This window comes from Ammospiza nelsoni, chromosome 12, assembly GCF_027579445.1.
Source record: "Ammospiza nelsoni isolate bAmmNel1 chromosome 12, bAmmNel1.pri, whole genome shotgun sequence".
Lineage (NCBI taxonomy): Eukaryota > Metazoa > Chordata > Aves > Passeriformes > Passerellidae > Ammospiza > Ammospiza nelsoni.
The window spans coordinates 8,875,511-8,978,800 of NC_080644.1; the positions used below are offsets into that span (position 1 = coordinate 8,875,511).

General features: G+C 51.1%; 5 protein-coding genes across 8 annotated transcripts in view; 1 reads left to right on the forward strand and 4 right to left on the reverse strand.

The window, feature by feature from the left end:
* SERINC3 (serine incorporator 3) overlaps window positions 1-3,021 on the reverse strand; it is an 8,522-nt gene extending 5,501 nt beyond the window's left edge. The window contains exons 1-5 of the mRNA XM_059480997.1: window positions 2,802-3,021; window positions 2,169-2,330; window positions 1,478-1,671; window positions 654-733; window positions 1-2 (exon numbers count right to left, since the gene is read on the reverse strand). The exon at window positions 1-2 is cut by the window's left edge and continues 136 nt beyond it. Of these exons, the coding sequence (XP_059336980.1) occupies window positions 1-2; window positions 654-733; window positions 1,478-1,671; window positions 2,169-2,330; window positions 2,802-2,840 (477 nt within the window). The 5' untranslated portion in view covers window positions 2,841-3,021. The remainder of the gene's footprint in view (window positions 3-653; window positions 734-1,477; window positions 1,672-2,168; window positions 2,331-2,801) is intronic.
* Window positions 3,022-18,626: 15,605 nt separating this feature from the next.
* PKIG (cAMP-dependent protein kinase inhibitor gamma) lies at window positions 18,627-36,140 on the forward strand. 4 transcript variants are annotated; one of them, XM_059480775.1, is made up of 4 exons: window positions 18,627-18,831; window positions 24,372-24,439; window positions 34,211-34,386; window positions 35,214-36,140. In XM_059480775.1, exons 3-4 carry the CDS (start codon window positions 34,236-34,238, stop codon window positions 35,291-35,293), a joined length of 231 nt encoding a protein of 76 aa, XP_059336758.1. In that variant the 5' UTR covers window positions 18,627-18,831; window positions 24,372-24,439; window positions 34,211-34,235; the 3' UTR covers window positions 35,294-36,140. The 4 variants fall into 4 exon arrangements, with proteins under 4 accessions (XP_059336758.1, XP_059336759.1, XP_059336757.1 ...); XM_059480776.1 differs by having other exon boundaries at window positions 18,703-18,831; window positions 24,375-24,439; XM_059480774.1 differs by lacking the exons at window positions 18,627-18,831; window positions 24,372-24,439 and adding an exon at window positions 33,748-33,894.
* Window positions 36,141-37,688: 1,548 nt separating this feature from the next.
* LOC132078808 (adenosine deaminase-like) lies at window positions 37,689-51,495 on the reverse strand. The gene is made up of 11 exons (XM_059481136.1): window positions 51,420-51,495; window positions 48,370-48,431; window positions 45,113-45,235; window positions 44,865-45,008; window positions 43,979-44,094; window positions 42,409-42,533; window positions 41,487-41,558; window positions 41,125-41,226; window positions 40,375-40,442; window positions 39,846-39,975; window positions 37,689-39,447 (listed from the first exon to the last, which is right to left on the reverse strand). Exons 1-11 carry the CDS (start codon window positions 51,453-51,455, stop codon window positions 39,346-39,348), a joined length of 1,080 nt encoding a protein of 359 aa, XP_059337119.1. The 5' UTR covers window positions 51,456-51,495; the 3' UTR covers window positions 37,689-39,345.
* A 956-nt stretch (window positions 51,496-52,451) lies between these two features.
* LOC132078809 (adenosine deaminase-like) lies at window positions 52,452-66,258 on the reverse strand. The gene is made up of 11 exons (XM_059481137.1): window positions 66,183-66,258; window positions 63,133-63,194; window positions 59,876-59,998; window positions 59,628-59,771; window positions 58,742-58,857; window positions 57,172-57,296; window positions 56,250-56,321; window positions 55,888-55,989; window positions 55,138-55,205; window positions 54,609-54,738; window positions 52,452-54,210 (listed from the first exon to the last, which is right to left on the reverse strand). Exons 1-11 carry the CDS (start codon window positions 66,216-66,218, stop codon window positions 54,109-54,111), a joined length of 1,080 nt encoding a protein of 359 aa, XP_059337120.1. The 5' UTR covers window positions 66,219-66,258; the 3' UTR covers window positions 52,452-54,108.
* A 1,031-nt stretch (window positions 66,259-67,289) lies between these two features.
* Window positions 67,290-87,317, reverse strand: LOC132078794 (adenosine deaminase-like). The gene is made up of 11 exons (XM_059481122.1): window positions 87,265-87,317; window positions 80,038-80,099; window positions 76,781-76,903; window positions 76,533-76,676; window positions 75,647-75,762; window positions 72,653-72,777; window positions 71,014-71,085; window positions 70,652-70,753; window positions 69,902-69,969; window positions 69,373-69,502; window positions 67,290-68,973 (listed from the first exon to the last, which is right to left on the reverse strand). The coding sequence occupies exons 1-11, from the start codon at window positions 87,298-87,300 to the stop codon at window positions 68,872-68,874; spliced, it is 1,080 nt and encodes a 359-aa protein (XP_059337105.1). The 5' UTR covers window positions 87,301-87,317; the 3' UTR covers window positions 67,290-68,871.
* Window positions 87,318-103,290: the final 15,973 nt, after the last annotated feature.

The window sequence follows — 103,290 nt, forward strand, 5'->3', positions numbered from 1 at the left end:
AGCTAGAAAAGAGTGCAAGAAAAAAAAGTTAGCTTTCATCATGTGCATGCTACCTCTGTTTAAAAACAAAAAAAGCATGAAATAAACCTGAAACTGTAATTAGAAATGCAGATGCTGTTAATCACCTCAATTTGACAGGAGCATGGAAGGAGTCCCAGCTCTTCAGGGATGCAGCCACTGCTGGTCAAGCTGAGCATGGGGATGTTCAGCCCAAGGCAACATCTAACATGTGGCATCTTTGTGTACTTAAGTGTCATCATCCCACATATCTTTGAGGGTCAACAACCCTTTCAAGTTCCTCTGATGCAGCCAGACAGTAGAGGTTTCCCACACAGATTTCTCAGAGATTCTAGGGAAGTATTTAGCATTTGTCAGTGTTCCAAGTTGCCCCCAGTCTAGTGTCAGAAGATCAGCTCAGCAGTGGCTGTCTCATGAAGTAAAAAATTATTAATAACCAAAACCTATTAGGTTGAAAAGGGATTTTTTATTGCCATAACTTCAGCTGGCCACTAAAATACCGGATGGACCGAGGTACTCCAACAAAAATGGGCAGAAACTGTATCTTCTACAAAAAACTTTCACTATTGCCAATTAATCTATGACAAGGTTTGAGCTTATACAAGTCAGAATTCCATGATGAACATCAACTGTACCTCTTGTGAAAGGCCCTTCAGGGATATAAAATGCTCCAACCATGATAGCCACGATGGCAGCTATTTTGAAGAACCAGAACCTTTAAAAGAAGATAGAAATAAATGAATAACCAATAAATATTGGTCTTACTCCACACACAGTCAGTTCCCACACAGCAGTCATGTGCTCTGACATGATCTGTAAGCAGCTTGGTCCTGCTCCAACCAGGGCTTTGGATCATGTGATCCTGCTGACCAGGGAGGTTGGGGACTTCACATCCCTGGAAGTGCTCAAGGCCAGGCCTGGATAGGGCTCTGAGCCACCTGGGCCAGTGGAAAGTGCCCCTGCCCACAGCAGGGAAGTGGATGGTCTTAAGTGGATGGTCTTACCATTCTGTAATTTTAGGATTCTATGCACTCCAAAGATCCCTTTCCAATTAAATGACTCTATGATGATTCAGTCATCCAGCCCAAAACTAATTCAGTTCAATCAGGAAATTGGAAATCAGAAACCAGTTTCTGATAGCTGAGTCAGACTGGCCTTGAGAGTGACCCAATGAGTGCCAGAGGCAGGACAAGGTTGGAGACATAAACTAGCTGCAATCTGACATCCCCATGAAAACACAGAGCACTCCTCTTTTGGTTACCCCACCTCAGAGTGGCACCCTCAACCATCTTACATAAATAGGGAGCTTTTAAGGGGACCAAAGCACTACTCTGTACTGGGTCCAAAAGAAAGCTGAAGCTGTCTGTGTATGCACACAGGAATCTGCACTGTGCTCAGCAGAGGAGCTGGAAGGAGGAAAGCAGCTGCAAGGAAGGGCAGCCAGCTGGCTCACACATACCCATTGTGTATGGAAGCTCTGGGGTCGTTACTGGTCTTCACTTCTATCATGAGCAGGGACAGGAGGAAGAAGAACACGGCCATGGCAAAGCTGACACGATAGACAGCTCTGTACCCCACAAACACATCACAGCTGACAAAGCCCTCCAGGTGGGGGATCTGGGTGTGGAGCCCATCGTCACAAAATCCAGGAATCTGGGGAAAGATAAATCCACGTTCCATTGTGAATTTACATTCCTTTGTGAATTCACATTCCATTGTGAATTTATGTCTGCATTTGCAATTACATTTTCTAAGTCCTGTAACAGCCAAGGTTCTCAGTCAACAAACTTCTGAGAGATCAGAGAACAAAAGACCTTGTGCTCAGACCTCATTATCATCTGTCTCTCACCATGTCAACACTTTTCACCCATGAAGATTAAGATACCACAGCAGCAGGCCTCAGATAACAACTGACAGTCTCCAGGTCTGGTCAGATTTCAGAGACCAGGCATGTACTAAAAAAGGAACATTCACAGAATTTGCTGTTTCAGCCAGAAGCCATTCAGCACACCCAGCCTCTCAACTCAGGAGCAAGGACACTCGGGTGTTTGTCTCTCACACATAATCCATTCCAAGTAAAGAAAATCAATAGTCACCGGCACAAGTAACGGCATTTAAGACAGTCAGAAAAAGATTTTGCCCCTCCATACCTTTTTCAGCTGCTCTTCCATGCCTGGTGCCAGCATGATGCAGGCAAGTGCAGTGCTGAGGAGGAGGAGGAAGGCATAGATGAGCCGTGTCACTGTCGAATTCTTGCTGTTGGGGCAACATCGGCACAGCAAACACGAGGCCCCGCTGCACAGACAGGGAATCTGAAGGGCACAGACAGGAATAGTAAGGGCATTCCCCTCGAAGCTGACACCTGCGCGTTAGGCGACACCGAGAGGAAAACCCGAGCCCCATTTAGAGACATCCGCCCCCGGCCCGCGCAGATAAGCCGCTAATCGGGGTTTCTGTCAGCGCGTTCGCCAACACCCGCAAATAACCGCGTGTATCGGCCGGGGCTACCGGGGGGCCTCGCCAGGGCGGGCCCGTCCGCCAGCCGCCCGCTGTGGCAAGGACAGGGCCGGCTCCAGGCGGGCACCGCTCCGCTCCGAGGGGCTGGAGCCGCCCCGGCTGCGGCGGGCCCGGGATGGCGCCCGCGGGGCTCAGCGTGGTCCCACCCGGGCCCGCTCCGTGCCGCCAGCGGAAGCGCCGCTGCGGGCCGGCCGCGCTCCCCGGGGTGTGAGGGGAGGTTCGGGGTGTGAGGGGAGGCTCGGGGCGGGAGCGGAGCCCGCACTCACCCAGCTGGCCAGCGAGCAGACCCCGAGCACGGCCCCCATGGCGCCGCCGCCGCCCTCCGCCGCTTCCTGCTTCCGCCCACTGCCCGCGGCCGGGGGCGGCCCCAGCCGGGCTCCGCCCCGAGCCGCCGCCGCCGCCGCTCATTGGCTGCTTCCCAGCGCGGGGACGGCCGCCCGCCAATGAGAAGGCGCGATGCAGCCGGGCGCCAGGGGGAGGAGCGGGAGGGTCAGCGAGGGCAGGGGCGGGGCGATATTGTTTATCAACACTGCTTCCGCCTTCGCCGTGGGGAATGGAGGACGCTGATTGGTCAAAAGGGCAGTGAGTGGGCGGTTCCTACAGCCTGACAGCCAATGAGTGAAGCCGGCCGGTAGAGTTCCATAGCGGCCCGCGGCCGCTGGGGGCGCTCGCGGTGCCGGGGCGCGCAGCCGTTGTCATGGCAGCAGCGGGGGTGACGGGCACCGGGCCTGTACCGGGCTGGCACCGGGCTGGCACCGCCCCGCCCGGCGCTGTGACACAGCACAGCGCCTTTCCCTTCCCCTGGGCACCAGCACCCCGCAGGGCGCCTTGGCGCGGGTCGTGCCCCGGGTAACCCCGAGCCCACGGGGCGCGCCCGGCGCGGTGACAGACGGCACGGCCCGGGGAGTGACACCGCGTCACCGTGACTCACCGGCGGCACCGCCACCAGCGGGATGCCCGGGGAAAGGAGCCACTTCTGTCACTTGTTGTCGAGCCTGTTTGCTCCGTGGTGCGTGCAATGGCCGCGGGGGCTGGTGGCGCTGCTGTCACCTGCCCTGCCAGGGCGCCAGGGACCTGCCCAGCCTCTCGAAGCTGTTTGAGCCTGGCAGAATGTGTAACTCATTCCCACTCTTGAGCGATCGTGGTAACACACACAAGTGCTTGTGGCCCAGAACTCACATCACACAGAAATGTTCCAGGTTAGGACAGATCCATCACGATCATGGAGCCCAGCTCACAGCCCCGAGAATCCCAGCACTCACATCACAGAATGTCCCAGGCTGGGACAGATCTATCAGGATCATGGAGCCCAGCTCGCAGCCATGCATGGACAGCCCAGCAATCCCACCATGTGCCTGAGAGTGTTGTCCAAACAGTCCTTGAACTCTGGCAGGCTTGGGGCAGGGATCACTGCCCTGTGGAGCCTGTCCCAGCCTGTCCTTTGGGATGAAGAACTTTTTCCTAATACCATTTTGCTGCCCCTCTTTTCCTTTATGACTTACTGAGCACTGTCCATGAAATTGGCCTGTAGGTTAAACACAACTCTGGATGGAAGTGGGAAAGCTCAGGAGCTTTTCACAGGTGGGGTTTCTCAAGGTGACACTTGTGCCGCAGTTTCACACCTGGCTCAGTTCATACTTGGAAGGTGCACAGCTGCAAAAGCTGCAGGTGGGCTCCTTTAACGTGGGAGAAGAGGAAGGTGGAGGAGCCAGGTGGAAGGAGATGTTGTTTTGCAGCTGGCCAGAGCACAGTGCTGGGTCTGGATCCCCAGCACACTGCACAGGCTGCAGCCTGGAGGAGTTGGGGAGGGACAGCTGAGTGATTTCACTCCTCCTCACTAAAGTCTGGGAGCAAATGAAAGGGATGAGAGTTGGCTGTGATGATGTAACAGCACAAGGATTTGACAAAAGTTTGCACAGAGGTTTAGGAAAGCAGTTTGCATGGGTTTTAATTGGCATTAGTGTTGCACAATATCACAGGGCAGGGGCAGAACTGACCAGCTGGGGTTACAGGATATTTTCTGGCTATAACAGCTCCAGCTATTGCACATCACTTTACACTCTGTCAGACCCTTCACACAGTCCCTGTCCAAAAAAACCTGCTTCCATCACAGAAAGGCACTAATAATGAGAATGACTGCTTTACTGCCATCTAAAATTGCCAAGAAATGACAAAGAGCATCCAGTAAACCTGCCACTTATTTTCCACAGCAGTTTTAACACTCAGAATATATGAACACTGTGTTAACAGTATCATCTCTTGCAATCAGTCTTATTCATGAGGACATACAGGCTTCTTTCAGAAAAAGGTCACTCCATAAATCATTGCAACTGTGCTTCTTTCAGATAATAGATGAGCCTTTACTTTATTGCTGATGTATTTTTATTACCCTTCTGCTTGCACCAGCTGGATCTCTAAGAAGGCTTTTGCCATATCCCTGCTCCCTCACTGTTTGTTCCAGTGAATATATGCAGAATAAAGGCACAATCACAAATTCTGTGTTCCCAGTAATCCTGGGCAAATAACTCAAATACTTTGGAATATTGTGTATTAGTAATGCAGCGATGAAACTCATCTAAATCTTGAACCTGCAAGTGTTTTTTTCTCAGGAAATTTATGAGACAAATAGTTTTGTTAAGTACTGGTGATCCTCCACTGGGTTATGCTGGGCACAGAGAAAGGATGCAGATAAAAAGCTTTTTCCTTCCACTGTCCACGTAACAAGAGATTTCCAAGTGCTCATTTTACTTCCCAGCATAAACCCCCTCTGATTCTGCATCACATCACCTAAACCCCTACATGTTTAACAGGAGATAAGGATGAAGGACTGTCAGCTGTGGGAACGAGACAGGATGTGGCAGGAGGTTATCCTGGTTTGTACAAAAATACCCTGCTCTGGTTTGCTAATCAGCTCTGACAGCAGAAAGAAATGGTGCATCCCTTCTGTATCTATACATTACATCCCATACATATGTGAGCTGAAATGCCTAGAATAAACCCCTTGGAATTAGGTAATATTTAAAGGAAATGTGTCAGATTTAGTCATTTGAAAGCAGTTCTCTGCAGTTCCTTTGTGCAACTGAGCTCATAAAAAATTGTCACTCAAGCTTGTGCGTTAGTGCTATTCTTGTTACTCTCAAGGGTCTCCTTTCTGTGATAACAAAAACGCAGAATTTTTCCTCATCTTTCCCTGAGTATGTGAGAGTTCCTGCTTTGCATGGGCTGTGTTTTTTCAGGTAATAGATCACAGAGACACATTATAATTGAATAATCCTTTGACCATCCAGAACCTTTCAGTCAGGCAATGGGAACTGCAACTTGCAATGGCTGTGCCAAACTGTCTGTAAAAATTAAAAAATTATAATCAGACATTGTCTGTGTTTCTACAATAGCATTGGCTTGACTCATGTGCAGGTCTAAACATCTTACTGTGCTCTGACCTGCATAAACTTCCAAATCTAGATGTATTGGCATCACCTTTCTAATTTAATCCTCCTAATTATTTGGCTTCTGTAAAGTATTTAGCTTTAAGCTGCATTTACATCTGTGCTATGATTTGAGCTCCTGAGCATAAAGAGTTGCAGTTTTCTTGGAACAACTGTTTTTCCAGCTGTTTGTCCAGAATTTGATCAGCTTTTAACCAGTGCTTTGAGAACAGCTGTCAAAGCCCTAATCCATGAGGAGGTAAGTCATGAGATAATGGGCAAAACACTGCTATGGCTGGCACCACCAGTGGGTTTAATTAGTCTTTAAACAATCAGAGTTAACAGCTTCTACAAAATCACAATGCACAGCAGGGGAGGAAGTCCTGCCAAGTATAAATATTGTAAAGTTTGTGGACGAGTTTCAGTGGTGTGTGATCTCCCTGTGTGCTGTGCACGCAGACACCAGGGCCAGCTCTGCTGCCATTGCCTGGGGACACACAGGTGAGTGTCCCCAGGGGCCTGGCTCCTCTCTGCACACAGCCTGCCTTCACATCACAGCCTCCTGGTGTGACACCAAGAAAAACCAACCCAGTCCATGCCCTCGAGTCTCCAAATGCATGAGCTGATTTCTCTGCAGTCCTTTGCTCCTGATTTTATAAATCTCTTCTTCCCTTGACTGCGTGCTCTGTGACTGTATTAGCACCTGCCTCTGCACTTCTTAGGCTCTCTATTTTCCTATCATGTCATGGATACGTGAGTCATCTTATTTGTGATCTGCTGAGCTGAGTGAGAGTCATAGTAGAGTTGTGTGCTTCAAGGCCATTAGTAACGCAGCTAAAACTTGCATAATATATTCTTCTGTGTCTAAATCCCTGAGAGATTGAGTAACTGTTTTCTTTTTCACCCCAAGTGACTATGGAACTGTATGAGTCACTGCTGTTATGATAGAAGGAATTGTAATCTCTGTGTCTTTCCAGTTCTGTTTGGCCAGAAATTTATTTTATTGGACACCTTTGTTCAATCTCCTCTAAGTCTTTATATGTCACCAGAGACCTTTTCACTCTCTTCAGTTCACTTAAGATCATGTGCTCTGGTCTGGAAACTGCATTAGTTTAGGTTATTGGTGAAACAGACGGAGAAAAATGTTCACCTTAATCTAATACCCTGGAATGATATTACTGAGCTCTTTCATCTCATTGTTTATGGAAGCATTCATGAAACTTAAATGTATTGAAAAGTATTTAAATAAAATTAAATAAAAGCTTATATAAAAAAACCCGTAGCAATAAAACATAAACAGAGATAGATTGGAAGGAATATTTTGCACAAAAGATCTGCAGTGACATCTGTGAATGAACCATGGAAGGCACTAGCAACAGATGGCTGGTAAAAAGGAGGAGGAAGTGAGCAGTTTCATGATAGGTGAATGTGGTACCCTGCAAGCAGCACAGGGCCCCCAGGGGTGCAGGATCTGACCCAGATGGGGCTGGCACTGTTGGATCAGCCCCAGCCCTGTGCTGATGTGAGCTGTGCCTGTCCCAGGAGGAGCCCTGGAGCCTGAGGCATTGCTGCAGCTGGCGCCTTCCCCATCCCTGCTCAGCGCCCTCTGCTCCCCTGGCAGAGCTGAGCTGGGCTCACTTTGGTGCTGGAGCACCTCAGGCTGTTCAGGACATTGCTCAGGCTCTTAAGTACCCACTTCAGGAGAGGGTGGCCACAAAGCAAGCAAACCTTCTGCTTGAGCATTGCCAAAGCACACTTATAAATGTTGCAGAGTTTATAGTTTCAAATGGTTTCATGCCTTTTCCTTGCTTGATATATTATCTTTTTATTAAGGCAGGATTTATTTCCCCTGTCTCTGTGACCCCATCTCTCCCCTGAGAGCCTGCACTGAAATCCAGCTGGCCAGACTTTGTGTATCAGCAGAACAGCTTCCAGTGAAACAACAGTGGGAGGAAAAGTCAGGAATTTCTTGACTTAATCCTGCCTTCAGCAGCAATGAGTTGTGTGGCTTTAGGTGAGCCACAGGACTATGTGAGTCAATATGCAATATGAGAAAATGGGCATATCCCAGACTCATGGCAGACTCCGTTCATTCATCTTTAAATGCAGCTTAAAATCCTATGAGTGCCTGACCCAATTTTTTTTCTTGCACTAAAAAGAGCAATACAGAATCATACTGGCCATGATAATTTCTCTTAGCTGGAGATTTTTCCCCCTTCTTTACCATTGTCCCCCCCACTGCTGCTTTCCAAGATGCTCTGGAGCCGGTGAAATAGTTCTTTCTCATAAATCTTTTAAATCATGTAAATCCTCCCAGCGTACCAGCTGACATTTCAGATGTTGCATTTTTGCATTTGTGCCAGGAAGCTTTGAGCATGTTACAGTTGCTTGTGTTGTTGTATTTTTTAAAGAAGGCAAAACAGTTCCTTCCTCTTGTGTCTCCAGCTGAGACTGTTTCTCCTTGAGAAAGGAGTTCACATGATCATATAGATGCGTCAGATAAATCCCTTCCCACGTTTGATATTTGCTAAGTTGAATGATTGTTATTCCAAAGCCATAGCTGGGATGGTTGTGTGATTTAACATCTCCAGAGCACTTTTTTCTTCTATTCACAAGCTTTAAAGAAATAATCTAAAAACTAAAACCTTAAACTTAGAGAGACTCAGTAACCAAACACTCTCAGCCGTGTTATCTTCACAAATATTTCTCCCTGTTTGTTTGTTTAAAGTTGGCCAAGAGTTCCAGAAATACTTTTAAGATAACCAAAATGGGCATCCAGCTCAGAAAGGAACTCTGTATTTAGAAACTCTGAAATACTACTGGGGGGTGGCTGTGCTGTTAACTCTTCTCTGGTTGTTCTGAACCTCCGTGGCATTGGGGAATGAGTCATGACATTCTTCTTTATCTAACTGTTTTTCCCATCCCAGATGATTTAGAAGTAAAAGTGCACTGGGGAAGTCTAATAATACAATGCCATGCTAGTCACATCTCTGGCTTCCATAGAGCTGTTGCCCAGGACGGTGTAAATCAAGTGGTTTGCAGAAGGCAGTGCAGGGCAAGGCTGACAAGGCTCAGCATTCACAGCATCCACGTGCACTGGGGGCAGAAACAGCCACAATCTTAATCCTGGAAGGGAAGGAAGGGCAAGAACTGAGGGCTGAGTGTTGGTTTATCAGGGGATCTTACAACCAGCTTCCTGCTGCAGAGCACAGTGGGGAAAGCTGAGCTGCAGATGCATGCAGTTGTTTTACAGCACACGTTGTGCGTGTTGTGTTCCTGCCAACCTGAGCGTGGCTGTAGGAAACCAAAGCAGGTCACAGTGCTCACACAGCCTGACGGGTCCAGGTGTCTCTGTGGCAGAGTCATTTCCCCCTGGTACAAATAACAGCTTAGTTCTGAATTTGTTGGGGTTTTTTGAGATAATGGCAGAAATTTCTTCAGACTCTACAGGATAACTTAAAATTTTTAATTAAAAGGTGTGCTGGTATAACTGTATTTCCTACCTTGTTTTTCAGGGCTTGTGCAGAACCCAATGCCTGGACAGGCCCACAGTACAATTCTAGTGCATATTTTCTTTTCAAAGCTTTTTTCTTCCAAACATGTATTTTGTATCTTCAAACAATTTGATGCAAGATCCATCACAGCAATGTCCCTGTGTGTTTCAGTGTATGCCACACTAACAGTGAGTTCTGGCTGGGAAATATCCCTGCAAGAACTGAGTTCTCCATCCAGCCAGTGAAGGTGAACAGACAGGATGAATTACTCCCTGATACCTGATCTACCACCCTTCCCTTAGTCCTGGCCTCTGTTTACTGCCACGGGAACTTTGATGTCTTATTTTTAGATGAGCTTTTGTGGTTTTAAAATTAAAGTCTGATTGTAGCTGGGTATTAATTTCAGTGAAAAAAAATAACCTGGAAAACTTGACACATGCTGGTCAGCAAGAAACATGCTGGGCACTGGGAATCTCAACTCAATTACCTGTCTGTAGGGTTTCAAATTTGCTTAGTGTTTTATGGTTAGGCACTAGCTGATGTGAAGATGTTGCTTAACTGAAGAGTCATTATTTACCATTAATAAAACTGATACCATGACAAATTCCTTATGGCGTAGATGTGCTATCATATCTTGGCAACAGTAGCAGAAGAAATTATTCTGCCTGGCTTGCAGGCTTGTCTTCATTGTAAAAAGAAAAATAATGAGGCTGTAATTACACAGCTTGGAACTAAATGAACCCAACAGAAAGTGCTCAATGATTAAAATGACTCCTAACTGCTTCCCAAATGTGGCTTGTGCGGATACCATCACTGCCAGTGCCAGCTCCTGGCTCTCTCTGGGCTGGATCCATGGCCAGCAGGCACAGCTCACTTGTTTGGACTGTGGTGGTGTCCCAGTTTGAAGCACCGTGGAACAAACAGTGGTAAATATTCCACAAGCCTTGCCAAAAATGACCTACTTACATGAGGAAGTCAGCATGCAGCAAATTGGGATGAAATTCAGAGCACACAAGCCCCTCCATATTGTTTTTTAGGGTAAAGAACCCTATCAGGTAGAGGTTTGCTCTAAAATAATAATTATTTTGCACATGGGATCACACATTTCTCCCTCCAACATCTAATATTTCAATATCAAATTTATCAGGTTTCTGTAATTCTGCATCTTAATTATATATAATAAACCAGTAGATAAAAGAGACTGTTTATCTCTCTTGTGCAAATAAAGATGGGAAAAGCAGGTCTGTTTTTCTATTAATTCTAATTCTCAGTTTCATACAATTTCTTGCTAACCAGTAACACAACACCTAGCAGACTTACTTCCCGAATTTGTTTAGATACTGAAAAGCTGGTGACTTTTTGTCTTCGGGACAGAAGTGGTGTGTTTGGTGGAGCTCTTGGAGAGGTAGGGATGAACTTCACCTGCAATGAAGAGCCATAAAAGAATGTTTCCATGTGCCTAGCTGGCTACATTCTTGCTCAACTCATCCTTGAAGACAGATGATATTCAATTATATTATTAATGATAAATTGCAGTGCCTGGAGACTTGGATAAATAATAACTAAAAGGGCCTCTTAGCCACGATAAAGTGGATTTTCCCTTCTGGTCACTCAGTTTGGGCCCTCATTCCTGCAGGAAAGCAGGTAGTGCTACAGTGGGGCACACACTTCTTGTTTGACCTGCAAGATCTCCTGCTGGTTGCCATAGAGATGGAGAGCTGAGGCCCTTTTGTGTTCAATTCTGCGCTGCAAATGCCTGTTTGGTACCCTGTCCCCTGTTCAGCAGCTCAGCCCTGGCATGGGACATGTCCAGTGTGTTGGAGAGGTTTCTCCCTGGAACTCACCTGAGCAGGGTGGGCAGCACATCAAAGGGGTTCAGACACAGAAATGTGTCTGTCCATACAGAAATAACAGCACAACTGTCACACTGATGGCTTGCTGCATGCCTGACAGGTCACATCAATGCCACCACTGCTCTGTGAGTGAGGAGCATTGGGCACCACAGCAATTTGGGCAAAGGGTGCTTTGGATGGTGACTGGCATTTACTTCTCACTCAGAGGGCAAGGAACCAGCCCCAAACACAGAATTTAGATCAAATATGACTGAAAGTGTCTGGCCAAAGAGACACTTTCAGTTGCTTTTATTAAAGGGTCTTCTGCAAGACCTTCCTGTGAGACATCTACCTTGGGACAGTGTGGAGTTAAGGTTTTAACATATAGCTCCAGAAAGCTGTTGCCTATTTAAATATTATTGCTAGATTATTCTTGCAATGGATAATCTGAATAAGACCCTTGATACTTTGTCAGGCCAGGTTTTACAAAGCTGAGAGCTTTACAATTGCTTGGGAGATGTTATAAAAAGAAATTATTTTATCCACAAAAGTGAGTGGCAACAGGGATCTGTATGAAAACTTTTAATTCTGTCTCCAAAGAGCCATAATCCTGCATGAAAAGGAAAATTTTACACCTGTCCAGAAAAACCCAGCCCAGCTTTGGGAAAAAGTAAGAATCTGAAACAAATGTAGCGAACTAAGAGAGTAAGAAAAACCCTTTGAAAACTGGAAACCCTGGAATAACCACAAGGGAATAGTCATGACATAAGCAGCAGCACATGACATACTTCTCAAAGCAGCAGGGAGTGAGATTGGCCATGATTAGGTGAGGAAGGTCTGTCTGCTGGCACAGACCCACGAGAGCATCGGGCCATCCATCTGTGATGGCCATGGAGGAGCTCCAGTACCAGAGCAGACACGGTTCATGTTCTGGGCTGGGTGAAAATCTGTCCTGTAGCAATCAGTGAGCTGCTTGTCCTTCCAAAACCTGATTATCATACAGGTTCTTCTTTAACTTTGTCTGCCTTGGCTGTTTAAAGGAATAAGATTTCTGAGGCTGCGTCTGTGCCTCAGGATCTACTGCTTGAGTAGGGAAGGAGCAGGGGTCTTGGAGTGAGACACTGGGGTAACTCACTGAGAGCTGGTGGCTCTGCCTCCTGGTGAATCCCATGGCCCACAGCATCCCGCATTCCTCCCAGGAGCCAGCACTCCTCTCTGCCCACAGCTGGTGAGGAATAACAGGGCTCAGCCTCTATGTCCACACTGGGGTGGCAGAGCCTTTGTCTGAGCCACCCAATGTGCCCTGTCACCACCTCTTACACCTCCCTGTGCCAGCCACTGCACACCTGGGCAGCACTGAAACCCAGGGCATGCTGCCAGTACAGTGCTGGGGGCAGAGAGCTGTGTGCAGGGCCCCAGGGAAATGCTCCCAGGTCAGCAGCCAAACCCTGTTTTTATTTCATGTACACTCTTGGCAAAACAGAATATTTTGTTCTCTGACCAGAACACAGAGCTCTTCTCATGGAGTGCTGTGAATTCCTGCTGCTCTCAGACAAAGTCTCAGTGATGCTGCACCTCCCTGACCCCAGGGTCTGTGGCCTTGGGAAGAGCTGGAATAGATAAATGGCACCATGTCTGAGGGCATGGGAGAGCACAGGACACAGACAGCCTTGCTGGGCTCATCCTGCCTGTTGCAGAGGTCAGCTGCTGCACAAGAAGGCATCTGGTTACACATGCTCCCTTAATCATGGAAAGCAAGGAAACTTGACAAGAGGTTAGGCTGAATTTTTTCCCAACCATAGGTAGAGCATGAGTGTATATAGAGAACTCTGGAGGTTGCAGTCCTTTGACTCACACAGAGGATTAATAACATGAGTTGGATCCCTCACTGTTCCAGAGCAGGAGTCCTCTTTGCAGACTTTGTGGAATAAAGTCATATAAAAGCTCATTTAGCTGAGAGCACAAGCTGGAATCAAAATATTTACTTGTCTGCTGCACATGGGCAACAGGAATCCTTGGCTGGGTGCCAGCCACCGGTGAACAGTCAGCTGTTGGCTGGGTGGCTCTGGCATGAATTAAACACTGACAGAGATGACTGTTTGCTTCTCATTTATCAGCAAACCCCTTTGCTCTTCAAAAGGGAGCAGCACAGCTGCCAACCCAGCCTGCTCCTTGATTTCTTCCAGCTCCATTCTCTGTCAGAATCAGAGGGACAAAGGGAAGAAGTTCCTGTTTGTGAACCTCAGGACATCTCCTGCTTACCTGCCAGTAACACCTGAGCAGTCGGTCATGATCAGTTCAAGCAATACCTTTCCTACTGCACCTTCTCATCCTGACAATCATTTTTAGCTTTTTCTGTATATCTGACCCTTCCTAGCAAGCAGGATGAACCTATTTAATTAACACTTGCATGTTGTTCCCCCTCTGAACACACTCTGAGCTCACAGAGAGGTTATTCATGCTGTGTCCCAGACAGGAAAGCTCTTACCACAAGGGATGATTTTCTGATGAAGCATGTGCTGGATGTGTGACCTTTGTGGGTTTACACTGGAGAAGCTTCTGGAGTCCTTTAGACAAACAAAGCCCTGAGCAAGCAGGATTTATGTGTGTGTTTTGTAGCCTTTGTGCCCTGAACCAGCGGCCGTGCTTGCTCCTATCAGCAGCAGGTAAAGTGCTTCTTACAGAGAGTGTGTGAGGGACTTTGGAATGGGCTGTGGGACCTCTTGGGAAAAATGAGGTGCAGGCAGTCTGTCCCTGCCTGGGGATCTGACTTGGAGATCTGCTCGTATTTGTCTCAGCTGCAAAGAGGTAATTGTCAAGTGACTTTTCTCTTGTGCTGTCAAGTGACTTCTTTTGCAAGAGCCTTTGGACAGCAGGGATTTTGCAGAAATGAAAGATGAGAAGGTGCATGTCTATGATGGGCTTCCACCAAAGCCTTGGAACTGGGCTTTGGGGACTATTAAACACAAAATTCATTTATTTTCTAAATTGAAGTGGTTCCCTAGGGAAAAATAAAAAAAAAAGTTGTGGGCTGAGACTCCCACATATCTAGCTGGGACAAACCTTTTGGAGATGTTTGGCACAGAGGCAGAGGAGATAAGGTCAGTGGAAAGAAGTGGCTGGGAAGGGGGAAGGGATGAGCTCGTGGAGTGAAATTGCCCAGAAGCAAAGCACAGCCACTCACTTTGCAATGAAAAGCTTTATCATCTCTGCACAGATTAGTGCAGCTAAAAATAGCTTCAGCTCAAAGTAAACAGTTTTCTGAGTGTGCTCTGCCCTGCTGGAATGCCAGCCCCGCACAGAGCCACGATGGAGCAGCCACAGCCGTGTCCCCACGGTCCCAGAGGGGCTCCCCCAGCCCTGTTAATAGGGGTGACCCTGGAGAGGGTCACTAATGAGTTTAGCCTCATTACAAGCTTTTCTGTGTTTCACTTGTTGAACCTTTCTGGATGAGCAACTTCTACAAAAACAAAATGGGTCTGAACACGGGGTAATTCATTCAGACATCCCAACACCCACCCTCCTTCCCTAATCAACAGCAAACTGTGTCCCTCCCTTGACAGCAAAAAGAGTGGCTTGTCACCAAAGCTGCTTTTACTTGTTGGCTTCTCTTCTCATGAATCTCCAAGTGAAGCTGTTGCTTGATGGCTTAAGAAATCCACTCTTGCCTTGGGAAGCTCAGCACATCAGTGAAATATGTTCTGTGGGGGTTTTTTGGAACAAAAATAGTTTATTTATTTAGAGTATTTATTTTATGAGAGGAAGTCTGGAAAAAAAAAAAACAAAAACAGGTTGTCCCATTTTTTCCATGCGTGTCTTGTGCCATTCCACATTTCCTTGCAATCTTGATGACATCAAGTGACACAGGGACCTCAGTGCCTGGGAAAGGCAGGGGAAGCTGCTCTTACGTGGGGAGGCTGCGTGCTGCCACCGCACTGCTCTAACCCTGGCAGCTCGGGCTGCTCTTCTCGGGGAAGCCAGGCTCAGGCTGTGAAAACATTCGGGTCAGAGGCAGGTCAGAGCCTTCTGAAGTGACAGCCTGGCTCCTTGGGCTGCACAGCTTCCCAGAGTGTCCTTTGTGCTGGTGTTTTCCTTGTTGGGCAGGCAGCGTGCAGTCCCGCACGGCAGCGCTGATTTACATTGCACCCTTGGGGATGCTCTCACCTCATTCTGACATTTTTCCTCTAAGATTGCTTTGGTTTTGTCCCTCTCCCAGCTAAAGGTAGACAGCCAGCCTGCAGGGCAGCTTCTTGCTCTTCCCTGAGTAGCAAAGGTGGCACCCACAGCAGGGGCTGCCAGCCAGCACAAGCCCATCCTTCCCCTGGGACTTTGCTCTCTGCATCCCACTCTGTGGCACAGAACTAAAAAGTTCACAGTTCACTGCTGAGCAACTGCAAGGTCAAAAGCAGCAGAGCCAAACCTCCAGTTGTCCAGAGTGGTAATGGCATCACCATCGATCCTGGGCTACGCAGGACAGCACAGGATGAGGCAGATGGATACAACAACCTCACCAAAACAAACCTGTGAGTAAAGCAGGGGCCACTAAAGGCTGATTGTGGCTGCAGCTGAGTCAGTCAAGGCTGTGACACCACCCATCTCACAGGGTGAGCCATGCCAGCAGCTCTGACATCTGCCCATCACCTTGGGGTGAATGGTGGAGAAAGCAGCAGGACAAGAGATGAGCCTGGAGCAGCCTGGAGCACTGTTCTGGAGCCATGTCCTTGCCTCATCTCTCCCTCTTCCTGCTTCCTCCTGCCCTCAGTTTGTCAGAAGCTGTGCATTGCCCATTTGGATGCTCATTGGGTACATGTGAGAAATGAGGTTGAGAGTTGGATTGCTTTGATTTTAGCCAGAGACTACAGAGTAGGTGAGAGTCTCCAAAAGAAAAGGGAAAAACCCTAAGGAAAAAAAAAAAAGGGAAGAAAAGCACATTCTTACAAATTTCCAGCAGCTTTTATTGTGAGCATAGGCATCAGCTAGAAGTTAGGGTGCATTATTGTAAAATGTCAGCTTTTACTTAAGAGCAGGAAGACTGAGTACAGCCATGCCTTTTTATCCTAATAGATAAGGCTAAGATTTCAGGCAAACTTTTTGGCATCGTGCGACTGCCACCTCTTTTCCCACCTGCAAAAGAAACACAGTCTGTAGAAAAACTGAAACTGCATTTTTTTACTTAAAATGAGTTTTGATGGAAAATGTTTGAGTAGTCCTTGCAGGGGATGGTGTTAGATGAGAAAGTCACTGCAAGGACACACAAGTGTGTGCAGAAAAGGATGGGCTTTGTGGTAGATGCTCTGGGGGGCTTGTTTCCAGGACCACACACAGGACTGGGAGCTTTGAGCAAGACGAGACATTTCTTAATTTAGAAGTACATACACTGAGCTCTTTGCTTTCCAAAGGACTGGGCTGTTGCCATTGTTCTTTGTTGTCTGCCCTGTAATGGTTCTGCCCACTTTCTGCCAAGAAAATGCCTGGGTGACTGGGGTAGCACTTGCATTCTTACCAGACTTGGCCTCCAAACCCTGTGCTCCAAGTGTTAGTGTGGAGCTATAACCTTCTGGATCCCTTTCAAATGTCAGCTGGAGTAAAGGGAAAACTGCAGCCTTGGCCAGACCAGCCCAGCAGTCTCCTGAGGCTGTGCTGGCCCTTCTCCCTCCCTGGCAGCTCGTGGAGACAGACAGGGCATTGTGGTGAATCCCTTGCTACTGCTTTTGGGTGAGCAGCAGCAATGTGTGACTCAAAACAGCTGGAGGGAGATGAGTTCTGCCAGGCAATGCACCTCAGGAAACCAGGTGGGCTTCTTGGGGCTGAACTGAAACTGAGCTGAGTCAGGAGGCTGCACCAGGTCGGTTTAGGGATGCACAGAGCATTGGGTGTGTTTTGCTCTGCTGAGGTCCACTCCCCTTCATCTGTGCCACAGTATTGTCATCAGGGCGTTTCCTGTGCTGCTTGCTGCTGTTGTTGGTGCTTTTATCTCTTCCTCTGATCCTCTGGGTATCTTTCACAGCAATCACCACGTTTTTGGCCACACACAGATTCTGGCTGGAGGTGGTGATGGCAGCAGAGGTGGAAAAGGTCCAAGTGTGCAGGGTGGTGCCGGGGTGGGAGGGGAGGCTGATGCTTTTCACCTGGCACTGGGTGGCTCTGGCTCCCATCTGTCATGGGAGAGCTGCAGGAATGCAGAGATGCAGCTTCTGTGCCTGCCTGGTGCTAAGTGAGACAGTGAGTTGGGAAAGTGCTCCTGGCTCACATCACTCACTTTGCATGCAACCTGAAACAAAAACTCGCCCAGCTCGACTGGGGGCTGGATCCATTCCTTGGCAAACACCCTTTGTGCTCCCCAGCTGAGTTGCGAGGACCTGAGTGTCTTAGGGCAGGGATGGAGCAAATCTTTCACTCTCTCAGCAAAGCTATTAGCACTAATGAGCCCTGTCCCAGGCAGCACTGTGCACATTCCTGTGTGCTCACACACCTTCCCTCCACTCTGGTGGGGCCAGGCAGGAGCTCAGGCCCACAGGATGACTGCAACCTTGATTGTTTGGTTTCAGCCACCCAGCGGGGTCTGCAAGGCTGCTGGGACACCAGGAGGTGATGCCAGCTACAGGGACATTCCTCAATCTATGTGGTACCAAGAGCATCCAAAATTTCCTTTTCTCTGTAGTGACCTCGAGCTCCCTGAGAACTCTCAGGGTGTGTGGGAGACAGCAGGGTGCTACAAAGCTGTGTGTTTTAAATGGGGTACTGCCTTTGCACCTTCCCCCTTAAATCCAGGTGCTGCCACCAGCCAGCTCTGCACTTCACCCCCAAATACAGTCAGCACTCAGGGGCAGATGAGCTGAAATACTCCTGGGATTTACTCCATGGGAGGCAGAGGAGCAAGAAGCACTCCAGAACAACGCAGAGCTGGGATTTTCTTGGGAGGCACAAAGGTTTTTCTTGGGAGGCACAAAGGATTTTCTTGGGAGGCACTTTCACCGTGCTACACCTGGTGGGATCGCTCAGGCTGCAGGGGTGTGATGGTGTCTCTGGCCATCCTGGTGGGGAGGATGAAGGGTGGGATGCAGGTGGGACCCCTGGGCGAGCAGCAGGCAGGAGGGAGCGCCCGGCGGCAGAAAGCCCAGCGCTGAGCATCGCGGGGAGGATGCTCGGGCACACGCAGCTGCCGGGGGATGGGGTTACAAGCCCAAGCTAAACAAAGATCGCTGCGAAAAGGAAACGGATCCCTGCTGCCGACTGTAAGGTGGGAGCCGAGCGGGAGCCGCTTGACATCATCGGGCAGAGCATTGGATTACAGCAGGCAGGGACTGACTCCGGGGAGGAGAACACGCCCCTTGGCCCCACAAGTGCAACTTCATTTAGCAGCTCCCGGCAGAAGGAAACTGCGAGTCTGGAACCGGCTGCGAGGCTCCCGGCCGGCTTGGCAGGAGGGCAGAGAGGGCAGGAGGGTGGGATCCAGCCGCGATCCCCTCATCCATCCATCCATCCATCCATCTATCCCCTCCTCGGCGTTGCGACCGCGGGCTGGCAGCGCCGGGAGCCGGGGCTGTAAGTGGGGCTGTGCTGGGGCGGGAGGTGACAGGGACACCTGTCCTGGAGGGCAGCCAGGAGCAATTCTGGCCGTGCCACCAGCGCGGTTTGTTAGGAGATTCGGTGAACTTTTACCCAGCCGACCGCGAGCAGCGAGGGGTTTGGAGCCGGCAAACCGTGGGCTCAAACAGCAGCGCTGCATCCCGGGTTTTGTGCTGCTGGGAGGGAGAAGCCGCTCGCAGGCTGATGGAAGGGAGGCGGCGGCTGCTCCGCTCGGAAATAACGCGGTTCTGCCAAGGGGTAGCGGGGAGAGAAGGCTCAGAGCACGGAAATCACAGAGCACCGTGGATGACTGACCCCCGTGGGGATTTCTGGCCTCATTTCCTACATGTGTCCGCTTGTTGTGAGCGGTTTGCCGGAGGGAATCCCTTCCAGCACGGGAGCTGCTCTGTGCTCGCATGGGAGCGGGACAGGCACCCGGGTCCGTGCTGGGAGAGAATCAGGGAATCACCCCTCGGGATGTCAGGGAATCCATCCCTCGGGATATCAGGGAATCACCCCTCGGGATGTCAGGGAATCCATCCCTCGGGATGTCAGGGAATCCATCCCTCGGGATATCAGGGAATCATCCCTCGGGATGTCAGGGAATCCATCCCTGGGGATGTCAGGAGCCGGGGGCTGCCCGGACTCCCCTCGCAATTGCGGAGCTTTGGGAGCGTGGCAGCAGGAGCAGGCTCGGAGACTTGCCGGCATCCGGCTTTCCAAGCAAATGTTTGAAAAGGCAAAGACTCGGGATAAAAAAAGAACTGCTGTGTGGTGGTATTCTCAAGAGGCTTTGCAAATTCCTCCACCTCGGAGCTGTGTGTCTTTCCTCCCTCTGGATTCCCCATAGCAGCTGGTGGCGAGCCGTGGTGGGGAGCTTTCACATGCATGCAATGCCTCGGCCCCAAAGGCGTGTTTGGGAAATTTCCCACTGCTTGGAAGGGGTGAATGGTTCTGCAGACCAAGAGCCAAGCATAGCTGTGAACGCAGAGGCAATGCCCTGGGTGGCCGTGCTGGTGACTCAAATGGGAGGAGGACACGCTGGGGTCAATGAGCACAGACAGCCACAGCAGGGATGCTGCTGCCATGCAAGGGTGAAGGGACATTTGTGGGGTGGGTATGGCTTGATTGGGTGGCTGAGACTCTCCCATGGTGACAGCCCCTGCAGCTCTGGGCTGTTTGCTCAGCGCGCCTGGCTTGGTTGGCGTGGGGCAGTGCTTGGCTTCAGAGACTCTTGGCTGGAAGGAACCACCCTGCTAATGTGTGGCCACCCTGCTGAGAAATTGCCACCTTTCAGCTCTTGTGAGCAATGGTGTTTCAGAAGGAAGGATCCATGAAGAGATCCTCAATGGCTTTTATTATTTTGTAATGCAGATGCAGGTTAAATGGCTGTTTATAATCATGGATATACCATTAGAGCTTAATATACCTTGGGCACAGAACACAGCATTGAGTCCTTCAGACAGAGTTCCATGGGGATGTGAGCACCCCATGCCCTTGTTTTGGGGGACAATTTCCACAGAGTGTAGACTCAGATGCCTTAGAGAACTGGAGAGCATTGGCTACAGCACATGGGCAGCTTGGCCATGAAGAGATGAAACCCAGGAATGTTCACAGCTGTGCATCCTCCAACCACCTGGCACTTCTGTACCAAGGCTGGTTCTGAGGGGTGTACAGGCTCATGAGGAGCTAGGATGGGGAGTTTTGCTTTTTCCTCTCATTCCAAAGAAAAATCAACGTAATTTTGATCCCACTCGGAGGAATACCCACAGGCACACAACCTTGCCACCCAAAATAACCATGGAAGACGTTTTCCAAGCTGCTAACATTTCCTGATCTCCCACATTTCAGAGCCGGTTCCTGCAGCACACTACTGTGCATTAATGCCTCCAGCCTGTCTGGGCACCCAAGCACAGCATCATTCCTGTTTTACATGGGTCTCGCACAAAGCAGATCCTTTCCCTGCGCTCACACAGGTCTGTGGCAGAATGGGGGATGAATCTACAAAGCCAAAAGGAACAGCAGAAGGTTCAACCTGGTTTTTTGTTTGCCTGTGTCACCCTGTTCTGATTGCTCCCATTTTAACATTCCATTTGTTTCTCCACACCATTTTTCTTTAATGTCACCAAAGCTGTTTATATGGACTGAACTGGAAAATAAGTTTTCCATCACAACACCCATTTCAGAGAGGATGAGAGGGGAAAAAGCCCATTGCTTCTAGTTGTCTTTTGCTTAGAACTAGAATAAGACAAGTCATAAGGGAAGCTGCTCCCCAGGCTTGCCAGCAGCCAGGGAGAAGGGAAGGTTCATGTCCCAAGCTCCTCATGGTGGCAGTTAGAGAGGCTGAGGTCGCTCCTGCCTGGAACCTGCAGCACAAGCAGGAAGAGCAGCAGTTGGACTATGAACTGCCCTGGGCCCCGCTTCAAAACTCTCACTCTCTTTGAGCCCAAGGCAATGTGTACTTTACACCACTCATTTCTGGTTTCCACAGTGAGCTCCCCAGCACTTCCCCTCCCAGGAGAGCCCTCTGTGCCAGGTGCTCTCTGCACAGCTCCTCCCTGCAGGCGCAGTGCTGGTCGCAAGCCCTGCTGGGGAACTCCCTGGCGGCACCAAAATGCCATTTCTGTTGATATTTGCAGTGATGTCATAAGCCAAACATGTCCCCACCACAGCGTCACCAACTTTACTGGAGTTACTGTTCCCACAAAGTGTAATTAATCTGTGGTGCTCATTGCCATGAGATACCAGTGGAGCAAAGAGCTCTGAAGGCATTTTAATGGACATCAGGTAGTTATCTCAGTAACAAAACAATCCTGGCTGTGATTAAGAGGACATTGCACTGTAAGGATTGTAACACCTCCTGGTTCAGAGTCATTAGTGACTTATGGAAGGCATTCCATTACAATTAGAGGTTTTCTTGTGTGTCTGAGGCTGGGGATGCCAGCTGCTGCTGGAGACACTAAATGAGGCAGTCTGGCTGCTGTGGGAGGGCCAGGCTGCTGCCCTGCTCAGCCCTGCATGCAGCCTGGTGTTTACCCAGCAGCCAGGAGACACAAGGACAACCTTCTCAACCTTCCCTCTGCTGCTGTCACCTTGCTGGGAACCCAGGAAGGGTTTCCTCCCTGGATCAAAGCAGCACCACAACAGCTGTCGTGTAGAATAGTCTTGGATTCTGCCAAAAAAACATTCTGGGGTGGGTTTTTTTGGAGCGTGCATTCATTTTGAATGCTGAGACAACTGAGGTTGTTCCATGTGTTTGCTCCTTTTGGGTAACAGCTGATTGCCGTGGAGGGAATCTGAACCTCAAACATGTGAAACGTGCACATCGAATAGGATGAGAGAAAATGGTCTTAAGTTACACCAGGGAAAGTTTAGGTTGAATATTAGGAAAAAATTTCTTCACCAAAAGGGCTGTCAAATACTGAAATAGGGTGCCCACGGAAGCAGTAGAGTCACTGTTCCTGGAGATATTAAAAAGATTGTGGATATTAAAAAGATGTAGGGACATGCCTTAGTGGTAGACTTGATGACCTTAAATATCTTTTTCAATCTAAATTATTCTATAATTCTATGCTGATTCCCTTGTAATTCATCCTGATGGGCTATGGATGCCATCTAGCCAATGATCCTTTCCACTAGAGTCTCAAAATAATCCACAGTACCTTGATGTGTTCCAGGACTAAACTACAAAACAACGTGTTCTTTAACAATTCCCTGTAGCCCATCCTTAGGTGGCACCAATCCATGTGCCACCATAAAGTTCCAAACAGCCTGGCCTTTGTGCTGAGGGGCCCATGGAGCTCTGCCCATCACCCTGGGAGCAGCAGGACCAGGTGAGGCAGAAGGGGATGAGCCTTTGGGGATGGAGCTGCAAATCTGCCCAAGCAAGGGCTGTGAGGAGGAACACCTAGGTAGAGCCAGGCCTGCAGGGTTGGAAAGCCAACACCAGCTGCTAAAGAGTTTTTGTCTCCAAAATCAGCTGTTTTTGAGAGAGAAAATGGGAGTTTCCCATCGTGTCCCATCACAAACAGTGCTGCTCAGTGCTAACTTCTACTTGAGAGCATCATTGCTGCTCCAGTTTACTTTAAGCCTCTCTTGGCAGGGGCCCACGTGTTTGGAGATATTTTGCAACACTGCTGAAGTGCAGGAGGTTTAACTGTTTGGGCAGTGGAACACACAAGCCAGGGCAGGAAGGCAAAGGAGGAAAATAAAGGCTTGTGGGTTTCCAAAGCTGTGTTTCTTCCTTCCTGCTTTTGTTTGGTTGTGTGGTCTCCAAAAAGGGCAGTGCATATTCCCAGAGTTGTGGGAATGCTGTTTCTTTTCCGGTCCAGGGTTTCCAGTAAGCACTTTGCTATAAATGGGGTTAAGACTAACAAAAGTTTATTGTTAAATCCCTGTGTCTTTGTTTAGCTCCTGTCATGATCATAATTAGCATTTTCCACTTCTGCAAGCCTGTCATCTGCAGAGCTGAAAGTGCTTTAAAATATTTGAAGCATCTAACAGGGGGAGGGAGTATTAATAGCTCCATTTAACAGATGGGCAAACTGACACATAAAAGCAGCAAGTGCCCTGTCCTTGAAGCAGGGCCAGAGCCAGCAAGTAGTCAGCTCCAACTACAAAGTTTTGAAAGTGGGTCAAAAAAATAAAGAGAAAGTCTGTGGATCTGTCCCAGTTTGGAAAATGATGGGAAATAGTTCCAGTCTCAGTGGTGCTCAGCCCAGATGGACCAGACAGATGAACTGCTGGATGAGCTACTGCTTATATGGTTAAGTGGCTCATCTCTTGATTTCTGTTCTGCTAACATTTCTGCTCTGCTAACATTTCTGCTTTGTCCCTGGGACAAAGGGAAAAACACAGTCCATGATGTTCCAAAATAGTCAGAAAGCTGAAACAGCTGCTAAAATAAGCAAGTGTCCTGTTGGCTGGGCTCTGCAGGTCAGGGATTGCAAAGCACCCACAGATGTTGAGGCCACAGAGGAAATGTCTGAGCAGGGCCTGGGGACAGCAGGAGGAGCTCAGCTGTGCACAAACAGCAGGGACCCAAAGGGCTGGACACAGACCCAGCAGAGCGACCAGAACCAGATTAAACTTCCCCTTTCATCTCAGAGGAGCTGATATGGGAGTTTCACTTCTTTAAAGAGCTGCAAACCAATATTCATTCATGGTCTGGAGGCAGCTGCAGTGCAGGTCAGGACAGGAGCTGTGCCAGTGCTCCCAGCACCTGTGGGAGGGCGAGGAAAGCAGCAAAAGCAAAGAGGATTTCTCTATGCTGGACTTTCCATGGGCTTTGACACAACAGTCCAAGTCCATTAGCTCAAACCCTCCTGAGGAGGTGCCATTTGAACACAACATCCCAGAGCCCCTGGGCTGCTGTGCCCCCCAAGCCAGGCTCCATCTGAGCCTGCTGGGCAGAGCCCTGGCACCCCTGTGCTGCTCACACAGCAGCTGAGCTTTGTGCTTCCCAAAACAAGCACACATCATGTTTTCTTACTTTTTTTTCCCTCCTTCTTTCCCAGAAGCTGTTGTCCTGCTGTGCATGAAGCGTGTTTGAAGTCATGTCCAGAAGGAAAGTCCTCTAAATCAGGTAGGGACTCACACTATGGCTCATAAAGCTTTTATTCACAGGGAAATATGGCAAACAGAAATGGGTTTTTTCCTTCCTGTAGCATTGAGTCACTTGACCTCCCCTCTGTATTCTGAATTACTAGATGCTAGAAAGCTGCTAAGAGGAAAAAATTACCAACAATTCTGCTGTAATTATTTTCCTGCTGTATTATCCACGTGTCCTTGTACCAAGCCACGTTGCAGCTGTGACTCCAGGCAGCCACAGTGCCAGTTGTGCTCCATGGCCTCTCCCTGCCAGTGCAGTGCAAATCCTGGCAAAGGCTGCCCAGATGCTTTGCAGGGCAATGTTGTTTGGATGTGAGTTCTGTTCTGTGTGTGAAGTTAGCCCAGCAAATCCAGGGAACCCCCAAAGCTGAACCTTTCCCAGCTCCTGCAGAAATGGCAAATCCTCTCTGTGGTTTCACCCGTGGCTCCTGCACTCAGAGCATCCCCACTGTCCTCAGATATGGCACTGCTTTCCTTGTCCTCTGCTGGCCTTTGCACAGAGCTGCCAGGGCTGTTTTGGGTGGGCTCTGCAGTGCAGGAGCTCAGGACTGTGGTGCACACAGAGATCCCTCCTCTTGCAGGTGTCTCAGTTCATCTCTCCATCCAGCACTTCCCAAATGTGCTGCACACACCCTGTGTCTGCCAGGCTGCACATGAAATACCTGGCAATTGATTTTGTTGGGAGCTTTCCCTTTCCTGAGGCTGGCAGTGATCACTGAGCACCCCCAGGGCAGTGCTGCAGGCTCATCTCCAGCAGCACTTGTGCTCAGGTTTGGATGTCACATCCCTGGGGACTCAGGCAGAAAGGTTCACCCTGCCTCCAGGGAGGGTCAGGAGCTGCTGGCACCTGGCACAGCTGTAAGGGAACTGAAATCCATCACAGAAATCTTCAGCAAAGGAGGGTGCAGGCCTGCAGAGCTTCCCCTGCCCAGACAGGGCTCCCAGCAGGGCAGCACTGCCAGAGGGGCTCCTGATTCTGTTGGGTGACAGAAGCCATGGGGCCACCTGGAGCCTCAGCCACCCCTCAGTGCCAGCCTGCTCTGAACCCCAGCACTCCCCTTTTCTGGGGGAGTAGCCCCAAAGCCAGATCTCCCCCATCCCCCTGCCACAGCCAGCACTGCCCCAGGGTGGGGGTCCCTGCAGTGGAGCAGCTACACAGGGCAGCCAAGCCCAGGGAGCAGAGCTGAGCCTGGCTTTGCTAACCAGCTTCATTCTGTGCTGACAGACACTCTTAGGAGGTGCCCTGGTTATTTTTAGGCACCTGGGAGCTGCCAGGGCACCCCAGGAGGCTCCACAGCCTTTCTGTCAGCCCCTTGCACTGCTCTGAGTCAGGAGGGCTCTCTGGATGCTGGATGCAGATTCCTGTGGGATTGTGCAAGCCCCACCGAGGCTGTCTCAGCTCCAGGCACCCTGAGCTGAGCAGAGCTTCCCCAGCCAAAGCTGCCCAGTCACAGCCCTCACAGCTCCTCCCCAGTCCTGCAAGCCCTGCTTTCCCACAGCAGCAGATCACAATGAGCTGGACTACATGGCTCTGCTTCATTTTGGGCAGAAAAATAAGGATTTATCCTTGTTTGCCTCTGTACTTGCAGAGAGGTCTCCCTCAACCCAGAAACAGAGCTACACCACCAAAGGCTGCTGTGGCTTTGCCTTCCTCTCACATGTGCCAGAAAACAGCCCCAGCTGCATCTCCTCAGCGCTTGTCTGACTCCTCCTTACCCTGCAAGGTCTTGGGGAGCTCGTGCTGGGGTTGAGCATCCCTGGGCCAGGAATTCAGGTGGGGCTTTAGAGGGTGATGCTCACGCAGAGGTTGGTGCCTCTGAGCTGTGGGACTGCTGGGGATTCTCCAGCCTTTGAGGTGGAATCCAACTGTTCATTTCCTTCATGAGCAGTCTGGAGGAGGGCAGGAGCCCAAGCCTGAAGGGGATCCCCATTGCACAGGAGTTCAGCCCAGGGCCTGGGTGTGACAGGGTGATATCACAGGGGGATATATATATATGTATATATACCTGGGACCTGCCTGCCACAGCAGCTGGGGGGCTTCTGCAGCTGAAGGACCACTGGCCTGTGGCTTGTCTGCTTTGTAGCTTCAGGCACCAGCAGATCTTCCACATAGATTTTTGTGTAAAAATACGTTGACACATAAATGCAAATAAGTAAGAAATTGTGAGAAAATAAAAGTAATGGAGAAGGGACTCAAAGCCTCAGACTCCTTAGAGCTTTGAGAGGGGACAGAGGGTGCTGTGGGTGTTCATGGCTGCTCTGGGTGAGGATTTGGCTCTCTTCTCTCTGCCATGCAAAAGCCACAGCTGTGTCCATCCAGTACAAGCCTGCCTTGGGGGTGAAAATGGAGAAAGGTGCCAGCCTGCCATGTCCTGAAGGCCTGCAGGGGCTCAGGGTGCCTTATCCCCACTGTCACCCATCCCTCAGAGCCATGGGTGTCTTTTGGAGGGAGCTAAACCAGAGTGCCCACATTCATTAGCACCTTGAGGCAGAGAGATGGGAAAAACAAGCTCGACCTGGGAACAAAACAAAAATACAACTGCTGTCAGGGCAACTGTCTCCAGATGCACAAAGAGACCAATTATTTCCATTAATCAACTTAGCTAGAAGCTGCAGAAGAGGCTTGAGCTGTAGTGAGGGGAGGGAGGAGCAGAGGGGCTCCATCCAACAGTGATTCTTCCCATGGTGGAGGATTTTTGGAACAGATCCTCAGCCCCTGTGCCTTGGGGGGACTGACAGAGGGGTGGTGCCTCCTGCAGGCATGGGGGTGGCCAGGGCTGGGCACTGGGCTGCCGGATGGATGGATGGATGGATGGATGGATGGATGGATGGATGGATGGATGGACGGACAAGCAGGCAGTTCTCTCCCACACCCTGATGCTAACAGGAGTCCACTGGGGCTGAGCATTGCCCTGCTGCCTCCCCGAAGCTCCCCCTGTCCCCTGGGGATCAGAGCAGAGCACACAAGGGCTCGCCCTGCCCCATTCCAAGGCTCAGCTGGGAGTTTGAAATCTGGCTGCAGCATTTCTTACATCAGTGGGGAGCCAGGCAGTGGCTGCGGGGATGTGGGACAGCAGGAGGTGCCTTGGGACAGCGAGGGCTCTGCAGTGGGGGGCTCTGCTGAAGGCCAGGAGGGAGGGGAAGGAGTCTGGGGAGCTTGGCAGAGCTAAATACAAAGTTTGTGAAGTCACAGAGGAGTCAGTCTAAGCGTAAACTTAAACACGGGGCTTAGCAATTGGTTATCAGTTCTACAGGCATGAAATGATCTTTATACTGTAAAACCAGGCCAAATGAAAAGAAGTAATCTATTTGTGGACACTGAACCTCAGCTGTATCTGCTCTCCTCCTGAAGGAATTAAAATTTTCCAGCAAGTCCTAGAGAATGCTGGAAGCTCTGTTCCTGCAAAGCCATTGCAGGGGCTGGAGCAGCTGTGATGTCTGTCCTGGCTGAATTTATCATTTCTAGTGTAAGAGCCTGAGGGTGCAGAGTTATTACAAGGAATCCCACAGCAAAAACCTTCCATAAATACAGATGTGCTGGATGTCTCTTCAGCACTGAAGTCTGGTGAGGTTTTTCTGTGCTATTCCTGCCTGGGCAGAAGCTGCTCAGCACAGGAGATGGACGTGTCCTGGGACGAGATCAGGCTGCTGCCCTGCTCCTGTTTCCTCAGCAAACCAGCACAGTCAGAGCTCAGGAGTTTGGAGCACGCCAGTTCTGGCCAGTGAGACCCCTCAGCACCAGCACACAGGGCAAACAGGAAAGCAGGGCAGCTCTGGTGCAGACCCTGTGCCCAGCCTCACACAGCTTGTTGCAGCCAGGCTGGGCTCCCAACAGCACCATCTTCATCCTCAGCTGCATTTCAGCTCAGTTTCTGGCCATGGATCTGAGCTGTGGTGCATAGGGATCATGAGACATAAAGCACAGTCACAAAATACCTCAATAAGCCCAAAAACCCCAATAACCCCATTACAGAGCCCTGGCTGGAAATACCCCAATAGCCCCATTACAGAACCCTTCCTCTCTGATCCACACCCCCTCATGCATGTTCCCAGACAAGGCCCAGTGGAAAATTTGCTGAAATTCCATCTGGATCTTGTCAGACAGTTGGTGGAAACCCCCTGACCTCAAGTGCTGCCTTCAGCCCTGCAGGATATTTTTTTCTGCTCGCTGGATGTGACTGTCCCAGCAGGAAACCTCAGAGCAAACCCCCAGGGAGCACAGAAATCCCGGTGCTTCCTTCTCTGTGCTCTACCAGGCCCCCCTCTTCGGTAAACCATCCTGCACTGTAAATATTTTAAAAGCCCAGCAGGGCTGGTGAGTGTTTTGCTGTTGTTATGGATCCGGCCCCAGCAGGAGAGGTCTAAGAATAGTCCCTGCACCGTGGAATGAAAGGGCAAGGGGCACCATGAGCAGAGCTGCAAGGAGGCTGCCCCACTCCATGCCTCGCTGGTGGGATGTGATGCTTGAGCAGAAAAAGGGGTCAGATCTCCGTTCCCAAGCAGAAATTTGGAATTTTACCCCAGATTTTGTTCAGCTTTGGGGCTTTACGACTCCAGGAGTTTGGAGAGTGTTAAATCCACTGATTATAAAATCTGCCCCCACTTTCCCAGGTTTACTGCCCAGGAACCATCAGGATTGGTGCCAGTGGGAAGAGGTTAAATCCACCAGGCAGGAGGGAGAGCATGTCCTGGGCTGGGCTCTGGGATGTGGGAGCTGCCTCCAAGCAAAACCTGCAGCTCTTGGTCCCAGCTGCCACTGGAATGGGCAGCACGAGGCCAAAGCTGGGCTGCAGCCCCCTGGGAAGGGCTCCTGAAGCTGGGAACTGCCTGAGGGCGTCCCTGTCCTGCCTCAGGTGTCCCAGGGACAGCACAGCACGGAGGGCAGGGCTGTGCTCTGGATGTGCCAGCAGGGGCCTGAGCTGCCCCAGGGCTCTGGAGTGTGCAGAGAACAAGGTGAGAAAGGTGAGAGGGGCCGAGCAGGAGGCACAAAGCAGGCAGGGGGAATGGCTGAGTTCAGCCCAGCCTGCTGATAGCCAGCACCCAAAAATAGCCCTTCCTGGCAATAAGGAGGTTAACCTAGACAAGGGACAGATGCAGGATTGTGTGAAAGGGTTTCCTTGTGACTGTAGCATCCACCCAGCCCCAGGGATCAGCCCTGGGCACTGCTGGGGTGGCAGCGCTTGGGCAGAGCCCTGGGCTGAGGGTCACCTGCCAGGTGTGCCCAGGTCACCTCTCTGCCACTCTGACCTTGTGTGCAGGAGCTGTTTTGCTGCAGTCCCTGACATCTGTGCTGAGAAGGAGGCAAAGGGGACACAGGAATTAAATACAGGCTTGTGGAACCCAATGGGACATGGAGCTGAGCCAAAAGAAACGCCTCAGTTTATTCCACCAAAAGGCAGAGGAAACATTTAACCCTTTAAACTCTTAGCACCCACCTTCTAAATGGGCAAAACTCAGCCCCAGAATGGGTAGGGCTGGTTTAGCTGCAGCCCCCAGGGCTGAGCCAGCTGCTGTGTCAGCTGCTGGGTGATCTCCCTGGAAAATGCCAGCAAGCCCAGGTGCAAACCAACAGCAAAACCACTCAGGAAGCCAAGTCCCCACCAGCAAAGCCAAGACTACTACAGCTCAGAATTTTTAGTACTCACATGACACCACAGAAAAATAAGTCCAAACCAAAGAGCTTGGCAGATGCAGGCTCAGGAGCAGAGGCAGCTCTGGGGACACTCCTGGTGGCAGTGGCAGCTTGTGAGGGGCTTCTTCACTTGTGGCCAGCTGCCCCAGGACAGGCAGCAGCACATCCCCATGGCAGAGGGGACACTGCCTCCCTCCAAGCAGCAAAGATTTGAGGGATGTGCAAGAGGCAGCAGATCCCAGCTTCCCTGCCCCATCCCTGCAGGCTGGCACGCTGTGCTCAGGGCACAGGGGCTGTTCCTGTTACACCAGCAGCAGAGAGGGAAGGGAGGGCAGGAAAGGACCCTCTGAATCACCTCTGTGAAGAGCCCTGGAAACCTTTGCACGTTGTATGTGTGTGCCATGGGATTATTCCTGCAATTTCAGGCCCATCTTCCTGTCCACAGGAGAATGAAAAACCCAAGGTGGGCAGCCAGCAGGTGATGCAGCTCCCTTTGCACCCTGTGCCACCCCGACTGCCCACAGTGACACAGGCTCAGGTGACACTGAATTATGTAGATAAGAGGGAAGGTAGTTCCTTTGCAGCTCCTGAAAGATGTTAAAAGCAGTAACTGAGTGAAAACCCACAGAACTGGGGTTCTGTGCCTGGAATTATGGAAATGCTGTTTGAAAAGTCGGGTTTTCCTATCACAACTGCTCCCATCACCCTCTCAGCCCAACAGCTCCTGGAGGAGGAGGCTGGAATCTCTCTGCAAGGGCTTTGAGAGCCACCCACCTTGAAAATCCCGGGGGAATTGCTCAGATATGAAAGTTTCGCTGTTAAATCTGCCCGTCTCCAGCTCCTTGCACGGAGAGCCGAAGGCAGGAGCCCTCCCAGGCACTGAAATAAATAAATCCCATGCGCCATCTCCCGGCCACCGAGCCGGGAGCCAGAGCTGCACACTGCTGCTTTCCGCCTTTATTCAGGATCCCATCCCTTTCCCGTGTGAGGGGAAATTATTGTATTAAATACTATTATGGCACAGCACTGCCAGTAATAATAAGCCCCGTGTTTAAGATTAAGCTACCGTTGGCAGCTCCATCAAGGGAAAATGCTGCATCCCTGGGCTGGCTCCTGCTCCCCAGCTTGGGCAAACCTGCTGGTCCTCCCACTGGGACCAGGGCAGCAGGACTCTGGAGCAGATCAGCTCTGGAGTGCTTGGAGATGGACCTGGGATTGTCTGGATCGTTTCTAGGGAAGCCTCCCCAGTCCCTATGGGCTCTCCCTGGCAGCTGTAGAAATTCAGCAAAGTCTGGGCTGCAGTGACCTCTGAGAGTTTGTCTGGGAATGATGGATGCTTGTCCTGTCCTGTGTAACGGTGTTCACAGGGGTCTTAGGATGAGGGAAGAGACGAGGATCTGACTCCATGTTTCAGAAGGCTGATTTATTATTTTACGATATATATATATATTATGTTAAAACTGTACTAAAAGAAGAGAAGAAAGGATTTCATCAGAAGGCTGGCTAAGAATAGAAAAAGAATGATAACAAAGGCTTGTGTCTGACTAAGACAGTCTGGACAGCTGTGCTGTGATTGGCCATTAATTACAAACATCCAACATGGGCCAATCTCAGATGCACCTGTTGCATTCCACAGCAGCAGATAACCATTGTTTACATTTTGTTCCTGAGGCCTCTCAGCTTCTCAGGAGAAAAAATCCTAAGGAAAGGATTTTTCATAAAACATGTCTGTGACAGTCCTGGGGGAAGGCACTTTGCTCACTGAGCTCATCCAGAGTAGGTGCCTTGTCCCAGGGATGGAAGGAGGGAAGATGAGGAAAAACATCTGGGGCATCTTTTCATGGGGCAAATGATGCAGCTTTTCCCTGGGTTCATCTAACAGGAGCTAGATGGATGCCAAGTCTGTACAGGAGGCAGGTGGTCACAAGAATTGTTAGCTTTGGGGAAACAGGATCTCCTGCAAGATCTGGGTGGGCCAAGTCCCACATCCCACCAGTGAGCTGGGGCCAGCACTCCCTTAGCTGGCAACCACTCTAGGAGAGGAGTCCCTGGGGCTGCCAAAACATGCTGTATTTCTGTGGGGTTTTGGTTCCTGCACCCTACTCAACTCAGGAACAGAGAGAATCTGACCTCTTTTATCCCAGTTATTGCATCTTCATCTGCATCTCCTTTCTACTGCCTTGACATTAAAGTGAGGAGTGTGACTCCTGTTCAGGCTGGTGCCTGAATGTGCCAACAGATTACCCTGGCAGAGAAATCAATATCAAGCAGGATTTGTAAAGGAGGCTGAGCAAACTCCTCTGTGGGTCATTAACTGCAAGGCACAAAGGCAGTGAACGTGCATTAAATGTGCATGAATTTGTTTTCACTGCACACGAGCGTTTCTAATGGGGCCTGCTCCAGGCACTGCCAGCAATCAGCAGGGCTGGAGGCACATTTCACAGTGATCAGAGGCACAGATAAGACAGCAATTAATTTCTTGATTCCATGCAGTAAAACTAAGTGCCAAACAGGAGCAGAAACTGAGGGCTCCAGGTTTCCTGTGCAGAGGCAGTGTGTGCCAGCTCCGTGCCCAGCAGCCAGGATGCCCACAACACCATCCTGCACTCTGTGTGCTGTGCAAGTGCTGGCAAGGGGAGCCAGCAGCCAGAATGAAAACCCAGCAACTTAAGGATTCCTCAGCTGCACTCAGAGCTGGCTCACAGCAGAGCTGGCATGTGACAAGTGGCTGCTCCGGGCCTTTCTTGGTGCTGTGCACTTGGCACTGGCACAAATCTGGAGTGAAGGGATCCAAATGTCTCACAAGAGGGCTGATTTTCACATGGTAAAGTGTTTATCTCACAGCAGTCCAGCCCAGCGCTTCTTCAGTGCCATCCAACAGCCAGAGGAGGCCAGTACTGCCCCAAGCCCATACCTATAAAATATTCCCTGCTCTCCTGACTTTCCAGTGGGTATCCATCATTTCCCATTACAAATTCAGGTTGGATCACCACCCCCTCCCCCAAGCAGTGAGCCAAATTTGGCCTGAGTTCAAGGCTCCTGTGGCATTTTGAGGAGGAAGCAGGGCTTTCTCTGTAATGCTTTTCCTGTAGGGAAAAGCTGCTGCAAGCGACCTCGTGTGCCCAAAGGAGAAGGCTGGAAACTCCCAGGAGGGACAAACACCCTGTCTGCCTTGGCAGGGGGAAGGCAGAACAAGGCAGGAATCTGGGATGGGGCCCTCCTGCCTGTCAGAACCCAGGACATCCCTCTGGCTGCCCTGGGTGACTCCAAACCCTGGCAAGGGGCTCTGAGACCTTGGCACGGAATCAAAGACACCTGTGCCTTTGATTTTAGCCCATGGAGACAATTACCAACTTTATATGAGGATTTACAAGCCACAAGAGTTTGAATAGAATGATAGTTAATTTGTCACTGAGTGAAAAAGTAGAATTTTGGGGATTTAGAATGAGGGTTCAAGAGGCAAGATGGAGGAATCTGGGCATGTGTAGGGGGATAGAATATAAGAAAATAAAGATAGTGTAGAAAGTAATCTCACCCCTAAGGAGTTGCAGCTGGGCCAATTGTCAAAGATTAGGAGCAGGCCTGACTTTAACAGGCCACAGCTGTACCCAATGAGAAGAAGATGCTATAAAAGAGTGGGGTGGCTGGGTGAGATGGGTACTGGGGTTAGTTGGTTGCTTTGTGAAGAGGAAAGAGTCAGTGCTCTGAGGAGCTGTCCATGAGAAACATCAGGAAGGTATGAAACTTTTGTGATAAGGAGACAACAGTATGGAACCCCTGCAATATGGTGACAACAGGTGTGTTCTGTTCTTCTTGTCCTCTGTCTTCTGCTGTAATGGTGACACTTCTGGATTGGTTTAGAATAGAGACAGACTGTCTAACATAGGTGATAGGTATTGGAAAATTATTGTAAATAAAGTACATGTAGTTCTTAACATTAAAAGCTAGCACCACCCCAAGGGTGTGTCACAAACTGACAGATCTCAGCAGGTCAGAAAAAGAATGGAATAGATGAGAGAAAGCAAAAAACCTTGAAAAGTAAAACTGAGGCATCTCAACATGGAGGGAACCATGCTGAGCATCCTGGCCCTCACAGCTGTGTTTTCTCCACAGCATTTTGCAAGTGAATAGAGATGCAATGGAGGTGGAGTCCAGCACCTACACTGACTTCATCTCCTGTGACCGGGCTGGCCGGAGGAACGCTGTCCATGACATCGAGAGAGAGGCCACCACCATCAGCATGCGCCAGCTGAGCCAGGACATGGGGGAGCTGGCTGTGCAGGGAGCAGGTGAGCTCACACACACACAAAAAATCAATGTTTAAATAGCTCTGCAGTATTTCAAATAACAACAGAAATAACTTTCACACCAGCAGCCACGTCCAAATTCCCCTCTGCAGCCCAGATGTAGCAGAGGCATCACCCTGCTGGCCCTCAGGCTGTGAGGAGCTTCAATCCTCAGTCCAAAGCTCTCATTTCACTAATGAGCAACACAACATAGACTGTCACTGTAGAAGGGAAACTCAGTTTTCCCCCTTACTTGCTTAATTCTCTAGCCTACAACCTGTAACTATAAAAAAACTTTTAATACATTCATTACCCCAGCTGTATTTCTTTTAGCATGGCCATACCAGCATGTGTCCATCCACCCATCCACAGTAAGCACAAATTGGAGCTGCTTTACCAGAGCAGCTCAGGCTCTGCCAGGCTGTCAGGAAAACACTTATGGAGCACTTGAAAGTTGGGCAAGTGCACATCCCTACCTTGAGGCTCCCTCTCTGCATTGTCAGGTGTGTTGAGAAGTGGTTTTACTCCAGGAATGTGGAGGGAGAACCCAATATGCTTAATCATAGAATTATAAAAGTGGTTTGGAAGGGACCTTAAAGACCCCCTGCCATGGGCAGGGACACCTTCCACTAGGCCTCCCAGTGCAATCCAGCCTGGCCTTGAACACTCTCATGGATGGGTCAAGTATCTGGGCACAGGAGGGGAGAGATAGATCTTCAGGTGAAAATCTTTTGTCTCTCTGGATGAAATCAGCTGTAGCAATCACTGATGGCTTCAAGTGTCTTCAGCAGGGTGTAACTGTGCTTTCTTCCCAATCCTCCCTTCTGCAGAAAGCCAAAGAGATGCCAGTTCTTCTGACAACGACCCTGGAGCAAGACCAAAGGGGCAGGAAAGCAGCCCCTCCCCATGAGAGCAAAAAGGGTGTGGGATGGGCAGGAGGAGGGCCTTGCTGTGAACATGAAACAAGGATTTGTGGAATCTGTGGACAAAAACCAACCTGGAACAGCAAGTTGTCTGTCAAATGCCTCTGCTGGAACCGTGCTTGTGTAGGGAGACACAAGACACTTGCAAGGACTGGCACCTCCAAAAGACTTCTGCCCCCATCCCTAATGGTTTAGAGCAACACTGCCATGGTTGTAGTGGTATGAGCCATTCTCAAGATGCCTTAGCTGCAATTTTCTCTTAGGGGAAAAACAGTTTCAGTAATAATAGACACACCAGATTTTTCCTGTCCAAGGTACCTTCCTCCTTTGCAGATTTAGACTATTATTTATTCTGTTTCCATAGGTTAGAAATTTAGATTCTTGGTTTTTCTAAGCCTCACCCTCATCTGGATCTTAGACCTGGCCTCTGGATTGTCCACATGGCCCCTCATCAGGGTGGGCAGTGGGGAAAGGACCCAGCCTGTCCTGCTGCCCTCATGGCAATACCACTCACCTGTGCTGCTGCTGCTTAGCATCAGGAAAGGACCAAAGCACAGCTCTGTGGGGATCAGCCCCACCTGGAGACCCAGCAGCACCAGCCACAGGCATCTTCTTCAGGTTTGAACACTTCAAGATGTTATTAAGGGGAGGGGAGAAACATTTTGCTGGTTTGACTGTTGACATTCAGGCTAAACTTTGCAAGCTGTTAGCTGAGATGATCTCTGGTAGGATCTCACACCCTTCTGTCTTTAAGGAGACATGTTTTGTGTTAAAGATGGTTTGATAAAACTACATAAGTTGTTGGAATAAATGACACAGCCTTCAAGTACTGAAGGTGGTTTCTTTCTGTCTGGATGTTTCTTCTTCCTTTGTTTTGCCTTCAGCTGTGGGGTGGTTTCACAGGGAGACACAGATCTGTGCAAGAAGAATCCCATGGATTTGGGTCTGTGAAACCCTATGGCTTTGCAGCACATGGATGGAGGCAGATGTAGCTGGGCACAGATTATAAAAGTCTGCCCCCACTTTCCCAGGTTTACTGCCCAGGAGCCAGCAGGATTGGTGCCAGTGGGAAGAGGAGATTTCCCTCTGCAGCACAGAACTACAGGAGTGTTGCTGGTGTTCCACTGATCCCAGTGGAGCAGCCTCACTGGGACTGACCCACCAGCACAGGGACAGGGCACAGCTGACCTGGGAAACTCCAATGGTGACAAATCATCTCCCTGACAGCCTGGAGAAGAGCTGAGTGTTACAAGTCTGAGATTTATCAGCCTAAACAAGGCCATAAATCAGCAGAGAAGTGGCTGCCAGGCAGCGGGAGAATTGTCTGTGAGAAGCGATGGCCGTGGGGTGAGCACAGAGGGCTCCACAGCTCCAGCCCCCACAGGAAATGAGGATTTGGCAGCCAGGCTTTGGCAAAGGGCTCCTGGGCTGGCTGGGTGTCACTGCAGAGCCATGGATGGTGGCCAAGAGCCTGCTCCCAATTCCTGTGCCCAGGGGCAAACCAGCAGGGAGCTCCCGGACCTGGCTGACTGCACAGCTGTGGCTTTAAGCCCCATTTCCAGCTCTCCTTACCACAGAACAGTAATTTTGCCTCATGTTGACACATACACAGAGCTGAAAGGCAGAGCAGAAGGACTGAGAACCACACAGACCTCCAACAGTCAAATGTGGGCTAATCTTAGCTCTCCCTGGTCAGAAAATATCTGTTTCAGAATTATATTTAGGCAGAGGAGTAGGGAGCTGTTGGCCAGCTTCTCTCAGGGACTGGGTGAGAGGCATCAGGTTCCCCCTGCAAGTGACAGCCAGCTCAGCCACTGTCACTGCTGAAAGACCAGGGGCACTGTCTTAGTCCAGCCCCATCCTCATCTGCAGAGCTGCTGAGCACAGGGATGCTCCCAGCCGTTTCCAGCTGAACACGGGCATGCCAGAGCTGTCAAAGTCCAACCAAGCACTAAATAACCCAAAAACCTTGGGGCAAACACTCCCCTGCCCACGCTGATGGTGAAGCCCAGCAGCCCAGACTGCCCCTCTTTGGCTCTGAGCATCAACCAACTGTGCAAAACCCAGGAGACAGGAAAGAAAAGTGACTACTTTTGATAAACACCTGGAAAGGTGAGATGTGATGGCATTGCTGCTCCAGCAGTGGCACACAGCCCTTGTGTTACTGAAGGGAAAAGGACAGGGGAGGTTGGAACAACCTGGAGCCACAAATCCAACTGGGCTGCTGGGCAAGGGAGAGGCTTCCCTCTGGCTTCCCTTCCAAGCTGGCAGCAGGAGAAGGCAGCAAAGCCCCCATCACACCTATCAATGAACCCCCAGCAGGGATTGGACACCACAGGCCACAGCTCCTAACAGTCACCCTTGGACAGAAAGGCACAAGGATTTCTCTTTTAATACAAATTTGTTATTTTATTAAACAGGATTAACAATCTAAACTGTCCAGAATCCAAACAAGCAACTCTTCTTCAGAAACAATTGTTGGAGAAAAATGACCCAACACCTGTTTCTTACCACAATCACATCCTTAAAAGTGATACTTTATCTTTTGCTTTATAAAAGTAAGAAAATCGCTCTCTCACGTTCATTTATTATCTATGTGTCTATATGCACCACGTACTTCAGAGATGAGTGTTTTACTCTGAAGACCAGCATGGAAGCCCAGAAAGAATGGAAACACTCCCAGCACACCATCCTTGCTGTAGGGACTGGGCCAGTCCATGGGCTGTCCGTGGCAATGCTGACCATGGCCCCTTTGCAAAGGCAAACTTTTGGTACAGAATCTTTGGAGTGAGCATCTTGGCAGAGCCCTGGGATGCTAAAGCACACCACACACTCAGGTAAGAAAGCAATGGTCTCTTCTTCTCTGGAGCTCTATTGCTTATTGAGTAAAAACACTCTAATGCCATAAAATCACTAAGGAAATTTTGGTGAGTTTCTCTGTATAAATTCTACACCAAACTGAAGATCTGACTTCTAGCCAGTGTCATAATTGAGTGAGAGAAGCAATCAGATGGGACCTGACTCAATGTGTGACATTGGGTCCAAGTTAATTTACTTATTCAGCATTAAGAGTGCCTTATGATTGAGTCAAACCAGAAGGAGGGCAGAATTGTTAAACCTGGCAATCAATCATGTTTTTTCCAAGCCCTAAACAAAGGTAAGAGGAAGATCAAACTGCAGTTCACAGGAGTTCTCCAAGATTAAAAAAGTGGGGAAGATCCCAGAAGGCAGATTTTGGCCTGAAGTGGTAAAATTATGTTCCAACTTCCCCTGCGTGTGCAAGCATGGTCATGGCCAGCTGTGAGCACGGCTGGGGCCTGAGCCCAAGGTGTGCACTCTGCAGCAGTGACATTGGCAGGCCTGATACATGGGAGCTCTCTGCAAGAATGGATGCAAAACAAAATTGTATTTTGTTTTAAATGCCCTTTGGAATTGTGCACTGGCAGGGGCAGCAGCTTGCAGCTTGTTCTTGTTCCAGTCTTGTTAGTACAAGACTAACCCTGGGTAAATAGAGCTGTGACCAGGCCCTCCCACCCACAGGGACAAGAATAAAGCCTCTGTGTCTGAAAGGGCTGCCAGCACTAGCACACCTCTGCCCTGGAAAGGTGAATTAACCCAGGCCACAGCCAGAGCTCAAAGTGGATATTTCAGCACTGAGGCAAGGGCCAGGCAGGTCAGTGGGACAGGACAGGTAAAACAGGGAAAGAGGAAGGAAAAAACCCCTAAGGGAGGTTGTTCTGTTTGCATTTGCAGCACAGAAAGCCCAGCAGATGGAGAAGGGAGGCAGGCCAGCAGGCAGAGCCAGTCTGCTCACACAGCAGCAGCACAGGAAGCTGGAGATCCATTCAGGAGAGACACTGTGGGCTACAGGTGGGTGTGTGATTGATGGTCTGATTCTGATGGGCACTGTGAGGGTCAGCACAGGGCTGCCAGGAACAGAGGCTGGCTCTGGGCACCCCCTGCCAGTGCTCCCACTGGCACAGAGGAGAGCCAGGCTCTTCTGCAGAGGGCCCCACTCCAGGCTGGCTCCAGGGACAGCTCAGGATGCATTGGGGACCATCCCATAGGCTTCATACAGCTTGCTGAGCAGCTCCTGCTTTTCCTTCTCGGGCAAGAAGCTGGACTGGGCTGCATTGATGTTCTGAGGAGGCAGAGGGGGAACACAGGGACATTAGGACACATCAGACATGAACACACAGCTGTGCACATCCCAGCACCTGGCTCTGAGCAGCAACAGGCAAGGGAGGGTGTAAAGTTTCCACACTCAGGTTCATTGCCATAGCCTTATTTGATGCCAACTGCTCTGGCCCATCACTAGCAGCAGTCCCAGGAGAAATGAGACCAGCACAAAGCAAAGGCCTTTAAATACTCAGGAATTTTTGGGAGATGTACTTTGAGCCTGGTCCTACTTTCCTGCTTACAAGGCCAGAGCGGAATTTTCTGCTTCCCATTAAAAACTCTTCAGCTTATAAATAAAACCAGCAGGTTGTTCTGGCTGCACTGAGACACCAGCAGAGCACCCAGCCAAGGCTGACTTACAACTCTCTTGAACTCCTCTTCAGTGAATCCCATGTGTTCCTTCACAATGCTATAGTCCTTGTCAAGGGTGGAGTTGAAGATGAGGGGGTCATCAGTGTTTAGAGAATAGTTGGCATGATCCTTCTTAAATCTGCAAGGAAATCAGGTTGAACTGGTGGGCAGACCACTGGCTGTGATACTGCGCAGTTCTCAGGGTAAAATGCAGCAAAAGCAAAGACTTTGGGACTGCTGGAGAAAAGCACAAGGCTCAGCTTGTCCCCTCATGGCTCTGCACTGACCTGCCAGGAGTGGCTGGGCTGTAGCTTCTCGTGCCCCATAGCTCAGAGCAGGGCAGGAGGGACAGGAGAGCCTCCCCAAGGGACCCCCACATCCCTCCAGCTGCACCAGGCTCTCCCATGCCCAGGTACATGGATGTGCCACATTGTCCTACATAATTAGGACACTGTGCCTTAGCTTTGTAAAGCGATAAAACAGCTGTAACAACCTCAATCCTGGTTATTTGATATGTCACATAATTGAGAAGTCTTACTGTATTACAGGGTGTTTGGTGAAGTCCGGAGGACACGCTCCAGTGAGATAACTGGACCAAGGGCAGACCTGTTTGGGGAAATTGAGTAGGAAAACCAGAATCAACCACATGGATCTGAACCCCAGCTGTGGACACAGATAGCTCAGCACTGGTAAAACCAGATCAGAGCTCTGTTCACAGCTGCCCCTCAGCACTGCTCTGACAGACCACTGCGTGTCCCAGGAGAGGGATGCAAGGAGCCACAGCACTGTGACAGGGCTGTGGGATGCTCCCCATGGCCAGTCAGTCACCAGCCCTGTGCCACTCACAGCTACAAAACCACCTGCATTAAGTACATATTCCCTCTATTAGTGGATATCTCCATTCTCGGGAAAAGCAAAATAAATCCTTATGTGCACTGTAACTCCCAGGCATTCCCACCCTCCTACCTGACTTGCTCTTGTACAGCAGCCTGATTTGTGTATAAATCAGTGAATAAGCCCTCCAGAATTCATCCATGGCCACACAAAGATCCATTCTCTCTGCCACATCCCTCCCACAAGCTGCTGTGCACACCAGTGCTCCCAGCAGACACACAGGTTTGTCCCCAACATTTTTCCTGTGCAGCTTTGGGCATAAACACAACACCACTGAACGCATGGTCAGCACCTGGGTGTCAGGTCCTGTCCCTGGCTGTAGCACAGCCTGAGTGAGTGCTTGTTTTCCACTCAGCACCTCCCTGGCTGTCACAGTCCCATGGCACATCCTTACCTCAAAATGCATCTTTGTTTTCAGCAGCTGCTTGTAGAGCTCAGGGTCCTCCAGGACGTGGTACCCATGGCCAACACGCTCGGTCTTCAGGACATAAACTGCCTAGAGAGCACAGGAGAAGCACTCAGAGCCTCAGCCACAGCTCAGCCCTGCCTGCCCAGAGCCCCCAACCCACTGCAGGTACAGCCACACCCCCGAGCTGGCCCCTGGCATGTCCCTTTCCAGCCATCACGTCAGATCTGTGCCCATGTCCCCAGGGTTCCCTCTGCTATGGATTTGGGGACAACTTGGATGCCTCTGTGCCCTGGGCAGTGCATGTCACAGCCTGTCCCTCTGTGCCCTGAGGCAGGAGCTCCTCATACCTCCTTGACCATGGCAGCCGGGCCAGCCTCCCCAGCATGGACGGTGCGATGGATCCCACACCTCTCAGCTTCCTGCAAAACAAGGGACAACATCCTCCTGTGCCATCCCCTGCAGCAAGGACACCCAGCTCTGGGCTGGCACTGCTCTCACTGCAAGGCTCCTGTGCCAAGGGCCCACAGATCACGAGCCTTACACTCCAAGGGCTGCAAGAGCTCTGTATGTCACACACAGAGAGACTTAAAAATCCTGGTTATCTTCCACTGGAGCCCAGCCAGGCTCTTCACGGGCTTTTTACTCTGGCTGAGTTCACCACTGCCTCCTCTCCAGACAGCAGCAAGCTCTGAGCTCCTCTTCTCCACCCACCTGCCTTTCTGCATGAAACTTGCAGCAGTTCCATGATATGGAACTTCTACATTTTTGGCAGAGAGGCTTTCCCTTCCCTTGGAGCCACTGCAAAGGCTGAGGTTTGGGGAGAGCCTGGGATCAGGCTCCTGAAGCCATTCCAGTGTTTGCACTTGAGATGATCAGATAAAAGCCCTGCAAATGTGCAGTTTCTGCTCTGCTCCTCAGTGATTTCTGCCAGACTGGAAAGGCCAGTCTCTTCCACCCCTGGCTGTGGTTTCACCAAGCCCCAGGAGCCAACAGCAGAGGAGTGGGGGTTGATTTGGGCTCCATGGAATTCATGTCACACTCACAGAGTGCCAAGTCCCAGCTCTGAGGCCATGTTTTAGCAATGATGCCTGCCATTAATCACTTAGGAAATATAAACAAATGCTTTTTCTATGTAACTGAATGTTTTTAATAACTGCAACAAATTTTTAACCTGTCCCAGCTGTTTGCAGTTTGAAAAGCATCCCTTCACACACATCCCCTCAATATATATTCTTCTAGTAACTTCTTTTTAAAACTTATTCCACAAACCTCATAAGCCCTCTTATGCTCAGCATAATCCTCCACCTTCAGGGTCCCATCTCCAGCCAGGTCAACAGCCACCACAGAGTCATTCTGGTACTTCTTGCAGAGCTCCACCACTTCTGGAGACCAGCCTGGGAGAGGCAGCAGCAGCATTCAGGAGGAAGCATTCATTAGGGCCACACTTGCAGCATCTTTCTAAACAAATCCTGGTTCTATAACTAGAAGGCTACAGCTATTTTCTTTAGTCTTTCCCAAAATTTGATGCTCAAAACGAAAGCTAGCAAACTCCTAGGAAGGTCTGTCATCTCTGTGATCTTCAGGCAGATAAAAACTGTCAACTGATCAGTCTGTTGTCAGTGAAAGGGAAATTAAATGCATTCACCAGCTATAAAACTGCTCCCATCCTGTTTTTCTGCTCACTTCAAGCAGGGGAAAATTAATTTAAAAAATTCCAAGCAGTGGTGACTGCTGCAGTTGCTGGAGGTTAAGATGAACTGCACTGTGCTGGGGCTGTAACATGATGTGTTGGAGAAATCCCCCAACTCCTGAGCTCTCATCCCCTCCCTGGCTGGGCAGGGTGAGGGTAAAGGCAGGAACTGCCCCACCTGATGAGCTGTGTCAGGGAGGAGATTGGGCTGGGAGGGGTCTCTGGGGGGCCCTGTGCTGCAGCCATCCCTGCCCTGGTGCATCCTTGACTCTCCCAAGGATTCTATTCCTGACAGGAAGGAGCTGAAGTTTTATCTATTTGCCAGCAGGGAAAAAGAGACTAACAAGTGGCCAACAACTGCTTGAGAGCTCTCTGTGATTAGGATAGATAACCTCTGAGAGAGAAACTGCATCTACCAGCTCACATAGCACTTAACCCCTGCAGAAGGCCAAGAAACAGAGAGAAACAGTTGTGTTAATAATTAACAGGCACCTGCTGTGTACAGAAAATCCCCAAATCATATGAACACACCAGGATGATGTGTGCAACTTCATCACCTATTTTTTTCCACTATTTTCCAACTTTCTTGGTTAGACACATTATTTTATTAACAAATTTAATATGAGTCAGTTCTGGCTGGTATCTCTGCCTTTCTCTCATCAGTTCATTAATTACAGGGTGGCTTCTCAGTGTGCAGCACATCCTGAATGCACTGCTAAAGACTTTCATCAAGCACACCATTGGTTCTGGGTATCAGCTGGGACACAGGTATGAGAATGCCACCTCTGCTGGTTGCAGCAGCAATCCCTCCTGCAGGGCAGTGCAGGCTGCACACAACCTTGAGTGCTCCTGGCCTTTGGGCAGGGAGCAGAGACCACAGCTGCCCCAGGAGAGCACTGAGGAGCCCCTTTTGTCCCTCTAGCAAGACACAACCAGTTCAGACACTGGTTGTACCCACAGAACCCACTCCTGCATCCAGCAGAGCTTTGTCCTACAGTGAAAGAAGCAGAGACCCCCAGCACTGTCTGGTGCTGCACCAGCCCCACAGACTGGGGCTCTCCCTATATCCTGCAGGGCCCCAGCCCCAGGGACATCCCCCCCACCCCTCAGGGAAGGGAGCAGAGCAGCAGGGCAGCTGCAATACATTACTTGGCATATGGCTCATGCAGCATAGAATAGACCTGGCTTTGATGTGGAAATCCCTCTCTCCATCCTTCAGTCCCTGATTTACGAGCTGAACCACTTCATCTGGAGTGAGGTCCCCCCTGCAGGGAAGAAAAGCCATCAGCACGAGGCCACACACTTGCCAGGGAGGCAGGCAGGTCCAGCCCAGCAGCCCCACAGGAGGACAGGCTGCCCCAGGTTCCACTTTCCCAGTGAGACCACCCAGAGCCCTTTTACAGCCCTGCCACAGCCACATGCACCTGGTACAGGTGTAACCCCTGTGCCACTGCAGCAGGCACAGATGACACCAAGATTTAAAAGGCCTTGGGGAACTGGGTGTCCATCCTGCCTGAGCAGAGGAATCCCCTCTTTGCCAGAGCATCTCATTGGGGCACACAATTCTCTGCAAGCCCAGGGCTCTGCACCCACCACAGCACACTCTGCAGGGGCCCCAGAGCCCAGCACTGATTTAATGGGAGGCACATACCACAGAGGGGATGTCATGAGAGGAAGGCATCAGAGCAGCAGCCCCCTCCAACACCAGCCACCACCTCTGCCAGCTCAAACTCCCATTCTGTGGTCAGGCAGTCCCTATGGGCACATTCCTTTCCCTCTCACAGGGAAGGGCTTCAGCCTGAAAGTTGAGCACAGAACTCAGTGCCCAGAGCAAGCGACATTAAAACACTGCAGCACACAGAGGTGTTCAAGGTGAAAAACCCTGTTGATGGTAGAGGTGGAGGCATGCTGGCTCTCACTGCATGGAGGAGGAAGGAGGTTTGCTACTGCAGCCTTTGAAGGCCAGTGGCTGACTGGCATGGGGATGCCTTCTCCATGCCCACCCAGCAGCTCCCAGCTCCCCAGGATCACTCACTCAGCTTGTCCCCAGGGGATGGGATCCACACCAGAGTTGGCCAGGAAGTGAGGGCTGTACCGGACCTCCACGTAGGCGACTCCTTCCTTGGCTTTGGTCTCCACAAACTCGTAGGCAATTCTCCTCACCGCCTCACGGTCACCCCTGCAGGGATGGCAGTGCCACTGTCACTCTCAGGACACACAGGGCACCTCCAAGGCTGATCCTGACAGGGGTTGAGGGGCAAAACCAGAAAGCAGGGTACTTACGCAATGGCAGGCATGTAGTAATTAAATTTCTCTAGAAACTGGGGGAGTGTCAGTGGTGTGTCATAGCTCACATACTTCAGGAGCTCCTCAACAGTGTTCCCAGGGAGAGGGATGCCTCTTTTCCTGGAAACAAAGCCACATGTTACTGACAGGGAAGGTTATCCCATTTTTAATAAGTCCATTGTACACACCAACTGCATCCAAAGCTGGCAGCATCAACCATCACTTCCTCACAGGAAAGATCCAGCACACCCTGTCCTTCCAAAAGCTCCTCACAGATGGAGCCCTGAACCTCAGCAGAGAGGAAGGCAAGCCAAAACACAGGCAAAGCACAAACAAACCCAAATACAAGCCCAGGCTGACCCAGCAGGAACACAGCCAGGGCACATTTTAAGCTTAAGAAGGAGTTCATCTAAAGGGGCTCTGGATTATTTCTTGGCACGTCCTAGACCTCGCAGCAGAATTGCCAAAATTCTTCAGAAGAGTTAATTTCCACTTATGCAGGCTCAAAGGATTAAAAAATCAAGGAGATGCTCCAGGACCTCGGATCACACAGGCAGAAGTGTTGTGGCCCATGGGTTTAGTGCCAGCAGCTCCTGACAGGGAGCCGCTTCCTGAGCCCAGCATCCTGGTGGCATCTCCTGTGGCAGGAACAGCTCCCACGCAGGAACAAAGGGCAACAACTGCTCTCACTGAAGCGACAGACACACTAATCCCCACGTAAATGCTTCCAAGAGGGAAGAGCCACCTTTCCCAGGAGCAGCTGGAATTCTGAGTGGGTGAAGGTGTTCCTTGCGTGGGGACAGCTGAGATACAGCAGGGAGCTGCCAGCCAAGGGTGCTGCAGCTCTCTGGGCAAGCTTTGCCATCTCCCCACCCTCTGGTACCCTGCACAAGCCAAAACAAATTTGGAATAATAACCAGACATTTGTTTTTAATCCTTTTTCCTGCCACAATGAATTACAGCTGATTTATGTGAGAGCTCTGCTAACAGAGACAAAACATCAGAGCCAGCTGCAGTGCTGCCCTGCCAGCAGCCATCCCCATGAGCCATGCAGGGACACAGTGCAAAGGACCCTGCTCCTGGCCTTGGAAAATATTGCTCCTGCCCCACTCAGGCAGCAAGGAAAGCAGCCCCATGCTCAGCCCTCACATGCAATCTGCTCAGATTAAGTTGCAGGGAACACTCACTGCTGCCAAGGCATCGGTTTTCCTCCCTGCCTTGCCCTTTCCATGGCACTGACACCTCAGTCTCTGCTCCAGGCACCGACCTGCACCTTCCTCCACCTGCCCCAGCAAAGTTTCCTACAGCAAAGCCACGTCCCTGACCTGCTCCATGTGCTTGCTGAGGCAGTGCCTTCCTGCAGGCACCAGTGGCAGTGCTTTGCAATGATCCACAATGGAACCATGCCTCTGCATGGGGACATCTGGTGCATCATGCCAGTTTGGCTTTTGGGGCTGCTGCTGCCCCTCCTTGTAGGTGGGATCCTTCTTGCAGCAAAGTGGCCAGGGAGGAATGTGTTTGTCCTCACTGCCACCTCAGTGTCCTGCCCAGAGCTCCCTCCAGCCACGGGCAGCACCATGCACACCATGCCACCACAAAAAGGGCACCTCTCCTGGGGACACCCAGGCCCCACGAGGGGTCTGTCACACCTCTGAGCCCTCTGGCTGAGCAGGAATGATGCAAAGGCTGACCCAGACCTGACAGAATTGGAGACAAGGTTTCTACAAACAGCTCAGTTCAGCAGTGCACTGCCCACGGGGGCCTGTGCATCCCAGCAGCTTGGGCTGCTGCCTACATGGTCAAACACCACCCAGCAAAATTATGTCCAGCTCTTTACCTTTAAAAATAGACCACAAGCAGCATTCTGTGCCCAGGGTGAGGTTATGAAGGCAGTCAGTCCCCTACAGCCTTCTGCACTGCCCCAGAGGTTTGTGTGTGAGTGCAAGTTTCAGAGCCCATGAATAGCACAGCCTTGCTCCACCCCAGGGCTGGCAGCTCAGGGGGTGCCAGGGCTGTTTAAAAATAAGAGGGAACTCAGCACACGCTCAGGCAATGAAGGTTTCTGCCCTGAGAAACGATCCTGGCACAGGATCCTCAGACAGCCAGTGTCTCCTGGGTGTCAGGGCTCCTGCAATTCCCCTAGGGGACTACACTGGCATTTTCTGTTTGCAGGCAGAGGGACCCAGCACTGCCCCAGGGAGTCAGCACCAGCTCTTCTGTTCACTTGGAGCTGAGTTCCAGCCCTGCAGCCCAGCAGCAGGAACCCTGAGCTCACCATGGCTGCCTCCAGCAAGAAAATGGGATGGACAGCCATGACCCACCCTCCTTTCTTTGACAAAGCAGTAAAAACTATGGCCAGGCCCTCCAGAAAGAATAGTCCTCCCTAGGACTGCACTGCCTTGGAATCTGCTGGGCTCACAGGATGCTAGAACAACTCCCCATTCTCCTCCCCAAAATATCAGAACTGACTTCCTTCCCAAAATACCAGAGCTGTGCCTAAGAGCCATTTACTGAAATCCTTACCATTGCCACCTTCTTGGTGTGAGGGTATCAGTGACAGCTGGAGGAAATCTTGTTTGTTTTGCTTACAAATGTGGAGCCAGGCCCTGGCACAGGTTAATCATTCACCCCGTGCTTCCCACACAACCCACACTGAAGGAAGATGCACGTGGGCTCTGTCAGGGAAACAACCTCTCTCTGAACCCCTGCCAGGTGCTTCCCTGGGCCAGCCCCACACCAGTGAGACTCCCTGCCTGCTGACACCAGGCACACAGCCTGGGATTCAAATGCACATGGCAGCAGGGCTGGCAAGGCCACCCAAGCTGGCTTTTTCTCCCAAACCATGTAGCAGCTGCAGCACCACCAACACAACACTCCCAGCCTGCTGCCATTCCACTTGGCTTTGTGATGAGGAGTGTGGAAAAAGAAATCAGACTGCAGCACCTCTGCTGTATCCTGGGTACATTTCAAAGGCAGGCAGCTCTTTATGAGACATCTTCTGGACTTTTCTCATGGTGCTTCTCTGAGCCTGCCCAGCTCCCAAACCCACCTCAGTCCCATTCCTGCTGCCTGGGAAGCCCCCCTGTCTTTTGGGGTGTGCTCAGTGTCCTCACACTGTGCAGGTCTGGGCAGAGACAGAAGCAGCAGCAGCCAGGTTTGCTGCCTCAGCAGCTCCTCTATCACAGACAGCAGCAGCAGAAGGGAGGATGCCTTTGCACTGCAGCTCCCAGAGCTGATGTCCCCCCACAACTCACTTGCCAAAGTACAGGATGGTCTCTGGTCTGATGGCTCCATCCAGGTGGACGTGAAGCTCTACCTGTAATGGGAGAAATGGGTCAGGCACTCTTGAGCTGCAACAATAATTCAGACAGAAGTAACTGGTGCTCACATGGGTATGAATGTACCCAATACAGGGACAAAGTCATGACACATCCACATTTTTGAAATATAATCATTATGAAGTTTATATTTCAGTATCTATGTATTGCCTAAGTATTTTGCTGCAGCTCACACATTTAATGAATCTTTTGAAATTTATCCTGTTTCCAGTAATTTTGAGGAACTGCCCTATCCTTACTTAGAGTTCAGGAGGAGTGAAAAAAGCAAACTCCATACATCTTAACTTTCCAGCACACCTCCTCCCTGAAATCACAGGAAGCCAAACCCTAATTAATTTGCTAAGAGTCATTACATGAAAACTTTGACCTCAGTTCCAAGAGTCAGCTCCTGATGAGTTGTTAATTACATGGCATTATCAGGGTTTAGAGGCTCTCGAATCTTACACAAGGGGTCACAAAGGTGCTGTAAAAAAATGATAACAAGTTGCCCCATAGAGATAACAAGGTTTCAAAATAAACCACTTAAATTTTTACCCATTAAAAATAGGACAGTAATTCAAGTCTTTTCACTCTGAAGCCCTATTTCCCCATTATTGCTGAAACTTTGAATTTTGGAGAAAGAGAGCCAGAAAAGCAAAAGCAAGCTTTTCCCATTAGCCAGCTGGGGCTTTCGGAGGAACAGGACAAATGTGATTTGGAAGTCAAACTGGGAAGGAAACTATTAGCTGTAAAATGTTTCAGCTAGATAGCCATCTTTCCAGAACTGTTTTCTTTTAAGTAACAGAATAGCCTACAAAGTACATATTTGATTTTACTGTATTTTTACAAAAAACTGGAGATTAGAAACTTACTACACAAGGTTCCTTTAAGTTATAACATCATGGACATTTAGTTATAACACCCATGCATTTTCCTGCATAGATGAGAGCTGCAGATGCCAAGGGTAAGAAAGGAGTAGGATTCAGAAGAGGACTGGATATTTGCATGGATAACTGACCTACCCAGGGTTACTAATTACAACCCACAAACCCTCTGGTGTCAGGGCAGCTATCAAACAATAACTACCAGGAGCTGGGAGAAAACTGAGTAAGCAGTGCCTGCCAGTGCCCAGGAGCAGGTGAGGTGAGCTCCTGGCACAGGGCTGGCAGTGCCCATCTCTGGGGCTGCACGGATGCCCAGGAGCTCACTCCATCCCCACACACACCCTGCACACCTGCCCTGCAGGCACAGCACCTGCCTCACTGCCAGGGCTCCCACTGGCCACTCCTGCTGCAAAAGGCAGGGCAGGGACAGTGCTGGGGCTCAGGCCGCCTCCTCGTGATGGCCACCAAGCTGCCACTCAAACACTGCTGGGGTGCAAAACGCAGGTGGGGCAGGCTGAGCATGGATCAAACTGCTGGTGGCAATCAGCTGGTCCAGGGGTCATGGATACACCCACAGCCACCACTGACAGCAGTTGTAAAAGCACACCCCTGCCACTGCTCCTACCCTCAAGATACCATCTCAATCTACACAGAGGAAGATTTAAGAAGGGCAAAACCTGATCTTTCCCCTCTCCTTGAGTTATGCAATTCTGCTTATGAGGACTAAATGTCCCGCAAAGCAGCAAATAAAATAACAGCATACAAACATGGTCTGCATTGCCAGATGTAGATGCCTGGCATGTTTTCCACTCTTCAGCTCCAATTCATATTTCAAAACCATGCAAGATCCACTCCTTGAGGTATTCAACAGCCCTCAAGACTTTCTGATGGAGTTACAGGCTTGAAATTTCCTCACATTGGATTTAAAAACAAAGCAACCTGAACCTGTTGAGGTCTTCTCCCTCAAACACTTTTCAAGTGTTTCCTGCAAGAACATCCCAACATGACATTCCCATCAGTGAGAAAGCAGATTCCATGGCACCTTCACCTATGGAAATCACCTCCTCCCGCCTCTTCTGCAGGTGTGATGCTTGTAAAGCAGCAAGTGCCTCTCCAATACCAGCAACAGGCTCTTTGTCCCCTGCCAGCCTTTTTTTGGGGTCTGTGTCCTAAGGAACCCTTGTTCAATGCTGTTCAACCCCAAAAGTTTTGGCTTTTCCCCCAGACCAGTGCTTGAGAGCAGAGTTTGAACTCTCCTATGCTGTTTAGATGGCCAAAGGACATCCAAGAGCAGATGGAAGTGCCTACAGGCCTCCAGATAAGGATGCAATCAGCAGAGGCACAACCCAGCAGCTCATCTGCCCTGGGCACCTTGCTTGCAATCCCTGAGGCTGTCCAGGTCCGTGGGAGGCTGCTCACTGCAGATTACATTGCAGCTCTCTTCCTGCGTGTTTGTTTCGGGTAAACAAAGCACAAACGGGTGACACGACCTTGCCTTAAGCCAAGGAAAGTACCCAGATAAGGATGAAAGAGTTTTCTCTGAGCTGTGGCTCCAGGGGACGATGCCTGAGCAAGCAGAAATCAGGTGAATGCAGGAGCCCAGTGGCTCTTCCAGAGCTCTCTGTTCCTCAGAACACAGCTCCATGTGCATGTGCTCTCCCACCCCAAACCTTCTGACTTATTTCTAGAGAAAGCACGAGCACACACATTGTATTGGGAACTCAACACCTGCTGAAGGATCTGAACAGCACCACAGGCTGCGGGGAGCACCGGGCCGGGCCAGGGCAGCGCCCGGCCGGGACCGCGGGGTGACAGCGGGGGCACCGAGGGCTGTCCCGGGGCACATCACCAGCGAGGGCACGGCCGGGCCGCAGCTCCGGCCGTGGCAGCCCCGGGCTGCGGAGAGCACGAGCAGCCGCCTCGGCACCGGGCACGGCACCTCTGAGCCGGGCACGGCACCCCCGAACCGGACACGGCCCCTCAGACACGGGCACGGCACTTCAGCCCCGGGCGCGCCGCGTTCGCCGCTCCCGTTCGCAGCGCCTCGGTGCCGGTGCACGCCCCGTTCCCGGCCCTGCGCCCCCGGCAGCGCCGCCAGCCCACCTTGGGTCCCTCAAAAATTCTCCGTGCCTGCTCCATGCCGCCGCCGCCGCCGCAGTTGCTGCCGCTCGGCCGCCGCCGCCGCTCCGCGCCCGCCCCGCTGGCCCGGCCCCGCCAGCCCCGCCCCGGCCCGCCCCGCGCACGCCGGGCCCGGGGCAGGCAAAGGGCGACGGAGGGCTTCGGCTGAGGGGAGACGCTGGAATTAACTGTTTATCTTTTGCATTTTTAGGGAAAATTACAAGCAGCAAAGTAGGGGTAAAACTGATCTTGGAAGTTATGCCAATGTTTATTTCCCAGGAGCTATATTTAAACCTGTTCCCTTTCTCTTGCCCCCCGTAGTTAATACCAGCTGTGTGTCAGGGCTGCTGGCACCTGAAAACAGCTTTCCAAAAGTAATAGGAAGTATATTTATGATGGGCTTAGATCTTAAAAAAGGTTCCCCCTGCAAGTGACAGCCAGCTCAGCCACTGTCACTGCTGAAAGACCAGGGGCACTGTCTTAGTCCAGCCCCATCCTCATCTGCAGAGCTGCTGAGCACAGGGATGCTCCCAGCCGTTTCCAGCTGAACACGGGCATGCCAGAGCTGTCAAAGTCCAACCAAGCACTAAATAACCCAAAAACCTTGGGGCAAACACTCCCCTGCCCACGCTGATGGTGAAGCCCAGCAGCCCAGACTGCCCCTCTTTGGCTCTGAGCATCAACCAACTGTGCAAAACCCAGGAGACAGGAAAGAAAAGTGACTACTTTTGATAAACACCTGGAAAGGTGAGATGTGATGGCATTGCTGCTCCAGCAGTGGCACACAGCCCTTGTGTTACTGAAGGGAAAAGGACAGGGGAGGTTGGAACAACCTGGAGCCACAAATCCAACTGGGCTGCTGGGCAAGGGAGAGGCTTCCCTCTGGCTTCCCTTCCAAGCTGGCAGCAGGAGAAGGCAGCAAAGCCCCCATCACACCTATCAATGAACCCCCAGCAGGGATTGGACACCACAGGCCACAGCTCCTAACAGTCACCCTTGGACAGAAAGGCACAAGGATTTCTCTTTTAATACAAATTTGTTATTTTATTAAACAGGATTAACAATCTAAACTGTCCAGAATCCAAACAAGCAACTCTTCTTCAGAAACAATTGTTGGAGAAAAATGACCCAACACCTGTTTCTTACCACAATCACATCCTTAAAAGTGATACTTTATCTTTTGCTTTATAAAAGTAAGAAAATCGCTCTCTCACGTTCATTTATTATCTATGTGTCTATATGCACCACGTACTTCAGAGATGAGTGTTTTACTCTGAAGACCAGCATGGAAGCCCAGAAAGAATGGAAACACTCCCAGCACACCATCCTTGCTGTAGGGACTGGGCCAGTCCATGGGCTGTCCGTGGCAATGCTGACCATGGCCCCTTTGCAAAGGCAAACTTTTGGTACAGAATCTTTGGAGTGAGCATCTTGGCAGAGCCCTGGGATGCTAAAGCACACCACACACTCAGGTAAGAAAGCAATGGTCTCTTCTTCTCTGGAGCTCTATTGCTTATTGAGTAAAAACACTCTAATGCCATAAAATCACTAAGGAAATTTTGGTGAGTTTCTCTGTATAAATTCTACACCAAACTGAAGATCTGACTTCTAGCCAGTGTCATAATTGAGTGAGAGAAGCAATCAGATGGGACCTGACTCAATGTGTGACATTGGGTCCAAGTTAATTTACTTATTCAGCATTAAGAGTGCCTTATGATTGAGTCAAACCAGAAGGAGGGCAGAATTGTTAAACCTGGCAATCAATCATGTTTTTTCCAAGCCCTAAACAAAGGTAAGAGGAAGATCAAACTGCAGTTCACAGGAGTTCTCCAAGATTAAAAAAGTGGGGAAGATCCCAGAAGGCAGATTTTGGCCTGAAGTGGTAAAATTATGTTCCAACTTCCCCTGCGTGTGCAAGCATGGTCATGGCCAGCTGTGAGCACGGCTGGGGCCTGAGCCCAAGGTGTGCACTCTGCAGCAGTGACATTGGCAGGCCTGATACATGGGAGCTCTCTGCAAGAATGGATGCAAAACAAAATTGTATTTTGTTTTAAATGCCCTTTGGAATTGTGCACTGGCAGGGGCAGCAGCTTGCAGCTTGTTCTTGTTCCAGTCTTGTTAGTACAAGACTAACCCTGGGTAAATAGAGCTGTGACCAGGCCCTCCCACCCACAGGGACAAGAATAAAGCCTCTGTGTCTGAAAGGGCTGCCAGCACTAGCACACCTCTGCCCTGGAAAGGTGAATTAACCCAGGCCACAGCCAGAGCTCAAAGTGGATATTTCAGCACTGAGGCAAGGGCCAGGCAGGTCAGTGGGACAGGACAGGTAAAACAGGGAAAGAGGAAGGAAAAAACCCCTAAGGGAGGTTGTTCTGTTTGCATTTGCAGCACAGAAAGCCCAGCAGATGGAGAAGGGAGGCAGGCCAGCAGGCAGAGCCAGTCTGCTCACACAGCAGCAGCACAGGAAGCTGGAGATCCATTCAGGAGAGACACTGTGGGCTACAGGTGGGTGTGTGATTGATGGTCTGATTCTGATGGGCACTGTGAGGGTCAGCACAGGGCTGCCAGGAACAGAGGCTGGCTCTGGGCACCCCCTGCCAGTGCTCCCACTGGCACAGAGGAGAGCCAGGCTCTTCTGCAGAGGGCCCCACTCCAGGCTGGCTCCAGGGACAGCTCAGGATGCATTGGGGACCATCCCATAGGCTTCATACAGCTTGCTGAGCAGCTCCTGCTTTTCCTTCTCGGGCAAGAAGCTGGACTGGGCTGCATTGATGTTCTGAGGAGGCAGAGGGGGAACACAGGGACATTAGGACACATCAGACATGAACACACAGCTGTGCACATCCCAGCACCTGGCTCTGAGCAGCAACAGGCAAGGGAGGGTGTAAAGTTTCCACACTCAGGTTCATTGCCATAGCCTTATTTGATGCCAACTGCTCTGGCCCATCACTAGCAGCAGTCCCAGGAGAAATGAGACCAGCACAAAGCAAAGGCCTTTAAATACTCAGGAATTTTTGGGAGATGTACTTTGAGCCTGGTCCTACTTTCCTGCTTACAAGGCCAGAGCGGAATTTTCTGCTTCCCATTAAAAACTCTTCAGCTTATAAATAAAACCAGCAGGTTGTTCTGGCTGCACTGAGACACCAGCAGAGCACCCAGCCAAGGCTGACTTACAACTCTCTTGAACTCCTCTTCAGTGAATCCCATGTGTTCCTTCACAATGCTATAGTCCTTGTCAAGGGTGGAGTTGAAGATGAGGGGGTCATCAGTGTTTAGAGAATAGTTGGCATGATCCTTCTTAAATCTGCAAGGAAATCAGGTTGAACTGGTGGGCAGACCACTGGCTGTGATACTGCGCAGTTCTCAGGGTAAAATGCAGCAAAAGCAAAGACTTTGGGACTGCTGGAGAAAAGCACAAGGCTCAGCTTGTCCCCTCATGGCTCTGCACTGACCTGCCAGGAGTGGCTGGGCTGTAGCTTCTCGTGCCCCATAGCTCAGAGCAGGGCAGGAGGGACAGGAGAGCCTCCCCAAGGGACCCCCACATCCCTCCAGCTGCACCAGGCTCTCCCATGCCCAGGTACATGGATGTGCCACATTGTCCTACATAATTAGGACACTGTGCCTTAGCTTTGTAAAGCGATAAAACAGCTGTAACAACCTCAATCCTGGTTATTTGATATGTCACATAATTGAGAAGTCTTACTGTATTACAGGGTGTTTGGTGAAGTCCGGAGGACACGCTCCAGTGAGATAACTGGACCAAGGGCAGACCTGTTTGGGGAAATTGAGTAGGAAAACCAGAATCAACCACATGGATCTGAACCCCAGCTGTGGACACAGATAGCTCAGCACTGGTAAAACCAGATCAGAGCTCTGTTCACAGCTGCCCCTCAGCACTGCTCTGACAGACCACTGCGTGTCCCAGGAGAGGGATGCAAGGAGCCACAGCACTGTGACAGGGCTGTGGGATGCTCCCCATGGCCAGTCAGTCACCAGCCCTGTGCCACTCACAGCTACAAAACCACCTGCATTAAGTACATATTCCCTCTATTAGTGGATATCTCCATTCTCGGGAAAAGCAAAATAAATCCTTATGTGCACTGTAACTCCCAGGCATTCCCACCCTCCTACCTGACTTGCTCTTGTACAGCAGCCTGATTTGTGTATAAATCAGTGAATAAGCCCTCCAGAATTCATCCATGGCCACACAAAGATCCATTCTCTCTGCCACATCCCTCCCACAAGCTGCTGTGCACACCAGTGCTCCCAGCAGACACACAGGTTTGTCCCCAACATTTTTCCTGTGCAGCTTTGGGCATAAACACAACACCACTGAACGCATGGTCAGCACCTGGGTGTCAGGTCCTGTCCCTGGCTGTAGCACAGCCTGAGTGAGTGCTTGTTTTCCACTCAGCACCTCCCTGGCTGTCACAGTCCCATGGCACATCCTTACCTCAAAATGCATCTTTGTTTTCAGCAGCTGCTTGTAGAGCTCAGGGTCCTCCAGGACGTGGTACCCATGGCCAACACGCTCGGTCTTCAGGACATAAACTGCCTAGAGAGCACAGGAGAAGCACTCAGAGCCTCAGCCACAGCTCAGCCCTGCCTGCCCAGAGCCCCCAACCCACTGCAGGTACAGCCACACCCCCGAGCTGGCCCCTGGCATGTCCCTTTCCAGCCATCACGTCAGATCTGTGCCCATGTCCCCAGGGTTCCCTCTGCTATGGATTTGGGGACAACTTGGATGCCTCTGTGCCCTGGGCAGTGCATGTCACAGCCTGTCCCTCTGTGCCCTGAGGCAGGAGCTCCTCATACCTCCTTGACCATGGCAGCCGGGCCAGCCTCCCCAGCATGGACGGTGCGATGGATCCCACACCTCTCAGCTTCCTGCAAAACAAGGGACAACATCCTCCTGTGCCATCCCCTGCAGCAAGGACACCCAGCTCTGGGCTGGCACTGCTCTCACTGCAAGGCTCCTGTGCCAAGGGCCCACAGATCACGAGCCTTACACTCCAAGGGCTGCAAGAGCTCTGTATGTCACACACAGAGAGACTTAAAAATCCTGGTTATCTTCCACTGGAGCCCAGCCAGGCTCTTCACGGGCTTTTTACTCTGGCTGAGTTCACCACTGCCTCCTCTCCAGACAGCAGCAAGCTCTGAGCTCCTCTTCTCCACCCACCTGCCTTTCTGCATGAAACTTGCAGCAGTTCCATGATATGGAACTTCTACATTTTTGGCAGAGAGGCTTTCCCTTCCCTTGGAGCCACTGCAAAGGCTGAGGTTTGGGGAGAGCCTGGGATCAGGCTCCTGAAGCCATTCCAGTGTTTGCACTTGAGATGATCAGATAAAAGCCCTGCAAATGTGCAGTTTCTGCTCTGCTCCTCAGTGATTTCTGCCAGACTGGAAAGGCCAGTCTCTTCCACCCCTGGCTGTGGTTTCACCAAGCCCCAGGAGCCAACAGCAGAGGAGTGGGGGTTGATTTGGGCTCCATGGAATTCATGTCACACTCACAGAGTGCCAAGTCCCAGCTCTGAGGCCATGTTTTAGCAATGATGCCTGCCATTAATCACTTAGGAAATATAAACAAATGCTTTTTCTATGTAACTGAATGTTTTTAATAACTGCAACAAATTTTTAACCTGTCCCAGCTGTTTGCAGTTTGAAAAGCATCCCTTCACACACATCCCCTCAATATATATTCTTCTAGTAACTTCTTTTTAAAACTTATTCCACAAACCTCATAAGCCCTCTTATGCTCAGCATAATCCTCCACCTTCAGGGTCCCATCTCCAGCCAGGTCAACAGCCACCACAGAGTCATTCTGGTACTTCTTGCAGAGCTCCACCACTTCTGGAGACCAGCCTGGGAGAGGCAGCAGCAGCATTCAGGAGGAAGCATTCATTAGGGCCACACTTGCAGCATCTTTCTAAACAAATCCTGGTTCTATAACTAGAAGGCTACAGCTATTTTCTTTAGTCTTTCCCAAAATTTGATGCTCAAAACGAAAGCTAGCAAACTCCTAGGAAGGTCTGTCATCTCTGTGATCTTCAGGCAGATAAAAACTGTCAACTGATCAGTCTGTTGTCAGTGAAAGGGAAATTAAATGCATTCACCAGCTATAAAACTGCTCCCATCCTGTTTTTCTGCTCACTTCAAGCAGGGGAAAATTAATTTAAAAAATTCCAAGCAGTGGTGACTGCTGCAGTTGCTGGAGGTTAAGATGAACTGCACTGTGCTGGGGCTGTAACATGATGTGTTGGAGAAATCCCCCAACTCCTGAGCTCTCATCCCCTCCCTGGCTGGGCAGGGTGAGGGTAAAGGCAGGAACTGCCCCACCTGATGAGCTGTGTCAGGGAGGAGATTGGGCTGGGAGGGGTCTCTGGGGGGCCCTGTGCTGCAGCCATCCCTGCCCTGGTGCATCCTTGACTCTCCCAAGGATTCTATTCCTGACAGGAAGGAGCTGAAGTTTTATCTATTTGCCAGCAGGGAAAAAGAGACTAACAAGTGGCCAACAACTGCTTGAGAGCTCTCTGTGATTAGGATAGATAACCTCTGAGAGAGAAACTGCATCTACCAGCTCACATAGCACTTAACCCCTGCAGAAGGCCAAGAAACAGAGAGAAACAGTTGTGTTAATAATTAACAGGCACCTGCTGTGTACAGAAAATCCCCAAATCATATGAACACACCAGGATGATGTGTGCAACTTCATCACCTATTTTTTTCCACTATTTTCCAACTTTCTTGGTTAGACACATTATTTTATTAACAAATTTAATATGAGTCAGTTCTGGCTGGTATCTCTGCCTTTCTCTCATCAGTTCATTAATTACAGGGTGGCTTCTCAGTGTGCAGCACATCCTGAATGCACTGCTAAAGACTTTCATCAAGCACACCATTGGTTCTGGGTATCAGCTGGGACACAGGTATGAGAATGCCACCTCTGCTGGTTGCAGCAGCAATCCCTCCTGCAGGGCAGTGCAGGCTGCACACAACCTTGAGTGCTCCTGGCCTTTGGGCAGGGAGCAGAGACCACAGCTGCCCCAGGAGAGCACTGAGGAGCCCCTTTTGTCCCTCTAGCAAGACACAACCAGTTCAGACACTGGTTGTACCCACAGAACCCACTCCTGCATCCAGCAGAGCTTTGTCCTACAGTGAAAGAAGCAGAGACCCCCAGCACTGTCTGGTGCTGCACCAGCCCCACAGACTGGGGCTCTCCCTATATCCTGCAGGGCCCCAGCCCCAGGGACATCCCCCCCACCCCTCAGGGAAGGGAGCAGAGCAGCAGGGCAGCTGCAATACATTACTTGGCATATGGCTCATGCAGCATAGAATAGACCTGGCTTTGATGTGGAAATCCCTCTCTCCATCCTTCAGTCCCTGATTTACGAGCTGAACCACTTCATCTGGAGTGAGGTCCCCCCTGCAGGGAAGAAAAGCCATCAGCACGAGGCCACACACTTGCCAGGGAGGCAGGCAGGTCCAGCCCAGCAGCCCCACAGGAGGACAGGCTGCCCCAGGTTCCACTTTCCCAGTGAGACCACCCAGAGCCCTTTTACAGCCCTGCCACAGCCACATGCACCTGGTACAGGTGTAACCCCTGTGCCACTGCAGCAGGCACAGATGACACCAAGATTTAAAAGGCCTTGGGGAACTGGGTGTCCATCCTGCCTGAGCAGAGGAATCCCCTCTTTGCCAGAGCATCTCATTGGGGCACACAATTCTCTGCAAGCCCAGGGCTCTGCACCCACCACAGCACACTCTGCAGGGGCCCCAGAGCCCAGCACTGATTTAATGGGAGGCACATACCACAGAGGGGATGTCATGAGAGGAAGGCATCAGAGCAGCAGCCCCCTCCAACACCAGCCACCACCTCTGCCAGCTCAAACTCCCATTCTGTGGTCAGGCAGTCCCTATGGGCACATTCCTTTCCCTCTCACAGGGAAGGGCTTCAGCCTGAAAGTTGAGCACAGAACTCAGTGCCCAGAGCAAGCGACATTAAAACACTGCAGCACACAGAGGTGTTCAAGGTGAAAAACCCTGTTGATGGTAGAGGTGGAGGCATGCTGGCTCTCACTGCATGGAGGAGGAAGGAGGTTTGCTACTGCAGCCTTTGAAGGCCAGTGGCTGACTGGCATGGGGATGCCTTCTCCATGCCCACCCAGCAGCTCCCAGCTCCCCAGGATCACTCACTCAGCTTGTCCCCAGGGGATGGGATCCACACCAGAGTTGGCCAGGAAGTGAGGGCTGTACCGGACCTCCACGTAGGCGACTCCTTCCTTGGCTTTGGTCTCCACAAACTCGTAGGCAATTCTCCTCACCGCCTCACGGTCACCCCTGCAGGGATGGCAGTGCCACTGTCACTCTCAGGACACACAGGGCACCTCCAAGGCTGATCCTGACAGGGGTTGAGGGGCAAAACCAGAAAGCAGGGTACTTACGCAATGGCAGGCATGTAGTAATTAAATTTCTCTAGAAACTGGGGGAGTGTCAGTGGTGTGTCATAGCTCACATACTTCAGGAGCTCCTCAACAGTGTTCCCAGGGAGAGGGATGCCTCTTTTCCTGGAAACAAAGCCACATGTTACTGACAGGGAAGGTTATCCCATTTTTAATAAGTCCATTGTACACACCAACTGCATCCAAAGCTGGCAGCATCAACCATCACTTCCTCACAGGAAAGATCCAGCACACCCTGTCCTTCCAAAAGCTCCTCACAGATGGAGCCCTGAACCTCAGCAGAGAGGAAGGCAAGCCAAAACACAGGCAAAGCACAAACAAACCCAAATACAAGCCCAGGCTGACCCAGCAGGAACACAGCCAGGGCACATTTTAAGCTTAAGAAGGAGTTCATCTAAAGGGGCTCTGGATTATTTCTTGGCACGTCCTAGACCTCGCAGCAGAATTGCCAAAATTCTTCAGAAGAGTTAATTTCCACTTATGCAGGCTCAAAGGATTAAAAAATCAAGGAGATGCTCCAGGACCTCGGATCACACAGGCAGAAGTGTTGTGGCCCATGGGTTTAGTGCCAGCAGCTCCTGACAGGGAGCCGCTTCCTGAGCCCAGCATCCTGGTGGCATCTCCTGTGGCAGGAACAGCTCCCACGCAGGAACAAAGGGCAACAACTGCTCTCACTGAAGCGACAGACACACTAATCCCCACGTAAATGCTTCCAAGAGGGAAGAGCCACCTTTCCCAGGAGCAGCTGGAATTCTGAGTGGGTGAAGGTGTTCCTTGCGTGGGGACAGCTGAGATACAGCAGGGAGCTGCCAGCCAAGGGTGCTGCAGCTCTCTGGGCAAGCTTTGCCATCTCCCCACCCTCTGGTACCCTGCACAAGCCAAAACAAATTTGGAATAATAACCAGACATTTGTTTTTAATCCTTTTTCCTGCCACAATGAATTACAGCTGATTTATGTGAGAGCTCTGCTAACAGAGACAAAACATCAGAGCCAGCTGCAGTGCTGCCCTGCCAGCAGCCATCCCCATGAGCCATGCAGGGACACAGTGCAAAGGACCCTGCTCCTGGCCTTGGAAAATATTGCTCCTGCCCCACTCAGGCAGCAAGGAAAGCAGCCCCATGCTCAGCCCTCACATGCAATCTGCTCAGATTAAGTTGCAGGGAACACTCACTGCTGCCAAGGCATCGGTTTTCCTCCCTGCCTTGCCCTTTCCATGGCACTGACACCTCAGTCTCTGCTCCAGGCACCGACCTGCACCTTCCTCCACCTGCCCCAGCAAAGTTTCCTACAGCAAAGCCACGTCCCTGACCTGCTCCATGTGCTTGCTGAGGCAGTGCCTTCCTGCAGGCACCAGTGGCAGTGCTTTGCAATGATCCACAATGGAACCATGCCTCTGCATGGGGACATCTGGTGCATCATGCCAGTTTGGCTTTTGGGGCTGCTGCTGCCCCTCCTTGTAGGTGGGATCCTTCTTGCAGCAAAGTGGCCAGGGAGGAATGTGTTTGTCCTCACTGCCACCTCAGTGTCCTGCCCAGAGCTCCCTCCAGCCACGGGCAGCACCATGCACACCATGCCACCACAAAAAGGGCACCTCTCCTGGGGACACCCAGGCCCCACGAGGGGTCTGTCACACCTCTGAGCCCTCTGGCTGAGCAGGAATGATGCAAAGGCTGACCCAGACCTGACAGAATTGGAGACAAGGTTTCTACAAACAGCTCAGTTCAGCAGTGCACTGCCCACGGGGGCCTGTGCATCCCAGCAGCTTGGGCTGCTGCCTACATGGTCAAACACCACCCAGCAAAATTATGTCCAGCTCTTTACCTTTAAAAATAGACCACAAGCAGCATTCTGTGCCCAGGGTGAGGTTATGAAGGCAGTCAGTCCCCTACAGCCTTCTGCACTGCCCCAGAGGTTTGTGTGTGAGTGCAAGTTTCAGAGCCCATGAATAGCACAGCCTTGCTCCACCCCAGGGCTGGCAGCTCAGGGGGTGCCAGGGCTGTTTAAAAATAAGAGGGAACTCAGCACACGCTCAGGCAATGAAGGTTTCTGCCCTGAGAAACGATCCTGGCACAGGATCCTCAGACAGCCAGTGTCTCCTGGGTGTCAGGGCTCCTGCAATTCCCCTAGGGGACTACACTGGCATTTTCTGTTTGCAGGCAGAGGGACCCAGCACTGCCCCAGGGAGTCAGCACCAGCTCTTCTGTTCACTTGGAGCTGAGTTCCAGCCCTGCAGCCCAGCAGCAGGAACCCTGAGCTCACCATGGCTGCCTCCAGCAAGAAAATGGGATGGACAGCCATGACCCACCCTCCTTTCTTTGACAAAGCAGTAAAAACTATGGCCAGGCCCTCCAGAAAGAATAGTCCTCCCTAGGACTGCACTGCCTTGGAATCTGCTGGGCTCACAGGATGCTAGAACAACTCCCCATTCTCCTCCCCAAAATATCAGAACTGACTTCCTTCCCAAAATACCAGAGCTGTGCCTAAGAGCCATTTACTGAAATCCTTACCATTGCCACCTTCTTGGTGTGAGGGTATCAGTGACAGCTGGAGGAAATCTTGTTTGTTTTGCTTACAAATGTGGAGCCAGGCCCTGGCACAGGTTAATCATTCACCCCGTGCTTCCCACACAACCCACACTGAAGGAAGATGCACGTGGGCTCTGTCAGGGAAACAACCTCTCTCTGAACCCCTGCCAGGTGCTTCCCTGGGCCAGCCCCACACCAGTGAGACTCCCTGCCTGCTGACACCAGGCACACAGCCTGGGATTCAAATGCACATGGCAGCAGGGCTGGCAAGGCCACCCAAGCTGGCTTTTTCTCCCAAACCATGTAGCAGCTGCAGCACCACCAACACAACACTCCCAGCCTGCTGCCATTCCACTTGGCTTTGTGATGAGGAGTGTGGAAAAAGAAATCAGACTGCAGCACCTCTGCTGTATCCTGGGTACATTTCAAAGGCAGGCAGCTCTTTATGAGACATCTTCTGGACTTTTCTCATGGTGCTTCTCTGAGCCTGCCCAGCTCCCAAACCCACCTCAGTCCCATTCCTGCTGCCTGGGAAGCCCCCCTGTCTTTTGGGGTGTGCTCAGTGTCCTCACACTGTGCAGGTCTGGGCAGAGACAGAAGCAGCAGCAGCCAGGTTTGCTGCCTCAGCAGCTCCTCTATCACAGACAGCAGCAGCAGAAGGGAGGATGCCTTTGCACTGCAGCTCCCAGAGCTGATGTCCCCCCACAACTCACTTGCCAAAGTACAGGATGGTCTCTGGTCTGATGGCTCCATCCAGGTGGACGTGAAGCTCTACCTGTAATGGGAGAAATGGGTCAGGCACTCTTGAGCTGCAACAATAATTCAGACAGAAGTAACTGGTGCTCACATGGGTATGAATGTACCCAATACAGGGACAAAGTCATGACACATCCACATTTTTGAAATATAATCATTATGAAGTTTATATTTCAGTATCTATGTATTGCCTAAGTATTTTGCTGCAGCTCACACATTTAATGAATCTTTTGAAATTTATCCTGTTTCCAGTAATTTTGAGGAACTGCCCTATCCTTACTTAGAGTTCAGGAGGAGTGAAAAAAGCAAACTCCATACATCTTAACTTTCCAGCACACCTCCTCCCTGAAATCACAGGAAGCCAAACCCTAATTAATTTGCTAAGAGTCATTACATGAAAACTTTGACCTCAGTTCCAAGAGTCAGCTCCTGATGAGTTGTTAATTACATGGCATTATCAGGGTTTAGAGGCTCTCGAATCTTACACAAGGGGTCACAAAGGTGCTGTAAAAAAATGATAACAAGTTGCCCCATAGAGATAACAAGGTTTCAAAATAAACCACTTAAATTTTTACCCATTAAAAATAGGACAGTAATTCAAGTCTTTTCACTCTGAAGCCCTATTTCCCCATTATTGCTGAAACTTTGAATTTTGGAGAAAGAGAGCCAGAAAAGCAAAAGCAAGCTTTTCCCATTAGCCAGCTGGGGCTTTCGGAGGAACAGGACAAATGTGATTTGGAAGTCAAACTGGGAAGGAAACTATTAGCTGTAAAATGTTTCAGCTAGATAGCCATCTTTCCAGAACTGTTTTCTTTTAAGTAACAGAATAGCCTACAAAGTACATATTTGATTTTACTGTATTTTTACAAAAAACTGGAGATTAGAAACTTACTACACAAGGTTCCTTTAAGTTATAACATCATGGACATTTAGTTATAACACCCATGCATTTTCCTGCATAGATGAGAGCTGCAGATGCCAAGGGTAAGAAAGGAGTAGGATTCAGAAGAGGACTGGATATTTGCATGGATAACTGACCTACCCAGGGTTACTAATTACAACCCACAAACCCTCTGGTGTCAGGGCAGCTATCAAACAATAACTACCAGGAGCTGGGAGAAAACTGAGTAAGCAGTGCCTGCCAGTGCCCAGGAGCAGGTGAGGTGAGCTCCTGGCACAGGGCTGGCAGTGCCCATCTCTGGGGCTGCACGGATGCCCAGGAGCTCACTCCATCCCCACACACACCCTGCACACCTGCCCTGCAGGCACAGCACCTGCCTCACTGCCAGGGCTCCCACTGGCCACTCCTGCTGCAAAAGGCAGGGCAGGGACAGTGCTGGGGCTCAGGCCGCCTCCTCGTGATGGCCACCAAGCTGCCACTCAAACACTGCTGGGGTGCAAAACGCAGGTGGGGCAGGCTGAGCATGGATCAAACTGCTGGTGGCAATCAGCTGGTCCAGGGGTCATGGATACACCCACAGCCACCACTGACAGCAGTTGTAAAAGCACACCCCTGCCACTGCTCCTACCCTCAAGATACCATCTCAATCTACACAGAGGAAGATTTAAGAAGGGCAAAACCTGATCTTTCCCCTCTCCTTGAGTTATGCAATTCTGCTTATGAGGACTAAATGTCCCGCAAAGCAGCAAATAAAATAACAGCATACAAACATGGTCTGCATTGCCAGATGTAGATGCCTGGCATGTTTTCCACTCTTCAGCTCCAATTCATATTTCAAAACCATGCAAGATCCACTCCTTGAGGTATTCAACAGCCCTCAAGACTTTCTGATGGAGTTACAGGCTTGAAATTTCCTCACATTGGATTTAAAAACAAAGCAACCTGAACCTGTTGAGGTCTTCTCCCTCAAACACTTTTCAAGTGTTTCCTGCAAGAACATCCCAACATGACATTCCCATCAGTGAGAAAGCAGATTCCATGGCACCTTCACCTATGGAAATCACCTCCTCCCGCCTCTTCTGCAGGTGTGATGCTTGTAAAGCAGCAAGTGCCTCTCCAATACCAGCAACAGGCTCTTTGTCCCCTGCCAGCCTTTTTTTGGGGTCTGTGTCCTAAGGAACCCTTGTTCAATGCTGTTCAACCCCAAAAGTTTTGGCTTTTCCCCCAGACCAGTGCTTGAGAGCAGAGTTTGAACTCTCCTATGCTGTTTAGATGGCCAAAGGACATCCAAGAGCAGATGGAAGTGCCTACAGGCCTCCAGATAAGGATGCAATCAGCAGAGGCACAACCCAGCAGCTCATCTGCCCTGGGCACCTTGCTTGCAATCCCTGAGGCTGTCCAGGTCCGTGGGAGGCTGCTCACTGCAGATTACATTGCAGCTCTCTTCCTGCGTGTTTGTTTCGGGTAAACAAAGCACAAACGGGTGACACGACCTTGCCTTAAGCCAAGGAAAGTACCCAGATAAGGATGAAAGAGTTTTCTCTGAGCTGTGGCTCCAGGGGACGATGCCTGAGCAAGCAGAAATCAGGTGAATGCAGGAGCCCAGTGGCTCTTCCAGAGCTCTCTGTTCCTCAGAACACAGCTCCATGTGCATGTGCTCTCCCACCCCAAACCTTCTGACTTATTTCTAGAGAAAGCACGAGCACACACATTGTATTGGGAACTCAACACCTGCTGAAGGATCTGAACAGCACCACAGGCTGCGGGGAGCACCGGGCCGGGCCAGGGCAGCGCCCGGCCGGGACCGCGGGGTGACAGCGGGGGCACCGAGGGCTGTCCCGGGGCACATCACCAGCGAGGGCACGGCCGGGCCGCAGCTCCGGCCGTGGCAGCCCCGGGCTGCGGAGAGCACGAGCAGCCGCCTCGGCACCGGGCACGGCACCTCTGAGCCGGGCACGGCACCCCCGAACCGGACACGGCCCCTCAGACACGGGCACGGCACTTCAGCCCCGGGCGCGCCGCGTTCGCCGCTCCCGTTCGCAGCGCCTCGGTGCCGGTGCACGCCCCGTTCCCGGCCCTGCGCCCCCGGCAGCGCCGCCAGCCCACCTTGGGTCCCTCAAAAATTCTCCGTGCCTGCTCCATGCCGCCGCCGCCGCCGCAGTTGCTGCCGCTCGGCCGCCGCCGCCGCTCCGCGCCCGCCCCGCTGGCCCGGCCCCGCCAGCCCCGCCCCGGCCCGCCCCGCGCACGCCGGGCCCGGGGCAGGCAAAGGGCGACGGAGGGCTTCGGCTGAGGGGAGACGCTGGAATTAACTGTTTATCTTTTGCATTTTTAGGGAAAATTACAAGCAGCAAAGTAGGGGTAAAACTGATCTTGGAAGTTATGCCAATGTTTATTTCCCAGGAGCTATATTTAAACCTGTTCCCTTTCTCTTGCCCCCCGTAGTTAATACCAGCTGTGTGTCAGGGCTGCTGGCACCTGAAAACAGCTTTCCAAAAGTAATAGGAAGTATATTTATGATGGGCTTAGATCTTAAAAAAGGTTCCCCCTGCAAGTGACAGCCAGCTCAGCCACTGTCACTGCTGAAAGACCAGGGGCACTGTCTTAGTCCAGCCCCATCCTCATCTGCAGAGCTGCTGAGCACAGGGATGCTCCCAGCCGTTTCCAGCTGAACACGGGCATGCCAGAGCTGTCAAAGTCCAACCAAGCACTAAATAACCCAAAAACCTTGGGGCAAACACTCCCCTGCCCACGCTGATGGTGAAGCCCAGCAGCCCAGACTGCCCCTCTTTGGCTCTGAGCATCAACCAACTGTGCAAAACCCAGGAGACAGGAAAGAAAAGTGACTACTTTTGATAAACACCTGGAAAGGTGAGATGTGATGGCATTGCTGCTCCAGCAGTGGCACACAGCCCTTGTGTTACTGAAGGGAAAAGGACAGGGGAGGTTGGAACAACCTGGAGCCACAAATCCAACTGGGCTGCTGGGCAAGGGAGAGGCTTCCCTCTGGCTTCCCTTCCAAGCTGGCAGCAGGAGAAGGCAGCAAAGCCCCCATCACACCTATCAATGAACCCCCAGCAGGGATTGGACACCACAGGCCACAGCTCCTAACAGTCACCCTTGGACAGAAAGGCACAAGGATTTCTCTTTTAATACAAATTTGTTATTTTATTAAACAGGATTAACAATCTAAACTGTCCAGAATCCAAACAAGCAACTCTTCTTCAGAAACAATTGTTGGAGAAAAATGACCCAACACCTGTTTCTTACCACAATCACATCCTTAAAAGTAATACTTTATCTTTTGCTTTATAAAAGTAAGAAAATCGCTCTCTCACGTTCATTTATTATCTATGTGTCTATATGCACCACGTACTTCAGAGATGAGTGTTTAACTCTGAAGACCAGCATGGAAGCCCAGAAAGAATGGAAACACTCCCAGCACACCATCCTTGCTGTAGGGACTGGGCCAGTCCATGGGCTGTCCGTGGCAATGCTGACCATGGCCCCTTTGCAAAGGCAAACTTTTGGTACAGAATCTTTGGAGTGAGCATCTTGGCAGAGCCCTGGGATGCTAAAGCACACCACACACTCAGGTAAGAAAGCAATGGTCTCTTCTTCTCTGGAGCTCTATTGCTTATTGAGTAAAAACACTCTAATGCCATAAAATCACTAAGGAAATTTTGGTGAGTTTCTCTATATAAATTCTACACCAAACTGAAGATCTGACTTCTAGCCAGTGTCATAATTGAGTGAGAGAAGCAATCAGATGGGACCTGAGTCAATGTGTGACATTGGGTCCAAGTTAATTTACTTATTCAGCATTAAGAGTGCCTTATGATTGAGTCAAACCAGAAGGAGGGCAGAATTGTTAAACCTGGCAATCAATCATGTTTTTTCCAAGCCCTAAACAAAGGTAAGAGGAAGATCAAACTGCAGTTCACAGGAGTTCTCCAAGATTAAAAAAGTGGGGAAGATCCCAGAAGGCAGATTTTGGCCTGAAGTGGTAAAATTATGTTCCAACTTCCCCTGCATGTGCAAGCATGGTCATGGCCAGCTGTGAGCACAGCTGGGGCCTGAGCCCAAGGTGTGCACTCTGCAGCAGTGACATTGGCAGGCCTGATACATGGGAGCTCTCTGCAAGAATGGATGCAAAACAAAATTGTATTTTGTTTTAAATGCCCTTTGGAATTGTGCACTGGCAGGGGCAGCAGCTTGCAGCTTGTTCTTGTTCCAGTCTTGTTAGTACAAGACTAACCCTGGGTAAATAGAGCTGTGACCAGGCCCTCCCACCCACAGGGACAAGAATAAAGCCTCTGTGTCTGAAAGGGCTGCCAGCACTAGCACACCTCTGCCCTGGAAAGGTGAATTAACCCAGGCCACAGCCAGAGCTCAAAGTGGATATTTCAGCACTGAGGCAAGGGCCAGGCAGGTCAGTGGGACAGGACAGGTAAAACAGGGAAAGAGGAAGGAAAAAACCCCTAAGGGAGGTTGTTCTGTTTGCATTTGCAGCACAGAAAGCCCAGCAGATGGAGAAGGGAGGCAGGCCAGCAGGCAGAGCCAGTCTGCTCACACAGCAGCAGCACAGGAAGCTGGAGATCCATTCAGGAGAGACACTGTGGGCTACAGGTGGGTGTGTGATTGATGGTCTGATTCTGATGGGCACTGTGAGGGTCAGCACAGGGCTGCCAGGAACAGAGGCTGGCTCTGGGCACCCCCTGCCAGTGCTCCCACTGGCACAGAGGAGAGCCAGGCTCTTCTGCAGAGGGCCCCACTCCAGGCTGGCTCCAGGGACAGCTCAGGATGCATTGGGGACCATCCCATAGGCTTCATACAGCTTGCTGAGCAGCTCCTGCTTTTCCTTCTCGGGCAAGAAGCTGGACTGGGCTGCATTGATGTTCTGAGGAGGCAGAGGGGGAACACAGGGACATTAGGACACATCAGACATGAACACACAGCTGTGCACATCCCAGCACCTGGCTCTGAGCAGCAACAGGCAAGGGAGGGTGTAAAGTTTCCACACTCAGGTTCATTGCCATAGCCTTATTTGATGCCAACTGCTCTGGCCCATCACTAGCAGCAGTCCCAGGAGAAATGAGACCAGCACAAAGCAAAGGCCTTTAAATACTCAGGAATTTTTGGGAGATGTACTTTGAGCCTGGTCCTACTTTCCTGCTTACAAGGCCAGAGCGGAATTTTCTGCTTCCCATTAAAAACTCTTCAGCTTATAAATAAAACCAGCAGGTTGTTCTGGGCTGCACTGAGACACCAGCAGAGCACCCAGCCAAGGCTGACTTACAACTCTCTTGAACTCCTCTTCAGTGAATCCCATGTGTTCCTTCACAATGCTATAGTCCTTGTCAAGGGTGGAGTTGAAGATGAGGGGGTCATCAGTGTTTAGAGAATAGTTGGCATGATCCTTCTTAAATCTGCAAGGAAATCAGGTTGAACTGGTGGGCAGACCACTGGCTGTGATACTGCGCAGTTCTCAGGGTAAAATGCAGCAAAAGCAAAGACTTTGGGACTGCTGGAGAAAAGCACAAGGCTCAGCTTGTCCCCTCATGGCTCTGCACTGACCTGCCAGGAGTGGCTGGGCTGTAGCTTCTCGTGCCCCATAGCTCAGAGCAGGGCAGGAGGGACAGGAGAGCCTCCCCAAGGGACCCCCACATCCCTCCAGCTGCACCAGGCTCTCCCATGCCCAGGTACATGGATGTGCCACATTGTCCTACATAATTAGGACACTGTGCCTTAGCTTTGTAAAGCGATAAAACAGCTGTAACAACCCCAATCCTGGTTATTTGATATGTCACATAATTGAGAAGTCTTACTGTATTACAGGGTGTTTGGTGAAGTCCGGAGGACACGCTCCAGTGAGATAACTGGACCAAGGGCAGACCTGTTTGGGGAAATTGAGTAGGAAAACCAGAATCAACCACATGGATCTGAACCCCAGCTGTGGACACAGATAGCTCAGCACTGGTAAAACCAGATCAGAGCTCTGTTCACAGCTGCCCCTCAGCACTGCTCTGACAGACCACTGCGTGTCCCAGGAGAGGGATGCAAGGAGCCACAGCACTGTGACAGGGCTGTGGGATGTTCCCCATGGCCAGTCAGTCACCAGCCCTGTGCCACTCACAGCTACAAAACCACCTGCATTAAGTACATATTCCCTCTATTAGTGGATATCTCCATTCTCGGGAAAAGCAAAATAAATCCTTATGTGCACTGTAACTCCCAGGCATTCCCACCCTCCTACCTGACTTGCTCTTGTACAGCAGCCTGATTTGTGTATAAATCAGTGAATAAGCCCTCCAGAATTCATCCATGGCCACACAAAGATCCATTCTCTCTGCCACATCCCTCCCACAAGCTGCTGTGCACACCAGTGCTCCCAGCAGACACACAGGTTTGTCCCCAACATTTTTCCTGCGCAGCTTTGGGCATAAACACAACACCACTGAACGCATGGTCAGCACCTGGGTGTCAGGTCCTGTCCCTGGCTGTAGCACAGCCTGAGTGAGTGCTTGTTTTCCACTCAGCACCTCCCTGGCTGTCACAGTCCCATGGCACATCCTTACCTCAAAATGCATCTTTGTTTTCAGCAGCTGCTTGTAGAGCTCAGGGTCCTCCAGGACGTGGTACCCATGGCCAACACGCTCGGTCTTCAGGACATAAACTGCCTAGAGAGCACAGGAGAAGCACTCAGAGCCTCAGCCACAGCTCAGCCCTGCCTGCCCAGAGCCCCCAACCCACTGCAGGTACAGCCACACCCCCGAGCTGGCCCCTGGCATGTCCCTTTCCAGCCATCACGTCAGATCTGTGCCCATGTCCCCAGGGTTCCCTCTGCTATGGATTTGGGGACAACTTGGATGCCTCTGTGCCCTGGGCAGTGCATGTCACAGCCTGTCCCTCTGTGCCCTGAGGCAGGAGCTCCTCATACCTCCTTGACCATGGCAGCCGGGCCAGCCTCCCCAGCATGGACGGTGCGATGGATCCCACACCTCTCAGCTTCCTGCAAAACAAGGGACAACATCCTCCTGTGCCATCCCCTGCAGCAAGGACACCCAGCTCTGGGCTGGCACTGCTCTCACTGCAAGGCTCCTGTGCCAAGGGCCCACAGATCACGAGCCTTACACTCCAAGGGCTGCAAGAGCTCTGTATGTCACACACAGAGAGACTTAAAAATCCTGGTTATCTTCCACTGGAGCCCAGCCAGGCTCTTCACGGGCTTTTTACTCTGGCTGAGTTCACCACTGCCTCCTCTCCAGACAGCAGCAAGCTCTGAGCTCCTCTTCTCCACCCACCTGCCTTTCTGCATGAAACTTGCAGCAGTTCCATGATATGGAACTTCTACATTTTGGCTATCTGCAGCCACGTGTGAGGGTGTAGAAGCACCCCAGGGCAGAGATGAAGAAATGCTCTGACACTGTGAGGGGCTGGGGGTGGAGGCAGCCCAGCCCTAAGGACCCTGTGAGTGCAGCTTTGGCTTCAGCTCCATCATCACCCAGATAATTTCTTTGTCTGGGGGTCACGGGTCACCTGGGCTTTGGGAAGCCATGGAGCCTGGAGGGAAGCCTGGCTCCTGCTCTGCTGGAGAAGGGCCACCCAGCTGGCAGCAGCAGACAGGCTGCAAGCCCCATCTTGCAGCACATGTTGTTCACAGACATTCCTTCAGGGCTTTGCACTCAGGAGTGTTTTGCTGTTACTTAATAGGGATGGGAGGAGAGGTTGCTTCAGCATCTCAGAGCCTGAGTGAGGCCCTGGCACAGAGACAAGATGCATCCTTCAGACATAAGAGGCTGGACCTGGTACTGCTGGCTCACCAGGGCAGGATGAGGCTGCCTTCCCATCAGTTAATGAAGCCCTGTTCCTGTGTCATTGTCTATAATCACTCTGTTCACTCAGCACAGCAGGGCAGCCCTGTAACAGCTCCCACTGATGGGTAAAGACCCCAAGGAAGCCCCAAGTCCTTTCAGACCTGAGCAATGCTTGCAAACCACCACCCTTTCTGTCAGTGATGGTGCACAGCCTCCTCCCCACTGGAGGAGGGACAACCCCAAATTCCCACCAGCCAAGAGCAGAGAGGCTTTCCCTTCCCTTGGAGCCACTGCAAAGGCTGAGGTTTGGGGAGAGCCTGGGATCAGGCTCCTGAAGCCATTCCAGTGTTTGCACTTGAGATGATCAGATAAAAGCCCTGCAAATGTGCAGTTTCTGCTCTGCTCCTCAGTGATTTCTGCCAGACTGGAAAGGCCAGTCTCTTCCACCCCTGGCTGTGGTTTCACCAAGCCCCAGGAGCCAACAGCAGAGGAGTGGGGGTTGATTTGGGCTCCATGGAACTCATGTCACACTCACAGAGTGCCAAGCCCCAGCTCTGAGGCCATGTTTTAGCAATGATGCCTGCCATCAATCACTTAGGAAATATAAACAAATGCTTTTTCTATGTAACTGAATGTTTTTAATAGCCGCAACGAATTTTTAAGCTGTCCCAGCTGTTTGCAGTTTGAAAAGCATCCCTTCACACACATCCCCTCAATATATATTCTTCTAGTAACTTCTTTTTAAAAACTTATTCCACAAACCTCATAAGCCCTCTTATGCTCAGCATAATCCTCCACCTTCAGGGTCTCATCTCCAGCCAGGTCAACAGCCACCACAGAGTCATTCTGGTACTTCTTGCAGAGCTCCACCACTTCTGGAGACCAGCCTGGGAGAGGCAGCAGCAGCATTCAGGAGGAAGCATTCATTAGGGTCACACTTGCAGCATCTTTCTAAACAAATCCTGGTCCTACAACTAGAAGGCTACAGCTATTTTCTTTAGTCTTTCCCAAAATTTGATGCTCAAAACGAAAGCTAGCAAACTCCTAGGAAGGTCTGTCATCTCTGTGATCTTCAGGCAGATAAAAACTGTCAACTGATCAGTCTGTTGTCAGTGAAAGGGAAATTAAATGCATTCACCAGCTATAAAACTGCTCCCATCCTGTTTTTCTGCTCACTTCAAGCAGGGGAAAATTAATTTAAAAAATTCCAAGCAGTGGTGACTGCTGCAGTTGCTGGAGGTTAAGATGAACTGCACTGCGCTGGGGCTGTAACATGATGTGTTGGAGAAATCCCCCAACTCCTGAGCTCTCATCCCCTCCCTGGCTGGGCAGGGTGAGGGTAAAGGCAGGAACTGCCCCACCTGATGAGCTGTGTCAGGGAGGAGATTGGGCTGGGAGGGGTCTCTGGGGGGCCCTGTGCTGCAGCCATCCCTGCCCTGGTGCATCCTTGACTCTCCCAAGGATTCTATTCCTGACAGGAAGGAGCTGAAGTTTTATCTATTTGCCAGCAGGGAAAAAGAGACTAACAAGTGGCCAACAACTGCTTGAGAGCTCTCTGTGATTAGGATAGATAACCTCTGAGAGAGAAACTGCATCTACCAGCTCACATAGCACTTAACCCCTGCAGAAGGCCAAGAAACAGAGAGAAACAGTTGTGTTAATAATTAACAGGCACCTGCTGTGTACAGAAAATCCCCAAATCATATGAACACACCAGGATGATGTGTGCAACTTCATCACCTATTTTTTTCCACTATTTTCCAACTTTCTTGGTTAGACACATTATTTTATTAACAAATTTAATATGAGTCAGTTCTGGCTGGTATCTCTGCCTTTCTCTCATCAGTTCATTAATTACAGGGTGGCTTCTCAGTGTGCAGCACATCCTGAATGCACTGCTAAAGACTTTCATCAAGCACACCATTGGTTCTGGGTATCAGCTGGGACACAGGTATGAGAATGCCACCTCTGCTGGTTGCAGCAGCAATCCCTCCTGCAGGGCAGTGCAGGCTGCACACAACCTTGGGTGCTCCTGCCACCTCCTGACTTTACCACTTGTGCACTGGCAGGGACTGTAACTGCAGATCACTGTGCCAGTGCCTGACAGCTCTCCTATTTCTACAAAGAAAAACATTTTTTTCCCCTAGAAACCAGAAATATAAGGATCAAGTTTTCAAAGTAATGTTTTGCGTTGACTGTGCAAGCAGGAAAAAAAAAAAAAAAGAAAACCCCACTTTCAAATCTACCAAGATTCTATCAGCTCCCAAGAATATAATTTTTGACATTTCTAGATACAATTTAATCATGTACTCACTAGGAAAAATCTTTCCACCATCTACCCTACTAAGCCTACATAAAACTGGTGTGAGATATGAAGATACTCAGAATAACACCTTCACATAAAACACCTGCTGTCACACAGCCTCTCTCTGGCTGCATCCTTCCCTAGAGGAAGATGCTTGTGAAAACTCAACAGCCCATTGAAATGCTGGTAATTGGGTTTTCTTCCAGTTCTGGGTCACAGCACCTGTTACCAACAAAGTTTTTTGTCAGAACTGCTGATTTTTAAAATACATTTTACATATGTGCCTTAAGTATATCTCACTTGTGTTTTCAGCTTTAGCCAGCAGTGACTGGCTGTGCCAGTGGATTCTCTGGCTGCCCCATGAGCCAGGCTAAGGAAGGAGCATCCAGCAGTAGGACCATGAGCAGGGAATGTGAGATGTGCTGCCTGCTCCTCCTCCCACGACCATTTGCTCTCAGACCTCCAGTCACTCATGGGAGATGCAAGTGCTCACTGTGCCAATGGCTTTTAGTGGCCCAAGGTGAGCTCTGGCCTTTGGGCAGGGAGCAGAGACCACAGCTGTCGGTTTCTCGGCTATTTAGGTGACCTGGAAAGGCCCAGGGTGGCCTTGGACAACCCGCGCTTCAAAGGATGAGAAGAGGCTCCAGATCTTTTCTTGGTCTCGGTGTTTATTAGTTGTTTATCTAAAAGATTTTCTCTTGGCCCGACAGAGGTCTGCTCAGCAGCCAGCCATGAGCACACTGCGAGCCCCCGGGGCGGTCACCTATCTTTATACTCAAAGTTACGTATACAATATTTATCATTTTTCCCCAATACCTTTTACCCTTATTAACCATTGCACTTTTAGTAATAACCAATCCCAAAGTGCCAACATCATCACAGAAGATGGAGGCCAAGAAGAAGAAGAAGAAGAACAGGACACGCCCCAATTCCTCCATCTTACTTCTCTAGACGCCCCTGTACAGAAATCCTAAACCCTGTGTCTTACACTCTAATTAACTTATCCCTTCACCATTTACCCCAGTGAAATCCTCCTATCCTCATACAGGTGTCGTCTCCTGTTAAGATCAAAGTCCAGCCACCAGACACTTCTGGCAACATTCCAGGAACTCCCGAGCCCCCCAAGGGTGGTCTCAGTCCCTCTGCACCTCAGTCCTGAGGTGCTGAGATCCCACACACAGCTGCCCCAGGAGAGCACTGAGGAGCCCCTTTTGTCCCTCTAGCAAGGCACAACCAGTTCAGACACTGGTTGTACCCACAGACCCCCACTCCTGCATCCAGCAGAGCTTTGTCCTACAGTGAAAGGAGCAGAGACCCCCAGCACTGTCTGGTGCTGCACCAGCCCCACAGACTGGGGCTCTCCCCACATCCTGCAGGGCCCCAGCCCCAGGGACATCCCCCCCACCCCTCAGGGAAGGGAGCAGAGCAGCAGGGCAGCTGCAATACATTACTTGGCATATGGCGCATGCAGCATAGAATAGACCTGGCTTTGATGTGGAAATCCCTCTCTCCATCCTTCAGTCCCTGATTTACGAGCTGAACCACTTCATCTGGAGTGAGGTCCCCCCTGCAGGGAAGAAAAGCCATCAGCACGAGGCCACACACTTGCCAGGGAGGCAGGCAGGTCCAGCCCAGCAGCCCCACAGGAGGACAGGCTGCCCCAGGTTCCACTTTCCCAGTGAGACCACCCAGAGCCCTTTTACAGCCCTGCCACAGCCACATGCACCTGGTACAGGTGTAACCCCTGTGCCACTGCAGCAGGCACAGATGACACCAAGATTTAAAAGGCCTTGGGGAACTGGGTGTCCATCCTGCCTGAGCAGAGGAATCCCCTCTTTGCCAGAGCATCTCATTGGGGCACACAATTCTCTGCAAGCCCAGGGCTCTGCACCCACCACAGCACACTCTGCAGGGGCCCCAGAGCCCAGCACTGATTTAATGGGAGGCACATACCACAGAGGGGATGTCATGAGAGGAAGGCATCAGAGCAGCAGCCCCCTCCAACACCAGCCACCACCTCTGCCAGCTCAAACTCCCATTCTGTGGTCAGGCAGTCCCTATGGGCACATTCCTTTCCCTCTCACAGGGAAGGGCTTCAGCCTGAAAGTTGAGCACAGAACTCAGTGCCCAGAGCAAGCGACATTAAAACACTGCAGCACACAGAGGTGTTCAAGGTGAAAAACCCTGTTGATGGTAGAGGTGGAGGCATGCTGGCTCTCACTGCATGGAGGAGGAAGGAGGTTTGCTACTGCAGCCTTTGAAGGCCAGTGGCTGACTGGCATGGGGATGCCTTCTCCATGCCCACCCAGCAGCTCCCAGCTCCCCAGGATCACTCACTCAGCTTGTCCCCAGGGGATGGGATCCACACCAGAGTTGGCCAGGAAGTGAGGGCTGTACCGGACCTCCACGTAGGCGACTCCTTCCTTGGCTTTGGTCTCCACAAACTCGTAGGCAATTCTCCTCACCGCCTCACGGTCACCCCTGCAGGGATGGCAGTGCCACTGTCACTCTCAGGACACACAGGGCACCTCCAAGGCTGATCCTGACAGGGGTTGAGGGGCAAAACCAGAAAGCAGGGTACTTACGCAATGGCAGGCATGTAGTAATTAAATTTCTCTAGAAACTGGGGGAGTGTCAGTGGTGTGTCATAGCTCACATACTTCAGGAGCTCCTCAACAGTGTTCCCAGGGAGAGGGATGCCTCTTTTCCTGGAAACAAAGACACATGTTACTGACAGGGAAGGTTATCCCATTTTTAATAAGTCCATTGTACACACCAACTGCATCCAAAGCTGGCAGCATCAACCATCATTTCCTCACAGGAAAGATCCAGCACACCCTGTCCTTCCAAAAGCTCCTCACGGATGGAGCCCTGAACCTCAGCAGAGAGGAAGGCAAGCCAAAACACAGGCAAAGCACAAACAAACCCAAATACAAGCCCAGGCTGACCCAGCAGGAACACAGCCAGGGCACATTTTAAGCTTAAGAAGTAGTTCATCTAAAGGGGCTCTGGATTATTTCTTGGCACGTCCTAGACCTCGCAGCAGAATTGCCAAAATTCTTCAGAAGAGTTAATTTCCACTTATGCAGGCTCAAAGGATTAAAAAATCAAGGAGATGCTCCAGGACCTCGGATCACACAGGCAGAAGTGTTGTGGCCCATGGGTTTAGTGCCAGCAGCTCCTGACAGGGAGCCGCTTCCTGAGCCCAGCATCCTGGTGGCATCTCCTGTGGCAGGAACAGCTCCCACGCAGGAACAAAGGGCAACAACTGCTCTCACTGAAGCAACAGACACACTAATCCCCACGTAAATGCTTCCAAGAGGGAAGAGCCACCTTTCCCAGGAGCAGCTGGAATTCTGAGTGGGTGAAGGTGTTCCTTGCGTGGGGACAGCTGAGATACAGCAGGGAGCTGCCAGCCAAGGGTGCTGCAGCTCTCTGGGCAAGCTTTGCCATCTCCCCACCCTCTGGTACCCTGCACAAGCCAAAACAAATTTGGAATAATAACCAGACATTTGTTTTTAATCCCCTTTCCTGCCACAATGAATTACAGCTGATTTATGTGAGAGCCCTGCTAACAGAGACAAAACACCAGAGCCAGCTGCAGTGCTGCCCTGCCAGCAGCCATCCCCATGAGCCATGCAGGGACACAGTGCAAAGGACCCTGCTCCTGGCCTTGGAAAATATTGCTCCTGCCCCACTCAGGCAGCAAGGAAAGCAGCCCCATGCTCAGCCCTCACATGCAATCTGCTCAGATTAAGTTGCAGGGAACACTCACTGCTGCCAAGGCATCGGTTTTCCTCCCTGCCTTGCCCTTTCCATGGCACTGACACCTCAGTCTCTGCTCCAGGCACCGACCTGCACCTTCCTCCACCTGCCCCAGCAAAGTTTCCTACAGCAAAGCCACGTCCCTGACCTGCTCCATGTGCTTGCTGAGGCAGTGCCTTCCTGCAGGCACCAGTGGCAGTGCTTTGCAATGATCCACAATGGAACCATGCCTCTGCATGGGGACATCTGGTGCATCATGCCAGTTTGGCTTTTGGGGCTGCTGCTGCCCCTCCTTGTAGGTGGGATCCTTCTTGCAGCAAAGTGGCCAGGGAGGAATGTGTTTGTCCTCACTGCCACCTCAGTGTCCTGCCCAGAGCTCCCTCCAGCCACGGGCAGCACCATGCACACCATGCCACCACAAAAAGGGCACCTCTCCTGGGGACACCCAGGCCCCACGAGGGGTCTGTCACACCTCTGAGCCCTCTGGCTGAGCAGGAATGATGCAAAGGCTGACCCAGACCTGACAGAATTGGAGACAAGGTTTCTACAAACAGCTCAGTTCAGCAGTGCACTGCCCACGGGGGCCTGTGCATCCCAGCAGCTTGGGCTTCTGCCTACATGGTCAAACACCACCCAGCAAAATTATGTCCAGCTCTTTACCTTTAAAAATAGACCACAAGCAGCATTCTGTGCCCAGGGTGAGGTTATGAAGGCAGTCAGTCCCCTACAGCCTTCTGCACTGCCCCAGAGGTTTGTGTGTGAGTGCAAGTTTCAGAGCCCATGAATAGCACAGCCTTGCTCCACCCCAGGGCTGGCAGCTCAGGGGGTGCCAGGGCTGTTTAAAAATAAGAGGGAACTCAGCACACGCTCAGGCAATGAAGGTTTCTGCCCTGAGAAACGATCCTGGCACAGGATCCTCAGACAGCCAGTGTCTCCTGGGTGTCAGGGCTCCTGCAATTCCCCTAGGGGACTACACTGGCATTTTCTGTTTGCAGGCAGAGGGACCCAGCACTGCCCCAGGGAGTCAGCACCAGCTCTTCTGTTCACTTGGAGCTGAGTTCCAGCCCTGCAGCCCAGCAGCAGGAACCCTGAGCTCACCATGGCTGCCTCCAGCAAGAAAATGGGATGGACAGCCATGACCCACCCTCCTTTCTTTGACAAAGCAGTAAAAACTATGGCCAGGCCCTCCATAAAGAATAGTCCTCCCTAGGACTGCACTGCCTTGGAATCTGCTGGGCTCACAGGATGCTAGAACAACTCCCCATTCTCCTCCCCAAAATATCAGAACTGACTTCCTTCCCAAAATACCAGAGCTGTGCCTAAGAGCCATTTACTGAAATCCTTACCATTGCCACCTTCTTGGTGTGAGGGTATCAGTGACAGCTGGAGGAAATCTTGTTTGTTTTGCTTACAAATGTGGAGCCAGGCCCTGGCACAGGTTAATCATTCACCCCGTGCTTCCCACACAACCCACACTGAAGGAAGATGCACGTGGGCTCTGTCAGGGAAACAACCTCTCTCTGAACCCCTGCCAGGTGCTTCCCTGGGCCAGCCCCACACCAGTGAGACTCCCTGCCTGCTGACACCAGGCACACAGCCTGGGATTCAAATGCACATGGCAGCAGGGCTGGCAAGGCCACCCAAGCTGGCTTTTTCTCCCAAACCATGTAGCAGCTGCAGCACCACCAACACAACACTCCCAGCCTGCTGCCATTCCACTTGGCTTTGTGATGAGGAGTGTGGAAAAAGAAATCAGACTGCAGCACCTCTGCTGTATCCTGGGTACATTTCAAAGGCAGGCAGCTCTTTATGAGACATCTTCTGGACTTTTCTCATGGTGCTTCTCTGAGCCTGCCCAGCTCCCAAACCCACCTCAGTACCATTCCTGCTGCCTGGGAAGCCCCCCTGTCTTTTGGGGTGTGCTCAGTGTCCTCACACTGTGCAGGTCTGGGCAGAGACAGAAGCAGCAGCAGCCAGGTTTGCTGCCTCAGCAGCTCCTCTATCACAGACAGCAGCAGCAGAAGGGAGGATGCCTTTGCACTGCAGCTCCCAGAGCTGATGTCCCCCCACAACTCACTTGCCAAAGTACAGGATGGTCTCTGGTCTGATGGCTCCATCCAGGTGGACGTGAAGCTCTACCTGTAATGGGAGAAATGGGTCAGGCACTCTTGAGCTGCAACAATAATTCAGACAGAAGTAACTGGTGCTCACATGGGTATAAATGTACCCAATACAGGGACAAAGTCATGACACATCAACATTTTTGAAATATAATCATTATGAAGTTTATTTTTCAGTATCTATGTATTGCCTAAGTATTTTACTGCAGCTCACACATTTAATTAATCTTTTGAAATTTATCCTGTTTCCAGTAATTTTGAGAAACTGCTCTATCCTTACTTAGAGTTCAGGAGGAGTGAAAAAAGCAAACTCCAGACACCTTGACTTTCCAGCTTGCTTCCTCCTTGAAATCACAGGAAGCCAAACCCTAATTAATTTGCTAAGAGTCATTACATGAAAACTTGGACTTCACTTCCAAGAATCAGCTCCTGCTGGGTTCTTAGTTATATGGTATTATCAGGGCTTACAGGCTCTCGAATCCTACACAAGGGGTTCAGTCCCATGGCACAAGGGTGCCATAAAATAAGAATAATAATAACAATAAGAATAATAATAACAAGAAGAAGAAGTTGCCCCATAGAGCCAACAAGGTTTCAAAATAACACAGTTTAATTTTTACCCATTAAAAATAGGACAGTAACTCAAGTCTTTTCACTCTGAAGCCCTATTTCCCCATTATTGCTGAAACTTAGAATTTTGGAGAAAGAGAGCCAGAAAAGCAAAAGCAAGCTTTTCCCATTAGCCAGCTGGGGCTTTCGGAGGAACAGGACAAATGTGATTTGGAAGTCAAACTGGGAAGGAAACTATTAGCTGTAAAATGTTTCAGCTAGATAGCCATCTTTCCAGAACTGTTTTCTTTTAAGTAACAGAATAGCCTACAAAGTACATATTTGATTTTACTGTATTTTTACAAAAAAATGGAGATTAGAAACTTACTACACAAGGTTCCTTTAAGTTATAACATCATGGACATTTAGTTATAACACCCATGCATTTTCCTGCATAGATGAGAGCTGCAGATGCCAAGGGTAAGAAAGGAGTAGGATTCAGAAGAGGACTGGATATTTGCATGGATAACTGACCTACCCAGGGTTACTAATTACAACCCACAAACCCTCTGGTGTCAGGGCAGCTATCAAACAATAACTACCAGGAGCTGGGAGAAAACTGAGTAAGCAGTGCCTGTCAGTGCCCAGGAGCAGGTGAGGTGAGCTCCTGGCACAGGGCTGGCAGTGCCCATCTCTGGGGCTGCACGGATGCCCAGGAGCTCACTCCATCCCCACACACACCCTGCACACCTGCCCTGCAGGCACAGCACCTGCCTCACTGCCAGGGCTCCCACTGGCCACTCCTGCTGCAAAAGGCAGGGCAGGGACAGTGCTGGGGCTCAGGCCACCTCCTCGTGATGGCCACCAAGCTGCCACTCAAACACTGCTGGGGTGCAAAACGCAGGTGGGGCAGGCTGAGCATGGATCAAACTGCTGGTGGCAATCAGCTGGTCCAGGGGTCATGGATACACCCACAGCCACCACTGACAGCAGTTGTAAAAGCACACCCCTGCCACTGCTCCTACCCTCAAGATACCATCTCAATCTACACAGAGGAAGATTTAAGAAGGGCAAAACCTGATCTTTCCCCTCTCCTTGAGTTATGCAATTCTGCTTATGAGGACTAAATGTCCCGCAAAGCAGCAAATAAAATAACAGCATACAAACATGGTCTGCATTGCCAGATGTAGATGCCTGGCATGTTTTCCACTCTTCAGCTCCAATTCATATTTCAAAACCATGCAAGATCCACTCCTTGAGGTATTCAACAGCCCTCAAGACTTTCTGATGGAGTTACAGGCTTGAAATTTCCTCACATTGGATTTAAAAACAAAGCAACCTGAACCTGTTGAGGTCTTCTCCCTCAAACACTTTTCAAGTGTTTCCTGCAAGAACATCCCAACATGACATTCCCATCAGTGAGAAAGCAGATTCCATGGCACCTTCACCTATGGAAATCACCTCCTCCTGCCTCTTCTGCAGGTGTGATGCTTGTAAAGCAGCAAGTGCCTCTCCAATACCAGCAACAGGCTCTTTGTCCCCTGCCAGCCTTTTTTTTGGGGTCTGTGTCCTAAGGAACCCTTGTTCAATGCTGTTCAACCCCAAAAGTTTTGGCTTTTCCCCCAGACCAGTGCTTGAGAGCAGAGTTTGAACTCTCCTATGCTGTTTAGATGGCCAAAGGACATCCAAGAGCAGATGGAAGTGCCTACAGGCCTCCAGATAAGGATGCAATCAGCAGAGGCACAACCCAGCAGCTCATCTGCCCTGGGCACCTTGCTTGCAATCCCTGAGGCTGTCCAGGTCCGTGGGAGGCTGCTCACTGCAGATTACATTGCAGCTCTCTTCCTGCGTGTTTGTTTCGGGTAAACAAAGCACAAGTCTTTCCCACATACAAATGGGTGACACGACCTTGCCTTAAGCCAAGGAAAGTACCCAGATAAGGATGAAAGAGTTTTCTCTGAGCTGTGGCTCCAGGGGACGATGCCTGAGCAAGCAGAAATCAGGTGAATGCAGGAGCCCAGTGGCTCTTCCAGAGCTCTCTGTTCCTCAGTACACAGCTCCATGTGCATGTGCTCTCCCACCCCAAACCTTCTGATTTATTTCTAGAGAAAGCACGAGCACACACATTGTATTGGGATCTCAACAGCTGGGGAAGGGTCTGAACAGCACCACAGGCTGCACCAGCACTGGGCAGGAGCCTTCAGCCACCCCAGGACCACTGATCATAGAATCACAGAAAGGTTTGGGTTGGAAAGGAACTTAAAGGTCATTTAGCCCCAGCCCCCCTTGCCGTGGGCAGGGATGCCACCCACCAGAGCAGATTGATAACTTCCCTTATCAGCCCAGCTCATGTGGTAACACCTGCTCTGATGAAGAACAAGAGAGCAGCAGAACTCTCCAGTGCTTTCCTGAGGAAGGAGCTTTGTTCTTCTCCCAGGTACAGGTGGGACCCTCAGGACCAGCTTTGTGCAGGAGCCCTTCAGTCCTCCCTGCATCTCCACTGACCTCCCACCAGCCCATCAAAAACCCAGAGTGTAATGCAATAAAGCCTTTAATTTCACTCCAGACTTGTTGGAAGCCAGAGGGATGGGTTCAAAGAACATTCAAAAGGCTGTAAATTGTGTGTTCCTCAGCACAGACAGTCCCCAGCAGGGCCATCAGAGCAAGCCCAGACATTTCCACTTTTATGCAAAAAAAGTTTCAGCTCAACCATGGCACATGACTCATTAGTGCAGATATCAGCAAGTTGGTTTAGATTTTTAAAAAGGAGAAGTTTTAAGGGCTCTGGCTTGACTTCTCTGAAAATATTGTAATGTTTTCTTTGAGATGAAATAAGCTTCAAAAATAAATTCAAACACAAAATGAAGGTACTCAAATAAGTACGTTCCATTCCAAGATCAAGTCTGATTATTTTCATTTTAGTGAAATTAAGGGGAAAAAGTTAACCAAACATTCAAAGTATTTTTATCCACAGTCGACCCAACACAATTTCTCTATTATGGTTTGATCAGTGGACCATGGCAGAGCAGTTACCTGCTCAGCTTGCCCATTATATGGCATAAAAAGAGCCATTCAAGCTAAGGCACTTGAAGGATTTTCTGTATTAGGGGGTTGTTAGGGTCTTTTTAAAAATATATACAATGACCAAAGTCAGTCTTCCCCTTTTATTGCGAGGTTTGCAGCAGACGTTAATAGATAATCAGGCTGCTGATAAAGTTGCATCATTTTAAAACCCTTCACAGTGACTTTGCCCAGGATTATTTATCAGGCTCTTGAAAGATGGTGATTTAGGCTCATTCTTTTAATCTCAGTGGCTGAAAACCAGGCTAATTACAGCTCTAATTTGTCAATTATTTGATAAGCGTGACAAATCACTGGAAAAAACAAGTCTGGTTTTAAGGCAATGTGCTGTTAGGAAAAAAGAGTTCCTCATCCTAAATTGATCTCAAATGCTCATTTAGAAGCAAGAGGTGAGAGTGGCTCAAGAGAGTTGTGCAGTGGAAGTAGCACAGCATTATCCTCAAACCTGAACACATCACAAATGCACCTGGGAGATGTCACCTGCTGTAAGGGGTGAGCCTTTAAAAGAGGAACATGAGAGACTACAATCCCCACAGAGCTCCCCTGGAGGAAATATTTGTGCTTTCCACGCATCTGGACAATGATTTATGAGCTTGGTGGCTGAGGAAGAGGAGGATGCTCCAGTGCTGAGCAGCCTGGCACCAACTACATCACTGTCCTCAGTGGGAGACCCCTGGTGACATTAATAGGTGATGGTGGCTGTGTGCCATTACAGGTGATGGTTCCCATGGGGTGGCAGGGCCGTGTGCCCACCAACCCACCACAGAGCTGACACCACCCCTGGCTGGAGCACAGCACCCCTTCAGAGCAAAACAAAGAGTAAAGCAGAGTCCTGGCACTTAGTGCAGCACCAAGACAACCTCTTACTGCCACCTGGATCAGGGAAGGTTATCCAAGAACATTCCTGTGCCACACTGGTAAAGAACTGAGCACACAAGGCAGCACTGTGTAAGGCCTGGCTCGAGCTCAGGGCAGTCTCAGCAGCACCATGCTCTGACCATGCCAAGTCAGGGCTCAGGCTGGGCACAAGAGGTGGAGGAGACAAATCCAACATCATCCTCCACACACCATCGTGGATCTGCAGTCCCCCTGATGGGCAGGGAGAGTCTGTAGAGCTACAGGGAGTGGGACAGGATATCCCAACCCAAACCCCCTGGGTACAGCCAGCACAGGCACCTTTGGTACCACCCAGGCTGAGCCAGCAGCCACTCTTCTGTGAGAGGCTGACACACACAGTGTGCCTCACAGAACAGCTCCCCCATGTCACCTGATGATTATTTTAAAAATGAGCTACACAAGTCCCTGGAGAGAGTGGGCCTGACCCCAGAAAGCCCTGTTCCCATTCTGCTCTCCACAGCATGGCACATGGAGCTGCAGGAGAAGACAGCCACACGTCCTGAAGCCCCCAAGCTGGGGCTGGCCTACAAGAAGAGGGCAGTGAGCAAGGACATGGTCTCTGCTCTGGCTGTGGGACAGAAAGGGTGATGGCTGACATCAAAGGAACATCAAACTTCTCTGTTCTTTTATGGCCTGAGATAAGCAGGGTTCAAAGTTGTCCTGCCACAGCTCCCTGTTCATCACTGCAGTCCCTGGGAGTCAGCGAGTTCCTGAAAAACACAGAGGCAGCCCCAGCCCCACATTCAGCTGGGGTAGAAGCTGCTCCAGTTGCCAGAAACATCTCTAAAACACAAAACTGATCGTTCCCAATGGCAGAGCATCCAGAGGAATGAATAGAGCTCATTAACTGACTTCAGGCCCATTTTTTCCCCCAAGCCTGACTTAGCAGGTTCACAGGACTGAAAGGGACTGCCCGAGTCAGGAAAACCAGTCCCGTAATTGCCAATAGCCAGACAACAGAAGCCTGATCTTAGCAGTCAAACCCTGCAGTTTTTCCTAGGTCTTTCTCTTTGGTATCCCAGTCTCCCATACACTGGGAAAGTAGAAGCACAAATGAAAGAAGAACTTAAGTTACTTGTCTGAACCAAAAATTTAAAATCAGCAGGGTGAATCAACAGCCTTTTTTCTTAGTGGAGCTGATGAAGCACCACCATCTCCCAAAACTGAAGTGCACTTAAAAAGGCTTTAACCATCAGCAGCTGCCAATGCTCCCTGGATTTTGGTATCAAGGTTTGCCTGCTACTGCACAGATCAGCTTCCTGGAAAGGGAACCATAGTGATAAAATGAAACATGAATCAGACCTGTGCACACTGCCCTTTCCAAGTATGTGAGACTTTCCTGGTGCAAACTCAGCTGAGAGATAAACAGAGTGGGAGAGGATGCAAACAGCAGCAAAACCCCCCAGTCCTTTTGTGGTTTTATAGACAATCTTCTTCTCTAGAAAAGCCACAAGCAGTTGCCACCACTCACGTTCTCCCAGAGCAGCACCACAACTCCCACATCACTTTTCTTGGTCTCCTCTGCCTTGACTCCTACTTTCCCACAAGAGCCCAACCTGGCACACCCTGTACAGCACCTCACCCAGACCACAGCGTGATGGTTGAGCCATCCTGCAGCACAGGCAGTGCTCTTCCATCAGATACAGGACTATTGCTAGTCACAGCTGTTTCATCTTCTTCCTCCTCTAGTCCTCTAGGTTACAATCTGGATAATAAAAACATTACCATATGATCCTACTAGAGATGTAGTACACAAGGCATGGAGAGAGTGAAAGACTGGTGCCTGCTGTCAGAGAGTGCTCCAAAGTGGTGCCATGGGTATCTGAGGAATAACTGAACTAAATGTGTAAGAGAAAAAAAAAAATGAAACCACAAAAAAAAAAAAAAAAAAAAAAAAAAAAAAAAAAGAACAAAAAAAGCACACACAAACCAACCCCCAAAACAAAATGAAAGACACAAGAGAAAAAAAGACAAAACATCTGTTTTAGCAGGCTACGATAGCGGTTGGGACGCAGGGCCCTTCAGAGCCTCCCCTTCCCCAGCCGGGCCACCTGTGCATCCCCAGCCCGGCAGAGCCGTGTCCCCGACCGGGTGCTGGGATGAGCCTGACCCGCATCGCCCCGGCGGCGGGATGTGCGGGACACCGGGCCGGCCGTGCCCGTCCCTGAGGGGAGCACCGGCATGGCCCGTGCCCGTCCCTGAGGGAAGCACCGTGATGGCCCGTGCCCGTCTCTAAGGGGAGCACCGGGATGGCCCGTGCCCGTCCCTAAGGGGAGCACCGGGATGGCCCGTGCCCGTCCCTGAGGGGAGCACCGGGCCGGGCCAGCGCAGCGCCCTGCTGGGACCGCGGGGTGACAGCGGGGGCAGCGAGCGTTGTCCCGGGGACACATCCCCAGCGAAGGCTCGGCCGTGCCGCAGCTCCGGGCGGGGCAGCCCCGGGCTGCGGAGAGCAGAAGCGCCCGCCCGGCTCCGGTGCACGGCCGGAGCACGGCACCTCCGCACTGGGCACGGCACCTCCGACACGGGCACGGCACCTCAACCCCGGGCACGGCACCTCAACCCGGGCGCGCCGCGTTCGCCGCTCCCGTTCGCAGCACCTCGGTGCCGGTGCACGCCCCGTTCCTGGCCCTGCGCCTCCGGCAGCGCCGCCAGCCCACCTTGGGTCCCCCGAAGATTCCCCGCGCTCGCTCCATGCTGCCGCCGCTGCCGCCGTTGCTGCCGCTCTGCCGCCGCCGGCCCTCCGCGCCCGCCCCGCTGGCCCGGCCCCGCCAGCCCCGCCCCTGCCCGCCCCGCGCACGCCGGGCCCGGGGCAGGCACGCGGCGACAGAGCAGAGCGCTTCGGCTGAGGGGAGGCTCGGGAGTGCATCCCCTTCCTCCCCCTGCCATGGCCGGGCCCGGGGCAGGCACGCGGCGACAGAGCAGAGCGCTTCGGCTGAGGGGAGGCTCGGGAGTGCATCCCCTTCCTCCCCCTTGCTATGGCAGGGACACCTGCTGCTATTCCCGGCTGCTCCAAGCCCTGTCCAGCCTGGCCTTGGACACTGCCGGGGATCCAGGGGCAGCCACACCTTCTCTGGGCAAGCTGTGCCACCCTCACCGTTCTCACAGGGAGGAATTTCTATCTCACGTTTAATCTAAACCCACCCTTCCTGCAATCCCACTTTTGTTTCCTTCAGGATTTGAGGGTGGCCCGGGTGGATCTGCTGATCCAACGATAACAGTGGCAGAAAATGGAACTGAAAAAAAAAATTATAGCTTGGCCTGAAGAACAGGAAAGCAATCACCAGCTTTGATTTCAATCTGAAGCCAATTCAACAATGTTTGTTTTAACCTTTCCTGCTCTCAAACCTGCTGCTTAGTGACTCACTTTATTTTGTCTGATGGAGTGTGGTCCACCACATCTACTTGCAGCTCCTGCAAACTCACACTTAGCTTTCCACTTCTTATTTTCAGTGACCTGGCCATGTTTTATGCTGCTCCTCTGCCTCCTGCTTTCCTCTCCCGTGGGTGATGCACATGGCAGCCCACATCTTTGTGAAGACAGTGAGGCAAAAAGCCACAGAATCACAGAATGGCTGGGAGCTGTGGAGATCATTTAGTCCAGCCTCCCTGCTAATACAATTTCACCTAGAGTAGGTTACACAGGGCCGTGTCCAGGTTGACTTTAAATATCTCCAGAAAAAGAGGCTTTCAGAGTAGCCCTGCCTGCTCCTCTCTGTGTGGATTCTCTGATTCTGGGAAGAGCAGAGTCCACTCACTCCAGACCCAGTGTCCCCATCTAGCTAAAGGCAAATTTGCCAAATGGAACCTTCCCTGGATGGAGCCTTGGGGAACATCCCTGTGGCCCATGTGCAGCCCTGGGTGAGATGAGATCTAAGATTCCCAGGAGGCACTGAGCAGGCAGCTGGTATTTCCAAAATCACTGCAGAGACAAGCACCACAGTTCAGTTCTTCATGACAGGAGTTCACCTGCCCAGGTGAGGCCATGCCCAGACCACAGGCTGGGCCTGCAGGGAGCCTTGGGGACAAAAATCCCTATATTAATGAAAAATACTATCGTTATTTGCTCTGGTGCGTAAGCAGAGAAAGCACTTGGGGCTGTGGTTGTGAACACTACCACAAATGGTTGCAAAATAAAGTTTCCTCATCTCCCTCCCCAGCTGTTTTTACTCCAGATGGACACTGTTTGTGGAAGCTGGCAGCAGGGGATTAGCTGCACAGAGCTCTGCTTGTGGGGATGGGCAAGGCTGGGTGCTCCTCCAGCCCTGGGCTGCCACAGGGGGCTGCAAGCTCCTGCTGGCACTGCTCAGTGAGTGCAGGACATGCCACAAGGAAATGTCACCAGCCTCCCTTGTCACTCCTCCCCAGCTTTGCCATGAGAGCAGTGATGGAATTTCTGCCCCAAAGCCAAGTAGGCATTGAGAAAACAGTGGTTTTTCAGCTCAAATCCCAAGGTTATTTGGGTATGTGCACTGCAGTGGAGCCTGTGGGAATAGCCCAGGGCTTGGCTGATGTGGAAGGTCCATCACCATGTTCTCTTTTATTAAATACAACCTTTCAGGGATGCCCTGACTGCCTCCATGCTGCACAGACAAAGCACATTAGTCACAGCTAACAGGCAAAAATATTCTTTACAAAATAGTGACTGGCAGGGGAAAGTAATCATTGGCTGCTGCCAAGTGTGGGGCCAGCAGCACTGAGGCTCCCAGGAGGCCAAGGGGTGGAGCAGCACTGACCAGGCTTATGGAAAACAAGCAGGAATAAACAGCAGATATATATTAAATATTTTAAATATGAAAGCTATTTAATAACATACATTAAATATATAAAAATATATAGAATATATTTATTATCTAATATATTAAATATTTTATTAATATTATATTAAATATTTTTAAATCATTTCAAGCTCCCAAAGCTTTTAAAGTGCTGAATTTGGAAAACACACTCCTCCCATCTCTGGATGTTTGGGGCACAAACAAAATGGTCCAGGCAGGGTACAAATTAGCCACTGGGTGTGAAACTGCCTCTGGGCAAGGAGAGCTCTGGCTCCCATGGACCATTTCACCTGGATATCATGGGGTTTTTTATCAGCCACCTGAAAAACATCTATTTTGCCTAAATAATGACTCACAGCTATTTGACGTCTGACTTCTGGTTCAAAGCAATTACAACAATAAATAAATACAATAAATGGCAATTTATTGTATTTCATGACAAAGATAAATAAACAATGGTGGAAATAGACAGTGCTTTACAAGGATCTTTTGTGGGCACAGCCCTGCTCAATGTGCCATGTACATGAGGACATAGGTCAATTAGAGCATTTATTTGAGATTAGAGGAAATTACAAGGTAAAAAAAAAATAGCCTGTGGGTAATTTTCTGCTGGGAGGAGAGTTGATAGCAAAGGTCAGAAAAAGGCAAATGGAGCTGAACTGGCCAGGGAATAGGAATGGTGCAGTAAGGGGTTTTTGATGGGGTTTTTTCCTGCTTAGCAAATACACGTGTGCTGCAGACTCAGCTCTTTCCAGGAGTGTCAGCACAGTGCATTCATGGGACACAAGTGTGCTGCAGAGCCTTAGAAACACAGCTTGGGCTGATTTTAATTGACCTGACCCTGATCCACTTTATCCATCTTTACCTCTGGCTTAACCAGGTGGCTGCAGTAGCTGCTGGGCTGTTGGCATTAAATCTGTGTTTCCCTAGGAGAGCACCACATCTCTCTGCAACCACAATCCTCAAATCTGTCTTTTAATGGTGAATTCCCACTTTGGAAACCAGAGAGACACAAGGTTTGTCTGGACAAGCACAAGGATGCTCTGGGGCCATCCTGGAGGAAGGCAACTGCTCCTCTGCACATGTGTCTGATCCCTGAGGTTAACTGTTTATCTTTTGCATTTTTAGGGAAAATTCCAGGCAGCAAAGTAGAGTAAAACTGATCTTGGAAGTTATTCCAGTGCTTATTTCCCAGGAGCTATATTTAAACCAGTTCCCTTTCTCTTGCCCCCAGAAGTTAATACCAGCTGTGTGTCAGGGCTGCTGACACCTGCAAACTGCTTTCCAAAAATAATAAGAAGTATGTTTATGCTGGGCCTAGATCTTAAAAAAGGCACTTTTCTATTTTGGTTTGGGGTTTTTTGTTAGTTTGTTGAGGTTTTTTTTATTTTAGGTTTGTTTTCTTTTTATTTTTCTTACCAGATACCAGTATCTCACTGCAGCCCATTCTAAGGGGTAAATGGAAGAAAATGTGTTTAGATTCATTAATTCTATCAGTATAAATGCCAGTGTCATGTATAAATATGACATAATGCTGTATTAGTCAACTTTGCCAGACAAGAAGACATTCTCAGCCCAAACATCCATTGCTTCTGCAAAATTTTTGGTTTTGAAACAAAGCCTTATCTCAGCAATTCCCATCTAATTTCTGCAGCTTCCCTGCAGGGCAGGGAGAAGCTCTGCCCCAGGGTGAGCCATCACTGGGGTCACTGGTGGGAACTCAGCTGTGTCCCCTTTGGCTCCTGCTGGGGATCATGGGACTCTGTGCTCAGTGGGAAGGGCAAAAGCCCCGCTGAGGATCCACCCTGCTGCCCAAAGGGACTTCATTTCCCCTCTGCTCTCAAAGAAGCTGCAAGCAGACACAGCAGTGGCCTCCAAAAGCAGAAGCAGATCCTGCTCTACCCCCTGGTCTCAAGCAGACTTTCTCCCATCAGCAGGGAGAGGGTGCTGGCTTTTCCTAAGGGTATTGCAACTGCAGGGCCAAGGGTGTCAGAGAAAACAGAGAGGGCCAGCAAGCAGCTCCTCAGAGGGCTGGTGACTCCTCAGAGGCACCACTGGGCAGACCCCTCTGTGGGGCTCCTGTCTGGCACTGCTCACAAGGAAACCACAACCCTCACAGCCCTAAAACAACACCAACCTGGAAACAGAACCTCCGCAGCAGAAACCCCCTGAGACACACCCCAGGGAACAGAGGGTTAAACAGGTTGCATTTTCCCATCTTGGGGCGTTTTTGAGCAGCACAGAAATTCACATCCAGCTGATGACGTGCCCAGCATGGGCACAGCCCAGGATGCAGCCACTGGCAGAGCCACGTGGGCTGAGGCAGCCTGCTGCCCTGATCCCCTAACCAGATTAGCGCTGTAACACACAGGGGCAATTTGCACCCAGCATCGTGTGTTTCAACCTATTCTGAGCATCTCCTGGACAAAAATGCTACCTGAAATGAGCTAGGAGGGAGTTGGACTTCTCCAGATCCCACTGGACAAGAATGAACCCCCCAGGGGCTGGTATATGGCACAGCTTTGAAAGGGAGAAAGCAGAGAGAAGGCAGAGAAACACAGTCAGTGCTTTGGGCTGTGGGAAAGAGCAGTGGTCTGTGTTTCAGATTTGGAAATGCCTCCAAGGCCCACCCTGGAAGCTGTGGGATGTTTAAGGATAAAGGCAGCCCCACTCACACAGCAATTTGGGTCCCAGGTGAGAGGAGCACACATTCCCTGCAGTGCAGAGCAGCCTCTCCTCAGCAGGGGCACCACCCTGCCCTCTGCTCCACCCGCTCTGTCAGCCTTTGTCACTGCTCAAATCCAGTGCTCAGCTCCCAGAACAAGGCCATTATCATCACAAATGGAAGCAGGGTTCGCCTGGCCAGACAGCTCAGCTCCTCCTGGGCTCTGGCTGCCCTTGGATTTCTCTTGTGGGTAAAGACAAGGAGCAATCTCAACCCTGTGGGTAAAGATAAGGAGCCAACTCCACCCTGTGGGTAGAGACAAGGAGCCAACTCCACCCTAGGGCAAGATGTGGCCCCATTCCTCTTGTGCCAGTGCTGTCAAGAGGAGCTGAGAGAAAGCTGAGCCAGCCACAGCAGCTGAGACAAAAACCTCACCAGGATGTGATCTCTGCCAAGGCCAGACCAACATCCTTTTATGCCAAGACCAAGGAGATAAGGGGGTGGGTGGGTACCAGGCTGCCCTGGCCAAGTGCACCCACCACCTTCACCAAAATGGATGATGCCTCAGGTTCTGGGAAAGGCTTTGCTGCTGGGAATTGCTAAACCTGCTGCTGCTTGCAGGTTCAATGCAGCAGGTTTTGAATGTTTGGAACCACCTTATTTACAGTGGGATGGTTCCCCCTCCTGCCTGGGTCAGTGCCCAGAGATCCCACCATGCAGGACAGGGGACCCTTGTGGTGCCTGCACACCGTGGGACTCCAGCCCAGGTGCACAGCAGTCCCTCCCTGTGCTGAGCCCAGATTTCACAAAGAGCTGCCCAGAGACAAGAGTAGCACGTGAGCCAGGCATGTTCCAGCATATCCCAGTGGGTTCCCTCACCACGCTGGGCAGGTCTCAGGGCAGCTCAGTCTGATTTCCAGCCATTAGGACGTGGGGACACATTCCTCTTTTGTGTTCCTTAAAAGAATAAACACATCCTGATCACAGCTGGGTGTAGCAGAGCTGTGACTCAGCAATGCAGCCCTGTTTGCTGAGATTACTGCCCTCCTTGGAAACACCACACACCAACAGAGACAAGGTTTGCACCCAGATTCACCCCAGTCTGGCACAACAAGCTCCTCCTAAAGGTTTTTAGCACCATCTCAAAAGGTTCAGCTCACCTGCAGATCAAAACCTCCATAGGAACAGCACTGCTGTGTCCAAGCTGTGGTTGGAACATGACCCCAGTGCCCCATTGTCACATTCCTGCCCTCTTCCACAGAGCTGGAAGAGCCCTTCTGGGCCTGGCCCTGAGCACCCTGAGCCCACAGCACAGCCTGGACCTGTTGGGGAGGGGTGAGGGAGGCGTTCCCGGACACATTCCCCCCTCCACCCCTTCCTGCAGCACTTCTCTCCAGGGAATTGCACCGGGAGCAGGATGCCCTGCTCCAGCAAAGGGTCACTGAGCAGGGCAGTACAGATGCAGCTCCCAGGCTGAGCACAAGCCCAGCTGTGGCCAGGGAACACATGGCTCTATTCAAGTCCACTTTTTGAATGAGGACCAAAAGACACACACGGGCTGACACCTCTGATTTTATCTCTGCAGAGCAGGCCCAGGGGAGCCAAGGCTTTTGCACTTTTTCACGTATGCAAAGCTCCACAGCCCCAAACCCACAGTGCCCCTGAGCTCTTCCCCCCATTATCCAGAGCTGAATGAGGAGCAGGTCTCCATCCTCACAGGCAACTCACAGCTACATCCAGAAAAGGAGCTCGATCAGATGTCACACCATGTTCCATGGCCTAGAAGTCACAGAGTCACTGGGCAGTGACAGAGATCCCAAAGAAACCTCTGGCCAGGGTGCTGTCTGCACACCCAGCAGCTGTGACCAGCAGGACAAGCTGCTCTGTCCCCAGAAGAGACTCTGATTCCAGGGTTTAACAGCACATGTCACACTGTGGAGGGCTGAGCTGCTCCCCAGCCCTCAGGGTAAGCAGGTAATTAGATTATCAGCACACGGCCAGAGGCTGCCACTGGGCCACTGAAGGACAGAGAGGAGCTGAGGACAGCGTTTCTCAGGACTGTGCTGCCACAGGTCAGCACCATCCCCACTGGAATGGCACAAAGAAAAAACCAGGGAAAAGGCTTCTGCCAAATCTGACCTTCTTAGAGATGGTTCGGATGGGATGGAGCACCAGGAAACAGAAATTATCTGCATAATATTGCCCCCCTCAGACTCTTTCTAATATCACAGCCTCAGCCCAGGCTGCTGCCACAGCACAAAACCTCAAATCTCCCCAGCTAAAAGCACAGCACATCCCCTGCCCAGGGGAGTTTGGGAGCTTCCAGGTGAACCAAAGGCCACTCCTCACCTCCCCACAGGGTGCCCAGACAACGCCTTCTGGAGCCTGGTCTGTTGGGTTGTGGATTCCCACATACCCCAGGGACCCACAGCAGCAGCTTTGTGCTTCCTCATGGATTCCTCAGCTCTCAGCCCTTCATCCCACACTCATTTTGGGTGGGACAAGGGGGAGAGGGCTGGGAGCAGGGCTGGTCAGCTGCTGCCAGGATGCAGGAGATACAGCTCACATGGGGAGGTGCTCTCTGTGGAGCCCCTCAGAGCTGGGGAAAGGAGGGCATTTCATCCACTCAAACCCCCAGCACACCAGGGACTTAATGCTGGGTAATTCCATGGATACAGGCTGTGCCCAAGCCATCCTGCTCAGGCTGGAACACAGCAGTGCCAGAGCTGAAGGGGGGCCCTGATCTTCTCAGCAGCACTCACACACTAGGGCTAAAGAGTCCATCATTGCCCCAGAGCTTCATCTCCAGATCTTCTTTTCAGGCCAGATCTTCATGGCTGTGCCCAAACCCAGATGTTGGGCCAGAAAAAGGAGCAGCAGTGAACCAGAGGTGGCAGCCAGGTCCAACCAAGAACACAGATAATGAGGCAGCATCACAGTGATGGGGCAGGTCCTAGGCCAAGCCAGAAGTCAGTCTGGCCCTCAGGGCTAAGATCAGGTCCAGGAGCACCAGCAGGTCCAGAGCAGGGTGCAGGGATGACACTGAACCAGGAAAACAGTCAGCAGGTGGAAGTCAGCACAAAAGGACCCATGGCCGGGCACCACTGGGCTGTACTGGAGCCCAGCATTGCCCCAGCACAGCCAGCAAGAGTCTGAAGCTTTCTTTAAGCTGAGCTTAAATACAGCTCCTGGGTCCATGGGCATGGAGCAGGTGAGGCTACAAGGCCCATGAGTGTTTTCAGAGCTCTGACATTTGCATGTCATATCCTGCAAAGCAAAGCTGGGGGGATTGCCCTGACTCTTCTATCACCCTGACCCTGTAGAGCCCTCAAACCTGGCAGACAGCAGGGTTTGGTCCTGGCATGGATCCATCCCTGCGACTGCTGCACCCTGCCTGTAGATGGCTTTGGTACAGGAGCTGTTCTCCTGCCCAGATTTAGGATATGAAGAGCAGAAATGTAACTTAAATTGTCTTCCCTGATCCCAACTCAAAGATGCCATCCCAGGGATGTCCAGATCACTCATCCTGAAATGCTAGTGAGGGTCTGGCTGATCCCAAACTGAGCACTCGCATGAGTTGCTGACTCCTCAGACAGGACTTCTGAGCAGCACCAGAAACATCAACAGCAGGAGCTACTGCAGGTGGAGAAAGGCAGGTGAAGGGGAGAAGAAGCAGACAGAGAAAGGGAATAACCAGGTATTCCCACATTTCTGCCCGTGCTGGCTCCTGGCAGGACTGGTACTGCTGGGTGTACTGGAGCTCTGTCATCGTAAAGGTGGCTGCAAGCCCCAGGGCCAACTGGCCACAGCCTCTGCTTCAGCAAAAAATGCTTGAAGAGCATCCAGTCTTCACTGTTTTGAGCTGGAATTTTCATGAGCATGAGATGTTTTAATTAATCTAATCTAGGGCCCTGACTCAATCAATATTTTATAGATTCCCCTGGAGCTCTTGTTTTGTTCAGTTCTTGGCTTCAATGACAGGAGAATTGAAATCAGATTACTTGGAATAAAACAGCTTCAACTTTTAGGCCGCTGACTCTGGTGAGGTTGGCTTTGTTTCCAACCAGGTGTGATGCAAAAGTGCCCAGGAAGAGTTCTTCCCCCAGTGGCAGCAGAAAGGATTTGCTTAAAAGCAAGGGGTGAATAGTGAACCCAGGAGCGGTTCTGGCCCCGAATGCCCGCGGGCACGGGGAGCCCAGCACATCCCGGCGGCCACGAGAGGGAGGCAGAGCCCGTGCGCTGCGGGGATCCGGACCAAGGAATTGGTAATAAGGGATCAGGGGTAAGGAACTGGGTATAAGGGACCCAGAATAAAATGGGGCTGTGGGACCGGCAATAAGGGATTTGGCATAAGGGATAGAGGGTAAGACATTGGGGATAAAGGATCAGGGATAAGGGATCAGGGGTAAGGGATTGGGATAAGGGACCCAGAATAAGATATTGGGGATAAGGGATCGGGAATAAGGGATCAGGGGCAAAGGACTGGGACTGCAGAATCGGGGCTGAGATACCAGGGATAAGGGACTGGGGCTATGGGACCAGAGATAAGGGACTGGGGCTCAGGAACCAGGGATAAGGGATTGGGGCTGCAGGATTGGGGCAATGGAGCTGTGGGGCCACCACAGGCAGACCACAGGTTCAGTCCCTGCCCTCCGCCCTGGGAACCCTCAGTTTGTCTGCTCGGCCTGGCCAGGTGAAGAAGCCAAGCACCTGGGCACACAGGTTATGGCTAAACCCTTCCCAAGGGCTGTTTTTTCCTCCTCCTCGGATGCCAAGGCTTTGTGTCATTCCCAGCTCACACCGAAGACATGGGGGCTGAATGGGACATCTTGCAGGACCAGAGGAACACCTGGGCAATCCCTGTGGTAGAGATCCCATCTGTAAATCCAGGGCAGTCACCCCACTGTGCATTACAGAGGGACTGCTAGACAGATGCATTAAGCAGGGCAGGAGCTCATGGGGTGGGCTCTCAGTTCCCAGAGTCCACCCTGGGTCAATGGTTCTGGCTCAGCCCCAGTTAACACCATGACAGATTGCACCAGGTGGGGTCAGAATCCCAGTTCTACCACAGGTTTAGTGCTCAAGTGGGCCCCAAAAGCAGTCAGGAAACCCCAATGAAGCCCATCATTGTCACACCCTGTGAATGAATGGTCCCTTTGGATGCTGCTGACAAACCTGAACACTCGCTGCCAGCAGAGACTGGGCACTGACAGCTTCAGACATGCCTGGTTGGGGAGAGGCAGCTCAAAAACTGCAAAATGTGGGAACTACCAGGGCCCAGAAATATGCCAGGGCGAGGAAAGCAGCTAGTGGAGGGGAGGGAAACATGGGGAAGCTTCTGGTTGTTTTTAAAATCCAATCATGCCAGGTTCAAGCATAGATTTGACAGTGATGTACAAGAGAACTGGCTCCTTAACACTGAAGTGGCCCAGAGAGTGACCCACAATAGCCCAGTGACATTTTAAACACCTGATTTCCAGCTAACAAAAAACAACCTGAGGTCAACCCTGTAAGCTGCCACGTTGTGAACAAAACATTCCTTGCAAAAGTCAGCCTTTGGAGGGGTGTTGCACAAGGGGTGGCATCTGGACACAGTGGAGCCAGTCCTCTGGCACTGTCAGCGTGCTCATGTGGCCAGGACAGCGCCAGCAGCACTCTGAGCCAGGGCTTGGCTGCCTCATGCATTTCCAAGACAGACCAAAAGTCCCAGGCTGCCCACCCTCCCCATTCACCAGCTCAAGAAAGAAACTGGGGATGGCAGAGGAATGTAAACCAGGCCAGAGGACTCATTCATCCTCCCACTCCGGCTCAGTGCATTCCAGGCAGCCTCAGCGCAGCGTTCTGTGTGCTGCAATCCAGCCCTGCACACGCCTGCCTCTCATCCTCTGCCAGCCCTGACTCTCCAGAGCCACCTCGAGCTGAGGCTGTAATAAATCAGGCAGCAGCTTCCATCCAAGACACGCATTCCCCGGGTTGCTGTGCTGAAAAATGAGTGCTGAGCTTTTCATGTGAACACCTGCAGCCACCAGGCAGCCGTGCTGACCTGGGCTGTGGTGTGGCCTCCCAAATCAAAGGCACCTTGCTGTTCAGACACTGTGAAACTACAGCCAGTTTGCTGTGCTCAGGACTGGGATTTGGCTCCCACACCTGATCCTGCAGCTTCTGGGAATCCTGGACTGGCTCAAAGCTGGGTTTGAATCCATCCACCTCTGAATTCAGTGATGACCATTGCTCTGTAATGAGCTGGTGAGAGATTGGCTGTTGTCACCTTATTGCAGGGGTTCCATACTGCTGTCTCCTTATCACAAAAGTTTCATACCTCCTTGGTGTTCCTCATGGGCAACTCCTCCAAGAACTGACTCTTTCTCCTTCACAAAGCAGCCACTGACCCCAGCTCCCTTCTCACCCAGCCACCCCACTCTTCTATAGCACTCTTCTTCTCATTGGCCTGTTAAAGTCAGCCCTGCTCCTAATCTTTGATAATTGGCCCAGCTGCAACTCCTTAGGGGTGAGATTATTTTCTACACTATCTTTATTTTCTTATCTTCTATCCCCCTACAGTTGGCAGCAAAATCCTCCCAATGGAAGGAGGCTGAGACCTGGGAATAGGTACACACTGGAGGGATGTGCCACAGGCATCTGGAGAAATATCTCCAGCAGAAGAGATGGGAGCAGGGAGATTTTGCGCAGGGCTTCTGTGGGGGCACCCTGGCAGATCCAGCCTGGGGTAGGAGCTCTGTCAGCCATGGAGGAAGAGCAGCAGTGCTGCTCAGAGCCCACTGATCCACCTGGGAAAGGCAGGAGAGTGAGCAGAGCCAGGACACAGGTGCAGCAGTGGCCACACTCCAGTGACAGTGGCCAGGTCTGGGTCAGTGCTGGTCCCACTGCAGCTGGGCAGAGCCTGCAGGGCCAGGGGCTGGAGGTGGGGAGTGCACAGCCTGAGGCTCCCCCAGCTCCACAGAGGAGCATGGCCCCAAATGGGGAAGCTGGAGCTAAGGCCAAGCTCATCTGGCTCTGCTTTGCACACTGCTGAGATCTTTCTTGGGTTTATTTTCATGCAGATTCCCAGAATGCAGAGACAGGCAGGAAAGTGAGAGCTGAAAGCAAACAGGAAAAAGGCAGGTTCTCTTCATTTCTATTTTTAGCACTGCGAGCAACATTAGTGTCATTATATTTAGGAAAAAAAAATATTCAGAGCATTTCCTGCCTCCCCTTTCAATACCTTCAGCTATTTCCTTGCAGATGTTTCCAGGGACCAGGGTTCAGAGGCAGGAGGAGCAAGGCTGGGCTCTCACTCTGCAGACAAGTCCTGGGAGATGAAATTTGGCTCAAGGCGGGTGCCTGTGGTCCTGTGGACAATCAGGAGCTGTCCACGTCCAAGCAGAAGCTGTGTGACAATGCAGGACCTTTGAGTCCAGGTCCAAGCAGAAGCTGTGTGACAATGCAGGACCTTCGAGCTGCCTCTCTGTGGGTTGTAGGGTGGGGTTACAGGGGGAGGCTGCAGCAGCCAAGGCTGGAGGCACAGCTCTGCTTCACTGCAGGACCCTGGGCTGAGCAGAGCATCCTGACCAAGCTGCTGGAGAAGGGACTGCTCTGCAGAAGAGGCTGTACCACGGGTCTGAGGTGAACTGTGGCAGCAGCAAAGTGAGATCTCAGAGCTGGGGCTGCACACAGAGTGTGGCTGGTGTCCCCTGGAGCCAGAGCCTGTGGCTGCATCTCTCTTCACAGAGAAAAGCAAGGCACAATTTCCCAAGGAGATTTTCTGGGAATTGCAGCGAGGAACCTCAGAGAAAGAAAAAACAGTTCTTATCTCAATTGCTGCTCCTCTTGTGCACAAGTGGAATTCATTGTGGAAGATTCTTTACCTGAAGGGAATTGGTAATTGGATTCCATTTTGTTTTCTTGACCAATCTCTGCAAGCTGTGTCCTGTCAGTCAGGAGACAGTTATGAGATTTGAGTTGAGTTCTTGTGCAGTTTCAGTTTAGATGTAGTGTAATATAATATAGAATAATAGAGTATAATAAAGTCATTGATTAGCCTTCTGATATCAATGGAGTCAGATGCATAATTTCTCCCAGATTTGGGGTCACCTTGCTTTTCCAATAAGAACCCCCGCACTTGTCCCTTGTCCAGGCTGGCTTGGCCTCTCCTGCACAGCTCAGAGGATGTGCCTTTGCTGTGACAGCCCTGGGCCCATTGCCTCACACTCAAGGACTGCAGCTTGCCAAGTGGTCGTGTTTGATCCTCCCAGGGATGCTCCAGAGCAGGATTTCTGGGTGGCAGGCCAGCAGGATGCAGGGGTGGCAGACCACAGCTCAGCAGGACCATGGAATGTGAGAAAAACCGGGATTTGACTGCAGTCAGCTTCTGGCAGGGGAGCGAGAGGGCAGCCAAATGCTGGGGAAAGGGCTCTCCTAACCCCAGCCACAATGCTACGTGTGGTTTGCAGCAAAATCACAGACCAGCATTTCTCCATGTGACCTAGGGAGCTCTCTGCCCCAGGAAGAACATGGAGATAATGTTGGAAAAGTATCATAGACAGCATACACAGCAGTAAAATCACCTCAAAACATTCTCTGCAGCTGGGCCAGCAGGGAGGGCAGAGGAGCAGCCTGGCTGCCCCACACACACACTGCTCCCCACACTCCAATTGCTGCCTGCTGACAGCAGTTCCAGGCCACATTGTCCTTCCTGGAGCTTGGTTCATGAGAGGAGCTGCCTTGTAGGATGCTCCCCTGGGGCTCTGGCTGACCCCAGACTGGCTGGGAGCAGCTCCTGAGACAAGCCCAGCCATAGCCAGGCTGCCATCTCCAGCCTAGGATGACCAGGTGCAGACAGCCACAGAAAACAAACACTCCCTTTCTCTGTTTCTCTCCCCAAAACCCTGCAGCAGGTGGAAACCCACCCCAAAGGTTCTTGATTTGAAACTACAGGAGGAATGCCTTGCAATTCCCCATCCAGCCCAGCCCATCTTCCTGGGGAACAGCAGGACAAAAATGGGATTGTAACAGCCATTCTTCCCTTTCCTGAGAAACCCCCAATCCATGGGAGACCCCCATGCCCCAGAACACCTTTTCCCCAGCCTCAGCTGCTTTCACAGGGGGATATTCCCACCACCTTCATATGGCCACAGGCATCATTCATGGACACCTGCTGCAGGGCATCTTTGAATCACAGCATGGCTTCAGATGAAAGGGATCTTAAAGACCATCCAGTTCCCAATCACCTGCCATGCCAGGGACATCTTTCACCTGACAAAGTTTCTCAAAGCCCCATCTGACCTGGCCTTGGTCTCCAGGGATGTCCCAGGTTCCTCCTCCTGATGTTCTGCTGTGGTGCAGCTCTCTCAGGCACAGCCCTGAGCAGGAAGCCCCTCTCCAGTGCAGATTGACTCATCTGGCACAGCTCAGGCTCAGGCAGGAGGTCTGAGGACACTGTGCTCTCCAGCTGTGTCCCCATGGTCCTGCAGCTCTCCTCAGTGCCCACACAGAGCCCCTGGCTGGGCTGTGCTGGGTGCCAGCCCCCCAGACCCTCTCCACACTCTGGGGGCACCATAAGCCTCTAAAAAACCAATCTGGGCTGTTGCTTTGTGGTCAGAGCACAGAAGAAGGCCAGCCAAGCAGGCTGGCTGCTTTTATTTGGGCTCAGGGCCTGGATGGGGCAGTCCCCGACCTGTTCCTTGGGAGGCATTCTCATTTGGGGGGATTCCCATTTGGGGGCCACCAGTTTGCAATCAACAGATCACTGCTCTCCCACAGCACCAGGTCACCCAGCCCAGCAGGCAGGGAGAGAGCACCCAGAGCCAAACACCTTTTACAAATCACTCTGCATAGTTCACATTCTCGGCCGGTTTATGAGCATTTTAGCTCCTCATATTGATCAGGGCTGGAGCCGAAGTAATTACATTAATCAGAAATCATTTTCCATGATTTTGAGTCATCTTTGAGCTGGTGCCCAGCTGCTCTGCTCTCCCTCCTGCTCCCTGGTACATTCTTTCCAGGCGACATCGCTGCTTCCACAGCCGTGCTGAGACCCTGAGGTTTGTTTGTCTCAGATGGATCCCACACACACCCTGAAGGTTTCAGTCGTGTCTTTGTTGATTTGGCTGGGGAAGGAGACAAGAGGAGGTGGTTTATGTGAAGTTCATGCTTGGGAAATGTCTCCAGATGTCTCTGGCATCAGGAGGGGTGTAGGGAAGGGCTGGGGGCCTGGGATTCCTTGGCACATGGAGGCATCACTTGCTTCAGCTTTTCCAGTCTTGCTCAGAAGATGGAGAGCAAGCCCAGCCATTGCTTTGTTCCCCAAGGTGGAATTTGGAAGTGGGACTCACCTGCAAACCCTTTGGCATGAGCAGGTCCCCCTGCCATCTGGCTTGGGTGCTGACAGTCATTTGGGGTTTCCAGGTGCTGACAGTCATTTGGGGTTTCCATGTGCTGGGTGTGAAGGGTGAGCTGGCAGCTCATCATTCCCCCCAGCCCAGCTTCCCAATGTGCCCAAGGGCTGTGCTGAAAGCTCCTGCAGGAGCCAGGCTCCTCCAGTCATCAGGGACACTGAGGGATGCCCTCTTCCCTGCCTTTGGGAAGGTCCCAGCCACAGCCAGGGGTTGCAGAGCATCCCCTTGAGATGTGCCAGCTGAAGAGGGCTGTCTTTGGCCCAGGTCTCTGTCCCTTCCCCAGCACAGCCCTGGCCCAGCACCCTGAGCTGCTCCTGCTGCTGGCCAGCCAAGAGCAGCCCTGGGAATGTGAAGGGCTGTGACATTTGGGGACAGACACAGCCTGTGTCACCCAAAGCTCCTCCAGCACCACACACCTCAGGCACAACACCACTGCCCCATGTGTGCAGCACTTGCACCCTCAAAGCCTTCCCAGAGGCACAGAAAGCAGGGAAGGAACACAGCCATCCCCAAACCTTTTCTAAAGCAGGGCTGGGAGGGAGCACAGCCATCCCAAACCCTCCTAGAGCAGGGCTGGGAGGGAGCACAGTCATCCCCATCCTAAAGCAGGGCTGGGAGGGAGCACAGCTATCCCAAACCATCCTAGAGCAGGGCTGGCACAATTTCAAGGTGAGTTTGGAGACACCCACCAGCATCACTGCCTGCACATCAGTGGGTGCCTCCATTTGCAGCCCCTTTGGGACATGGCAGCTGTGTGAGAACATGAAGGACCCTGGAGTAAGACAGGAACTGAAGGAAAACAATGTCTATTTTAGCCCTAAACCACGAGAAAAAATAGAGATGGCCAAA

Excerpts from the sequence above, each read along its gene's own strand:
- PKIG (XM_059480774.1), top strand. The coding sequence starts at position 33,866 with ATGGAACCCCTGCAATATGGTGACAACAG. Across the intron at positions 33,895-34,210 it reads CTGCAATATGGTGACAACAG|CATTTTGCAAGTGAATAGAG; the intron begins GTGTGTTCTGTT and ends TTTTCTCCACAG. Across the intron at positions 34,387-35,213 it reads GCTGGCTGTGCAGGGAGCAG|AAAGCCAAAGAGATGCCAGT; the intron begins GTGAGCTCACAC and ends TCCCTTCTGCAG.
- LOC132078808 (XM_059481136.1), bottom strand. The coding sequence starts at position 51,455 with ATGGAGCAGGCACGGAGAATTTTTGAGGGACCCAAG. Across the intron at positions 48,432-51,419 it reads GAATTTTTGAGGGACCCAAG|GTAGAGCTTCACGTCCACCT; the intron begins GTGGGCTGGCGG and ends CTCCCATTACAG. Across the intron at positions 41,559-42,408 it reads AGCATAAGAGGGCTTATGAG|GAAGCTGAGAGGTGTGGGAT; the intron begins GTTTGTGGAATA and ends CTTGTTTTGCAG.
- LOC132078809 (XM_059481137.1), bottom strand. The coding sequence starts at position 66,218 with ATGGAGCAGGCACGGAGAATTTTTGAGGGACCCAAG. Across the intron at positions 63,195-66,182 it reads GAATTTTTGAGGGACCCAAG|GTAGAGCTTCACGTCCACCT; the intron begins GTGGGCTGGCGG and ends CTCCCATTACAG. Across the intron at positions 55,990-56,249 it reads CGGCTGCCATGGTCAAGGAG|GCAGTTTATGTCCTGAAGAC; the intron begins GTATGAGGAGCT and ends TGTGCTCTCTAG.
- LOC132078794 (XM_059481122.1), bottom strand. The coding sequence starts at position 87,300 with ATGGAGCGAGCGCGGGGAATCTTCGGGGGACCCAAG. Across the intron at positions 71,086-72,652 it reads AGCATAAGAGGGCTTATGAG|GAAGCTGAGAGGTGTGGGAT; the intron begins GTTTGTGGAATA and ends CTTGTTTTGCAG. Across the intron at positions 69,970-70,651 it reads AAACAAAGATGCATTTTGAG|GTCTGCCCTTGGTCCAGTTA; the intron begins GTAAGGATGTGC and ends TTCCCCAAACAG.